This window comes from Carya illinoinensis, chromosome 1 (genome assembly GCF_018687715.1).
Source record: "Carya illinoinensis cultivar Pawnee chromosome 1, C.illinoinensisPawnee_v1, whole genome shotgun sequence".
Taxonomy (NCBI): domain Eukaryota; kingdom Viridiplantae; phylum Streptophyta; class Magnoliopsida; order Fagales; family Juglandaceae; genus Carya; species Carya illinoinensis.
Window position 1 is genome coordinate 39,196,557 of NC_056752.1, and position 122,640 is coordinate 39,319,196.

The following is a 122,640-nucleotide window of genomic DNA, read 5'->3' on the forward strand; positions in this document are numbered from 1 at the left end:
GATCGATCAAACCGAACCAAAATCACCCATAATTCATATAATTCTTATCTCATATCATTTCCCAAACATCTCGTTAGTTTCTCTTCCCTTCAAAATATTACAATTACTCTTAGGATGTGTGCATATGGTACGATGTCACAACTGATTTTATGGATGAATACTTCAAGATTGAGGAGACTATTGCATTAAAAAGTCTAAAATTATTTGTTAAAGTAGTAATTTCAAGTTTTTATGAATAGTACTTAAAGAAACCAAACACTGATGACATTGATAGATTGCTCAAAGTTGGTAAGAAATGTAGATTTTCTAGTATGTTAGGAAGTATTGATTGTATGCACTAGAAGTGGAAAAACTACTCAATCTATATACTTTGGTCATATCCACAAACTAACAACTGTTTTAGAAGCAGTGGCTTCTTACGATCTGTGGATTTAAAATGTCTTTTTTGGATTACTTGGGTCTCATAATGATATAAATATGCTTGATAGATCAGTTATATTTCCTAACCTTGCTCAAGGGTATTGTATTCTGGTTATTAACTACACAATTAATGGTCATAACTCCATAATGTGATACTACATAGCTAATGGCATATATATGCAATGGGAAACATTTGTTAAAACACTCTTGACTCCTCAAGAAAACAAGAAAAAAAAAAACTTTGTTATAACCCAAGAGTTAGCAAAGAATTAGGATGTGGAGCATGCTTTTGGTGTGCTTCAAGCACGATTTGTTATAGTTCATGGACCTGCACAATTTTTTCACATTAAAATGCTCAATGATATTATGATGAAATGCATACTTTTACATAATTTGATCATTGAAGATAAATGGGTAGACAATGGATCTGAAGACTTTGATATGAACAATTCAATGAAAGCCCACATAAGCAAATGTCACCCGACCCTACAACTGAATTTAGTTAGTTCATTCAGTATCATCATGATATTAGAGATACGAAAATGGATTGTCAACTTCAAGCAGACCTCATCGACTATTTATGGCAACTAGACAGTGGTATATAAGATTTTGTTATGTATGATTGTATTAATACTTTTTTTTTATGTGCAATATCATCTCCTTTTTGTCTTTTTGTTTTTAAGAAAAATGTGTAAGTATTTCATTATTGCTCGAAGGATGCCAAGTGACCACAACACTTATTTACCACTTGTTGAATTCTTGACCACCAATTCATTAGAGATGTGAAATTATGAATCATATTTTATTTTTTCCTTCAAATAGTTATGAATAATTTTCCATAACATCATGTACTTTTTATCGATCTTTTACTGGCACTGCATCTAAGGAAGCTTCAAGTCATCCCTCCACAACCATTAGGTTTTCCTCTTGACTAAAGTTTGAACATCGATGTGATTTTCGTTAAATAGGTTCAACCTCAATAACCCCAATTTGGGATGGCGATATTTGGTGTTCATTTATCTCATTTGTAGATTCCATGAAAAAATGGATATCATTTAGAAAGTTTGTGAAGTTGGCATCTAATTGGTGAGTTCTTGAATCAATTCCTATTTAAAGATGCACTACAAGAAATGAGGGTTTTACCCAAAAAGGGTTATGGTGGCTAAATGTATGGTATCCATGAGAAATACTTTGTTCCCACGAACTTGTGTCGTGGAACGTTCATGAAATAAAATTGGTGGGATAAGTTTTTTTCCCCACGATAGTTTAAGGCTGGAATCTATGGACGGACGTAGTGACGCCACCCCATGTTCTGTTTTCGCTGGAGTTCGAGGTCCAACCAGCTTAATACAATCGACAAGGTCGGCGATGTTGGAAGCTACACCGATGCTTCTGGGTTTGAAAGTGGTGGACGCAAGCCATGGGAGTCCCTCCAACTGGTGGCCGTGGACGCACTCCTTTTTGCAAAATTATCTATAACAAGCGTCCATTTACCCAACCCACAAGCATGATCAATTACGGGATGTGGCCAAGAAATAGAAAAAAATAATAGAGGATTGAGGAAGAGGTTTGTAGATTTTGGTGTGAGGAGAACAGCAATTTTGGTGTGGGAGAGAATTCTATTCCCACGGAAGTTTTTGTCCAAATGCATTCTCAGTTTTTACAAATTTGGAGATTTTCTTTTACGGCGAGATATGTTCGTGGGAAAAAGATACTTATTACAATGATTTACTGTAGGTCGTACTGATGTCGAGGTAAAAATAATTTTCACTTTCCACAAATCGAGTTTGTGGCATCAATCAAGTATATCCCACCATGGTTTGCCCTGGAAAAAAAATTGGTGGAAAAAGACCTCTATTGTTGTAGTGATGGTAAGTTTATTTCTATACACTAAATTAATCGTTATCTAGAAGAACAAAAAAAAAAAAACAAAAAACAAATGCAACTTATTCCATGCATTTAATTATAAGAAACACACGTATAGGTATAGTTTATGACTTAAAAGAAAATACTTTTTCTGATTTTATTATCTCTATGAAATAATGACAACGTACAAACTTCAGTGAGTAATTAATATAACAATATAAATACTTGCATCAATAACTCACACACATTCACAAGACTTTGACCCTAACATGCACCTTGCCTAAATACGTATCTGGGGCTGATCTGTTTGGGTGATATACAGAAACAATTGGCAGGCAAGTGTAAATTAAACAAGACCTATCTTTGCACTATCAGTTTTTTTTTTTTTTTTTCCCTGGCCTTAAATGCAACAACCATGATAAATATTATTAAAACTAAAAATTTTAAATATTGCTTCTAACAGAGACTGCACGAGCAGATAGAAACGAAAGCAAATGAAAACTACAAGCATGGAAAGAGAAAGGAAAGTTGTAGAGATAAGATTAAAAAAAAAAGAATGGTGATCATGTGAAGAGCAAGAGAGAGAACGCAACCATCTATTCGAAACTTCCAGTGTTTTTTTTTTTTTTTTTTTCTCCTTTTAAGCACCTAGCAACTCCTTCCTCGTTTCAAAACAGATAAATACAGAAACACTTGACTTTGCTGTATGAGAAAATTTTAGAAATAGCCAAGCACAATCTTGATGAATGAAGAAGAGAAGAGAGTGAAAAGGGATGATCGCCAAAATACTCTTGATTCGGCATACCACCTCACAATTTAATTCATTACCGGGCCGAATTTTGCAGCTCAATCCTTTTCGGTGTTAGAAAAAACGATGGAAATTAAATAACTCCAAATAAGTCCTAAAACATTTACCCATATACATATATATATATATATATATATATATACACGTATGTATATGTATACTATTATATGGACCGGCCGCCTAATTAACCTAAAGTTTTTTTTTTTTTTTTCTGAAGAGCTAATTAACCTAAAGTTCTATATGTATATATGTGTATATGGTAGAAAAAATTATGTAAATTAAGTTTCAATGGTCTGCCGCCTGTGCCATATAAAATATAAATAAACATTAATTTTCCATCATATATACATATATATATGTGTATGATATTAAACTACATGCATGATAACTCGACATATTAATTAATGGTTAATTTGCAGCTAATTATTTAATATATTAAGGATCACTTTGAGGCCGGTGCCAGCCTCAAGCGGAGATCGACATGATCGTCTCTTACACATACTTCCTCAATCAACGGTGCTTTTCTAGAGGCCAGATCAGCCGAACCCGCCATAGGTGGCTGAAGTGGCTGCTCAAGTACTGACCTGCTATGGGACCCAGTAGTGATGGAGCGAAACAACGGCTGATCTGATCCCCCCGCATGCCCAACAATAACTGGAAAAGCTACTACAGACCGTCGATGATGATCGTTTAGGAACTCGGCCTGCTTGAACCGTTGCCGTTCTCTCTTGTGAGCATTTTGATGGCCCCCAAGTGCCTGAGAATTCGAGAACCCTCGGTGACAGTATTGACACTCAAACAGTCTCTTTCTATGATCTGCATGACATGGCACTGTTACGGGCACATCGTTACTGCCCGCCACTGGAAAACCAAATAGCTTTAGCACCGAGGATGTTTTTTTGCCGGACTCGGAGTCATCGAGGACGCTGTTTCCTGACGCACTCATGCTAAAGAACCTCTTTCTGTACGTTATATAAAGGAAATGGGTGCGACATATATGTTGGAGAATGAATTCTTTCATATGTATGCTTACTGTATTTATAGAGTCAGAGATTCTAATCCCGAGTTGTTAATACTGTTTGTTTGTTGTCTTTTGCTATGAAAGACTGATAGCGATCCGTCTTGCATTCATGCTCAAAACTATACCCATCTGCAATTAAAAAGATCATGTCATTTCATCATTTTGTGTGTTGTTACGTTGGACTTGGATTCTCATGACAAAGACGCAACTTTTGCTTGCAGCGCGCCTCCCCCGGCCCTCCCTCCTTCCTCTCCCGACAGAAAAGCCAAATGAAAACTATACGTAGATGTGATCTTATAATGTTAACCAAAGTATCATACGGTACTTGAAGATATAGTGGGATATATATCTATCATATCTATGTATATTAGCCGTCTATATTGTCTAATATATGAGGTCGAACCAAATTCATGTAACAAGAAAATCGGCTGTTGTTGGGAAAGTTGAATTGTATTTAACTTCAAGTGAACAATTCAATACCACATGATGTTTGTGCAGTTTACCGGCCGAGGGTAGCTGACTATTGGTCAAAGAGTCCTTAATTTGAGCAATCGCCCCTTGCTTTCCTCCCTAATTTTGGGCCTCGAATTCCCCTTTAATTTGCTCACATGGCTGCCTTAATTACTTCTTCAATTTGGCCCCTACACAACATGTAGCTTTTAAAGTGAATTTGAGAGTTTAGGCCCTTGTTATTCGACCACTCATTTTTATGACTATTAATGCATGCATATAGATGTATATACGATTAGAAAAAATATATATAGATGTATATACATATATATGTATCTAGAGAGAGAGAGAGAGAGAGAGAGAGAGAGAGAGATTTAACCTCTTTCACTCCTGCACATATAGACAATCCAACGTGATTTACACTCTCCCTCTAATTAATCCGAGTGATCATCATGCAAACATGTTTTATTCACCATGCTAGTCATATTATGAAAGTTGTGAATTTATCCGGGCCATCCATTTATCTTTCATTGTGAGATAAAAATCTAATATTATGCTTTGGTAGAGACCTTAATGTAATATATTAGGGCTTTAAATTCACAGAACGTGCATGCATACATATACACACAAATATATATAAATATATATATATATATATATATTAACATATAGGCATGAGAGTACAAGTTGTTAAAATATCCTTCATAATTGGTAGTCACAAAAGTCATGAGTAGATGTAATGATGCCTCCAAATCTAGTGTTTAGGTTCTGCTTGGCTCCAAAAAATTTTCATCTCAAATATAAAATTCTCATCTCATCATTACAACTTTCTCAAATCTCCATATAAAATATAATAAACAATTTAATTTTTTCTTAACTTTTTCAAATTTCAATACAATAATAATATTAAAATATAATATTTTAATATTTAATTTTAAAACTCAAAATTCTCATCTGAAAATTCTCAGTGGCAAAGCAGAACCTTAATCTTTTAAGTTGAATGCGGTACTAACATGATATGTATCCAAACCTCATGACAATTAAAAACTCCACTATAAAAATCCAAAAGCTTAAAATCAAAGCCTCACTTGAAATATAAAAGATTCATCTCCCAACAAGAAACACGACAAAATAATGGAACAATAGGGCAAAACAAACGAAGATGTAGTTAATGGATCGATGAGATTGACTGTCGGCCACTTCTATGCACGAGAATGGCCGGTGTTGCAGTCCTCGTAGTATGCCAGGATGATGACTGTGTTTCCCCGCAATCCAAGCTCATTTGACTTCACGCTCTGATCATTTATCTTTCGTGGAACCTCGATCAATGAATTAGGACCACCGAAAGTATGTATTGATTCAAGTACAACGATCCTTTAAATAAAAAAGAAGAAATATATAAAAGAAAAAGTAGAATCCTCTTTAAAGATCCTTAATTCTAAAGTCATGATGATGAGCCTTAATTCTCACCATTTCCCATCAAGCTCCAGGAGATCATGCGGGACACAAAAAAGTATACGTACGTCCAGCGGAGGTTTTGCCGAGCCCTTAAAAGCGGGCGCACCCTGGAAATGAAAGCTAATGAGAATTTAAGGACGACAAAAACAGCAACATCGATCCCTCTCACGTTTGTGTGAGTCTGTGTGTGATGCACTAAACTAAAAGACACGAGTTTGGAGGGATGGCCCTGCGGCCCCTGCATGTTTAGTTCTCGCAAGGAATCTATATTTTACGAGCTATCTATATATAGGCCGACAGCTCTGAAGGTATTATCCTTACGAGTAATCCCACTGATTTATAAGGTCTCCAGATTCAGGATATCATGGTGCTTACTCTTTTCTGCTTTTATAAACACACATGATATCTTTTTCCTGGCTGGCCTTGAGAACCATGATGATGGATCTATAGAGCAATATTTCAATTCTTGACATCAAACATGTGATCTTGCTTAGACACGACGAAACACCAAAAAAGATCATGTACAGAGGCTGGTGGGGGGGACGAGTACTCGATATTGGGGGCGACAAGGTAGCTAGAGGGGCATGATGATCAGGACCATGAAACCTTAGTTTCCGCTCAAGCGTAGATGAAGCAAGCTAGGTCATTCATTAGGAAATCCAGCTTTCTCTTCTTTTTTATTTTTAAATGAAATTACCGCATGTATGTCACTCACCTTTGTTTTACCATGAGTACGTACATGCATGCACTTAATAGACCCCACCTCCAACTAATAATTATACAAATTAAATTTATAACCATAATACACAGTACCTTGATTTATGTTCATGAACAACATGATGAGTAATAATGCTCCTTTTCACCTTCAGAGTACTACTGAATTGTTCTGAGATTTGTAAGAAGCAGTTTAATTTGATTTATTTAAAATTCACATTTTCCCAGTGCATGCATCGATCAAGCATGCAGCGGGATTAAATACGCACTGGTACGTAGGTAATTCTTGCCGTATGACATCCAGCAATTACCTGCATATAGTTTTAAAGTGTGTAAATTATGTGCACTCTTTTAAAAAAGACTAGCTAGTGGGATAATCTATTATTAAAAAAAATTATTTTTCAAATGAGTTTCATTGTTAGTACTTTTTTTAAAAAAATTATATACTTTAAAACTGTAAATATCAATTTTTCTTCTCCAATCACGCATCGGAAGAATTTGGTATTTGAAATTAGTTGGCCAAGATGACCAAACCATGATAGATTTATTTATCATTATATAGACATGAAATATGGTTACAAGATCATGATGAGCACCTAGTTAAAACTGTTCCACCCGTAATTCTATTCCAGAAATTTAGATGTACGGTAAATAGTTGCATATATATATATATATATATATACAAACAAGATTAGCTAGGGAGATAATGTTAATCAAATGAACTGAAGCCTTTTATGCTGTTGATAAATTTCAAATGATCACAACGGGAAGACTTTGATCTAAAATTTATGTTTACTGCTATTCTGACCAACTGATGAGCTATTCTGACCAAATATTTATTCCCATCATCGTCAATCACTTCCTTTTCACCAATATCATACATGTCTCTTAGTTTTGTCTTAATGACAATGACCCAATTTGGGTATCTGCCACATAATATACTTGAGACACTTGGAAAAGTAGTGATTTGATCACCGGTGTGTATTAGATCAGAAAAATTTACAAAACTAAAACCAAACTCGTCTTCCTTGAAACCTTTACCCCTAGTAAAGTCTGTTCAATCACATCTAAATAACACATAACGAGATACATCATAATACATAGCCTAAATTATGCTTGTTAATTGGTCATACCACGCAGTGCCATCTTGAGTACACACACTAATACCACAATTTTCAGTTTTCTTCCCATTTGCGTAATTCTTAGTGCAATACTTTGTGCCATTAATGACAACTTGCTTAAATTCTTTGGTAACTTGCATGGAATCTTTAAAATGCATTATGATTTTATGGCCCAATTCATTTCTTCCACCGTCATACATTTTCATCACCTAATATATTATTTTATTAGCATTCATTAAACTGATGAAAACAACGTAAACATAATAAATTATGTGATAGAATATTGAATGGGATATAAATATTACATTGTCTTTAAACCAATTACAAAACTGGTCTTGGTGCCTCTTTTATAGTTCATCATTCGATAAATAATTTCCATAAAGTGTATTGTGCAACCTATATACATACATGGAATCACAAATGTATGTTATGATTACATAAATATAAATAAAATATAATTTAATTAGTACATACTAACAATACAACTCACATGAAGAATTGAATGAAATCAGCAGAGTTGAAAAGAATATAGCAATGTGCCTGAGTCCACAACATAAAATTGTAGCGAACGTCAACAACTTTCCCTTTCGAATCATTCAGGTTTCTAGATGGTCTATTGATTACCGTTTGTGCAGATTCTAGATAACGAGAGCAAAACATTAGTAATTCCTCCAACAAATATCCTTGAGCAATGAAACCTGCTAGCTCAGCTTTGTTACGAACATGAAACTTAAGTTGATGTAAGTACCTGTCACAAAAATTACAAGATGGCCATTAATTTTTTTTAAATATGTTTTTACTATAAAATATTTATGTGTTTTTAACTCAATAACTATGTCATACCTCTCAACGAGATACATCCATCGATAATGAACCGGTCCTCTAAGTTTGCATTCTACAACTAAATGTATAATCAAGTGTACCATAACTATGAAAAATGATGGTGGAAATATTATTTCTAATTGGCATAATATGTAGGGTACTTTAAATTCCAATTAGTCCAAATCTTCAAGGCGCATTATTTTTTAACAAATTTTCCTGAAAAATCCAAATTTCTCAATTAAAGGTTCTATAACCTTCTTAGGTAATGACCCTTGCAATGCAATTGACAAGAGCTATTGCATCGAATTGTCATGACCTTCTTGCCCACTATAGTATACTGTTGAAGTTTAACTCAACGTGAAACATTTGAAACATAACCATTTGGCACTTTCACTTTTTTTTTTTATAACCCTCAACAATTCTTCTTTCTCTTTGTTATTCATTGTGAAAATAGCTAGGGATAAATTTGTCTTGTTTTTAGTTTTGATAATCGGATGAAGTTGTGGCCTCAAATCCATATCTTGTAAGTCAAGGCATGCATTTATACTATCTTTTAATTTTGTATCAATATTTAACAGTATGCTGATAATATTATCCACCACATTTTTTCAATGTGCATCACATTAAGATTATAACGTAATAAATTATCTTTCCAGTAATGCAAATTAAAAAAAAAAAAATGCTACGTTTCTTCCATGAATATTCCTTAATATTAGGGGACCCCACAACTCTATCTCTTTTATGATTTCTTCTATCATTCCATCCTCCATCTTCTAATTGTTCTATAATGTCATCAGATGTTGGCAAAGTAAGTGGAGGGTCAATTTCTCATATACCATCAAATGTTCTTGCCATGGTTCTACACCTATGATTTCTTGGCAAGACTCATTTATGCCCCATATAGGAAAATTTTTTTCCATGTTTCAATCGTCTAGGTCGTATATTACTCATACAATAAGGACATGCTAAACGATCTTTCGTACTCCATCCAGACAAACCACCATGTGCAGGAAAATCATTTATCATCCATATTAAAGCCGCACGCATTGTAGATATATCTCTAGAGCAAACATCAAAGATTGGTACTCCAACCTCTTATAATTCATTTAATTTTGATGATAGAGGTTCTAGATGTACATACATATTCATTGAAGGTGACGATAAGCTCGGTATAATCAATAATGGTATGAAAGTTGATCGTTTCATGCACATCCAAGACGATAAATTGTAAGATACCAAGATAACCAACCAGGTATTATAGGAAATGCTCATATTACCAAAAGGATTAAAGCCATCCGTAGATAAACCAAGCCTAACATTTCAAGGGTTAAAGGCAAACTCATAATGTTATGAATCAAACGTCTTCGAAGCAAAACAATATGTTGGATGCCTTAGTATCCCATCATTTATGCGGCCTATAGCATGCCATTTCATTTGTGAAGAGGTCTTCGACGACATAAAAAGTATTTGCAATCTTGGTTTTAACAAAAACGACGTAATATTTTTGCTGGACTTCTTTTACCTCTTTTAGACCTTTCATTCATAGACTCTTTTTACTTCCACTTTGATGCTTTACATACCACGCATGTTTCTAGACTCTCATTGTCCTTCCAAAATAACATATAACCATTGGAACATAATAAGATCATCTCATTTCTAAGACCTAAATCATTCATGTACTTCTTCACCTCGTACGTATTTTTAGGCAATAATGTTCATGGTGGGAGCAACTCATTCACAAATTCAAGCAGTTCTGTAAATATGTTATTACTCCATCCATTCAAAACACTTTATAGTCCAGAGACGTATGTTAGTACTAAACTTAGTATGTTTTGTGTACCCTTCATATAGTGGCTCATCAGCATTTTTCAATATATTGTAAAATTGATTAACTCTCTCATTAGAATCTTGTCGATTTTCATCTTACGCTCCAGCTTCTCCTACTTCTACACCTATTTCAGGCCCACGTACTTTCAACTATTTCATGATCAAACATAAGCAAAACATCATATAACATGATTGTCATCCTACTGGAGCCTTCATGAGTTTGCTCATTATTGTATTGAGCATTAGTAGCATGCTAAAATATCTCTCATTTTCTCTCCCCATAAGCATACCAAATGGTGTAACATTGGGAATAATTCCATATCTAACCAAATGATTATATACCATGTTGGGCATGAATAGCATACATAATACATATTTTCTACATGGGCAATAAATCGACGAATTTGTAGGACAATTTTCGCATGCAAACTTCAAAAACTCCTTGGCACCATCGACATACTATTTTGTATATCGAGATTTCTTTATCCAACTTTTATCCATAGCTTAACTATAATTGAAATATGAAAATAGAATTGAATGAAAAAGCAAGATCATCAATAACTTAAAATTTAGTATGAAAAATGATATTTAACTTTGAAAAGTAAAGCAAAATAAGGGATAAATTTAAGTATTAAAATTTATGAACTCAAATTAAAATTTTAACATAGTAATTTCATGCAATTTTTGCAAAAAAAAAAATCACTCATTTTTTCGAGATATACCCAGATAAATCCTGGTGAAGAGTTGCAGAAAGGGGTTCCCCATCTTGGGTTTGAGAAAAAAGCTCGCAATTTTGATTGTCATATTGTTTTCTATCTTTGTTTGTGGGCGCTTATTCTTCCTAGACTTATATGCTTATGCTTATTTTGTTTTGGTGTTATCCTCTTGTATTGATCTAATTAAGAAGTTTTTCGAAGAAGGTAAGTTGATCGAGGTTACTTCTAAAAGATAGATAAATCAATTGGCATATTGTGAGTTTCTTCTGATTCAGGCATGTTTCTTCTTTCCTTCATTTGAGTTTGTATATTCTTTTAGTTTCTTTTTATTTTTTTTCTTTTTATTTTTTGATCAGGTGAGACAGCATTCATATTGGATTCAGTAGCCTTTTGAGTTTCTATTCTTTTTTCTAGTATTAGTTTATATATTCTTGCCTTATGGTTTTTCAAATCTATTGATGCTTAAGATTGTTTCCAATGTTTTAGTGGTAAGTCATGTGACTTTTTTAGGACATTCACAATTTATTGAGAATTTTTTTAAAAGTGAAGATTCTAACCTTGAGTATTAGGAACTGGGTGGAACGGGGTTTGATAACTGATTTTATACACATTATTTGAGATTTGGGTTACCTTTGTAGGCATTTAAATTTGATTGAAAAACTAGACACAATATTACATTATATGAAGTGGGTGATTGGAGATGATTCTGTCCTAAAATCAACAATGTTTATGTTGAGATGATGCTCAAGCTATATGTCCAACATCCATGACCTTATTTACCAGCAATAATTAATCATGGTTGGTAAACTTTTGTGACAAAATTTAGACTATTTGCAACTATATATATCGCTGCAAATATTGATTTTTGTATCTAAAAGTAAAATTGCTATAAGAGAGCTTTTGAGATTCGATATTACCATCCACCTTACTGCGAATCTAAATGGATGGAAAAAGTTTTTTGCAACATATGTGCTACTTTTTGCGGCTATTTTAGGCACCGCAAAAAGTGATAGTTCTTGTACTAATTGTAAAGGAGTTTTAATATTGTTATCTATAAATAAATATTAATTTACCAAATTTATAGAGATAAGAAGCAATGGGTAAATTAACAAATTAATAAATATTAATTTACATAGAAAAAACAGTTCATTCATCTAGCACGTACATAATACTATTTCTATGTTATATTAATGGAGATGAAGATAGGTTAGTTAAATACTAGAAACTTTTTTTTAGTTTCAATATAAAATATATTCATATGTAATTGGTTAGAGACGAGAATCTAGTACACCTTAATTAAGGATATGGGTGCCAATCTTTTTCAAATATTCAGAATTGAAAGTTGAACTAAAGTTTTGATGTGATTGGCATGAGTGACCACTTAGCATTAAGGAGTGACAAAAAATGTTACAGTTACACTATCATGTGAGGATTCACGAAGAAGTTTGACCGGCCTTGACAAGATAGATCTATAGTAATTATCTTTTAGTCTATTTTTTCTCTCCATTGATTTAGACAAAAAGTTAAAATACGTGCAAAAGATTAATTTTCTCTTACTAACTAGATATCACTAACACGCAAAAAGGCTAAAAGATAAAAGATACCAAAACAAACAACTTCCACACTGTGCAAAAGCACAATAACAACACAAAATTAAATTAAACCTACTTAAGTACGCAAGTACAAGACTATCTTGTGAATCATGTTGAAGATGTCCAACTCAAACGCTTGAGATCTGGGATTTGGCTAGTGCTTAGCACCAAATGCTCAATGCAACTATGATCATTCCAAGAAAAAATAACCATCCCAAGACAAAAATAACGGCCAATTGATGAGAATCACTAGTAGAAGTCTTCCCTCGTGTTAGTCAATCCAATATTCACCGATAAAGACAAACATTAGCATACTAAGTTATTTCTTTCATTTTTTAATGAGTATAAATTAAGGGCATCCTTATTCGGTTATACCCTAAACATACATTTATTGGTATAAGTAAACCAAATCATAGTAGATAGAGAACTTACAGCAAACTATTGCATTCTATAAGATTGATCCCAATGCCTTCTGTCAAGTTAACAAAAAGAGACCGCTAAAACAAGGTCGTTGATGACTTATGAGAGAGCATCTGTCGGGAAACTAACAAATCTCACTAAGATAGACCACAATTATTTAAAATAATTATCAAAAACTACAGCTTTGACCAAATTCGGAAACATATATCTAGGTGCTTTATCATATTTCGTAGTACTACAAGTTCAGCTAGTCGATTTTTGGGTCATACTTGTACGGTATTTTATCAACATATTTTAATCAATACATTATTCACAGGCATGCAAAGGTTCAAACACAACAACCCAAATTTCAAGTTAAAGTTTTAAAAAACTAATAAACCTATTACAAGCTGATTTATCTAAATATTTAAAAAGAAACAAGTTCAACTTTATATTTATAATTTCTGAGAAAGAGATTCATACCATAAACGATAATTTTGAAATTGAACTATGAGATTTGTGGCAGTAATGCAGTTGTCGAAAAAGCTCTCTAAAGTAATAGACAGATGAAATTCAAAATTGATGCAGTGACTTGAGAACAAAGGACTTGGAAGTGGGTGCACAACGTGATTGATCTATAGCTAAGAATTTGTAATCAAAGAGGACTTCAAGTTACAATGTGATTTTATAAGATTTTGTAACTAAAGTGGACTTCCTAGTTAGAAAAGGTTGTTGAGTTTATTGCTTTTAACTTATCTGATAAGCAAGTAAGTCCCACTACGTGACTCTCTCTCTCTCTCCAAATTTAATTTCCTCACATAAAACAATTCCTAAACAAGTGCCACTAGTACGTATGCGTCTCTCTTGCTTAATTTTTCTCTATTTTGGTTGTATCCCAAGGTGGAAAGTAAGAAAACAGTAATACTTTTTAATGATTTTAAAATATTTGAAGATATTTAAGGCCAAAATAAAATAAAAGAGTGGAACAATTATAAGAGAAAATTTGAAACAATAGGAAAGTGAGATTAACATGAAAAAAGTACAAGAGAAAATTAATTAATCATTTTTTTAAATATATAAATAAAATAGTTTTGAAATACAAATAGAAATTTATGTTAATATCTTTTATCATCACATAAATAATAAATTTTTTATTTTTAATGAATATCAAAACAATTATATATTATTATCAGCCTAACTTAGTAAATGCCGGAAAAACTTCTTATTTACGAATGCATAATTGATAAATTTCTGACATTTTTATAAAAGTCGGCGTAGTTATATATTATTGCCCACATACCAAAGTAAACACTAGGAAAACTTATAATTTACCAGCGTATAAATGATAAATTTTCGGTAGTTTTATAAACGTTGACACTGTTATATATTATTGTCAGCGTAACAATATAAATGTCAGAAAAATATTCATAAAAATTAAGTGTCGATAATAATTTATATTTACTAGCACATATATAAATGCCGATAATTTAAACACCGGCAAATCATGGAGCTAGTGAGTTGAGTGACTTGGTGTGGAGCTACTATATATATAGAGCGAGTTGGATGACTTGGCAAGACAGTCTTGCTTACATCAACTACTCTCAAAACATTTGCTCTCTTAACTCTCCTTTATATATCGACATATGACCATTTAGAATTTCAAAGCAAAGAGTTCTTGTCAACTTTTTAGAAATGATATTTATAATTTTATTGTGTGAAAGTCTAGCACACTTTTAAAAAAAAAAATGAAAAAAAATTGATATCTATGTTGAAAAATTATTTTTTAATTGTAGACTCTATTTTTTTTAAATAAAGTACGCAAAACTTACACATCTATAACTAATCTAACATTATCCTTATGTTTGTCATACCAAGTCCAACCATATATTTGAATTTAAAATTTTGTCATGGGATAAGTTGCAACATTTATGTGCAATTTTTTCATTTGTTTTATTTATGCACATGCCTCAATTAAGTTCCCAAACCTCAATAGGTTTCTTTAACTAGAAGTGATAGGTTGACAATATAATCTTTTAAAAATAAATTTATATGGTGACATAATTTAATGTGAGCCGTTTGATTTATATGGCAATAAAAGAAGTTTTACAACTTGAAATCTCATGTCAATTTATAAATTTATTTTTATAAAAAAATTCTATTTATATTAATACTTTTATTTATATAATCATACTCGATGAAGTATCAGTTATTGAAAATGGTGAAAATATTAAAATTTAAATTTTAAATTCAAATTGAAAATTGGATGATGAGTAAATTTTTTTTGAAAAAAAAAAACTAATAAAATGAGTTTGCCAATCAATACTTTATTATATGTACTTGTAGTAGTGTTCTTCTTATAAAATTTATTTGTAGATGAAATATTTATTTTCTTTTATAAAAACACAAATAAATTAAAAAAATAATGATAAATATAAATCTCAAATGTATAAATATTGCACAAGGCTTTTGTAAAAGTGTGGGCTCTATTAAAAAAAATAAGCTTTTCATGAGTCTATTTTTAATATAAAAAACTTTTATTATTTTTCGAACTGAAAACCCCACGAATGGTATTAGAGTATCTTCATTGACTTGGTCAAATCAAATTTGGCTTAAAAAGCCTTGACATTAGATTGGACAAATTTAAAATAATTTAGACTTTTACTATAGTAGTTGGCTAAATATGGAAGATCACTATTCATTCATCAAATATTAAAAAATTAATTTTTCATTTCAACAAATAAATTAAATTAATTAGAATATAATTAACATTTAACATTTAGAATATAATTATTATTAACATTTAATAATATTTTTTAATATTAATTGAATATAATATAATTATTATTAACATTTAATAATATTTTTTTAATATTAATTTAATTAGAATATAATTATTATTAACATTTAATTGGTAGAATTATTAAATATGATAAAATAAATTAAATAAAAAAATTATTAATTTAATAATATTTTATTATTATATAAAAAATAAATGTTTAATTTAATATGGAGATTAAATTTAGATGAAATAAATAAATATAAAGAAGTATTGATATTTACTAAATTTAAAGGTTAATTTGACTAAATCAATAAAGATATTCTTATGCTTGAGCCTTGGGCCTGCGGCTTGTGTATACAGCGTACAAATTAGGGTATCTTCTAACGTACGCCACATGGGATAGTACATCAGCCAATAACACGAAATTCTCGTGCCAGCTGTCCATTTCGTACGCCACATGCGCACGCAAGCACCACACTCGAAACTATGAGTTCCGCGACGGCACCCGGTCATAACAAAATCCTAGCTCCGATGTGATCCAACGGTTCAAAATCTAAGTGGGCACTCGATAATCTCGTGCATCCGCACGGCGTATGATAGTTTTCCACCCCTGAAAGTGGTTATCGTTCTCCCCAGGATGCGCGTTACTCCTCCCCGCCAGTTCCACAGTTTCGTTCTCTTTCTTTGATTTTCTGGCCCTTTTTTTAACCGTTAAATACACATTTCAGGTTCTCAGATCGAGCTCCAGGTATGTAAATTTATTTTTAAAAGTATGTTTTAAATGGATTTACTTAGAAATGTAGCTCAGTTTTCATTTTTGCGGTTGGTTATTTTTTGTGGGATTTTCCCGAGGTAAAACTTGGAGGGATTCCAGATCTTATATCCATCTTTTCGACCGTTGGAAATGGATGGATTAAGTTTGTGAGATAAGGTGTTTTTTGGGCTTGATCTACTTTTGAGAGACCCATACGAGATCTGTGAGTTTCAAGGGATTCCAATGGGTTGGAGATCACGGCTACATTGAAATTTAGTTTTCAACTAAAGTTCACTGCGTTTATCTGGAGCTTTATTTATGTTATCTGTTTCAACTGGGGCATTTTGACTCCTCTAGGTATGTCAACGTTTGACGTGATTTGTTAGGTTGTTATTCTGGGACATATGCTTTCGAAAGCAATCTTTTCCTATAGCCAGGAGTTTTGCCGTCCTTTTGAAAGTAAATACATTACACTCGCAACATCCCATCTGGGTAATGAGCTATCCGAACACCCATAAATGATGATGGTTCTAAATTTGAAACAACCATGCCTTCCTCATTTCTTTGCTGCCATCAAAGTACGTGGAAACTAGAATATTTGTTCAAAAATTAATACTAAAGAGCATGGCTGTTTTAGTTCTGATACTAAAGAATATTTAGTTCTTTTGCATTGTCTATGTGACTCCGGGCACAACTATCAAATATTTAGGTTGCGTTCCCCTGGGGCGTGTTTTTCTTTGCACATTGTATTCTTGAGTTGCCTTTTTTGTTAAGCCGCTTTGCTCCAGGTTTTTTTTCTCCATTTCAGCCATCTATCAAGGAAATAATGTCAGAAGGAACAAGCGTGGTTATGGAATCTTCTGAAAATGGCACAGATTTATCTCAAGATGATATCGGCACCATAGAGGGAACTCCTGACAACACAATTTTATCACGACAAACATCTGTGAACCTTGTTCCATTTATAGGGCAGAGATTCATTTCCCAAGAAGCCGCTTATGAATTTTATTGCAGTTTTGCAAAACAATGTGGCTTTTCAATTAGACGCCATCGTACTCGAGGCAAGGATGGGGTCGGTCGGGGAGTTACGAGAAGGGATTTTGCTTGCCATCGTGGTGGATATCCACAGATGAAACCATCTGAAGATGGAAAGATGCAGAGAAATCGTAAATCATCACGCTGTGGTTGTCAAGCATATATGCGTATTGTTAAGCGGGCAGATTTTGAAGTCCCTGAGTGGCGTGTTACAGGCTTTAGCAACATCCACAACCACGAACTTCTGAAACCACAAGAAGTACGTCTCCTTCCTGCCTACTGTACCATATCTCCAGATGACAAGATTCGGATTTGCATGTTTGCAAAAGCTGGAATGTCGGTACGGCAAATGTTGAGATTATTGGAGCTAGAGAAAGGTGTTAAGTTGGGATGTCTACCATTTACAGAAATAGACGTCAGAAATCTTTTACAGTCTTTTAGAAATGTTGATAAAGATAGTGATTCTATTGATCTTATTGCAGTGTGTAAGAAACTAAAAGATGAAAATCCTAACTTCAAGTATGACTTCAAAATAGACAGGCATAACAGGCTGGAACATATTGCATGGACTTATGCTTCCTCAGTTCAGTTGTATGAGGCATTTGGAGATGCGATGGTTTTTGATACAACCCACCGTCTGGATGCCTATGATATGCTGTTAGGCATTTGGCTTGGAGTGGACAACCATGGAATGACATGCTTTTTTGGTTGTGTGCTTCTACAGGATGAAAATATGCAGTCCTTTTCCTGGGCACTGAAGGTAAGAAGCTTGTGGGCATATGAAGAACTGCAGAATCATCATCTTTTTTTGCTCTATTACCCATTTTACATGTGAGCCTTCAGTATTTGCTTCGGACATAAACTGCTAACTTTTGAATGGGCTGTGAAATAAACATTTAATGAGCTTTGCCTTAATCTTCCAAATTGTGTTGAACTGATCTTCCAATTTAGTGCGGACTTTTGAATGGGGTGCAAAATACATAATAGATGTCCTTTTTTTTAGGTAATCAAGAATTTTATTCATAAGAAAATGAAGCATAGCCCAAGTACACAAGAAGTATACATTGTGAGAAGTAGCTAACTGGGGTTTAGAACTGAAAGTAGAAAATCATGGACATTTAGTCCATTAAATCAATGACCCTCACCCATAAGAACACAATATAAATCATAAGATTAATTTATGCTCGTTTTTGTCATTTTTGTCTTAAGAGTTTCTAATACAGTGTTTTGCTGATATATGACTATGCTGCATGTGAAGTAACATAAAATAGCATGCGATTCATCACCATAAATAATTTAACCAGATTTCTGTTATTCTATCTTTCTGAAGTTCTTGGTGAGTATAAGTTCATTTATGTTATATGATTGCTTTATACAGACATTTTTGGGCTTCATGAAAAGAAAGGCTCCACAGACAATATTAACTGACCATAACATGTGGCTAAAAGAGGCTATTTCTATTGAAATGCCTGAAACCAAGCATGCCTTTTGCATTTGGCACATCGTTGCAAAGTTTTCGGATTGGTTTTCAGTACTGCTTGGATCACGTTATGATGATTGGAAAGCTGAGTTTTATCGGCTCTATAACCTGGAATCGGTGGAAGATTTTGAACTGGGGTGGAGGGAAATGGTGAATAAATATGGACTCAATGCAAATAAGCACATTGTCAGTTTGTTTGCATTACGGACAGTTTGGGCTTTATCATTCTTGCGACGGTACTTCTTTGCAGGAATAATGAGTACATGTCAGTCAGAGTCGATTAATGCTTTCATCCAACGGGTTTTGAGTGCGCAGTCTCAGCTGGACCGTTTTGTAGAGCAAGTATGTGTCCTTTATTTCATGTCCAACCACTCTTTATTTATTTTATATGCATAATTGATCAACCTGTTTTGCAATCACTATTTATTTCCTCAGGTAGCTGAAATCGTTGATTTTAATGACCGGGTTGGAGCAAAGGAAAAAATGCAATGGAAACTGCAGAAAATGATCCTCAAAACAGGTTCACCAATTGAATCCCATGCTGCCACTCTTCTTAGTCCCTATGCCTTTGGTAAACTCCAAGACGAGCTTGTGTTGGCACCGCAGTATGCATCTCTTCCAGTTGATGAAGGTTGTTTCCAAGTCAGACACCATACTCAGATGGATGGAGGGTGCAAAGTGATTTGGGCTCCTTGTCAAGGGCATATCAGCTGTAGCTGCCATCAGTTTGAGTTTTCAGGCATCCTTTGCAGACATGTTCTACGTGTCCTGTCAACTAATAACTGTTTTCACATTCCAGATCAATATCTACCCACCCGTTGGCGCGGTGTCAATTCCTCTTCTACCAACCCCTTCCAGACTGCAACTACAAGAGAGCATTCTGACAAAATTCAGTTATTAGAGTCCATGGCTTCAACACTCATAACAGAATCAATTGAAATGGAGGAACGACTTGATGTTGCCTGTGAGCAAATTGCCATAGCGTTATCACGTGTTAAAGAACTTTCTAGGTCAACACATGGTATGAATGAGATTTCCTATAATTGTCCATCTGACTCATTGATCCTACCAGAGGTGGAAGATGCTGATGGAATTGTTCGGAGTTTTACGATTGGTCATCCTCATGATTCGATCACTTTAGGAAAGATTAAAGAGAGAAGGCCAAAAGATGGAACCGAGATTACCAGAAAACGAAGGAACTGTTCAGGGCCTTGCTGTGGGCATTTTGGACATGATGGATCTGCTTGTTCAATAATGGGAGATGACGATTTGCATGGAGATGCACTCGGGTACTTGTAATGCATCACTGCAAACGGTATTTATTATGTAGAAAGAATCGTGTCACCTATCTCGGCATCCATCACCTTTGCAAGGTACTTTTTTTCATCTCTCTCTCTCTCTCTCTCCATTCAAGATTCGCTGATACAAAAAAATTTTCCCTACTAAAGATCTGCACTACATTGTAATTACATTGATAAACCTTCAGGTTAAGGTTTAACTTGACATTCCCGATATGTTGAATTTCAAAGGCAAGAAAAAATGACACTGGTAACATGTTGAGTTCATACAGAAAGTGAACCCCGTCAAAATCATCTGTTTTAGGCTTGTACCTATAATAGATCTTACCATATTAAAGTTCAGTGTTGAAAGTGGTAGACGTATTCTCTCGCTAGTTCCCTTTGATCTCTGTTTAGCTTATCCACTGTTGTGCACCATTGACCTTAACCTTGCTTTGCTTGGAATTTAGGAACCAAGAATCTGCTGGTTCAGAATGTATGAGAAGACGTAAATCCTGTGTATATCTTCAAATTATTGCAGATTAGACAATTTGCTTATGTTTTGATTTAATATATGTCTAATCTCTTGTTTGAGCATAATTAACGACTTCACAGCTTTGGCATCCCATGTTTGCTTCTGATTCTCAATTCCATGTGAGGTTTTTAAATGGTAAGCACATTTGGTCTAGTTCGGGTGAATGGGACAGAGGTGGCTTTTTTTCTTAGGACTTGAAAAATGGGATTGAGATATATGAATACAACGCCGTTGAGATATAAAAATGGGATTTAACTACTTGGGTTTTATTTTTGTCCATGTTTCCTTCTAAGTTATGTCATTATTATTGGTAATATCAAATGCTGTAAATCATAAACACAACATATCTTCAACTGATGCAATCCATGTTAGAACTTAGGGACACTTGATTGAAATTATACCAACTTACGATATTCAATTGGGAAGCATATAATTTGCAGTTCCTTTCTAAAACCTTCCAAACTTCACGCTGCATTTGAGGCTTTGAGCCATCGAATATGGTTCTGCCTGTTGTTTCTCAGATCAAGTTGATAAAATATATCTTTATTGACGGTATACCTGGTTTATTATATACATGTAAAGTTCCCACACTTCATCACTTTCTACATCACAACATTACAAGGATCACACTTTTGCATTTGTGGTCTTTGACTCCAAGACAGATTTTTTTTTTTTTTTGGTTAAATCAAAACGGTGCAACACTACTACCCCTCTACTCAGCTGAATCTTCACCCAAAGAAACCTTGCTTAGCCTGCTAGGCAGCAATCTGGCACCGCTATTTGTAACTTTTCTGCCCCCAACCCGACGATTGTGCGACCCATATAGTGCTCTCTGCGCTAGTGCTTTCCCCAAATTGGAGTTGGCTGTGCCTTTCGTGTCAGGCTTTTTATCTATTGTAGTCGCTTGGTTGCTGCTGGTGCGGGCATCAAGATCACTGCCATTGGCATTGGCCTTCTCAGAAGCCATTTTTTTTTTTTTTTTTTCTAGTTGAAGAAGTAAGGAGGAAGGAACTCTGAGATGAAAGGCTGTATGGCAAGTATGCAATCTTTATATTACTAACGGAATATTTTAGGAACAAGTGGGGTGAGAAGAAGAGCCACCTTTGTGGGGTGCAGGAAGAATTCTCTAAGAAATTCTCACTCTTGGAATAAGTTTGTGCTGTCTTGTCTATTTGGAAACCAAAGGTGCACCCGGGCAGCTTTTATTACGTCTTGGTTCTAAAGATTGCTATTTACTCGTGTGTCTGGCGTCTGTTCAGTTTCCTGTGCAGATTGGATGCAGCTGGATGAGAACATGTGGCCACGTGTTTTGTTTTGGGACACATGTTGGCATCTCACAGTGTCCTATTTGCACAGGAAACTGAACAGAAGCCAGAACCGTCATCCTATTAGATTTGTGGAAATCTTTACACTTGTAAAATTGATGCAATATGATCGAAGCTGCACAGTCTCCACTGTCTTTAACTTCATTTTCTTAGGTTTGAACTTTGAACTAATCTGAAAAGGCATATACTGAAATAATTTCTTTTGTTTGGGCAGGAGAGAGGAGGTTGTGGGGGTGGGGGATTTTGTATGAGGCGATAAGCGTCGATGGTGCGATCTTTTCTAGATTCTATCTTTTGAAAGCATCATATTGGTCAATACCTGAGCAGGTTGAGCTGAAGTCCACTAAATATATGCATATTATATGGCTTTGTGCATAACCAATTTAACAGGATACTGACAAGCACTTTCAAAAGCCCAAAAAAGGACCTTAGAAATGGGGATGTTTTTTTTTTTTTTTTTTTAATACATTGAGAGGGGGGTTTCGTACAAGGTTTTAAAAACCGTTCCGTTCCGGCCGGAATGGCCGGAATTTTTCGTGCCGGAACAGTGACCGGAACCGGATAGGTGTCTATTCCGTTCCGGGTCAAATTCCGGCCGTTCCGGTCAATTCCGGCCGGAATTCCGGTATTCCGGCCGGAATAGTAATTCCGGTCCAAAAAAAAAAAAAAAAAAAAAAAAGAAAGAAAAAAACTCTCTTGTAAATAAGTTGAAAAATAATGAATAAAATTGTACTTTTAGAATTCAAATACCTTTTTCCGTGCACTAGAAGTATTGTTACTTTTAATAATCTGTCTATTCTTTAATTTTTTTTCCTTTATTTTTGTGTCTTAACTCAAGTTTATGATTTTTTTCAATATATATTCATTTTATAAATCTTTAATTCTTCTATATATATATACATATACATATCACACACTTACATATATATGTATTTATTTGATTAATTGTTAGTTTATATATACATATAAATATTTATATATAATATATAATTAATCCTGAAACGGTACACCGAAACGTACCGGTACCGAAATATTCCGTTCCAGTGCCTCGACCGGAATGGTCTCCGGAACGGATTTCAAAACTTTGGTTTCGTACCCAAGATCTCTATTTTGGAGGAGGTTACGTTAATCAAGCCACAGGCCTTTGAAATGGGGATGTTAATTGCACGCGAATATCCAATTCATGATCAACAAAATTCCACCAAACAAAACTTGGTGCCTTGTCTTTAACGAGCACAATACGTTTAAAGCATTATGTTTAGGACCGGCAATCGTCTTTGTGCGGATACTTAACATTAAAGCTCAGGACCTGCGAATCTTTAGCCTTAAAGCAACCTTTCTTCCAAGCTATTCTACAATTCTCTCTCTTTTGTCACTAAAAAGCTCAAACCCCATGTCGCCTTTCTTCTTGAGGCTGCATGATCTGTGGCTCTTTTGGACTTTAGAGAATGGCCATCACGCATTCCGACCTCGAACCAAGCCACAGAAGCACCGAGTTTGGTAGCAAAACCTGGGCGTTCCTCGTAGTATTGATCAGTCTCTGTGGCCTATTTTGCTTCATTCTTTGTCTCATAGCAGAAGCCTTGCGTTCTGAGGTACATCGTAGACCAATATTATAGCCAACCAGACATTATTGATGTCATGAAATTAATACTTTTGTTGGGTTTTATTATAGGTCACTTGGGTGGGAACCGGTAATAAAGGAAGCGAAGGGAAATATGAATGTGTGTACAGTGGCAGTGGGAAAATACCATTGTTTTGTGCTGCTGCTGCATTTGTTGGACTAGCTGTTGCCATGGTGGTGGAACACACCTACATGTTGATTGCGGTTACAATATCGCCACCTTCGGCTCTGGTTACTTGGGACCCTGACTCTGCTCCTGTCAAGTCTCTAACATGGCTAGCCGGATTTTTCTTTGTTTCAACTTGGTAATGAGTCATTTCGATTATCTCGTCTTGCTTTTATTATGTTAAACATTCTCGCTTTCCGACTTGGCTTTTCAACTGATGTGCATTTCTGCATTTTCCATTTCTGAAGACTCAAATATTCATCCAAGTGGCCGAATTTCAAGATCAATTTTTCTAGCTTTTGTGAGCATAAATATTGTACTTCCACCTTTCTAAAGCTTCTCTAACATCTGCAGAATTTATTGAAATGTTCTTTAGGATTTGGAATATCAACTGTAGAATATAGGGAAACTATTAAAGAGAGCCAATAATGAAATCCATTGCATAAACTGTCAAACGTGATTTGAAAAATATCAAATATCATACTTAGAAAAAAAAGTTAGTGGGGGGGGGTGAAGAACAATATCAAACCCCACTAACACAACTTTCTCTGGGTTCTTGCAGGATCTGCTTTTCCATAGCAGAGATTTTGCTATTGATTGGGTTAAGCGTAGAGTCAGGCCATCTTAAGAATTGGAACACGCCAAGACCAAGTTGCCTTATCATTCGAGAAGGCTTGTTCTCTGCAGCTGGAGTGTTCTCCTTAACTACAGTCTTCCTCGCTGCTGGTTTATACTTGACAGCACTGCGTGCAGAAAGAATATCTCGAGAGCTGGAGAGCGTGCGGCGTGAAATGGTAGAGAGATCCATCCTCTATGCGTCTCCACCAAGTTCGCCCCCACATCACATGGCAACCATGACAAGAGAGAACCCCATCACCGCAGAGAACCATACTCAGCCACCATTGTTTGTATTTCCACAAGCATTGAGCAAGAACTCAAATGCAGTGTGACGCAAGCCAAGGATAGATTGTTTGTGACTCTAGCTAAGCTGAAGGCACAAGTGACGTCTCCATTGATCTGCGCAAGTAAAATGGAGAAGCTATATATTGTTCATTTTCATGAAATTATCATTCATTTATTTTTTTCATTTTAACCTTCTACAAGTCTTCAAGAGAAACATATCGAGATGTGAATATATTGTTATTTTACGCCAAACCCATTATTCTGCTACATCAATTAATAAAAAAAAGTATTTTATTTTGATTTTTAATAATTATAATAGATCTCGCAGTGTTACCAACTTCCAAAAAAGAACCATTAGTTGTAAATTACATATAGAATGATAGAAAAGGTTAGGAAAAAGGATACCCAAAACCAAAAGGCTCTAACTCCTTAAAGGTGAAAATTTAAGTTGTGAAGGCGGAATTTTTTCAGGAAATACTTTATTTAGTCACAAAGTAATTATATAAAAATAATTTCACAGATATAATTCGTTAGATTGTAAAGTTATTTTTATTGTAAAGTAGATCTAAGAGATCAGATGAAATCATGTTAGTTTGTGAAATTATTTTATGTAATTATTTTGTGGATATAATAGTACTCTTTGAAGTTTGTAGGGATAAAGCTGGCTTTGTAATTTTATATTTGACAAGTGAAATTTGAGAGGTAATAAGCGAAACATATTGATAGTTCAAGAAATAGATTAAAATTTTTGACCAAGTAGGATACGAGACGGAAATAAGTGATATCTTAATAAATAAACTTACAAATTGACATCATCCTAATACCTTATCTTTTGGGGAATCCAAAGAACATGTTATTTTGACAAATATATGAGACTTCCTCCCATGATTGGTTGAGCTAAGAGGGAGGCTTTTCGGACATTAAACATAAGGTGTGGATGAAACTAAAAACTAGAAAGAAAAGCTATTGTTACAAGGGGGAAGGAAGTCCTCATTAAGGCAGTGGCTCTCTCGGTTCCAACCTTCTCCATGGACAGATTATTGGGTCCTAGGTGTTAGGCCAGCAAGCCATGAAAGAGGAGGATTAGCCCTTCCTTCTTCAATTTCTGTAGTTTCCCCACCTCATCGATCCAAATACCAAGTTATGGGATATGCCAAAAATGAGGAGTTTGTTTCCTCCTTAAATAGTGGTTGAGATTAAGGGTGTAACTGATCCGATTTTGTATAATTCAATAATCGATTCCATACCAGTTACCATTTTAAACTGGTACTTCCGATTCCAGTTCAGTTTTTAGTATTAATCAAATGTCAATTTCATAAAAAATCACTATAAATAACATATAATCAAACAAATTATAAAATGTTCATATTTAAGATCAATATTTTATGTTATAAATTATAATATAAAATTATTTGATATATGATATATAATTATATCTAAAAAACTTCATATATAATTATATATATTATATAATATAAAATTTTAATTTATATATATATATATTTTCCAACAGATTTAGTTTGGTCTTGAAAACTATGAAATCAAAACCAGACTGGATCCAACCAATTTTCATAGTATAGGAACCAGACTGGACTAGTTCAAAATCAGGCCAACTGGTCCTGGTCGATTTTCTGGTTTAAACTTTCATCCCTAGCAGAGATAACCAAACTGCAGGTAAGTACAGAGGCCCACGAGGATAAGATGATATTGGGGGGGGGGGGGGGGGGGGGGGGACCAGGATGGCATGTACAATATGAAATCAACTTACAGATATATCGTAAGTTAAGCATAAGAATAAAGAGGTGGGGAATGTCCAGCTGCCAGTAGCCAAAAAATGGTTTAAAAAGGCATTTGGAACATGTAGATCCCTCATACAATAAAAATTTGCACGTGGTGAGCTTGTAAGGAGAGCCTTCCAACCAGGATAAACTTGAAGAGTATACAGGTCCTCTCCAATTTTGTCACCTCTAAACACATCACATGCCTTGGTGATGTGCCCTCAACTTCAGGCAGTCTGGAGTAGCTTGCCTAGGTTGGTGGATTTGGGAGTTCTTGACACTAGCAGCTGCTTCATTGATATGGTCTTCCAAATCTGCTTTAAAGAGGACATGGAACTGTTTGTGATGACAGTTTGGAGTTTCTAGTTCAAGAGAAACTAGTGGTTCCATGAGGGGAAATTTCTGTCTCCAACATAGTCTCTAGAACATGCTTGGTCCTTGCTTAGTGCGCACCAAAATGTCTCGAGAGTGGGAAGGAGTGTAGTGGAGCATATGGTGAGTTGGTGCAAACCTCCTCCAAGGGTTTCAAAGCTGAATATCGATGGGGCCATCTTCCCGAATCAACACAAAGCAAGGGTGGGAATTAGTCTAAGAGACGATACAGACACTATACCGTTGGCAACTAGCATGAAGGAATCTGAGGTGAATGATCCAATTGAGATAGAGTTGGTGGCTATGTTGAGAGGCCTCCAATTATGTCTCTCGATGGGCATTGAGGACCTAATGCTGGAGAGTGATTTCCTCTTTTATGGTAAACCAGCTGAACAAGACACGGACTCGTGGCCGTTACTTGGGAGCATCATTTAGGAGACTAAGGTTCTGCTTGGTCACTGAGATTTTTCAGATAAAAATTTTAAGTTTTAAGATTAAATATTAAAATATTATATTTTAATATTATTATTGTATTGAGATTTGAAAAAATTAAATTATTTATTATATTTTATATGAAGATTTGAAAAAATTATAATGATGAGATGAAAATTTTATATTTGAGATAAAAATTTCATATAGCCAAACACTACCTAAGCATCTCCTCACAAGGTTTAGAAGCTGCACTGTGCGACATATTAGTTGAATGGGTAATTCGGCAGTTCACAGGTCAGCAAGGTATGCGTGGCATATCCAATATGTATCAATGTGGTCGGGCTCTTGTTCAGATTTTGTGAAAGAAGTTATATGGGTGGACAATGCTTTTGTAACCAATCTATTGTTTTAATGAAAGCTGTTTCTGTTATTTATTAATAAAAAAAAAACCTTAAATTCTTCCATCCATCCTCGCGGAACTAGCTTAGTTAGGTCTATTTCCAACGAGTCAACTATCATTCCAACTCTCATAATTGGTCAACAATTCAATGTTGCTATGTATCACGTATCTAGTGGAACCACGCAAATATATGTACCGGTAACGTATTTTTTATTATAAATTTGTCATCTTCAAGTTTGCTTGACACAGTTTAAATTGTTTTTTATATGAGTAGTAGCCCGAGGATCCACTGAGAAGGCAAAAAAATTTTATTTTTATTTTTTCTAATTTGTTTTCATTCCCTTTTTTGATATTTTTAAATATTTTAAAAAAATTTGCAACATCATTAAAAAAATACTTCATTACTCACTAAGTTAAAAAAATAAAAATACACACTCGGGAAAAATGCTCGGGAGCCATTAACATTCCAAGCATTTCTCTTTATATATATATATATATATATTATATATCAAGTACTTCAATAAAAATAATCTAAGGTTTCGTTTAATTACACAGATGATATGAGATAAAAGTTAAAAATTGAATAAATATTATTATAATATTATTTTTTAATATTATTTTTATTTTTACATTTAAAAAAGTTGAATTATTTATTATATTTTATATAAAATTTTAAAAAAATTATAATTATTATATAAGATAAGATCATGTAACCAAACCAGGCCTAAAATAGATCGGTATGCTAAAGAATAGAAAAATTCAAATGAAGAACATTTTTCATATCCACACACAAGTAAAAATCGTGAATTTGAAAACCTTTTGCATGAAAAAGAAATTATCAATATTATGATCTTCTATTTTTTAAATGAAAAATAATAGAGTTATAAAAAAAATGTATATATATTTTGTACCCATTTTTTATTTTATTATTAAAAAATATTTTTTAATAATTTTATGAATTTTTTTAAAGAATACTTAAAGGAATTTAAAAATTAATTAAAGAAAAAAGAAAGGAAAAAAATAATTTATACTATTATGCACCCATTCAGTATCAAATTTTCAGTGAAAGTAACGCCACTCTTTTGAAAATAATATTTCTAGTTTTATAAAATAAATTATTTATAAATCGATATAAATAATATATCTAATAAAAATAAGAAAATGATACTTTGAAATTTTTTATTTTTATTTTTATTTTTTTACTTAATAATTAAGAAAATATTTTTAATAATATTATTATTTTTTTATTTTTTTTAAAGATACTGAAAAGTGTTAAAATATATATAATAAAAAAAAAGAAAAATAATACTGTTACATCTATAAAAAAAATTATATAAAAATAATCTTATAAATTGTTATAGTTTAATCTGATTCGTTAAATTTACTTTACAGTTAAATTAATTTTATAATTTAATTAATTATATTTAATTATATTAATTTACTAGACTATTTTTATATAATACTTTGTAGCTAAAATATTTTTAAAAAGAAAAAAACCAATTATACCTTAAGGGAGTGACGCACCATCCATATTTTTAAAATTTATTATTTCGTTTAAAAAAAAAAAAAAACAATTTATCAGATCACAACTGTCTACGGATTCCGTCGGACGTAAAAGTCCCTGGCATATCAATTATCAGCACTGTCGAAAAAAATACATAAATATAAAAAATAAATAAATAGAAACAAAACGAGAACGGTTGAACGAACTTGAATCATATTTATAAGCCTTGTCGAAATCTGTCTCTTACAGGTCTCTCTAGGGTTTTTGTTTCTCCATCCATCTCCCCTGATACATATACACAAACGCATATTACATCTATATATATATATATATATATATTCGATAGACGCATATAGATATTTAATTGTATACGCGCTGCTACCGCTAGGGTTTTTCAATTATCGAGCTTTCGGGGACCAAGCAACCATGTCTTTGAGGCCGAACGAGAGAACCGAGGTCCGCCGGAATCGTTATAAGGTCGCTGTCGACGCAGATGAGGGGCGCCGGAGACGCGAAGACAACATGGTCGAGATCCGCAAGAACAAGCGCGAGGAGAGCTTGCAGAAGAAGCGCCGCGAAGGCCTACAGTCCCAGCAGTCCTTCTCTTCCTCTCTCCACGCCTCCACCGTTGAAAAAAAGGTTCAGTATATACATCTATTAATCTCCGTTTATGAATTTTAATGATCCGTGAGTTTCTAGGGTTTATTCTTTGATCGTACTTTATTTGTTGTTTTCTCTCTTTTTTTCTTATTTAATCGAAGGATGTGTGATTAGGATTTTAGGTTTTCCGAGCTATGGTAAAACGGAGAGCTTCGACATTGATGAAATTTTATTTTTATTTTTTATTTTTTTATTTTTTGTTGTTGATGATTTCTGATTGATTACTTGTTGTACAGTTGGAGAGTCTTCCTTCGATGGTTGCTGGGGTTTGGTCCAGTGATAGTAATTTGCAGCTGGAGGCCACCACGCAGTTTCGGAAGCTGCTTTCAATTGGTATTTGTTCCTATCATATTGTACTCTTGTTTGACTTGCTTTAGTTCTGTTTTCATCGAAGTAACGAGCGCGTGATTATTTCAAATTACAGAGAGAAGCCCTCCAATCGAGGAAGTTATTCAATCTGGCGTTGTTCCTCGATTCGTTGAGTTTCTTGTCAGGGAGGACTTTCCTCAACTTCAGGTTTGTCATTCAATTAATTTTTGTCTGCCCTCTCGATTGCCATTCGTATTTGTGTTTTTTATTCTTTTATTGGTTTTTTATGTGTAGTTTGAAGCTGCTTGGGCCCTTACAAACATAGCATCAGGAACTTCAGAGAACACAAAGGTGGTGATCGATCATGGCGCAGTTCCAATCTTTGTTAAGCTACTGGGTTCTTCGAGTGACGATGTGCGGGAGCAGGTATATTTGGAGTGGAATGGATTTGACTCTATTTTTGGAAGAATAGGTTAAAATAAAAATGAAATGATTTTTATCCCAGCCCTTTCTGAACCTTTATACCGAAATTGTAGGCTGTGTGGGCATTGGGAAATGTTGCCGGGGATTCTCCTAGATGCCGTGATCTTGTACTTGGCAATGGAGCCTTGCTTCCATTGCTGGGACAACTGAATGAGCATGCAAAGCTTTCGATGTTGAGAAATGCCACATGGACGCTGTCTAACTTCTGCAGGGGCAAGCCACAGCCTCCTTTTGATCAGGTTTTTGTCCGGTTTAATTTGACTCCAAGGATAGCCTTTCAGCTCTCATATTTTGGCACTTTATAACCTTGGACTTTGATGGGCAGGTGAAGCCAGCACTTCCTGCTCTTGAGCGTCTCGTCCATTCAAATGATGAAGAAGTCCTGACAGATGCTTGCTGGGCTCTCTCATATCTTTCTGATGGTACAAATGACAAAATCCAAGCCGTGATTGAAGCAGGTGTTTGTGCCCGACTCATTCAGCTCCTCCTGTGAGTATATGACCTTTCCTTGATCTACATGTTTCATCACGTTACCAATGTAACATCATGTTTTCAATTATATGTAATGTAATGTATGATAACCATTCTGAAGCATATGAATGTTGTTTCCAGGCATCCATCTCCTTCAGTGCTCATCCCTGCCCTTCGCACGGTTGGAAATATTGTGACAGGAGATGATCTTCAGACTCAAGTAAGAGCTTTTTTCATTCTGTCCCTTAACCGTAAATATATGTCCCTGTAGTGTCCCATGTACTTGGGCTATGCCTATTCCCATTTATGGTTAACTTATCGTTTACTAATTAAAAAAAAAAATCTGTGCCTGTAGTATAATTTGTTTATAGCATTTTGCATTGTTGAATTTTGTGAAACATATTACCATGTTTCAATATGCTTAATTTAATAGCACCACTTATAAGGATAGTACAAAACAATAAAATTTATTGTAAGTTTAGTTTTTTTTTTTTTCAATAATATATACATCTACTTAGAAAATAGAAAGAAACTCCACTATTTTGCTTAGGAATAGGTTGCTGGTTGTACAGTTCTCACAAGAACTCCTATTTTAAAATGTATAATGTAGAAAATGATATCTTCTTACCTTATTTACATGAATATGTAGCTTTATGTGGAGATTTGGCATGATGAACGTTGTTTCTAAATATGGATTCTATATTTTCGGTGATTTTGTGTAAGCTGTAGTGGCAAATAACTTCTCAGGAAAGTGTTTTTGGACAATGAGATGGGCACAACTGTACCCTGGTCAATATCAAACTTGGTTTTGGAAACTCCCCAAGCATTTCGTTTGTTTTTGTAGATGAGTTGAGTTAAGATAAAAGTTGAAAGTTGAATAAAATATTGTTAGAATATATTTACTTATAAAAAAAAATATTGTTAGAATATATTTTTTTAATATTATTTTTGTTTTGGAATTTGAAAATGTTGAATTTTTTATTTTATTTTATGTGAAAATTTGGGAAAGTTGTAATGATTAGATGAGATGAGATGAGAATGGTTGTGAAAACAAATGAGGGATTTTATTATGACAAGATGAAAGTTTAAGTAACCTGTCAACATTGTAGACCTATTTCATTCAAACATGCAGTGCAGATGCCAGGGATTTTAATATGACAGAAGGAAGGAAAACATACTCTAGTTATTGGTTGGAAAAAGAGTCTCTGCATAAGTAATCTTTTTTTTTTTTTTTTTCACTGTGATATTATTTGTCTATGGTTTTGATGGATAACATACTTTCTCAGTGTATAATCAACCATGGTGCACTGCCATGTCTTTTGAGCCTGTTGTCCCACAATCATAAAAAGAGCATCAAGAAAGAAGCCTGTTGGACTATCTCAAACATTACGGCTGGAAACAGGGAGCAGATACAGGTATGCTAGTAAATGTCAGCAAGTTTATTATTTAATGCCGATTTTAAATTTTGTGATTTGGTTGCTACTCAATTGTTTCATAATAAGGGAATTGAATACAGGTTCCCTTCACTTTTATATCAGGACTGTACGTATCTCACTTTGAATATATTAGTGGAGAATTTACTAATATAAATCTGTAGGAAATTTGAGTATTTTGGGTTATTGCACTCTATTTTAACCGATAGTTTTTGAGTGGTGTGAAAAGTCACTGAAAGTATGTCTCAATGTAGCATATTTATAAAAGAAATGATATTTGTAACCCTGGAGTGTGCAATCCCCCATGTACTCCCTTTTGAAAAAAGTGGGTAAATCTGGGACCCACATGAAAGAATTATTATTTTTAATGGTGGCCTCCACTTTTTTTCAAAGGGAGTAACTGGGGACTACACACTCTAGGACTACATAGGATTACCTTATTTATAATGTTAAATAATCAATGCCTTTCTCTAAATATTTATGTGGCATATTTAAGAAATTGTTTTTAGAGAGACAGGTTTCTTGATTGATTATTTGGAAATAATGTAAAGCCAACTTTGCAATGATGCAGGCTGTCATTGATGCTGGTTTAATTGCGCCCTTGGTCAATCTGCTTCAAAATGCAGAGTTTGAGATAAAGAAAGAGGCTGCATGGGCAATTTCAAATGCTACTTCAGGGGGTACCCATGATCAAATTAAGTATGATCTTGTACCTTCTTCTTTTGCTCCCCTTTCATTTTATCTGTTAATAGGTAGAAATTATGAATAATCTTTTCTTTGATAGGTACCTGGTGAGTCAGGGGTGTATAAAACCATTGTGTGATCTTCTTGTATGCCCTGATGCAAGGATAGTCACTGTCTGTTTAGAAGGGTTGGAGAACATTCTGAGGGTTGGGGAAGCAGAGAAGAGTTTGGGCAACACCGGAGAGGTTAACTTGTATGCCCAGATGATAGATGATGCTGAGGGATTGGAGAAAATTGAAAATCTTCAGTCTCATGACAATAATGAGATCTATGAAAAGGCAGTTAAAATTCTCGAAACATATTGGTTGGAGGATGAGGATGAAACAGTGCCTTCGGGTGATGGTTCTCAGCCTGGCTTTGGCTTTGGAGGGAATGAGGTTCAAGTTCCATCAGGTGGATTCAACTTTAGCTGAAGGTAACATTACTATTGACTAGTTATTTAGCAATTTAGCGTTATACAGCAAAGAGGAAGAGTTCATGAGATATAACCTCATTTCACTTTATTGTTCACTCGCTTTACAAAAAAATTTGCAGGGATCAGAGTTGGATGGAGAAGTCCATGCCTGGGATGGCAAGGTATATGTTGGGTCAGGTCAGGGCGCCTTGCAGCATCTCATTTGAGTCTCTTCCTGTGTCTGCTGTGGTCAAAGAGGTTTCAAAGGTGGGTCAGTTTATACTATCATGTCCAAATAAGGAGTCAGGTGGGTTTAATTCTGGCATGATGGCATAGTCAGCTGTTCTTAGTGTTTTCACCTGATACCATGGAATGCCGTTGAAGGTGTCCCCTAAGAAGTTCATTGTTGCATGAACAGCGCCCCGATGGATGTGCTGGTGGGGGTCTCTTGAATGCGTGATGAGTCATATTCTTTTTACCGGAGTCATGTATGAGTTGTTTCCATATAGTCTGGATTTCGTATCTTGTCGGCGTTGATATGGTATTTTGCTGTATGGAAGAAAGGAAGTTAATGTTATTTTTTGTGTGGTTATCATATTTTCCATGATTTATTATAGTAAGATTTTAATATATTAATTATGAATTCAAGTGCTTCCGAGTCATTATGGCTCGAGTCTTGAAACACAATGTAATTTTGGTTACTCGTCTGGGTATGCCAAAGCTTTCCAAGCAAGCACCAATGCATACTTGAAGCTATAGCTCAGAATTTGAATTTTAGAGACTTACCAAGATGACCTGACAACGCTCGATGCATCGAGATTTACCAAGGGCGGACCTTTGGGAGATGATCAATTTGAGAATGTGATGTCAATATTACTTCAAAATCAAGGTGATGCTTTATTGTTGGTGATGTCGCGGGGGTTGAGTTAATGATAATTATTGATGATTGTCTCATAAAATGGGCACAGATGGAAATAGTTTTTGGACCCTTGAGGTGGAGATCCCAGATGGCTGGGGCGGGGTTATTTCATTTGTCCGAAGTAGTATTATGTTTTTATATACAATATTACAATACATGTTGTGCATTGATGGAAAGAAATAAGTCATTCAAAGCAAATCGAAAACTTTTTTGAAGTGAATGGAGAAAAGTTGATCTCACATTATTCTAATACAAATTAGACATTCATATTACAAGTAATCCTTCTCACCGTTACATCGTCTTAAAGTGAAGTAGAAGAAGGTAAATACAACCACCTAGCTCATACGGAAACCATGCGCATGTATCGTCAAGGGCACTGGTCCCTATAGAAAGAAATACGTTCTAACATCGTCAATCCTTCAAATCCGAATTATTTAGTTTTTTCAGTTTTTCATGACTTTCCTTTATTAAATCATTATTTTAGCAGTTGAATCTAGTAGAATTTCTTAAAGTGCCAGCTTAGCTTAATGCTCTTTTTCTTTTTATTTTCCTTTTTTAATCAAATGTGTACTAAAATAAGGGACGTGTCCACTACAAAAGTCTCATTAAAGTGATTGCAATCTTAGAGAAAGATTGAGTAAATTAAAAAAAAAAAAAGAGCAATGAACCATAAGTTCGGGTCCATAGATCGATCAATTTCTGACCCATCAAAGGAAAAAAAAATGAACCTTGAGTCATCCAAGCCTTTCTAACTCGGCCTGGCCTGATTGCCCTGGCCTGATTGAGTCTTTTCTCTTGATTGCCCTACACGGCTGGCACTTCGAAAGGCAAAACACTCGTAGTTTGGCGAAGACTCTGAAACGGGCAAACATGTAGGGCTCCGGCTCCGAATCCGGGCACCTCAAGGAAAAAAAACTGTATAGTCAAGAGAATAAGTAGAGGAAAGGAAGTTAAGAGAAAAAATAAGGGAGGGGGGTCTCTTGATTAGGGAAAAAAAAAGGGAGGGGGGTCTCTAAGTTTCTAGACAGAAAAGAGATAGAAGATTGTTAGAGAGAGAATGAACCTCAATGGTTTTCATTGGGAGACAGAATCATGATAATTTACAAGGGCTCAGTATTTAAAAATTTATCTTTTAGATTTCATTGGAAGATGGTGGTGGGAAGATGAGAGGGAGAAAAGGAAAACTGAAAATTTATGCGTAGCCCATCAGCAATGATGTTACCATCATTGGAGAGGCTGCAGATGATCCCTTTTTTTTTTTTATCTAAATTTCCACCTGCCTTTCTTGCCAATGTTGTTATGTATCAACCGCGGTAAGATTATCAAAAAATGGTAACTGTAAAAATGGTGAAAGTCCACAAGGTTTTGATAAATGTGATGTGGTCCTTTTACGTGTCTAGTGTTGACGACAAATCAAAGAGGTCTCATGAGCTTTCATTTTCCTTCTCAATCAGATAATATCTGGCAAACATTTTGTCTCATTTACTGTATATCTGGTCTGAGATCTTCGTATCTTATATATCTCAGCCTATCTTTTCTTTCACTCTCTTTTTCGTGCGCCACATACAGCACTGGGTCTGTAGCGTAAAAGCCGAGTTCTTTTGCCTTCTCTCCAATAATATGTGCATCAACAGGTCTTCTTCTAAGCAAGTCTTTTGAATTGTGATTAGCCTTCTTCTTTGCAAATAAAGACAGGAATTTGTGAGATTAATTTAAACTAATCAATTAGATTTTAATGAAGAAATTATATGGTTAATCCAATGTTACTGTATTCTCTTAAAAGATAAGATTATCAATAAAATTGAGGTACCGTCTCTCCTTAAAAATAAAAATCTTCATCTTTTGACTTGTGATAAACATGTGATATGACCCAAAATTTTGATTATTTTGGAATCGATATGGACCGGTTCATCACCTAGACCGGAACTTTCGGTATTTTTAATTTCAGTTCGATCTGGTCTAGTTTTATGGTTTACCATTTACACCTATAGCGCGACATAAGTTTAATATTATAATTTTTTCAACATTAAACTTAATTATTAAAATTTAGTATTTCTTGTTAACTATTATCTAATTCATTAGTGTCTAAATATACTGGTATAGTTTAAGTAGTGTCTTAACTCATTAGTGAGATTAATAGACTTGAATGATAAGATTAAAATAATATAATTAGTATCTAATTATACTAGCATAGTAATATAAGTAGTGTCTAACTTATATCAAATATTATATTAATTTTATATTATAAGATTAATAGATTTTTTATACTAATTAACAATTTAGCATATAATATAATATATAATATAAAAATATCTAATATATATACCGATCCACTTCAATTTAAACCAGTTTTCATATTATTTTCAAAATATGAAAACTGATTCAAAACCAATTTAGGACATGACTGAGATTAGTTCAACCGACTTTTCAGTTCTTTTTGGCACTCCTAGAGAAAGTGGCTATGCTTGGTCCGATTTGATAAGATTGTCCCGACTCACTCATCCTTTTTGTAGCTCGTTGATATCTAATACCAAAAAAATGTTACTTATATGTAAATTGTAAATATTGATTAGAGTAATAGTACATGAGTAATGCTACTCATCATCTCAATTCTCATCATCTTCTCGTAATTCTATAATGTGGCATTAAATGATTAGAAATTATTTATAATATTTTACTTATAAACCTATAATCTAATGTTACATCATGAGATGATAAGAGAAATATGACGATAAATAGATTTTCTCATAGCATATACAATTTTAGGATATATAAATTTCATACATTTTATTTTTTGAAAAAATTGGGTCCACAATTAAATTTGATTTTAAAATTTGAGTTATAGATTTACTTACTTTAAAAAGTAAAAATAAAAATGAACTGAACTTACATAATACATTTATGTGAGTTATACATTTTTAATTGTAAACCTCACTCTTTTTTAAAAAAAATTACATAATATATTACTATATATAACAAATATTATTTATCTCTTGATCAACGGTCCCACTTCACAACCTCACTAAATTCTAAACATGCGTCCTCCACCACATATCTCGACCCACGAATGATCCTCGCCCTTTCTTGATTAATTGCAATTTATTTATTGAACTCAACTACTACTTATACAATACAATGGAGGAAAAGAAAACCACCACAATTTGGAGACATCTGTGGAGAGTTTCCCGCCAAGGGAGTTGTAATTCCCGCCAACATGTACTTGCTTTGTTGGGATTGTTCAGGTTCTACAATTAACTTTATAATACTCAAATTAAAATATTATGAATACAAGTGTCCATTTTTACATTGTTTCTTAATTGGAGTTGACTGATGAATAAAAGGAACAGATAAAAACAGCAAAAGTAGACTGAAGAAATTGATATAAGATAAGTAGAATTCAATTACTCTTTAAAAAAAAAAAAGGTAATAGTTTTGACGTAAGAGCTTATTAGTTGCCATCTCTGCATTGAGATATTTGAGAGATCACAAGAGATTATAAAAAAATTAAAATGATGTATTTAATGTCAAATTACCTAAATTTATATATCTATGTCTTTATTTATGGTTTATATATTTTATTTATTATTTATTTAATGTATCGTATCAACAACCAAGTAATCATTGCCGCACAGAAAAGTTGTATCAACAGATATGATTACTTAAAATTAAAAAGAGAGAAATTCAATAATTTGCTAGTAGCTCCAGAAGCAAGTGGGACATGTAGCATCATCGATCTCTTTGTCTGTTTTTTTTTTTTTTTTTTTAAAGATGTTATTGTCCGATTGGAAAATAGAAGTGGTAAGAGATCTACATTCCTCTTTTTTATGACGAATGCCAGAGAATGAGCTAATTCCTTTATAAATATTATGCTACTCGAGTCTGGGACTAACAGTTTGTCAGGAGATTTTTTTTTTTTTCAATTTATGATATTTATCTTTTTTCCCGGAAAATCAGTTTATACAAATATTCCTTATACATTTAAAAATACATTCGGGCACAATCCCATACACTTACTGAGTCTAAGTATCATTTTCTATTTTAAATATTAAAAATTTTATATATTACACTGCTATCTCGTTTTCATCTCATTATATAATATATGACATGTTTATTATCGTTAAATAATTTTTTATTAAATAATTATTTATTATCTAATTATAATAAATATGATACATCTTACGTAATGAAATAAAAGTGAAATGATAATATTTTTTATAACATTACTTCCCATCCAGCGGAAAAAAATGGATTGTCCCTAGATTAATTTTAGGAAGGAGATTCTCCATATTTTTGTTAGTAAGGTCTTAAGTTTGTTTTCTAATAGATAGTTCGAGTCCTCTCAAAGCTACTGAGAGTTTACCTAACTGTTAACTTCAAGGTCCCTTGTGATTACTCGAGGTGTAAAAATAAATAAAAAAAAAATCCTAAGAAGGAGACTAAAGGCTATTGTTGTCACAAATTTTCATCCAATTTATTGTCCTTTAACTTCCCTCCTATGCTAAAGATGGCAAAACATAATTTGTTTGTTTTTTCCTAAAACTAACAAGAAGTATGTTAACTGAGTTCTATAGAATTTATTGAAGTCTATAATATTTACTTAGCATTACAATATTGTTTAAAAAATTCACTAGAATGTTTATAAATGCCTCGACATCTATTAATTAATAATTAATAAATATATACACATGGAAGGAAAATAAATTAGAAGGGTAATGCTACTCTTTCACTGCGAGTGTGTTTCACATGTTAAATCTTATTTTTAATTTTTTTTTCTTTTTTATATTTTTTAAACATATTTAAATATTTTAAAAAACAAAAAAATTAATCAATACACTAATATTTATTTTTTTAATAATTAAATAAAAAGATTAAAAAATAAAAGGGAAAAATTCATGGAGCCATTTTCCAAACTAGAATGTGAAAGGATTTGAGGGCAAATGCGGTACTCCGAGTTGACTTATTGAAATGATTGGAATTCCATCCATCTCTGACCCAAAATTGGAAATGGGTAGTATAGCTGCTGCATCACCATCAAAACGACATCCTTCTCCAAGTCCAAGTCAATCATTTCTGTTCACTGCCGCAATAATGAAGCCGGCAAAGCCGAAAAGCTTATTCCATGTGGAGAATGGCGCTCTTTTGCTCTCATTTCTTCTGTAATTTTTAATTTTTAATTTTTTTAATTTTATTTGTTTGGGTTTTGGCGGGTGCTCTTTTGCACCAAAACAAAAAGTATTTTGGGTTTTGTTGGGGAGAGTGAGGCGCAATGTTGTAATTTCACATAAACCTGGGGAGGGAGATGGGGGAAGGGCTAGGGTTTCGCGTCCCGTTTATATAAGCCGGTCTTTTTTTAGATCTGCTGCGGCTGGTGCGTGTGTCGGTTCGCTCCTCTCTCTCTCTCCCTCTCTGTGTTCGCGCATACACAGTCATTCAATCCCTGCATGTCGGTTTCTTTTAGATTCCAATACTTTCCGTTTCAACAACCATAGATTCCCCCTCCCTCTCTCTCTTCCTCTCTCCCCCACTCTCTCACTCTGTCGTTCATATCGAGGATAATCTTCGCTTTCTATTACGCTCTCTGGGGTGATCTCTGATCTACTCTTTTCATCCTGATACTTCAGCGTTTCTTCTGACTATCGTTGGGTGTTTTAGTAGTCACCCACTTTCTCGTTTGAGCATATAAGCGGGACCCAGTTTAGCTATTTGATTTCTCTCAGCTGGGTTTTGTTCAGATCTTTATAACATATTGCAAAGAAATGGGGGATCTGAGCGATATAGTAAGTGATCAAGTCTTTCTTTCGCTGTTTGATCTGTGATATTGATCTTTAAACTCGCTGATCGGATTGATTTCGTGCTCTGTTGCAGGGATCGGAGTCTGATACCAAAAACCCAAATGGGGTTTCATCCGAAGAAAGCCACAAGAAGACCTGTGCCGATTGTGGCACCTCCAAGACCCCTCTATGGCGAGGTGGCCCAGCTGGTCCCAAGGTAAATAAACTCCTCGCTACCAAAATCCCCGATTTGCAGTAGTGATTAATCAAACTCGAGCTTTGGTTTCGATCAGATCATGATTTCTGTTGATTGTGCAGTCACTGTGCAATGCGTGTGGGATCAGAAGCAGGAAGAAGAGAAGGGCTACTCTGGGTTTGAACAAAGAGGACAAAAAGCCCAAGAAAACAACTATTTGTCGCAGCAATAGTAATACTAAGATTGGGGATAATTTGAAGCAGAGGTTGTTGGCTTTGGGAAGAGAGGTATTGATGCAGAGATCGACGGTCGAGAGGCAGAGGAAGAAGTTGGGAGAGGAGGAACAAGCGGCTGTGTTGTTGATGGCTCTCTCTTATGGCTCTGTTTATGCTTAGGTTGTCCAAAGAAGTTAAAGAAGAAAAAAGAAACAAGTGTTACAAATTGTAGGAGTTGGATGTGAATCCTGACCTTGGAAGTGTATTTTCTATATTAACTAATGTTATTTATTTATTTATCCTTGTAGTTGGAAATTAATTTTTTCTTTGTTTTTGTTTCTGTAGTTAGTTTTAGTATTTATTTAATTTTAACTAACTGTATTTTGGGACAATCTGAATGTCTTAAGAAGTGTAAGAATTGGGAATTTTCTCATCCTAATATTGCCAGCTAAAGTTGTCCCTTTCAATACTATTTCTCACATATTTTGCGATTCTGTGTGCTCCAAATTCCTTCCTGTTTAGTGTTTGGTATCTCAGAAATGGGGAGGGAATGTGAAATTTGTATTTCCCGCTGTTTTTCACTTCCTGGAACTTCTGTGAAAAAAAGAAGAAAAAAAAAAAGATAAGCAGTGTAAAGGGATTAATAAAAATTGTCCAACTTGGGGACAAAACGTAGCAGGCGACAAATACATATCGGAGGGTACAAATATTATATACACAGACAGATTTCCTCTAGACGAGTCATCATAGGAGGAGCAAAATGTTGACCAATGTTGGTGATTTTTCCTTTGACACGTCGTTTTAATTATCAAAACCTACTCGAGCTTTTCCTTTAACATCACCGACCAATCATGATTAACAGTGCCCTGTCGCCTTCCAATTCATAAAATTGGAAAAGAAAATATGAACGTAATGGTGCAATCCGTGTGCTATGATTGAAACCTGGAAGTTTTCAGAAAGATTCGTTACTGTTTTTTTTCCCCTTTTTTTGTGAAAAAATTTGAGAATTAAGGTCGGTAAAACACATAATATTAATGATAAATATTGTAAAAAGGTGAAGGCTTTTTTACCCAAAGGCAAATTCTCATTTTCTTATAAGTAGTGTTAGATATAAGTTTTAAATAAATAAATTTTATTTTTTATAAAAAAGTTGATCTTATTAATAAAAAATAATTTTTTTATATTAAAAATTCTATATGCAGTTATTTTTATGTATTTAATTAATTGTATTATTTTTTAATATAAAATAATTATTTTAACTAATTATATTAATAAAATTTACAAAATATATATAAAAATGATTACAACTCTATTTAAATTTTCTTTTATTTTAAGGTGAGATTGACTAGTTTTTTATTATATTTGTATGAAATTGTTGGTACGGCTACGGAAGGAAGCCGGTTTCCATCCAAGGAATCATGATTCATGATAGCTCTCCATTAAACATGACAAGTACGAAATTTAAGCGGGCCGCCGTTCCTAATTCCGACCATTATTGTGGGAGGCTAACTGGGGCCAATTTCATAAACTACAACTTCAATGCAGAGGATGTACGTAAGAGTAGTACGTCAATGCCATGGGTGCCTCAACTGTACGTACTTAATTCCTCCTTGTCTCGTGAATCATGCTGCATGCCATCAATACGATTTTCTATTTTTATTGATCTATCTTCACTCAATCCACGATGGATATTAATAAATTTTATTATTGTATAAGAATTCCTGCGATTTTTATTCGGATTAATTATTGAATATTTGACTAAGAATAGAGGATGGGAGAGGAGAGGACATGTGCTCTGATCTGCGTATAATCTGGATAGGAGACTTGGCTACAACTCATGTATTGTGTCCTGTCTTCTCGATCCATAATTACAGCTTCTGTTGCGAATCCGCATTTAGAATCTTTTATAAAGGAGATATTTAATGATGCTAACCAAACTATTACATAAACAAAAATTCTATATGTATTTATTTTTAGGTAGTCTTTATGTATTTTACTTATATGATTAATTGCATTTTTTTTTAAATATAAAATAATTATATTGACCAATCATATCAATAAAGTGTACAAAAAATATATAAAAGTGACTATATGTAGCAGAACTCTTACATAAATATAAAAATTTATATTAAGAGTTTTTTTAGTGTTACCCCTCCCGGGCTTCTATTGTTTTAAAGTAACGCTATATACAGTTTTAAAGTATATAAGTTTCGCTTACACTTTTTATAAGAATAATTTTTTCAAGTGGATTCTATTTTTTAAAAAATAAAATACGTGAAACTTGCATATCTCAAATATATACCGTAGCAAAGACTAACACTCTCCCACCATAGTAATAGAACTAAAAGGAAAAATATAGTGGTAAACGATTCTGGACACTAATACTTGCATTCATCAAATGTGATTAATCAGAAAATATACTTTATTAAAAACAGTGTCAATTTAAATTTTGAATATGAAGACATCATTATTGATATGCAGATTAATACACAAATTTGTTTATACGTAACAAAACTCAAACTAAAATGCCATAGGATTCTATTCATTTTTCGATTGGGGCGGGTTCATAAATATAATATGGGGGAAAAGTAAATGATAAATTAAAGTTTTAGGGGCGGCAAAATTAGTTTTTATCAAGTTTTTCTTTTATATAAACCATTAATTTTTATTTTTTATTTTTGCCATTTATAAAATGTATTTATTATATATATTTTTTTATCAAGTTTTCCAGATAAAAATTTATGAGGCACATGTCGTTCTCATCGTATGGTAGCATTATATCATTGTCAGGCTTGAGTTCTTCATAAATAAGTACAAATGTCAAATACGTACAGCTTTAATCACTTGAAATTCTTCTAAAAGTGTAGTGGGCGTTCCATGATACAACCACATGATGAACGCCACCAATATCATGATCATATATATCATCAATTACTAGCTTGTAATTAAAAAACACACCATCTTCAACTAGTGTTTAAATAAGTGAACCACGGAATAACCAACATAATGCTCAATGAGGTTACAAATGAAAAAATAAATAAATAAATACGGAAATCATATGAAAAAAATAATAATAATAAAATTAATTTTTTAATAAAAAATCTCATATTTTTTAAAATAATTACACAACATTTTGATTTCCAACCAATCCATTGGCAAACTGCTGGGCCTATTCTGTTACTCTACCGTAGATCCCTTCTTAGTTCTTATTCAGCCCACCCAATCCTAGCATTATGGCTCCATTATTCCATCCTGGTTTATATGCAAGAAGCTCAAAGAACCAACAAGAAGAAGCCCAACATCCGAGCCTAGCAAATGCTCTCTTTATGTACGCTAACCAAACGGATCAAATAATATCTCAAGAGTTTTGTGTTTAACTTTTGGGTATGTCTTGCTCGATGAGACTTTGACAGGCTCCAGGCCCCGATCTCTGGGGTAGTGAAGTATTTTGAAAATATTCAATTATTATTTATTATTTTATTATTATTTTTTTACCTATATTTTATTATTTTGTATTACTATTCACTGCTATTTAATATTTTATTATTATTTTTTCACTACATTTTCACTATTATTTATAGAGTATCTAATATTACCTCATTACTCAAATATAACCTTAAACTATATCAATATACTAATAGTCATTTTTTTAATTAATAAGTAAAGAATATTTTTTAAAAAAATTAAATGCATTAGCAGTCAAAATGAAAAGATAAAATAAAAAGAGATACTACCATTATTCTTAAAATATACTGTCCAAGTTATTCGCCTACAGACAATATCTTTTTAAGCTTTTTACAAACGCATGGTGCTTTTTGTTTGCTTTCTTGTATCAGCCACTAACCCTTTTCCAACTTTTCCAGTCAGAGAAAGGATCATAAAGAGGCACCAAATCAAATCGTAATGGCTATGTATTAGAATCATATTTTCTTGAACTTTTAGAGTGGCTCAATTGATGAGAGTGCCTGCCTTGTTTGGATGCCTTAGCCTATGCCAAAATGACATGGACCCCTCCCTCCACCATCCATCATTCCATCTTACCTGCCTTCCTACTAATCGTCCAACTTGTCCACCTCTTTTGCTCCCATCCACACTTTATTTCTTTATGGAAAAATTTAATTATGAAAAAATTTAATTGTAAGTAATTCTACGTACACGTATTCATCCAATATAATTATTTAAAAAATTAAATTTTAATAAAAATAATATCAATTTAAATTTTGAAAATGTATACATTAGTATTGGTATGCAGATTGATATATGAAAATTAAATTTTAATAAAAATGATGTTAATTTAAATTTTGAATATGTATACATTAGTATTAGTATGCAGATTGATATATGATTCACTTGTATGTAACAAAATTCTCATTTAAAATTTCTCAATTCCACCACGCAGGCCATACATTCATGATCAAACGGTGCACGATCGAATTGAGCTTATAAAATATATATGGACCACTTTATTATAAACTTTAAGAAAAGGGTCTTTAGGCCTTTTTTTTCCCCTTAATTTCCTGTTTATGCCGAGAAAAGGAGACGCCCCATGCGGCCACTCTGCTGCACATGGAACTGTGAGAGAAAAGCACAACTTTGGTGCACCATATTCGTGACAGCACAGTAATAAAGCAACAGGTCCACTCATCAACCTTTTTATTTTTGTTTTTTTTCCCTGTTTTAGTTGGCTAAGCATTTGATTGATGGTGGCCACCCTTGCATCTTTTGAGGGTTAGTTTTTGAGGAGCTAAAGGATGAATCTGCAGCAGACAACGGTTCATGATTTTCACTGTTTATAGGGTCCCATACGTAGAATACTCGATGTCAAAGAGAATAGGACCTTACTTCCAGGATCCTTTGTGTACAACGTGATTGGTCGGAACTACATTGTATGACTTACCTCACATACTTATCTCAACAAAAATTACGGGTTTCACAACTACGGAATACATAAGAGAGGGAAAGAATGTTAAAAGGAGAGCTGGCTCAAAAGTTTAGTACAAACTGTTTGGTGTTGATTATAAAAATTTGTTTTGGGGAAAAAGTTTTTGACATTCGAGAATGTGGAGCATAAGTACGAGACTTTTATAAATTGTTTCCTTGTAAAAAGTCCAAAACGAAGAGCATCTCTTAACAGTGATATCTTTTGCCTTATGGCTGATGTGGATCTACAAATTGAAATTTTTTACTGCTCGGCGAAGTAAGACACGTTGGACAAGATTTCAAGTTCTTCAGAAATTTCTGGATTTGGACCGATTTATGTTGCATCTGATCATCAGCCACCCTACATTAAATGATAGAGTAGGACTATTCTACCAGGAATTGTATATAAAATGTGATCTGCAATTATATGCAGCAGTAATGGTCCTGCAATTATTGGCCATAAATTCAGATCAGCACCCAAATCCACTTCAGCATCAGATAAGCAAAATCGTCGGGACAGTGACAGTTTAGCATCACTGAATAAGTTATAATTAGGTTGACTGAACTACAATCCGCCCATCACCATCTGGGTTCTGAACCAAATGAAGGTAATTCATATAATCACGAATGCTTTAAGAGCTCAATGGGGGACTAAAATCCCTGAAGAAAAGTGACTAGTTGATCTCTAATTCAGTTATTTGCATAAAATATTTTGTATTGAACGGAAATAAAAATTGGTACAAATTGTCAACAAATTACAGACCACGTCCCCAGCTAGACAGAGAGAAATAGAAAGAAAGAGGGTGAGAGGGAGTACTTGAAATGAGTCAGAATCCCTGGTTTTTAGGTCCCAGTGCACGGAAACCATGGTTCGATCTCCTCTTGATGCAGTGTGAAAGAATGGAACTTTCGTCAACACTGAAGCAACAGCCAAAGACCCAACACCCTATTTCTTTGCTTCTTTGAAGTTTGAAGATCAGACCCTTTGTTTCTCTCACCTGCAAAGTTCCTAGATCTGCCAACCTGCCTCATTATTCTACCCTTTTTTCTTTACCGTCAAAACAAGGAAATGAAAAACGAAACCCCAACAGTAATGATCGTATAAACCAAAGAACCCGTCAACTTGATAGACTTGCCAACATATGCAGGAGGGGGGTTGTAGTAGTAGAATGGAAAGTACGGAACAATTGGATTAGGTGGCGGCGGTGTCGGGTAGTTTTTGTTATAATTATTTGGCGGAGGATAGAAAGTGCCACCAATGACGGGTGGCGGTGGGGAGTGGTAAGTGTTGGTGGGCTGAGATGGTGGGGGTGGAGAGTAGTAGTTGTAGGAGCCGCCAGAGCTGGGTGGGGATGGCGGAGGTGGGCAGTTGGAAGTGGTGGGGGATGGGGGAGGCGGGGAGGGTGGTGGGGGTGAGGGAACTTGGTTGCAAGGATTCTCACATGCGGAGCACATTGTGCATTCGATCTGGTACTTGGACGAGGTGGCTGCAGTTGGGCTTGGCATTGCCTGCATAGACATCATCATCAAGATCAGCAGGACTAGGAGGGACATCGGATACACTCTTGTTAATACATGGCTTCTTCTTTCCATTGTTTGAAAGAGATGGAACGTTTTCGATAGATCCTGAAAAATGTATGTAAAGATAACAAGCAGAAGAAGAAGAAGAGGATGAAGTTGTGGATGAGATTTTCAGAAGATTGAAGGAGACTTAGAAAATGGGCAAAAGAGTGAGTGCATTTAGCTGTGAGAGAGAGAGAGAGAGAGAGAGAGAGCGAGAGGGTAGGAGTAGTGGCCAAGTGAGTGTTAAGGGGACTGTGGCAACGTGTTCCCATACCCTTTTTATGAGGGGTTATTCTATTCGGGAAATACTATACATCATCTCACACCACATTTTATATATTAAAATAATATTTCTTATTTTTTTAATTTTTATTTTATTTTATTCTTATTAAATAAATTAAATTATTTTATTTATCATCTACACACTATATATTTATTATAAAAAAATAAAAAAAAAATTAAAATAAATATAATATGTGAAGTGTGAGGATGATAAAAAGAATTTTCCTATTCTAAAAAAAAAAAACCTCAAAAAGAGGAGCCAAAGCTGCGATATACATTAAGTCGTAAAAGATGACACCGACACGTTTTACTTTTGTAGCCACATTTGAACTCTGGTACGCGGAATGGAAGGTTAATTGCGACCAACAGTTCAAAAATGGGAGGCTAGTATGGGGATTTGATCATACTGAAATTACACGTACGAAATGAGTAATTAAAGATTAAACTTGGGATCTGTCAATTCATCAAAAGCATATAAGTATATATGTAATTACTTGCTAATTAAGCTGCCACCTTTGCCAATGATGACCGTTAAAAGAGGTCCCAACAAAAAAGAGAGAGGAAAATAATGACATTAGGCTTGACATGTAGTTCAGATGTTCACACGTGGAAGCATTAAATTGGCTGGTTCTTGTGGTGACGTGGTCTGGAGGAGCGTAGTTGTGAAGAAGACGGAGGCTGCATGTACCGTGTCGTCCTGAGCCTTGTTGGATGAGATACTGGTCCCCCTAGTTTATTGATCTACCACGAAGTAAACAAACTAGTGTCCAACTGTTGGGACATTCCATGACACTTCCTTTTCTTTTCTCTCTTTAAATTTTGTGTGCAAAGGGAAGCTGACTGATCACATGAACCTAAACATTAATTTAGATGTGAAATGGGTCTCTTAATGTATTTTATATTAAAAAGAAATCCAAAAGAATTAACTGATAAAATACGACAGATCTGCATGAATTCTCCTGTTGGAGTGTTCCCTCTCACATTATACACTACAACAGGATTGACTTGTTAATCTCATTTATATATATATATATATATATATTATATATGTATATATATATATATATTCTTTCAATATAAATTTCATTTATATAAACGTGAAGCCGAGTACTTTGAAATAGAAAGCTCGAGAAGAAAGTCTTGATTCGAGAAACCCTCTCTCTCTCTCCCCGAGACCCTCTCTCTTTCTGAAACCCTTCATCCTTTTGTTCATCGTCTGGGAGGGGGGGAGTCGAACCCTTCTCTTCCCTCCCCCTCCCCTTTTTCTCTTTTCTTCACTCAGTTCTATTTTTCCCGTTTGATTTGTTTTAGTTTTTTCGTTTCCAGTTTATGTTTTCAGGCAATAAGGAGGAGTGCCGACCGGGTTGCCTTCGCTGCCGTCCGCCTACAAGCGCCCCACCAGGAGCTTCGCCAGCCGCCGATCTTCAGGTCCACCGAACGTGACGCCACACGGAGTGGCGCTTTCCTCGCACGCGCGGGACGAAGTCTCGGTCGCTCCAGAGCGTGGCCGCCACGCGCCACCAGGGACCAACCGGCCGTTTCAAAACTAGGCTTTTCTGGGACCCCGGACTTCGGGAAAGCGCATTCCGACTGTCGGCTCTCCTCCAGCTTCTCTCAGTGGGTCTGGTTTGTGTTGGTGTATTTTGGGTTAGTTTTCAGTGGGTCTGCTGAGGTTTTCCGCCTCTGTTGGTGTCGGCGCCACCAGGGACCTCTGTTTTTGTGTCTTCTACCCCTGGTTTCAGTGGGTCTGTTGGTGCTTTTGTGTTGGTTTTTTGCCGCCGAGTTGCTGTGTTGGCTTTTGGTGTTTCTGTGTTGGCTCTCGGTGTTTCAGTGGGTCTGTTTTTTGCTGCCGTGTTTGAAGTCCACGGTGAGGTGATGAGATGTTGGGCGGCCCCAATCTGAGGCAAAGGGTTAAGAGCAGTGGACGATGCTACGGTTGGTGTACGTACGGCCGGCTTTCGTTGAGGAGGTTTTTGTGGTCCGTACGCAAGCTGGGTGCTCGTGCTATTAGGGCTCGTTATGCCGATTGCCTGTGGAGGGTGTGCCGTCGAAGCTCAAGCCGTGCTCGTGGTTGTTTTTGTTCTTTGTCGTTGTTGGTTTTTGTTTTGTAGGTTGTCTGTGTCTTTAGGTTTTAGTCTAGGTTATATGCTATTGGACCTTTTGTTCATAGCAATTGTCTCCATAGTCCGCCTCCTTGGAGGTAGGAGGAGCCATCTAGTCTCTGGTCATACAGAGCTGTTACTCTCTCTTTTGAGAATTTTAGAAGTTCTTAGACAATGTCCGTCACTTTGTGTGCGGAGAAGCTCCTGAGCAGCTGCGTTAGTTAATTTTATAGTCGAGTTCTCTTGACTTATAAGTTACAATTGTAACTTCGCTTATTGAATAAATGCAATATATTTTCATAAAAAAAAAAACGTGAAGCGAAGTGTTAATATATGCTTACAAAGCTAGCTCTATTATTGGGTGTACTTGAATGATGGCATGGAAGTGGGCGCACATATATTTATAAATATATATATATATATATATATATATATATATATATATATAAGAATTTCTATTTAGATGTGAAGAATGAGAATAAAAGAAAAAAAAATATTATTATAATTTAATTTTTTTTTAAATATAATTACGTAGATTTACATGAATAGTCCCTATTTAGAGGTCGTATGTAAACTATATATAGGATTTAAGCTATTTGAAAACAAGTAGTGCACAAGATCCAAGAATTATTTGGACTAGCTAGCTTGCAACTGCATGTGAAAGGAAGGGAAAGGTATATATGACATGATTTGGGTGACAAAAGGCCGCCCCCCATCTATGAAATATGATGATATGGAATTAGGCTATTAGCTAGCGCCGTCCACAGCATCTAATTTCTTTCCAGGCTGTACGTTTCGATCGGTGGTAAACACGCTACGTACCACAGTTAATGTTTGTAAATATATAATTTGGGTTATCATCGTGACGTCATTCGTCATAAATGAGTAGTCGTTTAATGTTTGTTCATAGTTATATATCAATTTTCAAGATATAATATTGTCAGCTTCGGAATTATTTCTTTATGAATACATTTAAATTAATTCCACCGACCCGACATGATCTCCAAGCTAAAGGGTTAACTGCTTGGTATAAAGTTCACAGAATGGGGAAATGGTTTTTTCAAACACTCCCAACTAAAAAACTTAAAGAACCTTTAACTTTACTCTCCTTCCTTTTTCTCTTGAAATCTTGTTGTTTAAGGAAGCTTCTACACCTCATCAACCTTTACCAATTTCTTTCCCACCATGATTGCCTTTCTTGGAGGTGCCTAAACTGTGAACTTACAGGAACTGATGATTCATCAAGTAAGGATGGTAATTTGGGTTTATGGGTTAAGTCGTATGGTGTCAAATTATAAATATATATTTATATAGTTTTTTCATAACTCGATCTTTTAATTAAATAAATTAAAACTCTCAACTTTTAACACGACCTATTAAATGAACGAGTTGTTTGTCATTATTCACAGTACTAATTGTAATTTATTGTATTGATCATGTTAGATCAAGTAAAATATGATCTATTTCAACCCATTTTCACCATTTTGAATTTGAGTAGATAAAAGAATATATATCATTATAATTAATAAATTTGATATATTAGAAGTACAAATTATACCAATTGTACAAAACATTCATGTGATGACATTTATTGCAAAAGCTATATTCATAACCATAATTAATATATATAACTTAACTTCTCTGCACGTGCATATCTAATTATATATACAGCAATAAATTAGTTTTTAAGTTTTAAGATTATATGGGTCAATAGTGGATTTTACTGATTAAACCGTTATTAACTCATTTATTAATTGTGTCTATTTGTGGAGTTGACCTAGTTTAACCTAAACCTAGATATTATTAAACTCTTAAGTCTTTAATTTCATATTAGACTTAAGTCAAATGTGCAAGTTTTATTATATCCTGCCCTATATAGAGAAGCTAGGTATCGGATGAGATCATGCAACTTATCTCTCACTAAAAAAAAAAAAAGTTTTACTATATATAAATAAAGTCGCGTACTAATCTGCGTACCAATATTGATTCATTCATACTTAAAATTTAAATTAACATTGTTTTCAATAAAATCTACTTTTTAACTAATCACATTAAATTGATGCGCAGATTAGTGCACAATTGTGCTTGCAACTAGATTTAAAAAAAAAAACTAATTATTTGTTATCAACCATTTTCTATTAAAAAATGATTATTTTTGTTAAAATGAGTTTATTCTAATCATAAATAATTATTTTCGTCGTAAATAACCAATCATAAATGTTCATCTTTCTTGCAGTGGATCTGGTAGGATGAGACTAATAAATTAAGTCTTACATTGGATGAAAACTAAAATTAAGCTTAAAATTTTAATAAATATTTTCGAAGTAATTAATTACCGGGACTTAATTTTTGTTAGCAAGATATACAGCGAGTACAAGTACTTCACCAACGTGACATATTTAAGTACTACTAGCTAATTACCGAACTGATCTTAAGCTATATAGGTAGCTAGCTATAACCAAAACCAAAGTGACAAAGGAGCAGTAATTAAGTTGAATCATATGATGATACCGCCTGTTGAATTGCGGAGAAATTAGTTGGATGTTATATGTAATTTAAAGGAGGTGGTTGTGGTGGATGCATTATGTTAATAAATGTTTGGTGCTGAATGGGTAGGTAACTCAGAATCACCAAGACACCAACTATGGTCACGTAGCACCAACTTAACTAATATTGACAAAACAAAATTAGGGGTGCTACCCGCACCATACGGTGTGGGGTAGCCCCCTCCCCGCACCCCGCCCCGCACCATGCGGGGGTGGGGTTTTCCTCTCCGTCACCCGCCCCCGCATCCCCGGGGCGGGGTACCCCGTCCCGCTAGGCGGGGTGCGGGGCGGATTAAGTATCCGCCCCGCTTTATTTTCACTTCAAATATTAACTATATTTTATTATTTTAAAAAATTATTTCTAGATCTAAAAGTGATAAAAAATATATGTTTAGATCTAAATTGTAAATTTAAATTTTGTAAATATGACTATAATTTAAAAATTATGTCATTTTTAAATTTACTAATGCATATTTTGTGTAAGTTGTAGTGTAGTAGTTTTTAAACTATATAGTTTTTAAATTTGCTAATGCATAATTTGTGAACAAGTCTAACAAATTATAATATATATATTTATATATACACAATTTGTAAAATATAAATATATAAACATATATTTATGTTTTTATAAATATAAATATTTATGTTTATATATATATAATATATATATAGGTGAGGGCGGGGCGGGGTTGGGCTCTCCCCGCCCCCCGCCCCCGCTAGGGGGACTAGATGCGGGGCGGGGGCCCCCGCCCCGGCCCATGCGGGGCGGTGTACCCCGCCCCGTCGTGTGGAGGCGGGGCGAACGGGGGCGGGGTAACGGGGTGCGGGGCCCCATTGCCCACCCCTAAACAAAATGGCTTTGCAGTTTGGACTCCTCTTCATACTAATTTGCTTGTAGACACGAATAACATTGCTTACATATATAGGATCATATAATATATATATATATATATCTTCTCCATCTTTTCTTTAATTATATATATTTTATATTTTTTTATCATGGTATTAGAGTGTTTGGCTAACATCAGACTCAATGTTGTATACTATTTTTTTAAAGTTACTAGTTTTACTTACCTCTCACAAAATTTTCATCGTCATTCAACTATGTCTCATCTTAAATCCATGCATTTGGAGCATCTTTATTGGCTGTGAATCTTTTTGTTTTTTTAATTGGGATTTTGGTCTATTGTGAAAATTGTTTGAAGCTGTTGAACCCAAGATTTCAAGTTTTGTGTAATTATATATTTACACATAGATTTTGATAATAACAAATGAATTCAAAGAATAAAGAAGTCTCAAGCTCAAGTTGTCTACACAATGGAGTCAAGCACATCAAGGAAACAAGCATCAGCAAGAAGGGAACAAGTTCACATTAAAATTATAGAGTAATGTTGTAAATCTCTTCAAAATTCGAAATTAGGATTAATGCTCAAAATTAATATTTTATCATAAAGCATTAAAATACATTTTCCACATGTGCATGAATATTTTTGAAAATTAAATTTGAAAATTTTGAAAGATGATTGATTGTCATTTTTTGCATGTGCATGCCTTGATTAAAGGGTTGAACTTTAAAAATATTAAAGATGATTGATTGTCATCTTTTTCACATGTGCATGTTTTATTTGAATATTTTCAAAAGTGATTGATGCTTTTTTAGACTTATACAAAAGGTAGATGATTTTGTTTGAAAAATTTGAAAAGTAAAGTGTGCTCATTTTGTCATATGCAAAAAGTAAAAGATTAGATTTGAATTTTTTGAAAAGGAAAATGTGCTCATCTTGTCATATGTCAAAAGTAAAAGTTTAGGTTTGATTTTTTTGAAAAAGTGAATGATGTTGTCTTTGACAATTGAAAAAGAAGAACCTTTTATTTGAATTTTTTGAAAAAGTGAATGATGTTGTCTTTGACATGTGAATCTTTTTAAATTTGAATATGAAGTCTCATATGCTTATAAATAGATCATTTGAGAGCTTCACATTTACAACACCAAGAGCATACAACATTCATTCAAAGCTTTCATTCTCTCTTCTCTAAGCATTGAGCCTTAATTCTTGTTCATTTTGAGAGATATAGTTTGCACTGTATTGTTCTTATTTCACTCATTGAGGAGTGTTTTCTGATAACCTACCCACTATCAGCTCTTGTATCAGAAAAAGGGTGTGTATAACCCTTGTGTGTGTAGAAAGTATTCTACACGGGGAATAGTTGAATCACCACGTGTAAGGTGATTGCAAGTGTAGAGGGTGTTCTACACGGATCCTTTGTAGCGGTATTGTTCAAAGGTGTAATAGGTTTCTATCTCCACCTGAAGGAGGTGGAATAGTGAATTTGGGAATCCTCAAGGGGTAGCTTGAGGCGAGGACGTAGGCAGTGAGGCCGAACCTCGTTAACATACTGAGTTTGCTTCTCTCTTACCCTTACTTTTTATATTTATTGTTATTTCATATTTTGTTTATTTTTTATATTATATATTTGATTTATAATTGTTACTTTTTTTAATACAATTCAATTCACCCCCCTCTTGTGTTAGTCATCTGGGCAACAGAAGCCTCAGATTTATTTTTGACCTTTTGATTTTGGACCTATAGTGACCAAGGCTATATATAATCCATTATTGGCCACAATTTTAGATTTGATGTTCCAGTTGCCAGACATTTAATCACCAATAATATTTTCATCATCCCATCGGCGATCAATCAAAGAATATGAAGTTTATCCTCAAATTTTAAATTTAAGATTTCAAAATTCTCCACCTTGAATTTGAGAGAGGATGTTAGAGATAATATCAATGAATAACTTGATTTGATTTTCAAAGATAATTATCAAATCAAGGACTTGATCAATGAATTAACAAGATATGCATGTAAGGTACTCGTTGTTTTTTTGGTTGCATGGCAGCATTATAACCTTGCCTGTTTTCTTGGCCAGAAGGTCATGAACCTGTAAAAAAAGATTAATTCAGTACAATGATCGGAGTATTTTCATTATACATCCTATACATATGTCATGCCTACATGTATGGCATATGAGTAATAATATACACCACATTTTTATTTTATTTTTATCCTTATTAAGACATGGCATATTTATCATACAATATATATACATATATATGCTTTGAATTGGAAGAAATATTGGGGGTTATTTCTTGTCCTGTGAGAGCTACAAGTTTGAATTGAGCCCAACCTTTTGGGTTCTCCAAATTAAAGGCAATTCAATATGGGATCATTAGACCGATTATTAATTTATTTTCTTAAAAGAGGAAGAAGAAATATAGAAAGAAAGGAAGAAATTGAAGTCTCTCACTGGAAACTCGATGGGCATATTTCTGGCTGTGTGCGCATGGATATTATATTATATATACCTGGCTCTGGGGCTGCATGCAGGGTGTCCCCCATGCATCTGCATCGATACGGTGATACCGGCCAGCTATGCAGGGGTCCCCCATGCATATGCATCGATACCTTACTTATAATTAATACCTCATGCATACAATGACATTAATAATCTTAAAAATATTAAGAATAATGGTCGAGAGCTGTATTCCTAATTTTGCTCTTTGCATTCACGTGCTGATATTCTATCTTTCTAAAAGTAGGACCATGACGCGGTACTTAGTTCTTGTGAGCATTCCTGCAGCAGATCAAAGACAGCCGAAAGAGGAATTCCATTTCCATTCTCTCTCTATAACGACAAATGGATAAATTAAAATTATACCACCGTTTTACCTTAAAATTAATAGAGATTGTATTTATGTAAAATTATAATGTTATTTTTGTAAGTTATCTCATTTAAAATATAATTATATAAACTATTTTAGAAATAGTTGTATTTCTATCATTTTCCTAAATTTATAATATATATAATTTGAATTATGTATAAAAAAAAAAAGTAAAAAAAGGTTCTCGATCTTGAGATCGTTTACCCTGCAGGGAGTAATGGTATTATATCTTCAGTTTTTTTTTATAATAGTAGAGAAAAAGGAAGGCGGTATTTATAGGAAATTTAAACTTAAAATAAAATGTGAAATTCATAATTAAAAATATATATTTATATTGTTTTTATATATGTATAAAAATAAAAACACAGTTACATTGACTGCTATAAAAGAGATCCTAAAATAATTATATTTATATATTATTCTGAACCGATTTGTATGGGTCGTCTGATCCAGAGAAAGGGCCGCGATTAGAATTTCGATCCCTCGGGCCTCTCAACAACTGAGAATTAAGTGGGCCCACATATTACATATACACATGGTTTAATGGGCAATTTGACTGGGCTCCATGGATTATGGAGAAATCCTAACATTCTAGTTGTGGACAAGCCCGATAAGAGGCATGGCCCCATGGGACGATCTAATTTATCTTAATATCTTTGAAGTTGCTTAGTAGAGTTCATGGTATGGAAAAAATCAAATCTATATATTATCTTTTTTATCATCATGCTCTTAATGTTTTTTAATTTAACATTAAATAATATGTCCGTAAATAAAAGATAATAAATAATTTTTAATTATTTAATACCACATACGATGATGAAAGAATGATGGTAAAAAAGTAATGCTATTCATCATCTTAATTCTCATCATTTCATGATACGGTATTAGATGATTAAAAATTATTTATTATATTTCACTTGTGAATCTATCATTTAATGCAACATTATAAGATGACAAGATGATGATAAAAAAATAAATGATGAATAGATTTTTTCTCATTGATAAATGTACATTTGAGTAATGAGATGAGATAATAAATTCTCAAAAGTTCTCACAAATTTTTTTCCTAAACATCACTCAAATATAAAATATTTTTAAATTTAAAATTTTCAACTTTTTTATCTAAACATTAATTTTTTAACTTTATAATATTTTTGTTCAATTTTTTCTCTCATTTTCTAAAACTTAATACAATATATTAAATTAAACTATTTTACTATTATTTACAAATTATTTTATTACTATTTACAAAATCCCCAAGTGTTAAGAGTCTTGTGAGATCTCTTATAGCATGCATTCACACGCACATCCGATTGTGATTATAAAGTCTATGCCCAAAATCATATAACTAATTAAAATTTAAGAAATTTTGATAGAACACCATGTGCTTAAGCCTATTTTGATCCAGCGTTCTGTGCATTTTTTAGTAATAACCCTATATGCTACGCCTTTATTAGAAATAGGATTCTCCGTCTATTTTTCCGTCCATTACCGTTGACAGAAATCACGTACACTAATTATAGAGTACTATTTCTTAAAATAAAAAATAAAAAAATGGTAGGGTAAGCAAATGGATATGAGATTTGAGTAATGACAAAATCTGGGATGGGAGGGAGCCCACTAACTTATCCAAATATGTTTTTAACAGCAAAGAAATATAACAGAAATATTTTGGAACCCGAATTTAAATTCTAAATTTGTGTTTTGAATGTGTTTTTTTTTTTTATTTAATAATTAAGAAATTATTTTTTAATAATATTTTGAATTTTTTATTTAAAAAATATATTTAAAAATATAAAAAAATGAATGAAAAAATATATATATATATATACACCTTATTTGGTTATTCTCGGGCTACAGGTCTCCGAAGACAAATATGTACGTAGTGGTTGTTTCAAATTTTGTGGGGTAGACATTTGTATCCGACAGAGGCATCTTCCACCTCCCACAAAAGACGGGGCCGCAACAGAAGGCGATGATTCCTGCGCTACATCTGGGTTGGGCATTTTATGACACCATTCGGCATTTTAGAAAGAAAAAAGCCCCTGTGCCGCATGGACAGTGGACGGTGCCGTCCATCGTTTAGGAAATTTTTTTATTTTTTAACTTAGTTATTAAAAAAGTAATTATAAATATATTAGTACTTTTTTTAAATTTAATAATTAAAAAAGTGATTAAAAAATATAAAAAAAAATTATAAAAAAAAAAAACTAACCGGGCGTTAGGCTAGCGGTATGATGCATGCAGCACTAGCCGCTCCCTTTTAAAAATCCTTCTTGCGTTTTTTTATTGGGAAATGATTGACTTAAATAGATTTAATATATTAACTTTATAAAATAAAACCAAAAGAATTACTATTGCATGTCGTATTGCAATACTATACTTTCATCCTATTTTAGACACATTATGTAAGACATGATAAATTTATTTTTTTTGATATTCTTGATAAGGCTGTTCATATGGGCCGGGTTTACAAACTGGATTCTAATTACGGGTTCCGGACCAGAATAAATCTGAGCCGGTATCTGCATCTTTAAATCCGGGTCTATCCGGCCGGGATGCAGTTTTAAAACTCAAGTATCGGATTTAAAACCGGTACCCAGATTTAATATAAAAGTAAATTATTTCTCCTCTCCCGGCCCCGTCCTTCCCCCAACCTCCCCCCCCCCCCCCCCCCCTTGTTTCCCTTTCATTTATTGCTAAGATCCTTGATCTCTCGTTTGCGGGTTGTCTTGGCCATGAGAAACAGTGGGTTTTGGGAGGATTGAAATAGAAGCACTTTGTTACAGAGACAATGTGAGAGAGAGAGAGAGGGAGAGAGAGAGAGTTCCAAAAAAGTCCTATAATGGTGGCAGCCGTTTCTGAGGCAGTTGCTTCCACAAACCCCAAAACCATTTCCCAACAAGAAGAAGGCCAACAAGCCCACACCCCACTACTAACTCCGGAGAAAGACAATGGCCTTGGAAATCGTCCTAGAAGACCCAGAGGCAAACAAGTCTCTTCCAGGTATATGTCTCCCTCTCCTTCCATATCTACTTCCACTTCCACTTCCACAATTACAACAACCACGATCACTTCTTCTTCTTCGACTTCTAGAAGATTTCTATCTCCTTTGCTCTCTCGCTCGTCCAACTCCACCCCTGTATCGACCTCATTACCCTCATCTACGGCTACGAAACGGTCCCAATCGGTGGACCGGAGGAGACCCATTACGTCTCGGCCCATGACGCCAATCCCTGACTCGAAATACGGCAATGCGGCTGAGGTATTAGCGGCTACCAAGCTTTTGGTCACTTCTACTCGGAAGGGTACTCCGGATAGGCGAAGAGGGACCCCTGTTAGAGGAGGACATCAGGTGGAGAACTCGAAGCCATTGGAGCAACATCGTTGGCCAGGAAGGACGTGACAAGCAAACTCGACAACTTCGGGTCTGAATAATCCGATATTGTTGAGGAGTTTGGATTTTCAAAATGGCGTTGCTGATAAAAGCAAATTATTTCTCCTCATTCTAATTGTCCGGTTTGTCGTGCTTCTATCGCCGTTAAGCGTCCTAAAGTCACAGCCTCGGCCAAAGATGAAGATAATCAGCAAGGTTTGCCGGATGCCTCTACCTTGGTTTGACAGTATTTACCCAAATTCTGATCTGCTTTCGGTTTCATTGATAGCAGAAGGTTCTGATCTGCTTTCAGTTTAATATAATAGAGGTTTTTATTTAAAAAAAAAATTATGCTTTTAATGCGAAAAAAAAAAAAAAAAAAAAACCGAGTTCAATCCAGAACTCGGAATCCGGGTTTTATAAAACCCGGGTTCCGGCCAAGATCTGACCCGGGCTAACCTGGTCCGGTTTCCTGCCCGAATTTCAAATCTGGGTTCCGGTTTGGGTGTACCCGGATTCCCGGGTCGGAACCCGGATGAACAGCCCTAATTCTTGGGTGTTCGGGTCAACTTACACGCACCTTGATTAATTCCATGGGGCCCTGAAGTTAACGGCCAGGTAAACCTCCAGTGGCCCTGAGGGGATTCAAACTAGTGACTATTGGAGAGTAAACCCAAGGTCTGACCAATTGAGTTACTCATCAGGATTTGATAAATTTATTATTGAATGATTTTTTATCATTTAATAATATTAAATATGGCATATTTTATATAGTGATATAAAAATAAGATAAGAGTATGGTATATAATATTACTCTTTGTACAAATGTGATTTAAAAATAAGCCTTACAAAAAGTTATTACATTGAATTATAAAATCCTTTAAAAATTTATAAAATATAAGTGTTATTATCTTGAGCGGTAAATCCTAGGTTTGATATAGTTGTTTCACAAACTTTTTTATAAAATCTTTTAAAAATTTATAAAATATAAGTGTTATTATCTTGTGCGGTAAATCCTAGGTTTGATATAGTTGTTTCACAAACTTTTCATTGTTATTGTTTATCCATAGAGCAATGCTACATACAGTCTTGGAATTGCAAACGCCGTGCAATCGCTTTGAAAAAGAGTGGGATCTACGATTAAAAAGTTAGTTTTTTTTTCATGTGAATCCCATATTAATTTATTTTTTTCAAAGTGACTGCACGCCGCTTGCACAACTACGACTGCAAATATCATTTCTCTTATCGAAAATTGTTCCCTGACAATGATGGAGTGTGTTACACGATAAGATTAGAGCAACACAATATTCTAAAACTTAAATATCAAGATTAGAGAAAACTAAACTTGAGAGAGATTTTCAATTTGTTGTTGAAGTGCCTCGTTAAAATGATGGAGGTGCTATTTATAAAACCACGTCCATGTAACATGGACCTACGGTTGGATATAAAATAAAGGTCTCCTCTTTCTTCGCTTCAGGAACGGAGGTCCTACGATATGGAATAACAGGCACGAGCAACTTGAGTTAGGGAGGTCCTTCTGTAATATAAGTTAATTAAGAAGGTAGGCGGCTTATCAACTTCACCTTACCCATAGAATTAAGCCCTTGTTCCAATATTCAAGTTTGAATCAAAAAGTCTTTTAAAATTTTATGTATAGTCATTTTTACATATTTTATGAAAACCAATTTATGTACTGATATATTTACTAGTTCGGCCATTGTTACAAAATAATATTTATGATAATGTTCAAAACACAAAGAAAGAGAAGGGATGAGTAGTGAGCTGAATATGGGCATCTCAATACAAATTGATATCTAAGTAAAAATTTCAATAAATACTTTTTAATTATAATACAATAAAATATAAATTATTATATTGAACATTTTTCAAAATTTTAATAAAATGAGATTTTATTAAATAAAATTTTTGGATTTGTATTAAATACAACAATTTAAAATGAAGCCTTATTGTAAATGTTGTGCCTCAATTTAGTAAAATCTTAAAAAAAATATTTAAAAATATAAATGATTCATTTTATTAAATATTATATTTAGTATCATGAATTCTTGAATACATTGAAAAATATATAAATTATTTAAATTTTTATTAATAAAATGGTTTCTATACTTTTTCTAAAAAATTAAAGTAAAACAAAAATCTCACTTTTAATTTTGAGTGCCCTATATAAAATGGAAACTTAGGCAATGACATAAGCGGCTTAGCCCTTGAGCTAGCTTGCATGAAAGTTGTGGATTAATCACGATGATGCATATGTACGATATAAAGATACAAAATGTTAATATATATATATATATATAATATTAAGTCGTTTTTGACACGTAGTAGAGGAGTGACGGCTCCTTTAATATAAAACGAATAATTTAATATTCTATTTGAGTAATGAAGTGATCTTAAATATTTTAAAAATAATAATAAAAAATAATAAAAAAATATTAAATAATAATGAATGAGTAGTACAAAATAATAAAAATAAATAAATAATAATCATAAAATAATAAATAATAATAAAATATTCTCATATTTCACCATCCAAACAAGTCTAAATGCATGCTTATCCTGATTGATGGGGAATTTGCCTTCACCGCATTGTTTCTCTATTTTCCTTTTTTTTTTTTTTTGTTCACACGTTAAGTTACATGAGTTGTGGTATTTATAATTACTTTTTCATATTTATTTTTATATTTTATTGATATAATTAGCTAAAATTAATTATTTATATTAAAAAAATAATGTAGTTAATTATATTAATAAAATATGTAAAAAAATATATAAAAGTGATTGTACATAAAATTTTTGATAATACATATTAAAAAAATAGAAAATAAATTGAATTTCTCTTTAATTAATGGATTAAATATATTAATTTTGGTTGTATGGTGACGAGTGGAAATGATCCTCGGTGAAGATAAAATAAAAGAAATTGGAAAAGCGAGTAGGGGTGAATTCGGTCCGGTCTGGTCCAGTCCGAGGAGGTTTTACGGACTGGACCGGACCTATTCGGTCCAGGGTTTTCCCATCCTGGACCGGACCGAACTTCATACGGTCCGATCCGGTCCGGTCCGTTCGGTCCACCCTGAGTTTTTTTTTTTTTTTTTCAATGATATTTTGTTTAATACTTATGTAATTATATTGTGACATATTTAATAGATATACATATACTATACTATTATATATATTAGTAATACACTACTACTATTAGTAATAGTGATAATTATATATGTAACTATATCATGTAATAATAATAGTAATAATAGTAATATATGTAACTATATGTAATATTAATAACTAATACTATTAGTCTATTAGTACTAATACTATAACTAATAAATATATGTAATGATAGTGATAATATATGTAATATTATATTAAATCATAATAATACTCTTATTACTAATATTCTATGTAGTTATAGTGATTTAATGCTAACATATTACATATTAAGTTAACTATACTAATACTATTATAAACTTACAAATATATGATATATTATAATTTATACTATAACTTTTATAATATATTAATACATTAATATATATACTAGTACTATATTTTTTTTTGATCGGTTATACTAGTACTATATATTATAGTTAATAGTTGTAACAACCTGCTAGAAATTGAATTAAGGAATTTCTATTGACTTTAGGAACCTCGTGAAAACTCTGTAAGTTTACACGAATCGACTAATCGCATAAATTTTAGACTGTCAACATAGTTAGTATTATCACTCACTATGGTGCCAGAAATGCGATTTTAATTATTTGAGATAGTTAAAAGTGTCAGAATACATTATAATCTACACCACTAGGCTTAATTGAATATTTAGGATTTTTCAGTATTAAGCTTATTACGTTTATTTTTGGAGTGAATAGTAACCTTGGTAAATGTACTAAACGCAGTGTTTTCAAAATCACAATGTGAAATGTCCAAATTAGGTTAGCGATATTTTATTTGGACACTTGGCAAGATCTTAACCACACATAATGAATAATATTAGATACTTGGCACAAAGAGAAACCAGTAGATGGAATTGTGAAGGAAATCAAGGTGTGAGATCATGACACCTAAGTAAAATACACATTTGGAAAATATCTTAAGAATAGAGATTTAAAATACACATGGAAAGATTTTAACCACCTTACTCTTCCAAGTCTACTCCACATTTGGAAAATATATTGAGCTGATTTTTATAGATATTATTGGATAGAATATTTTGAGATAATCTTTTATAGATATTTTGGGTAGGAGAAAACCACACTCAACTCTCAACTCCAGCCTTATCATCTCCCTTATCTCGTCCATAAGCATCTCCAGCCATCACCCACGAACTTATTTTCATTTACACGTTCCTTTAAAAGAATATCAAACACTTTCTCTCGGACAGCTTTTAGGAGTTCTTTTGCACGCCCATTTCGAAGCTGTTGTAAGTGTTTTATCATAAAGTCTCCTTCATATAAGTTGTTCTTTTTTGAGTCTAGTTTACATGGATATCTTATTTGCCCCATTTGAAGATCATTTGGTCAGTCAAATATTGTGTAAACTATAAAAAGGTCATTCTAGGAGATAAACTGGAGAATATGTTATAGTTTGGAGTTTTTGACCAAGCTAATGGATAGATATTGGTCCGAAATTTTTATAGAGTATTGTTAACATGTATATATGACTATTGGTTGAAGATTTTTGCATGATTAAAGGTTTTGATGAAAGATTTTCTTAGATTTAGAAACTTAGAAATTGGAAGAGGAAAAACAATTTCTGTTTTTAGAAAGTTTAACTCTTTGGTGGTCTAAACATATTCTAATGACTTTGATAATTTTATTGGAGGATCCTAATCATCTTATATACATGTTATATTATTATTTTGAAGATATTTGATGTTAGTTTTAAAGATATGAACTTTTATGTAAAGAGATATTCAGATAAGCCAAAGTGTGGATGTTCTTGGCTAAATTTATGTTTTGGTTAATTTTTAACCATGTGATCTTGAATTAGAAGCTCATATATGTTTTAGGACATCTTTTTAAACCATGTGATGGTTTGGTTTGAAGATCACATATTTATAAGTCATAGATCAAAAGGTTGATCAAAATAAGTTGGAAACAAAAATCAATAGAAATAGCATATGGGAATTTCGGGCCTATGGAGTTTTAATGATTGTGATTAATTTTAAATTTTTCTAAATTGATATTTAGTTGAGGATAAAATTTACATGAGGCATGTAAATTTTGGTAACTTTTGGAGTTAGTATGCAAAATCCTTAAGTTATGTGTAAAACGGTCATTTTCCTACATGTAGAAAGTAAAATGGAAATTTTACTCTTTAAGTTAGTATTTTTCCATATTTCAAATTATTAGTGATTTAGTGCTAACTTTTAGAATCACTAATTACAGTTCCTCGTGATCGCGCTTAAGGTTTTATAAGAAACGCGGAGATCGAGGTAAGTTAGCTTTTAACTTACTAGCAGTCTACTGTGTATGTGTGCTAAGTAAAGGAACTATAGTGTATGTATGTATGTTATCATATATGTCATGCCATGCCAAGTTATCACGTAATTATCTATTATACAGAATTTATTCTGTCATCAATTTTTATCTGTTACATAATATATTCTGTTATATATTACTGTACATTACAAGTACGTCATGCTAAGTATGTCATCCATTACATGTAAGTCAAGTCATGTAATATTCACTGTTGCAAGTATGTCATGTTAAATATGTTGTCTATTATATGTTATGCCATGTTACGAAATGTTTCTATCTCAAGTTGGTCATGCATTCTAAGTTATGTTCAAGTCACGTTATGTTACGTCAGGACTTCAGTCCTTTCGTATTCCAGTCACATTTCATCTTGAGTACATTATGATGTGTAGAATACATGGGGCCACAACAACTGTGGAGTATGTATTTTTAATGTTAAGTCAAGTTTGTGTAGAATACATGGGGCCACAACAACTGTGGAGTATGTATTTAACTACAATTGTGATGCGTAAAATACATGGGGCCACAACAACTGTGGAGTATGTATTTTTCATATTAAGTCAAGTTTGTGTAGAATACATGGGGCCACAACAACTGTGGAGTATGTATTTTTAATGTTAAGTCAAGTTTGTGTAGAATACATGGGGCCACAACAGCTGTGGAGTATGTATTTAACTACAATTGTGATGCGTAAAATACATGGGGCCACAACAACTGTGGAGTATGTATTTTTCATGTTAAGTCAAGTTTGTGTAGAATACATGGGGCCACAACAACTGTGGAGTATGTATTTTTAATGTTAAGTCAAGTTTGTGTAGAATACATGGGGCCACAACAACTGTGGAGTATGTATTTTTCATGTTAATTCAAGTTTCAGAATAAGTTCATGCTAAGTCAAGTTCAGTTCATATTTCAATTTAAGTTATGTCAATTATGCTATGTTGTACGCTAAGTTATTCTTTAATTACTTATGAATTTGATTATGCATTTATGCTTTTACTGTCATCCATGCATCATTAGTCTGTGTGGAAGTTTTTTGTTAACTTGCTGAGATTTGTAATCAAATCTCACTGTGGTAGTCCCAACTACCATTCCTCCCGAATGGTAGATCTTGTTACAGGACCTGAAGGAGGACCAGGAGCTGACCAACTAGACACAGTCGACTGAACGACGGTGCGTCGTTAATGTTAATATAGTAGTTAAATTACTACTTGTACGATGGAGTTGCATTTCCAGTACTTTTGGATCATAACTATTTTGGAATAGTGCTGTGATTTTAGTTATTCAATGGATCTTTATGTATGAAGTATGTTTTAAGTATTGGGATATTTTCAGTTTGGTGTATAGTATTGCTAAAGAAAAAAATTATCCGCTGCGAATATTGCATAATGTTAGATGCATGTTAAGATTATTGCATCTTATATGTCATGAACGGGGGCAGATAACCTTGTGTTGCATGTCTCGACGCTTCAAATGTCCGTCCGATCCCAAACAAAATTTGGGGGCGTCACAATAGTTATATATTAAAGAATATAGTAATACATTGATACTAAATATATATATAATATAGTTATAGACTTACAATGATTTAGTTATTATGAATTTATAATTAGTATAACTATATAATTGTATTAGTATTAGACTATTAGTAATTCAACTATTATATAAATAATAATTTTTTTTTTAATCTATTCGGTCCGGTCCGGGGTGAAAAACCCCCGGACCGAATACCTTCGGTCCCTTAAAAATTGGACCGGGACCGGACCGAACTCATTCGGTCCGGTCCGGTCCGGTCCAAAAATGACCGGTCCGGTCGGTTTTTCCGGTCCGAACCGTTCGACTTTCAGCCCTAAAAGCGAGGACAGCCAAGTGGCATTTCTTTTTCAATAGATGTCCAAATAAGACCATCCACATCATTCCATTAGTCTTTGGTTTGACTTTATAAAATTTTTATTTTAATTTTAAAATTTTCATTTTATCATTATAATTTTTTTAAATTTTATATAAAATATAATAAATAATTTAAAATTTTTTTAATTATTTTAAATTATAAAATAATAATAATATTTAATCTTAAAATTTAAAATTCATATATCAAAATTCTCACACACCCAACCGAACCTAAGTTGTATTTGACTGTATCCCCCGAAAGCACCTTCCGATGCCCATTTGCACCCTTTTACAAATTCAAATTAAAAAACCGATACGAAACGTTGGAATTGTTGTTCAAAACACCGTTTCAACACAACCTTTTTCTTTAATATATTTTGAACGACTCCAGCAATTTAACCAAATCAAACCAAACTCTTTTGAACCATTCCACATGTCATCCATCACCAACAAACAAATGAAACTCCATGGCAAATATGTAACATGTTGTATAGTTATGTAATTAATATGGTATTTCCATTATTTATTAAATTAATCATTCTATATTTCAAAAAGTAAGGGGCTAACGTTAATATTAATATAAGAAAATAATATAAGGAAGGAAAAATGACAAAAAATAAAATAAAAAGAAATTTACGTCTACATCCGTCTTTCTATAATAATAATAATAAATACGTAGATGGGGGGAAGGCACATCTTCAAAACACCAGCTCTTAATAGGCTGTGTTTACACATTACACACTTAACGCGTCTCCGCTTTGTCTCTCTTTGCCTTAAAAAGCACTTCAAAAGTCTGCTCTGCCTCTCTCGCTGCCTCTCTCTCTCTCTCTACTTGTTCAGACAAGTTCAAACTTCATCAAACTCCAGGACCAAAGACGACACCCCCATCCCCAGCAAAATGTCCGATCGTTTCCGTCACCTCGTCACCATTTTGTTTCTATTCGCCGTTTTACCATTCTTGGCCGCTCAGTCTCCTTCGAAGGGCGCTGATTCGTGCAACGGCGTATACTTGTCCTACACTTACAGCAGCGGAAAGAAGCTCATGCCGAATCTCACGTCGGATCTGAGCCAGCAGCCCTACCGTTTCGAGTCCGATTTGACCGTGCTCAACAACGGGCTCGTGGACCTCAAGTCTTGGAAGGTCTTCGTGGGGTTCAAGCATGGCGAGTACTTGGTCTCTGCCTCCAACGCCGTTCTGTCCGACGGCTCCAGACTCCCCGGTAGCGTCAAAAACGGAACCGTTTTCTCCGGGTACCCGATGACGGACCTCAAAACGGCGGTGGAGACCGCGGGGGACTTGACCCAGATTCAGGTCCAGGTCCACTTGGTGGGGACGCAGTTCGGTGTTGCTCCACCTAAGATTCCGTTGCCCTCGAACATTTCGCTCGCCAATGATGGTTGGCTTTGTCCTAGCTCATCTGCAGATGGTAACTTTTTTTCTTATCTTGATTTCATTTGGTTATTTTTGAAACAGGGATTTGGTGGCTCATTATTTTCGGTTTCCTTGGATTCTTGTTCGTGTATACTGTGGTATATGGGTAGTAGGTGCTCACCATATTCGTTGCATTCTATGGAGTTTTAGTAGTGTTTTTTCCGGTAGATTTGAGTTCTCTGCATCTTTTGGGCTAACTCCATTAAAACCTCCACGATCGAGTTCGTAAATCTGTTTGGAACTTAGGAAAAAGAAAATGGAAAGGGTTAAAGTTGTGGCAGTTTTATTTTCTTTCACTACAAAATTATCGGTTTGCCCAAAAATATGATAGAAAATGTCAATAACATGCAAAATAATTCTTGGTATGAGTTGAATTCCTTTGTTTAAGAAATTGGATCAAGATTTTGTCAAAATTGCGTGCTATTATGAAGTGGACCATATCAACTTGTGTGAGACAACCATATTTTTGTAAATTTTCCTCAGTTTGTTGACCTGTCTGATGAATTTTTAGTTGCCTCATTACTTATCAAAAAATTTTTAGTTGCCTCATTGAGGAGAAAAGTCTTTCCTAGGCATAGTTAAGGTAAAATGACATGGAGAGTGAAAGAAAGTTCTCCACACCCGAGAATTTATTTTATTTGATGTTGGTTTCTTTTATAAACAAAAGTATAATTACACTTGATGTCCGAAGACAACATATAGTTTTTATGATGCATTAGGTTTGTGCTTGAATTGGATGTGTTCATGAGCATGAATGTTGGTTTCTCAGGGAATGTTACTGAAGTTTGTTGCACACAAGACCCAAATGCTAAATCAAACATGACTGTAGATGAGGAGTTCCTGCCTCGCCAGAGTGGTGACCTTACTATTATGTATGATGTGATCCAAACATCTGAGTCAAGCTACCAGGCAAAGGTCACACTCTCAAACCAAAACCCTCTTGGCCGTCTTGATAACTGGAAATTGAGCTGGGAATGGACAAGAGGCGAATTCATCTATGCGATGAAAGGGGCATATCCATCTGTTGTCGATTCTTCTGAATGCATATTCGGACCTCAAGGTGCATATTACCAGGATTTAGACTTCTCCACTGTATTAAATTGTGAAAGAACTCCAACCATAATTGACCTGCCTCCAACCAAGTACAACGACACGACCCTTGGTTTGACCCCTTATTGTTGCCGAAATGGTACAATCTTGCCACTAGAGATGGACCCAAGCAAGTCAATTTCTGCATTCCAGGTTCAAGTGTTTAAAATGCCACCAGATCTCAATCGATCGCTGCTTATTCCACCAGTGAATTGGAAGATCAATGGTACACTCAACCCTGATTATCAATGTGGCCAGCCCGTGCGGGTGAGTCCTAGCGAATTTCCAGATCGAAGTGGTTTACCAGTAAATTCAACTGCAATTGCCAGTTGGCAGGTCGTCTGCAATATAACACATCCCAAGGGAGAAAGCCCCAAATGCTGCGTCTCATTTTCAGCATACTATAACGAGTCTATCATTCCATGCAAAACTTGTGCATGTGGGTGCCCTAGTAACACAGCTCGTACTTGTAGTTCGACAACGCCAGCTATGCTTCTTCCATCAAATGCGCTTCTTTTGCCTTTTGAAAATCGGACTGCCTTGGCCACAGCTTGGGCTGAACTTAAGCATCAACCAGTACCAAACCCGATGCCCTGTGGAGATAACTGTGGGGTCAGTATTAACTGGCATTTGTACTCGGACTACACTAACGGATGGAGCGCAAGAATCACGATATTCAATTGGGATGAAACTACCTTAGCTGATTGGTTTGCTGCAGTGCAATTGGACAAGGCAACACCTGGTTTTCAAGCGATGTACTCATTCAATGGAACAACCTTGGCTTTAAATGGAGTCAACAATACGGTATTCATGCAGGGTCTTCCTGGATTAAATTATCTTGTGGCAGAAACAGATGCAGCTAACCCAGAAAAGGATCCCAGGGTGCCTGGTAAACAACAGTCTGTGATCTCCTTTACTAAGAAAAAGACCCCTGGAATTAGTGTGACTAAGGGAGATGGGTTTCCCACTAAAGTATACTTCAATGGAGAGGAGTGCTCATTGCCTTCAGTATTTCCAACTGGTGGTGGTAATAGAAGGGGTCCACTTACAGTTCTTTCAGTCCTAGCTCTTCTGTCCATGTTCATATAGCGCAATAGCCAGGGGATAAGGGAACATGGGCCATTGTTGGGTTCTGTATTCCCTGCTGATTTTTTTATTCGTTGGGTGATTAGGTTGATATTGCTTAACCAGGAGATTTGGCAGTTTCTTCCTCAACAGAAGAGGTGTACACTATAATTATTATACATATGGTTCCTGTTTTTTTAACAAAGGAGATTTTATCAAAAGATGCAAAAGGTATAACTCAAGTTCTTAGAAGGTGCAAAAGGTATAAGCTCAAATACTTCACTATGGTGAGAAGGGAAATGAAAACAATGGCGAGCAAGTCTATAAAGCGAGCAGGAATTTTATATTTTGTGTAAACATCATTGAACTCTGTTGCTCAGCTTGATTGTTCATACCATACATAATTACATTTCATGTTTCAGGCACTCCCTTAATTGTTTGATGTTGTGCATCTTGATGAGTTTTTAGTTGGAGCCCCTCTGCCATCGGTTGTTGTAGTGGTACCAACCTAGGGCGGCTTCCGTCCCTCTCGGAGTGGAGGCCACTCTGGTTTGGGTTGTGCCTATCCACTTAATTGGCTGTTAATATCTAGTAACTAACTGATTACTAGTTGAGCCTAGGAACCTCTTGACAATCACTGGCATTGTTTATTCTGAAGTTAAAAAACGAAGCAATAATCTCGAATTATCTTAAAGTTATTTATATTCTTAGCACATAAAACATGAGTGGTGATTGATTCCCGGGGTACTTACACGGAGAGAAAACTGCGCTAACCCCGTGCCGATTGCCATGAATGCCAAATTCATACGAAAAGAACAGGCCTTTCCCTTCCATGCCGACATCCAGTGTTTTCATGGTTTGACCGATTATAATGATTCTTTCGTTCGCGTTTTCTTTGCAACGGCTATCTGGCTCCTATTGACCGTATCGCTGGGATGTTAGGAGTATTTTAGATTATTTATAAATAATAGTAAAATAATTTGTAAATAATAATAAATTATAATAAAGTAGTATAAAAATATTTAAAAACAATTATATTTCCAAATAGAACGTTAAACCAACGGTAGAAATAGGACGTGAGTGAGGTGATAAATTGGCAGAAACTTTTTATAAAACTAAAATTTATAATTTAACATGATTATATATAATATTTTAGATTTATTTTAAAAAATATATAATTTAAAATAACTTAATTTATAAATTTAATTTTATAAAATCTCTTTACAAATTAAACATTTCTCTCTCTTCCAAAATTACCCAAAAAAAATTTTATGAGCAGCAGAATTTCCTGTTAAGAGTGTTGCTAGAGTCATAAGGCTCGGTTTGATAACAAAAAATTTCAATCTTAAATTTAAAATTCTCATCTCATCATTATAATTTTTTTAAATCCCCATTAAAATATAATAAATAATTCAATTTTTCTTAACTTTTTAAAATCTCATAACAATAATAATATTAAAATATAATATTTTAATATTTCATCTTAAACTCAAAATTTTTATCTCACTTACCAAACCAAACTTAAAAACTCCTCCCGAATATCCACCTAATCAATGAAATTTTTTTTTATAATTTTTTATTTTTTTCATTCATTTTTTTCTATTTTTAAATATATTTTTTAAAAAAATTCACAATATCATTAAAAAAAATTTACTTAATCACTAAGTATTAAAAAAAAAAAAAATCAAAAATCAATTCGGACCCAAATCATTTTCCTTTCTTGTTAAAGTAGAGACCCTCGGTGCCTACACCCGAGCTTTCAAGTCTTCCCTATGATTTCATAGGGGCTAAAATCTATCTAGGTCCTATACTCCACAACGCGTCAAAACTGTCTCACTTGAATAGCCCACAGCTATAAAATGAGCTGTCCAGGAGACTTCGAAAAATGAGGCAAAGAAAACCCCAAAAAAAGATAAAGCTGTACAGGTTTGAAACCCCTCGAACCGCATGTTTTGAATGCAAACAATCATGATTCATGCATGCACATCTGACGCATGTATATGGTGATAGATAGGTCGGTTAACAAAAATGGCATCCTCCATTTAAAACATTCCAGTACCTTGGAGAGGAGTGATGAAAAATCCCTTTTTTTTTTTTCTTTTTTTCTTCTTGACCTCCAGTCGTATTTTCAAATACATGTTGCATGTTTACCAACACAAAAATCTCCAATCTAAATAAAATATAAACTAAACTCAAGAAACCAGATCACATAGGTTTCTAAGATTGAAAACAGAAAATCAACACTGCTGGGCACATCACAGACTCAGAGTGGTTGTTGGTTCTTGTCAAATTTAAACACAATAAAAAATCAGAAAAGAATACCCAGGGTTGTGTCTTGAGCATAGAATGGAATATGTACATCATAATTGCCGAAGAAGAGGGGAAAAAAAAAAATGAAGAGGAATTTAAGAGAGAAACAATCGAACTTTGACATGTTATTAGAGTTAGAAGATGAGAACCTAGAAATCTGAAGATGTATCAAAAACTTGTCCCAACAAACTCGACACTTGCGACCAAAACTAATTGACACCTTCACAAGCACCCTAAAACTAAAAGTTTCTTGCTATATTCTGGCTACTAAAAGCAGTCAAAATTTGCATGTACACCTTTTTGCATATCATGCACTGGTATCTTACCTGCTTCACCATTTGTTCCAACTTAACCCAATCATCTCAACTATTTATTGGTCTGATCTTTAAATGTTAAGTTAAGCCAGCATAGCAGGCTATTCACATTGGAATATGCGAATAACTGAAATAATGCAGCTCTCTCTTTCCAGGTAGAAAATAGAATCTCCATTGTGTGATTGCATGTTAAATTCCATCTGTGGTAGCAAGTATGTACAACATAAACAGCAATCATGGAATGAACTGGAGCTGGCAGCATTTTCTATACTGGAATATTGTCGATGGAGTATCCATCAAAGTCGAAATCAGGTTCGGCTGGTCCAGTATTCCCTTGCTGCTGGAAAACAGAGGATTGTTATCAATTGAAAACATTGCTTAGATAAAGCCTAACGTAAATTATCTAAATAACAAACCTGTTTGAGAAGTGCACTCATGAGATCTTCCTGACCAAAAGGATCTGCAAAGAGGGCATTCTGACTACTTGTATCAGAAAATCGTTCATACTTGACCCGGACAGGAGTGTCAACAATAAGATTATTAAGCAGTTGATCCATAATTTGTTCATTCCCTTGACCAGTAGCTTCCAACCCTGAGAACATTGTCCTGCCCATGGCCGATATATTCCTGTTCTGTCCACTACCTTGTTGTCTAGAAGAATATCCTTGATGAACTAAAACTGATGATGACACATCAAGGTTGCCCTGTACAGGGTTTGCATTTTGAGAGGCATTGAAGTTGCCCTGTACAGGGTTTGCATTTTGAGAGGCATTGAAGTGCAAGCCAACATTCTGTAATTCCCAATCTTGTGATTTTTGTGGGTGCAGGTCATTGAAAATGTCATAACTGGGCACAAATCCTGCTGAACTTTTTATTTCTGAGTTAACCTCTTCGTGAAATGCTCCTTTGGATGTGACATTGGATATCCCGGGAGTACTTCCAATAGGGAAATTGTTGCCAGCTAATTCTGTGGTGTGGTTCATAGGAAAACTTAGCATTGAAGATGTTTGGGCAACTTGATTATACCCTGTCCCTCTGCCATTATCACCAATCTCATTTCTTCCAATAACCCCACCTGCAATCCCGTTTGAAATAATGGGCTGCCCTATGGATGATGGAAGCGTAGGAAGATGACTGCCAGCAGATTCATTTAGTATATTCCCTCTCGATTGTGTTTTAGCCATCTGCATCAGCAAAGAGCTACTCTGTGCTCCATGGGAATTGACTTGCACATTCATGTTCCCTAGTGATTGTGCAGATTGATGCAAACTGGCAAGCTGCTTCGGTTCCATAGTTGTTGGAATTCCATGAAGTAAATTCATTGGTTTGCTGCTGCTCAGATGTTGCTGTTGCCCCTCTCCAAACCTTGACTTAGGGTTTTCAAAGCTAAATAGATTCCTTTGATCAATCAGCGGCATGGGAATGCCAGATTTTGCAGCAGACCTACCAAGTCCTGCTGCTTGAAGATTAGCAAGACTTTGTGCTGGAAGTTGCCCAGTAACAGCAAGTGTTTGAAGGTCAAGCCCATTGAGCGAAGACATTGGTCCAAAAGTTGCTTCTGGACTCATGAAGGAATTATTCAAACTACTGTGGTGCTGTGAAACACCACTAAGCCTTCTAAGATACAGGCGATATTTCTGTACCAAGAGGTTCAACAGTCAGTTTTTACTTTTTATCAAAGAATGGAAGGGATTGGAAAATAGCCATAACATGGCATACATAAGACTTAAGTCATAAAAGAAAGGAAAAAAATATACTTATCGCTAACAAACTAACTCCCATGTTTGTTGAAACTTAAATTACTTGAAATTTTCAATCACCCATAAAAGAAAAATACATACATGCATGATGCACAAACTTTACAATGGTTGCAACATTACCATTTAAAGGCAATTGTAGCGTACCTGAAGGTGACTGGCAACATTTTCTCTAGTGAGCCCAGGAACATTCATCAACTCCAGAATTTTCTTAGGGACTGCCTCTGTACTCGCATATTACACATAATAACGTAAGGCAAAAAAATCGGTACTCAAAATACGAAATGAACAGACATGTTTAATAACAATAATTAACATGTAAATAAGAGAAATTGCAAATGAATCAAACTTGCAATGGAATGCAATGGAAGGGTATACAATCCAATTCATTGAGCCACAGTAACAACATTCCAGTAGAAGCATACGCTTGAGAAATAGATTGGAATTTACGGGTACTTCGCTATTTCTGAGGACGGGCAACAAAGAATAAAGTAGCAAATTGTCAGATGTGGGTAGAGAATACTCACTGTCAATGCCTAGTTGATTAACAGCAGCCACAAACTGTTGATGGAGTTCAACCGACCAAACTACCCGGGGCTTCTTTAATGTGGATGAGTCATCCCTCTCCTCTGTTTCTTCCTCCTCATCCTTCCTCTTCTTCGAGCTTTTCCAGTTCCCTTCATTGGCTGAGGATGAATAATCCAGATCATCACACGGTTTTTGCTGCCGATCTCCCTCTTCTACGCTACCTGACTGCTCCAATTCCCTCCACTCGTTCTTTCTCTTCCGAACTACATGCTGCCATATGTTCCTCAATGCTTCGATCCGCACTGGTTTGATTAGGTAATCACAAGCACCATGAGTCACGCCCTTCATGACAACATTTTTCCCATCGTCTGCTGACATCACTGTACAATTACATAAATAAGATATCAGGCCCTAGCTTGAGATAGACGCTGGATTCATGGTTGCTAAACCCATTCACACTGATTATGAGAGGGTACGTACTGATTACAGGCAGGTCCATCTCCAGCCCAATGTGCTCCAGGAGTTTGAATCCATCCATGTCGGGCATGTGAACATCGCTTATAACAATATCAAACCCGTTTTTGTTCTCTCGAAGCAGCGACAATGCGATCTCCGCTCTATTGCATTTGGTAACTGAAATTTCAAAACCAAATTTAATCAATCATTAAACACTTTGAACACTTGAAAACCCTGTAGGGACAAAGAAAAAAAATTATGGTTCTGAATGCAGAAATTGAAACCTAACCTGATCTCAGAGATAAGACAAACACTCAAAAGCACGAGAAGTTTGTACAATATAAGCTATTGTTCAGCCAAATCAGAATCTCTAACCAAGTCAACTATAGCAATCAATTTACAGTTGAAAATTTTAAAGATGTAGAACTATAGCCAGAAACAAAGAACCCATTTCATTGCTTTTTCCTCCAGAAGTTCCCTCTTCCATACACACGCCCCGCACACGCACTAAGAACTTTTATAACAGAACGATTGAGAGAAGAAAAGAAAATACACTCACGGAAACATATATCTGGATTAAAATTAGCCAAAAAATCTTCTTCATCCAAACAAACGGAGAGAGCCGGCGAAACAAAAGCAAACAGCGACTCAGAGAACAAGAATTATGATTAACATAGAGAAATTAAAGAAGAATACCTTCATAAAGACAAGCCCTGAGCATCTTCTCCAAGATCACAAGGCATGTGGGGTCATCATCTACGACCAACACACGTAGCCCCGCCGGGAACTGGTCTGGAACGACGTCACCGGCTTTCCAAGCTGCGCTTGAACTGGCCGTTGACATCGATCCCTTCCCGTTACTCGGATTCATATCTCCAAAACCAACAAAAGAAGAATCCCAAATCCAAGAACACAAAAAAGAAAAGAGACAGAAAGAGATTCACGCAGAAAGCAAGAACCCGAATCGCATACTAGAACTTGGCATCAAAAGCTCGATACCGAGTTCGAAATTCCCACGAACCCCGTAGAGTTATTAAAGAACCCGAGCAAAAGAGGAAGAGAATTTGAGCTTCTCACTAAATAATATATATCTTCTCCCCAGCGAGAGAATTGAAAGTGGAAAACCAAGGCTCTGCCCTTCGCCTCTTCTCTGCTTCAACCTTCAATCCAAGCTGAATTTCTCTCTCTCCCTGTTTTTTTTTTTTTTTTGGAGGGGGGGGGGGGGGGTGGGTTTATTTTTATTTATAAATATTCTTATTTTATTTAATTGAGTGCTTTATTAAGAATATAATATTAAAAAGGTTGTGGGTCAGTCCTGGGAGAGTGGATCCAGCTCATACATAGGATTAACTAACCCAATAGCATCCTAAATGTACCCTTAAGTAACAGCAGTCCAACCTAAAACTCAAAAAAAGTTACTGTCCCACTGTTTCCCTTTTTTTACTGCGTCATTGTGAGTCCTGTTTTTACCGCTGTTTGTACGGTATAAATTCAATAATATTAAAAACAATTGTGAATTATATAAATATTATGTATTGTTTTTTAAAAAAAGAATTTATTATTAAAAAAGATATTTATTTACTTTTTGAAAAGGAGGACACGTAACTTAAGTATTTTATGACAGTATAAATATCATTTTTCAAATCCGAATTATCTGACTAATTATTAATTTTAAAAAAAAAGTTAAAAATAGTGTGAAAATTTCCAGACTTAATATGGCTGACTTTTTAATTGAAATGGTGGCCCCGACAAGGAAGGGTGGGTTGAAGTAGTTTTAAGTAGTTCTCGTATATTATTGAGCTCTTATAATGTTTTCTCTTTTCACCAAACAGCTCGAGAGAAAATATGTTTAATGTTTGACTATCAAGCCCATTTGATTTTATGAATATTAGGAATTCAACATTATTGTTTTAAAAAGTAAACACCACTATCGAATAAGTGGAGTTTTTTTTTTTTTTTTGGATTATATATCAATTTCATTTTAATGTGTTAAGGCGACATTATTGATTAATTATTTAGTTTTTAAAAAAATTAAAGAGTTATTTTATTCTTAAATCGGTACGTAGAATATATCATTCACATAATTTAAATGGTAAAATTTGAATTATAAGATTTAAATTTTAAAATTTATCTTTCATATTAAATTATGTCATTTAAATAAAGTGTGATATAGAGATCTTAGAATAACAATACTCAAAATCACAATTAAGAGATGAAATTGCTGTGTTGAAATAGATGGATGCTTGTGACAAACTCCAGTCTTCTTTGAAATTTATTGAAATTAAATAAAGTAGAATGGCATCTTTGTGCATTAAATTGGATAACATTTGATATTGAGATCTCTTAATTGTTAAATCTAGGTCATGGTTGATTTCTTAAAAAAGGCAAAAAAAGGATTATTTTTATATAAATTGACAAATGATCTCATTAAAATTATCCACTAAAATTCTTCCATCTTTCCCATGAGGCCCTTTAATTGTTTATTTGTGTGGTCTTGCTTGTCATTATCCACGTTAGTATCAAACTGAACAAGTGGGCAACCTGATAAACAAGGAAAATGATGTACATCCCATTCTTTGATAAATAAATGCTATAGTGTTCTATCATTGGCATGAAATACCAATAATAAAGTATGCTAAAGCTAGCATTTGATGTCACTTTGCATGAATTGACCTAAAAATGACCCTTTTAAATTAATTTTGATTTATTTCAAAGCCTCGAGCTTGCTACAGCATGCATTGGTGGCGCATTTGCATTTTTATAACATTTAACTCTTTCCTTAAACCAGTACGGTTATTACTTTAAAATTCTTATTCCAAATAGGCATTCCCATAACAAAGTCTCTTCGTAGAAAAATTTTCTAAGAGAATATGGATTCAATCCGGATGGATAATTGTCCAGTTTTTGAAATCTGGATCCGAATCCAGTTATGTCTTGATATCTGGATTCGGATCTGGATAAATACTCCTAATTCTCTTGATGCATCTATATATTGTTCTTAATTTTTAAAATATAATTATGCTCTAAAATCTAGATAATTTTTTCAAAATTCTACTTTGTTTACATGCAGAGATTATAGTTCAACAAAAATTCTATATATATTTAGTTTTGTGTATTTTTTGTGCACTTTACTAATATAATTATTTTTATTATTTTTTAAATATAAAATAATTACTTTGAATAATCACATAAATAAAGTGTATTAAAAATATATAAAAGTGATTATATATAATAAAATTTATATTTAAAACTGAATAGAATCGGCCCAAAGAAATTAGTTTAGACTAAAAAAAGTAAGGGATGTTACAAACTATTGAATCTTGCTGACCTTTTTCCTTGTGGGTTTTATCAAGTAAAACCATCTACCACTTGGCATTGTTTATTGGTCAGAAAAGGTTGGTGAGAGAGAGAGAGAGATGAGGGATTTCCCAAGAGGGAAGTGAGGAAGGGCTATAATCGAGCCGAGCCAAGCCAAGCCAAGCCAGTTTTTGACTTGCCAAGCTCGGCTCGACTCAAAATACTCGAGCTCGAGATTATTTTTAATTTTTTGTTCGAAATCGACTCGATTAGCTAAAATCTCAACTCGAGTTCGAACTCGAGCTCGTCCCACAAACGAGTTCGGGGACGAGCTCGAGCCGAGTCGAGTTCGAGCTCAAGCTCAAATTGTTTTTTTTAATAAGATTTAATAATTAATAAATTAAATAAAAAAACTAATATTAAATTTATACAACCAACAAGTAAAACTTCCATTAAATTATAAAATTTTACAAAATTTATAAATAATTAATATCTAACTGGTTGATATTTATCCAAAATAACAATATATTATATGCTTCCATATATTATGTGACGCCCCCAATTCCCCACGCCCGAACACGGGAAAATCGAGACGTCCAGATGGTGACAATCCGGGTCACCATCCCATCGACGGGTGCCAAGTGTGTGCAAAGGCAACAAGTGTGCACAAGAAAAACGCAGCGGATAACGAAAGTCATATAACTAAGTACCAGAATTTTTTTCTTAACATAATACAGGCTGTTTAAAACATACATAAATAAAATATTACAAAAACCACAAATACAGTTTTAAACAAATATAAAACATATCATCAGCAACCCGGCGGAGCCGCATCCTCGGGCTCAGCCTCCTCCTCCTCATCCTCATCACCTGCACCAAAAGCTACGGAACCACAAATGGTTCCGCAGGTAAGTAAACCCAAACGCTACCAGATAAAAACACATAGGACTCAAACAATATGCATGAAACATGCCCAATGCACAAAGCCCATAAAACATAATTTTTTCCACACACGCCAAAAATCCCATTTGGCCCAAAGACATATCCTTTCCGAAAAACACGCCAAAAGTCACATTTGGCCGCCAAAAGTCCATTTGGCCCAATATCTCGCCAGAAGTCCATCTGGCCCACGCCAAAAGTCCCATTTGGCCTCATAAACTATTATCCAATTTTAACCGTATGCACCATGACCTCCCCTAGGGGTCATCCGCACACCCTGGCTCCAGTGCCACACCGCAGAGTACCACTACGCATGTGACACCTAACGAGCGATGCCCAGTTCCGCGCCCCGCGCGTTCGTAGCCAAGCATCCTCTAGCCCTCGCCAGCGAAGGGCCACGGAGTCGGTGAGTAGGGCGATACCCGGTTCCGCGCCCGGCGCGTTCGTAGCCAAGCATCCCCTAGCCCCGCTCCCGTCATCGCTCTCGACAACTCAGGGGACATCACTCAGTTTATTCCGCTCCCGAGTGACCAGAGGAGCTCCACCGAGATAATAACCCATCCCGGCTTGGGCTCGTGATACACACGCACCCGCAATACACTTACGCCAATACACAGGCTTTCCACATAAATCCACAAACACGCGTGCATGCACCATGTAATGCCATAACAATGCATAATAAAATAATCCAACAACATAAAACAAATATACAGACAACTCCGTCCTCCATCCATCCGACCCCCGAAACTCCTCGGACTCAGTCCGGAATCAACAACCAACAACAATAAATAAATTGAATGAGCGATATATATTTAAATCTGAAAATAGGGTTTGGAAAATACTTACAGCGCTATATGGTATTTTTAGAAAGCTTGCGGCGTTGCAAACGGCGGAAGAAAAGCAACGTAACAGTGTATTTTACACTGTGTCCGTGGGTAATAAATTATCCACTTTTGAACGGGGACAAACTAGAGCTTAGGATTGATAGGGAATGGTCTAGGGATGATTGTGAAGCTATTGGAAGTGGTGGTTGGCCGTGGGTGGCGGCGAAAACGCCGGAAAACTCAAATCGGAAAGCAAGCTCGTAGGAGCTGTTCCGATGGTCGTTGGAGGCCGGAAATAGGTGGGTTAGGACGGCAAGGAGTCGGTGATGAAGTGGTGAAGAAATGGTGGCCGGAGGTGGAGCGACGGCGGCGGTCTGGGCTGAAGAAGATTCCGGCGACAGGGGTGAAAACAGAGCAGGTGCAGCAACTTCCGGCGGCTCTCGAAAGCTAACGGCTGGTCCGATGACTCTGAAAATTGGTGGGGATGATCTATGGTGGAAGGGAAAGAGAATGGTGGTGACGGCGCACCAAACGGTGGCCGGACGGCGGAGAACCGACCGATCAAAGTGGAGGCAACGGGAATGAGAAAAAGAGGGAGGACGCACGGGGAGAGGGAAACCGGAAAGGAAAAGAGAAAGAAAAAGAAGAAAAGAAGAAAAGAAGAAAAAGGAAAAGGAAAAAGGGAAAAAAAAAAAGAGAAAAGAAAAGAAATGAGGTCCAGTCCTCACTCCGGAAACCAAAACTGATCCGCCGAAAACGATTTTAAAAACCGTAAAACGACTAAATAAAATAAACACCACATCAAATAAATTAAAAACCAATTTAAAACACATTAATTTAAAATAAATAAACTAATATATTAATTAAATTAAAAACAAACCTTCAGTGAAAATACACGCAAAAGCGGGTCATCACATATTATTAATACATACACTTAATATAATAGTATATATCTATTTCATATATGGTTCTCACTTACTAGTATATGAAATTATTAAATTTTATCCATTAATTATTATATAAATTATAAAATATACCTATCAAGTATATTTAATGTATAGACATAAATAATTAGAATATATATTATATATTTAATTATAAAAGTGGTATGCTTATATTATTAGTTAATACATATATACATGCATAGGTATATGTATATATTTATTAATATATGAATGAGTTTTAATCGAGTTGAGCTAACGAGTCGACTCGAGTATAAACGAGCGAGTCTAAACGAACCTTAGCCGAGTCGAGTCGAGTCGAGTTTTGTCGGGTATGTATCATTTACAAATCGAGCAGGTATCTACTTTAACGAACGATCTTTTTTTTTTTAACAAATCAAGTTCGATTTGAGTTTAATCGAACGGACTATCGAACAAACTGGTTTATTTGTTAGAATTTGTCTAAGGTCCTTTTCAGTTCTCATTTTAAAGCTGGTGATGCCAAGCTTTTGTCAAGTGCTTCTCTAGTCTGAGTACCCTCTAATCCGCTTTTCATCTACCATGCCATCTCTCTTCCCCCCAACCGACGCGTGTCCTTTTTAGCCGCACCTTAAGAGATAAGGTCCCCTTCCCCAAGGTTTTATATCCTTCCTCCGATGATCCCATCCATCATCTATTATCCTTATTATTATTATTATTATTTTCTTGTTTAACGAATTAAAATTGCATTTATTTTCTCGCAACATTTGATTAAGAACTTGACCCGAGATTAAGGTTGGATTTAGGTATTGAGATATATTGTGAATAATAGTAAAAAATAATAATATAATATTAAATAGTAATAAAAAGTATTGAATAATAGTAAAAAGTAGATAAAAATTAATAATAAAAATAATAAATAATAATAGAGTATGTTGAAAAGTGTTGAGGTATTCTCAACACCTAAACACAACCTAAAAGTACTTGTCTCTTCTTTATTGAATGTCGACAATGATTAGAAAAAGAAATTATTTAACTAAAAAATAATTATACAAAAATAATCTCATAAATAATTAATATAATTTGTCAAATTGTAAAATTATCTTTATTATAGTTCAGATTTAACAGATTACATGAAATTATATCTATTTATAGTATTTACTTATGTAATCTTTTTGTAATTCTAGCCCTCCTTTGAAAAAAAAAAAAAAAATACCCTCAATTGTAAAAGAGAAAGATACATTCAATATGTTTTACAGCATTTTTTGTTGTTGGTATAAAAATTTTTCGATAATATTAAGATGAGCCATCAATGGTTTTAAGCCAATTCATTTGCACTTAAAGTACTTAAATGCCAACGAAAACTTTAGAAAATATTGATCCCATTAATTAACAGTATATTAGAGTTTCTAAATGACATGGAAAATGCTAATATTCCCCTATATTTACATCATAAATTTGATCGCTAATGTATCTTATTTTTTTAATCTTATTTTCTAAAATGTTTAAAGAAATTAATGGGAAAATTAATTAAAATTAGGGATCAAATTAAAAAAAATTAAAATTAAAATCAGATTTAATTTTCTAGTAAAAAAAAAAAAAAAAGAGGCCAATTGCACTAAGGTAAGGGCACACACAACTATAAAAGCTAGGAGGCACAGTAGTATCGTCTAAATAAAGTGACTAAGTTTTGAACATGTTTGGACACTATATATGAGAATTCTCATAGTTATCATAATTCTCAAATATCACTAAAATAGAAAATAATTTTTAATTTTTAGTATTTTTATTTAGTCATTATCCAATTATTATTCAAACCTAAAATCAATAATATTTTTATAAACTTAAAAAAAAACAAAAAAAAAATACAAATTTTAAAATAAATAATTATATTAAAAAACCATATTTAAATAAATTTTAATTTTAAAATATTTTTATTCAAAATTTCCTCTATCATTTCTAAAAATCCAATAAAATATCTTCACTTGAACCAGTTTACTACTAGTCACAATTTCAGAAATACTCCAAATACCCAATCATCTCCTTAGACTGCTTAGACAAAAGTTTACTGTATAAACTGTATTGAATCCAAGGTTTCAAGTTTCATGTGATTATAAATCTACACATAGATTTTGATAATAACAAATGAATTCAAATAATAAAGGAGTTTCAAGCTCAAGTTGTCCACACAATAGAGTCAAGCACATCAAAAAATCAAGCATAAGCAAGAAGGAAATAAGTTCACATTAAAGTCATAGAGTAATGTTGTAAATCTCTTAAAATTCAAAATTAGGATTAATGCTCAAAATTAATATTTTATCATAAAGTATTAAAATATATTTTCCACACGTGCATAAATATTTTTGAAAATTAATTTTGAAAATATTAAAGATGATTGATTGTCATCTTTTACATGTGCATGCTTTGATTAAAGGATTGAACTTTGAAAATATTAAAGATAATTGATTGTTATCTTTCACATGTGCATGTTTTATTTGAATATTTTCAGAAGTGATTGATGCTTTTTTAGACTTATACAAAAGGTAGATGATTTTGTTTGATTTTTTTGAAAAGTAAAGTGTGCTCCTTTTGTCATATACAAAAAGTAAAAGATTAGGTTTGAATTTTTGAAAAAGAAAGTGTGCTCCTTTTGTCATATGCAAAAAGTAAAAGATTAGGTTTAAATTTTTTAAAAAAGAAAGTGTGTTCCTTTTGTCATATGCCAAAAGTAAAAAATTACACTTGATTTTTTTGAAAAAGTGAATGATGTTGTCTTTGACATGTGAATCTTTTTAAATTTGAATATGAAATCTCATATGCCTATAAATAGATCATTTGAGAGCTTCACATTCACAACACCAAGAGCATACAACATTCATTCAAAGCTTTTATTATCTCTTTTCTAAGCATTGAGCCTTAATCCTTGTTCATTTTGAGATATATAGTTTGCGCTGTATTGTTCTTGTTTCACTCATTGAGGAGTATTTTCTGATAACCTACCCACTATCAGCTCTTGTATCGGTAAAAGGGTGTGTATAACCCTTGTGCGTGTAGAAAGTGTTCTACACAGAGAATAGTTAAATCACCACGTGTAAGGTGATTGCAAGTGTAGAGGGTGTTCTACACGGATCCTTTATAGCGATATTGTTCAAAGGTGTAATAGGTTTCTATCTCTACCTGAAGGAGGTTGAATAGTGAATTTGGGGATCCTCAAGGGGTAGCTTGAGGCGAGGACGTAGGTAGTAGGGCCGAACCTCGTTAACATACTGAGTTTGCTTCTCTCTTACCCTTACTCTTTATATTTATTACTGTTTCGTATTTTGTTTATATTTTATATTGTATATTTGATTTATAATTGTTATTTTTTTAAAATACAATTCAATTCACCTCCCCTCTTATGTTAGTCATATGGGCAACAAACTGGTTAAAAAAAATCTTCAAAATTGGTCATTTAAATTATTGGGTGTTGGTTCTTTAGCACATGTATGAGAGTCACATGTTTAATTATTTCAATAGAATTAACCGATGTTAGTTTACAGCTGTCAACTCGTTTTCATTTTAATATCTTAAAATTATTTCTTTTTGAAAATATAATAAGGTTAAGTTTAGTTTGAATTATGAAAGTATTTTATTTTATCTTATTTAATATTATTATTATAATTTTTTTAAATTCTTACACAAAATATAATAAATAATTAAAATTTTTAAATATTAAAATAATAATAATATTAAAAAATAATATTTTATTCAACATTCATTTAAATTCATCTTACTATCCAAACTACACCTAATTCTATTAATTTTCCCCTCTCACATGATGACAAAACATATAGAAATTAAATAGATTGAGTACTGGAAGGTTTAATTTTGGAAGAAACCTATACATACATACATATATATTGAAACCGTAAGTCGTAATTTCGAGCAATTGAAATTGTATGCATGTCTTTTCTTTTTTGGTCTTGTATTTTTGTATATGTTGCATTGATCAAAGGGATGAAAATAAAGGTATTTGAGAAGGTATATTATTACAATTCAAAACATTCGGTACCACGTTTTAAAAATTGCAATAATGGAAGGACTAGTCCCATAATTCTTGAATAAATGTGCCTCATCACCTTCCTTTTCACGGGAACAAAGAGCACAAACATGGCTCCTGACATCAACAAAAAAAAAAGAAGAAACAAGGTATCATCAACCAACACTACTGGTTCCAATCCCTTAAACCAGAAATTCAGTCACTGCTTTTTTTAATTTATTAATTTTCTAAAAACAATGAAAGTTAAAGTAAAATAAATAAAATAAAAACTGAATAAATAAATACTAGCTTGCATTCTTTTTCAGTGCAAGAAAAGCAGAGACCATGCTAAAGTAGCACACAGCTGACACCGTATATTCCCTATGAACCTTTGTTTTGCCTTACGATGAACATGAAGAAGATGTCTCTTTCCCAGTCCAAGATTAACCTCTGCCTCTCTCTCAAGCAGAGCTACTGAGAACTAGATAGCTAAGGCGCTGCTAGCTAGAGATCATGACATGGAGCGCGTCCGTTGAGGTGCAGGGTCCAAGACAGAACCCAGGAACGCCTAAGGAGCTTATTGGTAGCTTTTTGGCTTTAGGGGGTTCTCCCAACAGATTCAAATCTTTAATTTTAAAGTTGTTGATGAAAGGGTTTGGTTTTTGTCAAATGATAGTTGTTTATGGCTTGGGGTTTAAGCTTTTTATGGGGGGTTGAGATGCTTTTTAAGGGAATTCGAATAATATGTGTTTATGCGTGACTGACTGACTGCTGGCTGCATCATTTCACGCCCACAATATTAAACTGTTTTAATTTGTTTGTTTGTTTGCGTGAACGATGATGGTGGGTTCCTTCCTTCCTTCCAGCTACAACTGAAGATAATGAGCTGATTTTACACTCTTCCACTTGGCGTCGCATGAAAATTGAAGAAAATCAGTCCCAATATGCATGCATGCATGCAACTTTTTCCCTGTCTTCTTCTTCTTCTTTCTTTAATTTCTTATATATTTTCATGCCGGGGCCCTTTGAGTTTTGTCACTCTAATCATGAGTCCCATCCTAAACATATTATTAAACATACTTATTTCTCCAAAATTCTTCATCTCAAGCAACTACTTTTACCAATAAAAAACAAAACAATTATTTATATTTTTTTGCCTTTTATTTTTTTATTTTTAAATATGTCTCCTTTGACGAAATTAAAAAAATACAATGATGTTTATACTTTTTTTTCAATTTTTTAAATGACATTAAATTACGGATGAAAAATTACTTTATAATATCCATATTATGAGAGGGTCATTCCCTGTATTAGACTAAACCGAACAAACCCAGCTCATGAACCCCAAATAGACTTAAGAGTAGCCCAACAGAGTAAAAGTGGCCCAAGAGGATAAGATGGTCCGAGCCAGGAAGAGCAAAGCCAAACCAAGAAGTCCAAAGGAAGTAGTTAAACGACACACATTAGATGGAGTCAAGGGTCAACATGCCTGACACTATTACTGGCCGACAATCCCTATACCCAAAGTTAGGGACAACCCTTACTCCTGAGTCTCATCGGCTGGATAAGCTTTAAGGGTGGGCGCTCCTGACCGAGGTCACATTGCATTTAATGGAGGGCAGAGACAAGCACACCATAATGTGAGGCCACGCCACATTTAAAAATGGACAGAGGCATGCACACCACCACGTGCCTCTTGGACTGTTAATGGTCACTAATTGGACCTGGATGGTTTGTCGCAAGGCAAGAAAAAGAAAGGAGACACAGCCTGAGTATGGAGCAACACCCCTAGAATCAACTTACCAAGAACCATCCCTACTAGATACATATATATGCCCTTGCATGGGAAAAAAACTATTTAGATACTTTCCCTACTCAAGCTCTTGTAACTCACATATAGAGAAGTATATTCTGACTCAAGCAGTGGAGATGTTTCTCACCACCCCTAAGCCTTCACTTCTCTATTGTTGCATGTACAACTCGGCCACCGAGGAGTTGCTTGGACAGTAAAACATGCACGACATCAACACACACACACACACATATATAAGTATTGTTACTTTATATACAATTGTCATCGTACCGTACCAGATGATGTTATGGCTTATTTGGAAATAGATTTCATTCCCAAATTTTTATCTCATTCTCAAACATAATTCAAATACAAAACTTTCAAATTAACCTTTACAACTTTTTCAAACTAATTATTACAATTTTTTCAAACTTTTAAATAAAAAATAATTCAACTTTTTTAAATCTCCAAATAGAAAAAATATTAAAAAAAAATTCTAACAATATTTTAATTTATAAAATTTTTTATTCAACTTTTTCTTTTTCATTTTCCAAAACTCAAACCATCTCAGAGCTATTCATAAACTATCTTACTACTATTTACAAAATCATTATCTCATCTAGCTTTTCCAAATCATCCGTGTTTTTTTTTTAGTACTTTGCACGACGCGATCATATTGTTAGAACAGACTCAATTGAAAACTCAAATTACAAAGATAGAGGCTTGATTTCAGCCTCAGTTGGAGCCTTGATTAATGCTGATCACGCTCAAGTCCAAGACTCAGACTCAGCATCTTTGGCAAGACAGCAATCACTGGAGGACAGTTGACACAATTTAGTTTCCTTGTATAAATGTTGACACCATTCAGTTTCATTGTACAGTTTGATTCTGTTTTCTTGATTGATTGTAATTAGAGTATTTCCTTTTATACTTCAGTCCCTACACTTATCAATTATGGGAACATTTGTATTTTGTAATTCTTTACTGAGTGAAATACAATTGATTTTCATCTCTTCTCTATATTTTTGCACGTATTATCGCTGACTGCTCCAATTCCCTCCACTCATTCTTACTCTTCCGAACCACATGCTGCCATATGTTCTTCTATGCTTCGATCCGCACTGGTTTGATTAGGTAATCACAAGCACCATGATTCACGCCCTTCATGACAACATTTTTCCCATCGTCTGCTGACATCACTGTACAATTACATAAATAAGATATCAGGCCCTAACTTGGATTCATGGTTGCTAAACCCATTCACACTGATTATGAGAGGGTACGTACTGATTACAGGCAGGTCCATCTCCAGCCCAACGTGCTCCAGGAGTTTGAATCCATCCATGTCAGGCATGTGAATATCGCTTACAACAATATCAAACCCCATTTTGTTCTCTCGAAGCAGCGACAATGCGATCTCCGCAGTCCGCTCTATTGCATTTGGTAACTGAAATTACAAAACCAATTTTAATCAATCATTAAACACTGTGAACAATTGAAAACCCTGTAGGGCCAAAGAAAAAAAAATTATGGTTCTGAATGCACAAATTGAAAGCTAACCTGATCTCAGAGATAAGACAAGCACTCAAAAGCACGAGAAGTTTGTACAATATAAGCTAATTGTTCAGCCAAATCAGAATCTCTAACCAAGTCAACTATAGCGATCAATTTACAGTTGAAAATTTCAAAGATGAAATAACCAGAAACAAAGAACCCATTTCATTGCTTTTTCCTCCAGAAGTTCCCTCTTCCATACACACGCCCCGAAAACTCACAAAGAACTTTTATAACAGAACGATTGAAAGAAGAAAAGAAGACACACTCACGCAAACATATATCTGGATTAAAATTAGCCAAAAAATCTTCTTCATCCAAACAAACGGAGAGAGCCCGCGAAACAAAAGCAAACAGCGAGTCAGAGAACAAGAATTATGATTAACAGAGAGAAATTAAAGAAGAATATCTTCATAAAGACAAGCCCTGAGCATCTTCTCCATGATCACAAGGCATGCGGGATCATCATCTACGACCAACACACGTAGCCCCGCCGGGAACTGGTCAGGAGCGACATCACCGGCTTTCCAAGCTGCGCTTGAACTGGCCGTTGACATCGAGCCCTTCCCGTTACTCGGATTCATATAAACAAAACCAACAAAAGAAGAATTCCAAACCCCAGAACACAAAAAAAAAAAAAAAAAGAGAGACAGGAAGAGATCCACGCAGAAAGCAAGAACCCGAATCGCATACTGGAACTTGGCATCAAAAGCTTGATACCGAGTTCGAAATTCCCACGAACCCCGTAGAGTTATCAAAGAACCCGAGCAAAAGAGGAAGAGAGTTTGAGCTTCTCACTAAATAATATACATCTTCCCCCCAGCGAGAGAATTGAAAGTGGAAAACCAAGGCTCTGCTCTCCTCCGCTTGAACCTTAAGCTGAATTTCTCTCTCTCTCTGTTTTTTTTTTTTTGGGGGTTTGGGTTTATTTTTATTTAGAAATATTCTTATTTTATTTAATTGAGTGTTTTATCAAGAGTATAATATTAAAAACAGAATTACTAGGTACAGTTGCCATATAAATGAGGCGTGTAAACGAATATACGGAAAGAATTAAAAAAATAAAAAAAATAAAAACATATATATTTTTTTTTCTGTCATCTTCTTCTCCCATTTTATTTTTTTCAAACTTGTCTTCACTGTCCTTCACCGATTCACCTTATATTGTCTTCATTTTGTCAAAACCACCCAAACAAACTCTTTTTGATCTATTCCTCCCGCCCCCCTTCTCTCTCTCTCACACACATATTTTGGTCTTATTAAATGTACTTTTAAGTCAATTACATCTCTCTATCGCTGGTTAGATTTTCTTTTCAGTAAAAAAATGTCAGGTTGGTTTGAAGATAACCCACCATCTCATAGCATTCAATCAAAGGTTTTTTTTTTTTAATCTTTTTTTTTTTTTTTTTGGTCTTAAAACCAAGCTCTCTATGGATAAACGCAAGCCGTTGGCCTTTCAAATGAATTTAAAGGCAAATAGATTCAATTATAGATGCACATTCTTTTTTATTATTTTAAAAAGGACCTCTTTACATTTTCTTTGCCATAACTTACCGTCGTCTTCAACGAGGAAGAAGAGAGCATGGAACAACGTCAATCTTTTTGCCATATCACCACTTGAAGATTTGAAATCCACGAAATGAATTGAAGACTACAGTCAAACTTAGGGAACAAATAGCCACACTTATTCAAGACCTTTCATAGAATTTTACATTGATACGAAGCCGAAGACCCACACAAGGAAGATGATCCACGCAACGATCTACTTTCTAGCTGTTGATAATATGTAAATCCAAAAGCTTTGCAAATAAAGTCAACACACCGTTTACTTTTATATATTTATTTTTTCTTATCTCGTTTCTCTTTCAACTTTTTCTCTTAAGTCTGAGTTTGTCATAGCTTTTTGTCACCACCTAGATTTTTTTAGAGAATTCCTTAACCTTTTAGAAGTCTCCTAGTCTTTTGTAATCTTGTAGAATTGTGTGAAGTATTCTAGAAGGGTGTAGTACCTCTTAAGGAAGGGCATTATAGACAATTCCAGAGTAGTAATCTAGAAAGTTCTTTACCCTTAGATTGATGACAAATGTCACAATCCTAACTATTCTTTGTACCAAGAGCTCCCTATAAATAGATGGACTCTCATTTGTGTAAATCACCAAATAATAAGAGAAACAAGTTCTCTTGAGCTTCTCTCTCTATCTTCTCTCTCTAGTTGTGTTCTCTATTGTCTTGAGTCGTTTAGAAAGCTTACTTAGGAGCTTTGTGAAGAGAAAACCTCCTAAGGCCGCACGGGATGTGTGAAGAAATTCTAAATCCGTGACAATTGGTATCAGAGCTATCCAGGTTGGGATGACAGATCCAAGCAAGATCACCATGGAGCCCCAGGAGACAAGAAAGAGCAAGAGGTCGAAGGACTCAAGCTCATCTATGGAGTCTCGTCTCGATGACATCGAGAGGGCCATGGCCAAGATATTGGCCAAGATTGAGGAATGAGATCAGTCTCATAGGGAGGTGAGCACCCTTGACAATATTGTGACGAGGATGGAGGTGGCGGTAGCGGATGTCAAGGACCGACTTGACATCGTGGAGTAAGGTTTGGAGGAGCTAGGATTGGAGGGACAATCTGAATCGCTCAAGGAGTCCATTCTGAACACCATCAACCCCACCATCGAGGCACAGCATGTTGAGAACGTTGCTTTCCAAGACCGGGTCTTGGGGGAGCTAACAAAACTCCAAGGGCAAATGGAGGAATACCGCGTCGGTCTGGAGGAGACCAAGGTGGATTGGGCTATATGCAAGCGGGCAGTGGCCAATGGGGGCGCTGTCGGAGCTGGAATGATGGCGACACCAAAGGTGGATACCCCCAAACCAAAAGAGTTCGATGGCAAGCGGGATGCCAAAGAACTAGACAACTACATGTGGCACATGGAGCGCTACTTTGAAGCTTTGAACATGCAAGACGAGCATGTCAAGGTACGTACTGCCTCTCTCTATCTTACTAATCTTACTGGTACTTGGTGGCGTCGTAAAAATAGTGAGATAGAGAAGGGTACTTGTACTATTAACTCTTGGGAAGAGTTCAAGCGTGAACTCAAAAGGCAATTCTATCCTGAAAATGTGGCTATTAATGCGCGGAAGAGAATGAAGGAGTTGAAGCACACCTCTTCTATCCGCAACTGTGTCAAGGAATTTTCTGCCCTCATGCTTCAAATCACAAACATGAGTGAAGAAGATCTCCTCTTCAACTTCATCGATGGTCTCAAGTCTTGGGTGGCTTAAGAACTCAAGCGTCGTGAGGTCAACGACATCTCCACCGCCCTGACCGTGACAGAATCCTTAGAAGAATTTGAGTATCATAAGAGTGACAACTCTTCAAAGCCCAAGTCTTCAAAGGATAATCACAGCAAGGGTGGGGGAGCGAAGAGGTTCAAGCCCCCACAGTACAAAGACCGAAGAGACAAGCCTTCAATATCAAAGGAGGGCAAGAAGGACTACTCTAAAGATAAGAAGTCAAAGGATGCTTGTTTCCTTTGTGACGGCCCACACTGGGCTAGAGATTGTCCCAAGAGGAAGGCCCTCAACACTATGTTGGAGGAGAAGGAAGTTCAAGAGAAGTCGCACCTAGGGTGTCTACAACTTCTCAACTCCCTCAAGGCAAGCACAAAGCCAACCACTAAGGATGGATCTTTGATGTTTGTAGAGGTACTTGTCAATGGGAAGAAGAGTCACGCCATGGTCGACTCAGGAGCTTCTCATAACTTCATTAAGAAGGAAGAGGCCACACGGCTAGGAATTCCTCTTAAGAAGGGTCAAGGATGGCTGAAGACCGTGAATTCCGAGGTTAAACCCCTTGATGGCGTAGCTCATGGGGTGGAGCTACAACTTGGCACTTGGAAAGGTACGGTGGATTTTTCGGTCGCTCCTATGGATGACTTCAACATTGTGTTGGGGATGGAATTCTTGAGACAGTTCAATGTGATGTCTCTTCCCCACTACAACTCGGTGTGTATCTTAGAGGGCGGTCCATGCATGATACCCACCGTGTCCAAGCCAAACACCACCCAGCTTCTATCCGCCATGCAATTCAAGAAAGGATGGAAGAAGGGCGAGGTGTCTTACTTGGCTTCTATGGAGGAAGATGAAGTGAAGATTTCCTCCCCTCCACCCAAGGAGATCCAAAAGGTCCTCAGGGACTATGAGGATGTCATGCCGCCAGAGTTGCCCAAGCAACTACCACCTAGGAGAGAGGTGGATCATCAGATCGAGTTGGAACCCGGCGCCAAACCACCCGCCAAAGCACCTTATCGCATGTCACCTCCAGAGCTTGAAGAACTAAGAAGGCAACTTAAGGAGCTACTTGATGCCGGATTCATCCAACCCTCCAAGGCACCATATGGGGCACCTGTGTTGTTTCAAAGGAAGCATGATGGGTCTTTGCGGCTGTGCATTGACTATCGGGCTCTAAATAAGGTAACCATAAAAAACAAATACCCTATTCCTTTGATTGCTGATTTATTTGATCAACTAGGTCATGCAAAATGCTTCTCCAAGCTTGATCTAAAATCAGGGTATTATCAAGTGAGGATTGCAGAAGGGGATGAAGCAAAGACAACTTGTGTAACTCGCTATGAAGCATACGAGTTTCTAGTGATGCCCTTTGGCCTCACAAATGCTCCAGCTACCTTCTGCACACTCATGAACAAGATCTTCCATCCCTATCTTGATCAATTTGTGGTAGTCTATCTAGATGATATCGTCATCTATAGTTCTACCCTTGAGGAACATGTGGAGCATTTAAGAGTTGTTTTCCGTGTCTTAAAGGAAAACCAACTCTATGTCAAGAAGGAGAAGTGCTCATTTGCACTAAACGAATTCCCTTTCCTTGGCCACAAAATCCAAGGTGGAAAACTCAGCATGAAAAAAGGGAAAGTGGAGGCAATCAAGAAGTGGGATCCTCCCACTAAGGTTACCGAGTTTCGATCCTTCTTTGGGCTTGTCAACTATTATAGGAGATTTATAAAGGGATACTCTACAAGAGCATTCCCCCTCACCGACTTGCTCAAGAAGAACAGGACATGTGAGTGGTCATCAAGGTGTCAGGAAGCCTTTGACGATCTGAAGACAGCCATCACAGAGGAACCGGTTTTAGCCCTACCAGATTGTACCAAGCCTTTTGAGATACAATCCGATGCATCAGACTTTGCCATAGGGGGAGTTCTCATGCAAGAGGGACATCCCATTGCATATGAGAGTCGCAAACTCAATGAGACTGAAAGGAGATACACCGTACAAGAGAAGGAGATGACGGCTATCATTCACTGCCTCAGAGTTTGGCGACACTATCTGCTTGGCTCCCATTTTGTGGTCAAGACAGATAATCTTGCCACTAGTTACTTCCAAAGTCAGAAGAAACTAATCTCAAAGCAAGTTAGGTGGCAAGACTTCTTGGCAGAATTTGACTTTGTCTTGGAGTACAAACCTGGGAAGGCCAATCTTGTTGCTGATGCACTAAGTAGGAAGGGTGAATTTTCTGCTATCACTCAAGCTCGAGGGGAGCTACTTGATGTGATCCGTGAAGGCATGGAGCATGATCCCTTAGCCAAGAACTTGGTAAGTATGGCTAAGGAGGGGAAAACTAAGATATTCTAGGTAGAGGACGGTCTTCTCTACACCATAAGGCGGCGAATCTATGTTCCAAAGTGGAGAAACCTACGGAGGAACCTTATCAAGGAATGCCATGATTCCTTGTGGGCTGGACATCCGGGCCAACAACGTACTTGAGCTTTGCTGGAAGCTTCCTACTATTGGCCTCAATTGAGAGATGAGGTGGAACTCTACGTGAAGACTTGTCTTGTGTGTCAACAAGATAAGGTGGAGACTCAAAGTCCTACTAGATTACTAGAACCACTACCCATTCCTTCTCATCCATGGGAGAGTGTGAGCATGGATTTTATAGTGGCTCTACCTAAATTCGAGGGTTGCGGTACTCTCATTGTGGTGGTAGATCGATTCTCCAAATATGGCACTTTCATAGCGGCCCCTAAGGATTGCTCAGCTGAAGAAACTGCAAAGTTATTCTTCAAGCATGTGGTGAAGTATTGGGGCTTACCACGGAGCATCATTAGTGATCGGGACCCTCGCTTCACAGGAAAGTTCTGGTCAGGACTATTCAAGCTTATGGGGTCTGCCCTACATTTCTCTACCAGCTTTCACCCTCAGACAGATGGGCAAACTGAGAGGGTGAATGCCTTGTTGGAGTTATACTTGAGGCACTTTGTAAGTGCCAACCAATCTGATTGGGCTAAGTTATTGGATGTCGCTCAATTCTCCTATAATTTACAAAGGAGTGAATCCACAAACAAAAGCCCATTTGAGATTGTAATGGGACAGCAACCACTTACTCCCCAGTCATTGGAGACAAGCTATGCGGGGAATTGTCCAACAGCCTTCAAGGTTGCTAAGTCTTGAAACGAACAAATGGATGTGACCCGTTCCTACTTAGACAAAGCAACCAAGAAGATGAAGAAGTGGGCCGATCAGAAGAGGAGGCACGCGGAATATCGTATAGGCGACTTGGTGTTAGTAAAGATCTTGTCGAGCCAACACAAGTTCACAAGGAAGCTACACAAGGGGCTTGTACGACGTTATGAGGGACCATTCCCAATCATCAAGAAAATAGGGAAGGCCTCCTACAAGCTAGACTTACCCTCTAAATTCAAGCTTCATCCGGTCTTCCATGTCAGCTGTTTGAAGCCTTACCATGGTGATGAAGAGGAGCCAACACGAGGAGAGTCTAAGCGCGCGCCATTGGGCATAACTACCACTTTCGACAAAGAAGTAGAAGAAATCTTGGCGGACCGTGTCATCAGGCGAAAGTGTCATGTGCCACGCCAAGAATACTTGATCAAGTAGAAGGGGTTGCCCGAAAGTGAGACAACTTGGGAACCAAATGAGTCATTGTGGCAGTTTGAAGATCACATCCGAAAATTCCACGAAGACACCGCGTCGAGGACGTCGCGAAGCTGGGTGGGGGAGAATGTCACCACCTAGATTTTTCTAGAGAATTCCCTAACCTTCTAGAAGTCTCCTAGTCCTTTGTAATCCTGTAGAATTGTGTGGAGTATTCTAGAAGGGTGTAAAACCTCTTAGGGAAGGGCATTATAGACAATTCTAGAGTAGTAATTTAGAAAGTTCTTTACCCTTAGATTGATGACAAGTGTCACAATCCTAACCATTCTTTGTACCAAGAGCTCCCTATAAATAGAGGGGCTCTCATTTGTGTAAATCACCAAGCAATAAGAGAAACAAGTTCTATAGAGCTTCTCTCTCTATCTTCTCTCTCTAGTTGTGTTCTCAATTGTCTTGAGTTGTTTAGAAGGCTTACTTAAGAGTTTTGTGGAGAGAAAACCTCCTAAGGCCGCAAGGGACGTGTGAAGAAATTATAAATCCGTGACATTTTGCTCCTCAAGCGCTTATTAAATGGCAACTGACAAAATTGATAGAGAGAGAATGAAAAATCCGTGACATTTTGCTCCTCAAGCGCTTATTAAATGGCAACTGACAAAATTGATAGAGAGAGAATGAAAGAGATGGGAGAAAAAAAAGAAAGAGATGGGAGAAAAAAAAGAAATAGATAAATGATATTTATAATTGTGGTTATACAAGCACAGTATAGTCTCTTTGAAAAAAATAAATTAATGAAAAAAATTAATTTTTTAATTATAGATCTTATTTTTTTTTAAAATAATTGAATAATATTTACATATTTTATGACTATATATAATATTAATAAAAAAATATTAAATGGCACCTATTGGCGCCGTTTGCATATGGCGCTTGTAAATGTACTCATGAGTAACAGCATTTTCCATTTACAAGATTAACTAACCCAACATAACCCAACTTCCTAAATGTACTCTTGGGTAACAGCAGTCCAACCTTAAAACTCAAAAAAAGTTACTGTCCCACTGCTTCCCTTTTTTTACTGCATCATTGTGAGTCCTGTTTTTACCCCCGTTTGTATGGTAATAATTCAATAATATTAAATACAATTATAAATTATATAAATATTATGCATTTTTAAAAAAAATTAAAGCTTATTATTAAAAACTAATAATTATTTGATATAAATTTTATATTTATTCATTTTTCTAAAAGAAATACACGATGTTATGTATTTTATGACATAGTGTAAATATCATTTTTCAAATCCGAATTATCCTATTAATTATTACTTTTTAAAAAGGGTCAAATTAGTGTGAAAATTTCCAGCTTAATATGGCTGACTTTTTAAATGAAATAGTAGCCCGACAAGGAGGGGTGGGTTGAAGTAGTTTTAATGTTTTCTCTTTTCACCAAACAGCTCGAGAGAAAATATGTTTAATGTTTGACTATTAAACCCATTTGATGTTGGTCCCTTTCATTTGATGAATATTAGGAATTCAACATTATTGTTTTAAAAAGTAAACACCTCTATCGAATTAGTGGAGTTTTTTTTGTTTTTTTTTTTTTTTGAGTTATATATCGATTTCATTTTAATGTGTTAATCCGACATTATTTATTAATTATTTAATTTTTCTTAATTATAAAATTAAAGGGTTATTTTATTCTAAAGTCGATATGTAAAGTATATTATTCACATCATTTAAATGGTAAAATTTGAATTGTAAGATTTAAATTTTAAAATTTATCTTCTATATCAAATTATGTTATATAAACAATGTGTGACATAGAGGTCTTAGAATAACACTACTCAAAATCAAAATTAAGAGATGAAATTGTAGTGTTGAAATAGATGGATGCTTGTAACAAACTCCAGTCTTCTTCGAAATTTATGTTCATTAAATAAAGTAAAATGCCATCTTTGTGCATTAAATTGGATAACATTTGATATTGAAATCTCTTAATTATTAAATCTAGGTCATTGCTGATTTATGAAAAAAAAATGCAAAAATTTCAGATTGTTTTTATATAAATTGACAAATGATCTCATTAAAATTATCTGCTAAAATTCTTCCATCTTCCCCATGAGGCCCTTTAATTGTTTATTTGTGTGGTCTTGTTCGTCATTATCCACGTTAGTATCAAACTGAACAAGTGGGCAACCTGATAAACAAGGAAAATGATGCATTCGACGTCACTTTGCATGAATTGACCTAAAACTGACCCTTTTAAATTAATTTTGATTTATTTCAAAGCCTGGAGCCAGATACAGCATGCATTGGTGGCGCATTTGCATTTTATAACATTACTCTTTCCCTAAACCAGTACGTTTGTTACTTTCAAATTCTTATTCCATTTAGGCATTGCCATAACAAAGTCTCATGAATTTTTTTTTTTTTTTTGAAATAGACTTTAATTCATGAATGAATGAAAGAAATTACAACTGTGGCCAACAAATCCAAGTACAAATCCCGATTACAAGCCAACTGCTTATCGGTTATAAGCCCCCCCAGCCCGGCACACAATTTTCATTGTGCCGGATATTATTTAAAAACTTCTAAAACTCTCTAATGATACAGCTTTTATGAGATGCGAGACTCTGTAAAAACAGAAGTGTCCATCTCGATTTGTCTATGAGAAAACAAAACATTCCACCCTCACTTTACAAAGAAGGAGGGTGGTTTTTCACCATCATCCTCTAAAGAAGGATAGAGACTCACTACCATTCTTCTCCAAAAAAAAAAGAGAATTGCCTATTTTAATTTATTCTCGTAACAAAAGATAAAAATAAAAGAAAAAAAGAAAAAACACTATGCTCTCCACCGGCACATCCACTATACCATTCACTTTCTTTCACCAAGGGACCACGTTTCAGTCCATTAGTACTGGCAGCTCCCCACTTTGTTCCCCACTATCCCTGCTACCCGTACTGCCCCAGCCCGCTCTACCTCCTGCCTCGACCTGCAATTGACTCGAAACAACAAGCATGCCGCATACATGACAGAGTGGAAGGACGAGCCATCCTCAGGGAGCAACGGACACCTCAAGAAAGAGCTACTCCCACCGGAAAACTCATGGCCATAATTTCTTGATTGCCACCAAAGAACTCAACTCCATAACACAGCCATCGGCAGCCTTTATTTCCAGACTAAACTGAAACGCCCAAAACTAAGCAGACCAAGTTAAGCACCGAGAAACAGAGACCAGAAAACTAAACATACTAAGCCGGAGAACCTCACCGCCACCATTCCATTATTACAACTTGGAAGAAACCAAACAGAAAAAAACTAACCCACAACATAACTAGGTCTAGACTAAAAAAAGAACAAGAAAGGAAACAGAAAACTAAAAAGAAGCTGAATGCACCGTCGCCGTCACCCCTTCCCCGACCACCATCCAAGAGAAAATCTGCCATGAACCATGGCCAAGCTCCACCCTAGATAAACGCCTTATCCCTCTATGCATGATAGCATGCAAACCGAAAACCTCTTTTGTTTTCCATGGATGAAACAAAGTCTCTTAATCTCGCCGGAATGCATCCCAAACCTGCAAATCTTCACCTCTAGAATGCATCCCAAAGCCATGCTGACCCCGCTCCCGTCGTAAAACCTCCAAAACCGTCCCCTCAGCAGACCATTCTTTCGGCAACTAATTCCAAGCCATCAGCTCATCCCCACATGCACCTCTCAAGCATGCATGTCTTCATTTTATACGTTTGAGAGCTAACGCCTCCCAGCCAAAACGGTCAGGGACACTAGACTGGGTCATGGGTTATCAAACCATCCAAAATCATGGCTATACGAAACCGAAATCCTCCACTGTCGTCGTATAAATTCTCCCCACCCAACTGCGTGATTAATAGTGGTTAAGGACTTGGAAACCAGGCCTGGTAATAGCCATTCATTCCTTCAGAGTCACGACCAATAGCTTTTATTAACAATCTGAAAAACAAAACAACCCTGAAAAAACCACCCTAGAGCTAACTGGAAAAGAGCGAGGGGAGGGCTCCTCCCTCACTCCAACGATTTCCTTGAGCTTGTTTCCTAGAGAGAATCGAGAGTTTTTCTCACTAGTGCTATTTTTTAACATATTACATATTATAGGAAAATTCTCTTGATGCATCTATATATTGTTCTTAATTTTTAAAATTTAATTATGCTCTAAAATCTAGATAATTTTTTCAAAATTATACTTTGTTTACATGCGAAGATTATAGTTTAACAAAAATTTTATATACATTTAATTTTATGTATTCTTTATATATTTTACTAATTAATTGGTTGTAATATTTTTTTATATAAAATAATTATTTTAAATAATCGTAAAGTGTATAAAAAATATGTAAAAATAAATATATATATAACAAAAGTGATATTTAAAACTGAATAGAATCGGCCCAAAAAAATTAGTTTAGACTTAAAAAGGTTAGGGATGTTACAAACTAGTGAAACTACTGAATCTTGCTGACCTTTCTACTCGTGGGTTTTATCAAGTAAAACCATCTACCACTTGGCATTGTTTATTAGTCAGAAAAGGTGAAAAAAAGAGAGATATAGACAAAAAGAGAAGGGAGAGAGAGAGAGAGAGAAGTTGGGAGGGCGTCCAAGATCATTTTCAAGCTCTCCTTTTAAAGCTGGTGATGCCAACCGTTCATCAGGTTTTCCTCTGTCAAGTGCTTCTCTACTCTGAGTACCCTCTGACCCGCTTTTAATCTACCCTGCCATCCCTCTTCCCCCAACCGACGCGTGCCCCTTTCAGCCGCACCTTAAGAGATAAGGTCCCCTTCCCCAAGGTTTCATATCCTTCCTCCCACGATTCCATCCATCACTTATTATTATTATTATTATTATTATTATTATTATTATTATTATTATTATTATCATCTTGTTTAACGAATTAAAATTGGATTTATTTTTCTCGGTAACATTTGATTAGCAACTTAACCCAAGATTAAAAGTACCTGTCTTTTCCTTAGTGAATGTCGACAATGATCAGGAAAAAAAAATCTAATTATAAAATAATTACATAAAAATAATTTTATAAATTAATATAATTTATTAAATTATAAAATTATTTTTATTATAAAATAAATTTGATAGATCATATAAAATCATATTAATTTATAAATTTATTTTTATATAATTTTTTTGTAACTATAGTACTCTTTTTATTAAAAAAAAAAACATACTATCGATTGTAAAAGAGAGATACATTCAATATGTTTTACAGTATTTTAAGTTGTTGGCATAAAAATTTTTCGATAATATTAAAATAAGCCATCAATGGTTTAAAGCCAATTCATTTGCACCTAAAGTCCTTAAATGCCAACAAAAACTTAAGAAAATATTGATCCCATTAATTAACAGTATATTAGAGTTTCTAAATGACATGGAAAATGCTAGTATTTCCCTAATAGGTTTGATCCCTAATGTATTTTATTTTTTTAATTTTATTTTGTAAAATGTTTAAAAAATTTACCCCTAATAATTTGTGTATTTTAGTATCGTCTAAATGACATTAGGTGACTAGGTTTGGAACATGTTTGGACACTATATATGAGAATTCTCATAATTATCAAAATTCTCAAGCATCACTCGAATATAAAATACTTTTCAATTTTAAATTTTTATTTAGTTATTATCTAATTATTATTCAAATATAAAAATCAATACTATTTTTACAAACTTTAAAACAAAATACAAAAATTAATACAATTTTTACAAATTTTAAAACAAATAATAATATTAAAAAATTATATTCAAATAAATTTTAATTTTAAAATATTTTTATTCAACTTTTTCTCTATCATTTTCAAAAATCGAATAAAATATCTTCTTTTAAACTATTTTACTACTATTTACGATTTCATAGATACTCTGATATCTAAACTATTCTAAACTAAACATGCACTTAGATTGCTTAGACAAAAGTTTTACTCTATAAACTTGTTTAAAAAAATCTTCAAAATTGGTCATTTAAATTATTTTGTGTGGTTCTTTAGAATATGTATGAGAGTCACATGTTTTGTTCAATAGAATTAACTATGTTAGTTTACAGCTGTCAACTCATCTTCATTTTAATATCTTAAAACTATTATTTCTTAAAGTTTAACAAGGTTAATGTTCGTTTGGATTATGAAAGTGTTTCATTTTATCTTATCTCATATTATTATTATAATTTTTCTAAAATTTTATATAAAATATGATAAAAAATTCAATTTTTTTCAATTATAAAATAATAATATTAAAAAAATAATATTCTAACAATATTTTATTCAACATTTATTCAAACTCATCTCATTATCCAAACTACACCTAATTCTATTAATTTTCCCCTCTCACATGATGAAAATTCATAGATTGATTACTGAAAGGTTTAATTTTGGAAGAAACCTATACATACATACATACATATATATATTGAATATGTAAGTCGTAATTTCGAGCCATTGAAATTGTATGCATGTCTTTTCCTTTTTGTTTTTCTATTTTTGTATTTGTTGCATTCAAACTGATGAAAATAAAGGTGTTTGAGAAGGTATATTATTACAATTCAAAACATTCGGTACCACGTTTTAAAAATTGCAATAATGGAAGGACTAATCCCATAATTCTTAAATCTTGATATTTGCCTGATCACCTTCCTTTTCACGGGAACAAAGAGCACAAACATGGCTCCTGACATCAACAAAAAAAAGAAGAAACAATGTATCATCAACCAACACTGCTGGTTCCAATCCCTTAAACCAGAAATTCAGACACTCCCTTTTCAATTTATTAATTTTCTAAAAACAATGAAAGTTAAAGTAAAATAAATAAAATAAAAACTGAATAAATAAATAAATAAATAAATACTAGCTTGCATTCTTTTTCAGTGCAAGAAAAGCAGAGACCATGCTAAAGTAGCACACAGCTGCCACCCTATATTCCCTATAAACCTTTGTTTTCCCTTACGATGAACAGGATCAAGAAGATGTCTCATTCCCTGTCCAAAATTAACCTCTGCCTCTCTCTCACGCAGAGCTACTCAGAGCTAGATAGGTAAGGCGCTGCTAGCTAGAGATCATGGCATGGACCGCGACCGTTGAGGTGCAGGGTCCAAGAAAGAACCCAGAAACGCCTAAGCAGCTTATTGGTAGCTTTTTAGCTTTGGGGGGTTCTCCCAACATATTTAAATCTTTAATTTTAAAGTTGTTGTTGATGAATTTGGTTTTTGTCGAATGATAGTTGTTTATGGTTTGGAGTATTAGCTTTTTATGGGGGGTTGAGATGCGTTTTAAGGGAATTCGAATAATATGTATTTATGCGTGTGACTCACTGACTGCTGGCTGCATCATTTCACGCCCACGATATTAAACTGTTTTAATTTAATGTTTGTTTGTTTGTTTGTATGCGTGAACGATGATGGTGGGTTCCTTCCTTCCTTCCATCTACAACTAAATATAATGTGGTGATATATAACATGCTTGATTAGAAAAAAAAAAAAATAATAATAATAATGTGGTGATTTTACACTCTTCCACTTGGCGTCGCATGAAAGTCGGAGAAAATTCAATCAAAAGCAATCCCAATTTGCATGCATGCATGCAACTTTTTCCCTGTCTTCTTCTTCTTTCTTTAATTTCTTATATATTTTCATGCCGGGGCCCTTTGAGTTTCTGTCACTCTAATCATGAGTCCCATCCTAAACATCACGGATTATTAAACATACTTATTTTTGAAGTGACGTTTAATACTTTAAACTCCCTCGAAATTCTTCATCTCAAGCATCTACTTTTACTAGTAAAAAACAAACAAATTATTTATATTTTTTTACCTTTTTTAAAAAAAAATTTATCATCTTCTTTGACAAAATTATAAAACACAATGATGTTTATACTTTTTTTAATTTTTTAAATGACATTAAATTACCGATGAAAAATTACTTTATAAAATTCATATTGTGAGAGGGTCATTCCCTATATTGGGTTGAGCCGAACAGGCTTGCTTGTAGAATCCCGATAGACCTAAAAGCAATCCAGTAGATCGAAAGTGAGGATAGAATGGACGGGGCCAAGAAGAGTAAACCAGGCCTAAAAAGTCCAAAATGAAACAGTTAAACGACACACGCTAGATGGGGTCAAGAGTTAGGATGCTTGACACTATTACTGGCTGACACTCATTGCACGCAAACTTAGGGACAACCATTACTCTTGAGTCTTAGTGGCTGGATAAGTTTGAAGGGTAGACGCTCTTGATTGATGCCACGTTGCATTTAATGGAAGGTAGAGATGGACATCTCACAATGTGAGACCAGGCCGCATTTAATAAAAGATGGAGGCAGGCACACCATGACGTGCCTCCTAGTTTGTTAGTAGTCGCCACGAGGGGGCTTGGATGGTCTGTCGTGTGGCAAGAAGATGGCAAGAGACATGGCCTGGGTACGGAGCAACACCCTCAGGATCAACTTGCCAGGGACCATTCCTATCATGTACATATATACTCCCTTATAGCCTTATAGGAGAAAAAAACTCTTTAGATACTTTCCCTACCCAAGCCCTTGTAATTCACATATAGAGAAACATATTTTGACTTAAGCATTGGAGGTGTTCGTCACCACCCCTGAGCCTTCACTTCTCTATTGTTGCAGGTATAGTTTGGCCATCGTAAAGTTGCTTCGACAGTAGAACACGATATCAAAACATATATATGCAAATATCGTTACCTTGTATATAATTATTATTATACCAATACCAAATAATGTTATGGCTTATTTGGAAATAGATCCAATCTTATCTTATTTTATCTTCTTCATAAATATAATTTAAATACAAAATTTTCAAATTAATTATTATAATTTTTTTAAACTAATCATTACAAGTTTTCTAAATTTTCAAATTTTCAAATAAAAAGTAATTTAACTTGTTTAAATCTCACAAGAGATAAAATATTAAAAAAATATTTTATAATAATATTTTAATTTTATAATATTTTATATTTAAAATTTTTTATATTATTTTTTAAAATCTAAAAAATATTAAATTCAAAACTTCTTATTATTATTTATAAATTATTTTATTATTATTTATAAAATTCTAATCTCATGACCATTCTCATCCCACTCTCCCGTGAGAGCCCTGTGTTTTTTTTGTTTTAAGCACTTTGCACGACATCATCGTATTACCGCTGAGCATCGATCCAAAGCCACTGCAAAAACCGTACCTCGTAGTGATCGATGATCCTGAGTTCTAACAACAAAGACCTGTTTGGCTTCCATTATTAGTAGTAGTACTAGCTACGACATATCTGTTTACTGTTCTTAACCAAAAAAACCCAGTACAGTTTGGTAGCTGGAATTGAGATTAATGACTGGATTAGATACATCCACACGGTACCTACATTCCATCCCATCACATTAGAATATTTTGAACCGGTCTAGCTGTGCTCACTTGAATGGATCAGTGCAAGGAACGATTTCCCAAATATCTTATCCCATTTCAATTATTCATTTTGGCATATCACCTTTTGAGGCCATAAATAATCCCTCAGCTATTGAGTTTCATTCTTACCGATACACTGTTGCATTTTAATACTAATCATTTTGGATTTTGCATGCTTTAAAAGTATAACTACTACCCATCACTGCCATCACTCCCTCGCTTCTAATTTGCTTTGTACGGTGTTACAGGCACCGTTGGTGGCTCCCGCTGGAAGTCACCGTTAGGTAAAAAATTTTTTTTATCTTTTTAATTTTTTTTAAATTATTTTTTAATACTTTTAAATATTTTAAAAAAATATAAAAAAATTATAATAATATTATAAAAAAATTACTTAATCATTAAGAAAAAGAAAAAATTAAAAATAAAAATAAAATAGGGCCAACGGTGGACCCCAGTGGGAGCCACCAGCGGTGACCCTGTCATTTTCCTTTACTTTTCTATTGAACTCCAAAAGCGCCCGCGGGCGGTTCGGCCAGACACGTGGCGACGTCCTTGGTGCCAAGGGGGTGGGTTCCATATCCGAGCTGTACTGAGTAAAGGTCGATGTGTTAGTCGGGTGGGCCAACGCGGAGGTTGAGTTGGGCTGGGCCCCACTCCCATCACACTTCATCGGTGCAAAATAAATGGGCCCACTTTTGCAAACGTACGTGCGTTTCCTCGTATCCCCACCAAAAGTCCAAAATGAACACGAGAGGCTTTGCCTAGCTATAAGGCTATAATAATTTGAGGGGTTTTCCATTTTATTTTATTTATATATATATAGAGCGGTACGTAAGGTAGCAATAGAATGAGTGTTTTGTGCACAAGCCAATCTCAATATAGGATGGGGATTGTGAGCGGTCAAGCATATAAACTATAAAGCTAGATGGGTACGTGTACGTACGTTGCTTTCCCATCATCAAGACCTTTGCTATATGTTATATATATTCATTAATTATTAGGTTGGAATTATATACAAGCTAGCAAACCCAAGATAAGAGAGGCCAGGTGGCCTGGGATCATTGAGCACGTGGCATAAAAAGGTTGTGCTCCCTGACTCGGGAACTCGTGTTCACGATCGAAATTTGCACTCATTTGTCAAAGTGTGGGAACTGCGTACCTGTCAAAGACAGCAATGGGATACCTACATATATTTATAATATATATGGTAGTACTAGTACTTTGACCCTTAGATCCACCAATAATCTCCAATATCAGTACCTTATTATTGCCAGCTAGCCTTGCATTTAAGTGCATGGCCTGGTCCAGCCAGTTTTGTTTGTCCTCTAATAGATTCACGAAAAGGGTGCGTTAACTACGTGCCAAGATTAATGTAAGCAAATTGATCAGAAAATGAAAAACTTTATACCTAATTAAGATTTAACAACTGCTAGCTAGATGATGCTATATATATTTTCTTTTCTTTATGTTTTTCCTTTGTGTTTATTTGAAACTTGGAACCATGTGAAGTACTATGCATGGGATCGAGGAGACAGCTGATCTTCTCATGTGCCAATTGCCATGTCCATTGCAAATGGGATAGATCTATATCGTAGCCGGCTCTTTGTTAATTTGTTTATATTACACATATCGTGCGATGGCCGGGAATGCCTTACCTTAATATTCGATTGCATGACAGCTTAATTAATTAAGGTAATTCTTCAAACCCTAATTGTCTGGCTGCATGATTAATCATATCACCTGACAGTGCTTTGCAAGCATGATTTATCGTCTATAAATTAAAATTCAAATATCTTTCTTGATCTCTCGATCAATGGTTATCGAGCATAACGTTTATAATCATGTACGGAACACATATATATCATTAACAAGCACGTACGTACGTGGTTTGTCAAAGTTACCTATATATATACATATTATATTCTTAATTTATTCTGCATGCGCTACGTAGTGTGATTATGCAGCAAGCAAGCATGCTGCATGGACCTCCCCATGTGGATATTTCAATGATCAGTACGCAACTTGAGGTCAAGGATTTCCTTGGATCTACTAATTTAGACATGCATGACCTGCTAGCTGGGGCAGCGAACGAATGAAGCCTCGTTTCAAAGCATTATCTTTTGTGTGCTGTATATTATATATATTAGGTATCAGTTCATATATAATGGATAAATATCGCGTAAATCTTTTATAAAAACTCATACCTTATTTAAAAAAAAAAATGTAAATTTATATATATTTTTATAATAAACTTTACTTTTTTACAAAGTGGTGGACAAAATTTTTTATGCGTCCAAATCATTTCTCATTATATATAGTAATAAGGGATACAGCCTAGTTTGAGTCAGCATCGTAAAAGGTGAACCGGCATTTCTTGTCTGAAAAGCACTACCAAGTACGTAACTTTGAATTATAGGACACCAAATGCACATGGCATAACATGAGGTAGCGCGCGACACCTGCTGCCTGATTTCCAGGAAGGAACATTAATGCATGAGGTGTACACATTTTGGATCAAATAATTATCAATTATTAGTCTATTTGGTGTCTTTGAACTCATTCTAGCTTTTATTTTAGGTCAAAAAAACCATCATTGGATATTGGTGCTGATGTTGAGGCGCGCCTTGTTATTATTGGTAGGTAGAAGGATACTGTGTGTATGGCCCATGGGTGATTCGGTTGGCGTGGCCAGATCACCCATATTCAAGCTCAATCAAGGTGATTGTATTTTTCTCTTTTTGATCATTAACAAGCCCAGTTCTTGACTCAGGCCCCAATGCTTTTTATTTTCTAAAAAGGCTTGGCCTTCAAAATCAAGCCTATTCGAGATATTACTTCTCTGAGTAATATCTTCAGGGCCTTCGTATGGTCCAATTAATTTTTAATCTTTATTTTAGATTTTATTATTTATATTCATATTTTAAATGATTATTTATTTAAATAATTGAAATATAAAATAACTTAAAATATATTATATCAACATGTACCAAAAATCAACATTTATGACTAGAATAGATTTTTTAAGAACATGTTTCGCACCACTAATAACATAAATAACTTGTAACGAAGTGAGAGAGCAACACATGGTGTTTAGTGAAACTCTGGGGCCTAAGTTAGAGAAGTGATCTCAATATAAGTATAGAAATAAATCAATATGTTACCTTTAAATATTATTTATAGAGGTGCGATAATGGTAATGACGACTGACTTTCAAAATTTATTTTGAAGACTCTTCTTATAAATTGAAATTTTCAATAAGTCGGAAGTGTTATCTATCCTATTATCTATAGTATATATCCATAAGACAAAGTCTTGGGCTTGTAGCTTAGCCTCTGGGCTTTCATTAGACTAGGGCCCATTAATACAAGGGCTTCCATTATTCGAGGCTCTAAGTATCCATTCTAAGATTTATTCTTATAGGAGATAAAAATTTATTTTGGAAGGAAATAATTGACAGTAAATAAGTAGTTTTCTTGTAGTGAGATATGATTGACGATACTAAATTTATGATAAAAAATAGTATTTCTCTTTTGATTTTACCACCACAACATTCGAGTACATGACGTGTGTGAGACAATTTTAATAATTTAAAAAAAGAAAAAAATTACCCCTACGAGGTTGGGTCATTTGCCTTCAATATCACTCGACGTATGATCATCAGGCATGAGGCCTCACAATCTGCAGCACTCCATAAGTCACTTCTTTTGGGTTAGTTTTTCCCCTGAAATTTTTGGTGTTGGACATAAAAAGCTGCAAATCCACGAGAATGAATTCAAGATGCTCTCTATTCCTCTTTTCCACCCTTAATTTTTAAAAATTGTGTTCAAAACATGGGGGCCGGGCCATTGGGAAGAATAATGCTTTCACGTTTATGGCTGAATGGGCCAAATGTTACATCGAAAACGTGCCAACAATATCTCAAACTCAAAAGCCTTTAGCCTACATATTTAATGTCTCGGATCATCGTCCATAGGGCCCATGAACTGGAAGCAGGCCTTGAGCTAGAGCTGTTTCTCTCCCTCTAAGAAAATATACACTTCCAGGCCTTGAAACTGGAAGCCTACTATTATGGCTTGATGGGGGAAAATATATGATGGGCTCAACGTGTGCTAGCCGATGATTTAAAAACTCCATCCTTGACCGTTTCAATAAAAAAGGTTGACGCGTCACCTTTCTATTAAAATTATGAAAAATACACTTACACTGAATTAAATTCACTAAAAAACAAAAATAAATAATAGTATGGTTATCGCTTAACAAAATACACCAACATAATTTTGAACTGTAAATTTGAGATGAAAACAAAGCATTTTTCTAAAAACATCATAAAACATTTAAATAATAGTAACTTATAAGTTGAGAATACAAAACTTATGGTTAACAAAAATTAAATTATTTTATTTTATCTCATATAATCATCATAAATTTTTATATAAAATATAATAAATAATTTAATTTTTTTAAATATAAAAAAAAATTATATTATAATAAGATTTTATTTATCTTATTTCGTTTATACTGCCTGACCAAACTGACCTAAATTTTACACCGCAATCTAAACTTCCAAGTGGGGTTTCGCAAAGAAGGCAGAACCATATATTTGGGCCAATAAACTTCCAGATGTCCTTGGCGTGGCGGGTCCCCCCCCCCCGCTTTCTAATTCCTACCTCCAGAGGTCGTTAGGGGCATTCCCGCAATTTCACCCACAAAACCCCGGGTATATGCATCATGCAGTCACAAACCAACACACTGCTCATCCTCAAACTCAAAAGCTCCGTACACAGTCTCTCTGTTTCCTCGTTCCTTCCTCTGCACTCTCCTTTTACACGCTTTCTTCCATCTTTTCTTTTCTAGGGTTTCATAGGAAGTCTTTTCACTGACTTTCAAAGTCTCCGATTCTCCTTGTAATACTACCGGATTCTCGCGTTTAATACCGCAGTTTTCTGCAGCTCTCCTGTATTCGATCCAACTTAGAAAAATGGACTCCGATTCGTGGCATGCTCGTCTCTCCACTTCCTCGAAGCGCTATCAGTCTCGATCGGGTTTGCCCCTCATTTTTTGTTTGTTTACCGAGAAAGTGGAGGAAACTTTTTGGTTGAGTTTTAACTCTTTTTCCCTTTGGGGTTTGTGATGATGGTGCAGATCTGTTCTTTGGAGGAGGTCATGATGAAGTTGACGTGGAAGAGGACTCGAGGGCTGAGTTTCTGTGCCCGTTTTGCGCTGAGGATTACGATGTCGTCGGGCTTTGTTGCCACATCGATGAGGAGCATCCTCGGGAAGCCAGGAATGGGGTAACCTTTTATTATTATTATTTTGGTTATAATTCTCAAATAAGGTTTGCACAAACGCACGCGCGCGCACACACACACACATATAGAGTATATAGATGATAAATGTGTAAAATTTACTTAATTAGTGAATAAATCTGGCAAATCGTAGTGAAGGGTGTGCGAAAACGTTATTTTCAATTTACTTGTAAAATCTCTCAGTTGTGAAATATAGAATCAGTAGACAATGTGCATTTGGGCCGCCTTTAATTTACTACTAGGGGGCCCTGGCATTTGTTGGTGCGACGAAAGGGGCTTGCTTGCCTGTTGAATACAACATGAAGTGAAAAAAAATTAGATTTTCCTTAACTGAATGTGGGTTTTGGTCCTGCACTAGCGGGCAAGGGGTTTCGAGCAGCCCTTTTCATTGAAAGTTGTATTCGTAAATAGTATGAATGATGATTAATTTCGGATGATTTACATAATGCTATTGTCCATATTTCCAGGTATGTCCAATTTGTGCAAAGAGGGTTGGAATGGATATTGTTGGCCATGCTACGACGCAACATGGGAGTTTTCTAAAGATATCCTTTACAGCTAGTTGACCCTTGAAATGCTTTACTTCTGGATTGCGTTTTAAAGTTTTGGTTCTGTTCTCGTACCTGTTCACCATGTTATCAAGGTCTGGTTTCTTTATGTTTTAGTTTTTTTATAAGCTAAACTTGATTAATGATTAAATAAGTTTTTACCTGACCAGATAGAGCTTATACTTGAAGAACGCCTAGCAAGAAAATGAGAAGAGTAAACTAGTCCCAAAAACTAGGAATAGAAAAAAGAATCTAATTCCATCAACTTTTTTCTTAATGCTGGATTTTATGCCTCTGTAGTCTAAATGATGACTGGTGAACAAGGAATCCAGTTTAGGTGACATAGTTAGATTCCTTGTTTCTCGTAAGATTATTTTGACTGCATTGCTTGACCATAATTTTCTAAAGACGGGAGATTAGTTTTATAACTCCTTCACCCTTTTCATTTTAACTTTCATTGGAACCTTGCTTTTAACTTTAAAACAGTATATCACTTTATCATCCGCCCATCGAAGCGTGGGGCTCTGAGGGTCAGCATTTAACATCTCTTTGATTCCAGTGTTTCCAGAGTGGAACCAAAGATGAGTTGACTAATGGAACTTCTCTTTTGGTACTAGTTTTATTCAATAATCTGTCCACATGATTGCTCACTGTTCACAAACCGTCTTAAGCACCTTATGTTTTTACAAACCATTTTCTTGTTCGAGTTCCCTATTTAAAAAAGTAGATTCTTTCATTGTTTCCATAGGTTTATTTAAGTGAATCTCTTCTGTTTAAGCTCTAGGACTTTTCTCTCATGTCTCTGATTGCTTTGCCACACTTTTTAGTAACAAAATGAAGAGTTCATGCAGTTCCTTAACTTCAGATCACGTGCAGCGCAAGAGGAGATTCAGAAAAGGTGGTTCTAATTCGGCATTTTCACAATTGAGGAAAGAGTTAAGAGAAGGAAATATACAAATCCCCTTTGGAGGAGGATCCTCTTGCATTGTTTCCTCAAATACAGAGCCAGATCCTTTGTTGTTATCATTTATGTGTAATGCGCGTATAGTTGATGAATCTGTGGATGTTCAGTCTCGTTCTTTGGTGGAAACAAGCTCTGTACACGAAAGCTCAAAAGAGGATTTCTTGGAAAGGTATATATGTGCTTTGGGTTTTCATTAATCTTGTAAAATTCTATTTAGGGGAGGTTTGGATACAAAAAGCCCCTCATCTCATCTCATCTTATCAAATCATTGCAACTTTCCCAAATTTTCATACAAAATACAATAAACAATTCAATTTTTTCAAATCTCAAAACAAAAATAATAATAATAGAAAATAATATTCTAACAATATTTTATTCAACTTTCAAATTTCATTTCATCTCAACTCAACTCACTATTCAACAATATTTTAGTCTTGGAAAAATATTGAATGAGAAAACTCAGATAGATCAACAGCAATATAAACTATTGTCAGGAATGGCTTTGACTCTGGGCCAGATAGGCACTTGTAATTGTTTCAAGTTCTAGGGTTTATGAATATGTCCATTGAATTGTTTTAAATAAGAATATTGAGTGTTGAATCTTATAGATTCGGTAGTTTAAGCTTGCCCTCCTCCTCTAAACATTTCGTGAAATTTATTAGTGATATTATATATGTAATCTGTTTGCCATTACTACTTGAGTGTATAACTTGAGACTTGGCAGTTTTCTTTGTTGATCAGTGCTGCACATATTTTGTTGTTAATGAAGCATGCTTCTGTTGTCAGTCTTTAGTCAACTTTCCACCCTTTGCAAGACCGACCAAGGGAATCAATGCAGGAATTTATTTTATCTTCTTCACCACATGATCTGATAAATCTTTAGATTGAACTGCCATATACATGGACACTCTCCTCCCCCATTGCTCCTTGTATGGTGTGTTGGTGCACGTCCGTGCTTATGACAGGAGAGACTGAGAGTGAGAATGAGAGTGAGGTATTATGTATCAGTATTTTACGGAGTAATGCATTCATCACATTCTTTCTATCAAATCTAACAGTAGTTTATTGTGACAGAACTTCACAACAGGCTATGTTGTCTGATGAGGACCAAGAGGAGAAGACTCGGAAATGTGAGTTTGTCCAAGGACTGTTGCTGTCCACCATTCTTGATGATAATATGTGATGAGCTAAGAACAGTATGCGCGGAAGACATGCCAAAGCTATATTAGGACTGGAAATCAAAAATTAAGATGGAAGAAGGTGATTCCATTATGTTACTACTAGTGGTTATAGGTCGGGGAAATGTCTTTTGTTGTAATTAGAATTATGTGTATAATGAAAAGATGGAAGAACTTATTCCTTACTTTGCCTCCTCCTTTATGCACTTTTAATTAATCTAAGTTATAAACTTAAAAGTGCATTAAGGAATTTCAGAATTTTGGAAGTGCCTGTAAGTTCCGGATAACATACAGGCAGCGATGGACCCGTTGACCAGAAAAAGGAGACAAATCGGGCTTTGCTACATACAGTTGGTAAATGTAGTCAGCGTGTAGTCGGCTGTACGGAATGAATAAAAAAAATTATATAAATTTTTTTTATATTCAGGGGGACCTACATGAATAAAAAAAGTTATAAAAATAAATATTTTTTTTCATATAGGTCTCGTATTAATTTATTTTTTTACAGTCGACTGCACACCGACTGCATATGTCGACTGTAAAAAGTATTTCTCTTTCATATATTATGTCCTCTATCTTACCAAGGAGCATGCATCTCATACTCATTGGGCTAGATTAGCACGGTTGCCCTAGAATTGAAAAACAAGAGGACCAAAAATAAAAAAAACAGAAAAGCGAGAGGACAATTAATAGTGGCGGGGACCCCTAGTCATTGAGGAAACATCTCTGGATCCTACAGTGGTTTCGTTTGTTTTCAAAATTATTTTTATCTAATTATTATAATTTTTTTAAATTTTTACATAATAAAATAAATCATTTAACTTTTTTAAATCTTAAAATAAAAGAATAGTAAAAAATATATTTTAATAATATTTTATTCAAATTTTAACTTCTATCTCAACTTATTTCATTTCTGAAAATAAATGAGGTCTAAAAGAAATAGGATTTACAATCACGAGTTTATAAATTTCGCATAATTTTTTTGAAAAAAAAAAGAGTAACTGTGTCCTTACATAAAAAATAATAATTTTTTAATAATAAATTTGATTTTTTTTAAAAGTTACACAATATTTATATATTCTAAGACTATATTTACCATACTATTTTTGAAAATAAAAATTTTATATGTAGTTACTTTTGCGTATTCTTTTATGCACTCTAGTGATATGATTAGTTATGTATTAAAATAAAATTAATCTAACTAATCATATCAATAGAGTGCATAAAAAATACGTAAAAATAACTATAAATTACTTTTTTGAAAAACCATCTAGGTCGGTCTTGGAAGATACTCATAGACAAAAGATGCTATTTTCGGATACGTTGATTTTGAGAGTTCCAACCTCTTACTTTTTCTACTCGTGTTTTTGTCCAAGTACGATTCCATCCATCTGTTTCTTTCAGAAAAATAAAAGCGAAAACCTTCAAATAGGATGAGGTGAGAAAGTGATGTTACACCCGCTAATGGGAGTGTGACACGTGATATATCCATTGTCCCTTTCTGTGTATCTAAATATAGTAATAAAACTCCCTTTTCCATATTTTCATTGTTCTTATAGCAGATGTCACCTCCATCGATCTCTCACGGCCATAGAAACTCGGCATGTCTTCATGTTTTCGGCACCTTTTTGTCGATATCCGGTGCTTTCGTCATTTAAGAATTTCTAGAGCGACTCATTCGTGTTGTTCACATTTCCCATATCGAGCTTTCATATGCTATATAGTCCCAAAGACGGAACTAGATCCAACCATGACAACCATTCGCAAATTCATGGGAGTTCAAGTTGTTTTAAGTTCATTGTTTATACTGAAACACCTTTTCCCTCGTCCTTCTAGACATAGTTGTTATTTTCTAATTTCGACAGGAATGAGATGAGAGAGTACGTATACAAAAATATGTCAAAGAGTGAAGAAATCAAGTGATTCTTTCTGGTCACCGGCTGTTACGTGCACCGATATGAGAGGAAGGGTGTATGAAGGTTAGGGTTCCGAATTAGGATTGTATAAGGTTGCTTTTATATGCTGTGTAATTACTTGGTCTTTTAAGGGGTCTTTGTGTCTTTTGCTTATGGGTTGTGGGCTAAATGCAGCTTGTGTTAGACTTGGTCAATATTAGTTTGTTGTTTGTTATGGGCCATGTTGGGCCACATTTGTTATGGGTTAGTGGGCAGGTACTAATAACTGCCAATTGGTTTTGTATTTAAGTTTGTAATCTTTCGTCTTTAATTGAATTTCATCTATAAGTGAATTAGTTTCCAAATATTGAGTGAAGGTTCTGGCACCTCGAATTAGCAATGAGTTAAGTTTACATTATACCATCAATCTTTACACATAACAGTGGTATCTAAAGCCGTGTTCCTGCAACATGGTTGAGGGAACCAGACAGGCCCAACTTGCTAAGGCGTTGGCATCATTGAAGGGGGAAAATTTGCACCTGCGAGAAGAACATGAAAGGCAAAAAGGGATTTTAGAGGCAGTGTTACAACAGTTAAACAATTTGGCTTCGAGTTATGAGCAACAAGTGATGATGACGGAAAACCCCAATTCGGGCGAAGGATCTTCTAATCATAATGCAAAGGTTAGTAACAATTCTTTATTTGAGGGGAATGGGGGTATACAAGCTAGATCTCTTAGATTAGGATTTCCAAGGTTTGATGGGACAACACTTGTCGAATGGCTTCTAAAAGCAAATCAGTTTTCTCTTATTATAATACCCCAAATGACCAAAGAATCCATTTAGCCTTTTTCCACATGGAGGGTAAGGCTCTCTTATGTTACTGTTGGTTTAAGGACTCAAGCTCAGTTACTACTTGGGGATGAGTTTGTGGAGGCTCTAAAAATAAGATTTGGACCCTCAGCTTATGAGGATCTAGTGGGGTAGTTCACTAAATTAAGACAAACCAGCACAGTAGAAGAGTACTAAACTCAATTTGAAGAACTGTCTAATAAAGTAAAAGGACTAATAGAGGAGTTTTGGATTAGTACCTTCTTGAGTGGGTTAAGAGAAGATCTTAGGATCATAATAACTATGTTCAAACCAACTACATTACTTGCTATTTTTGGTCTAGCCAGATTGCAAGAAGAGGAAGTTATAAGGAGAAGCCATGGCCATAACATCCGAAATTATCCCACTCTACAAAACACAAACCAGATTCCCATACTACCAGCACCACCTCCCATTCTAAGACTTCCACCCCCACCAAATAAAGCCACCCAAAACTACCAAAACAACTTCACTAGATTTCCCAACACTAACAAAAACCCAGCCATACCCATTAGAAGAATCTCTTCTACCCAAATACAAGAGAGAAGGGAAAAAGGTCTTTGTTATTATTGTGATGAAAAATTTCAACTGAGCCATAGATGTAATAAACCTAGACTCTTTTTGTTAGAAGGAATGGGAATAGAAGAGGTTGGGGAAGAAGAAGAAAATGAAGGGTCATTGGCTATAGTCCAAACAGAGGATGGGAAGGAAGGAGAGAAGGAAAAATGGGAGTTGTTGGGAATTTCATTGCATGCTATTGGGGGGTGGGGGGCATGGGCTCTTAGAACTATGAGATTAACAGGGGTCATTAACAAAGTCAAGTGTTATAGTCCTTATTGACACAGGGAGTACACATAGTTTTATTGATCTAATGTAGCAAAGAAGGCTAGACTGCCAATGGAGGGAACCCAACTGCAATCAAACTGACTGATGGAATCAACTTCCCTTACCTTGGTTTATGTAGGGCTGTCCCACTCCTGCTACAAGGCTTAAATAACACATTTGATTTGTATTTGTTGGCTTTGGGAGGATGTGATATTGTGTTGGGAATGGATTGGTTAAAGGAATTGGGGACAATAGTTTGACATTTCACTGATTTAATTATGAGTTTCCATTTAGAAAATGTTGCTGTTACCTTAAGAGGAATATAGTTACCAAGCAGAATAGTGGAAGAAACTGACTATGTGTAATGATTGAAAGGAAATTCTGCTAAGGGAATTTAGGTTCAGTTTTTAGAAGAAAATAACACTTGTTCTCTAGAAACTGTTCCAATGGCCGTGCAAGGGATTCTTGAAAAATTTAAAATGGTTTTTGATGAACCAAGTGGTCTACCTCTACCTCGGAGTCATGATCACAAGATAAATTTGCACCTTGGTTCTAAACCCACTTGTGTAAGACCCTATAGGTACCCGTACTACAAAAAAGAGAAAATTGAAATGCTAGTATTTGAAATGTTAAAGAGTGTTATTATTAGAAATAGCCAAAGTTTATATTCTTCTCCAGTTTTATTAGTAAGAAAGGCTGATGGGGGGTTAGCGTATGTGTGTGGATTATTGTGCCTTTCATAAGGATATTGTGAAGGACAAGTATCCCATACCAAATATTGATGAACTCTTGGATGATCTTCATGGGGCTCAAATGTTTTCTAAGCTGGACTTACGTTCAGGGTACTATCAAATTAGGATGAACCTTGAAAACATTCCCTTCCAAGACCTATGAGGGTCATTATGAGTTTCTGGTAATACCATTTGGACTTATCAATGATCCATCCACCTTCTAAGGATTGACGAATGAATTCTTTCGTCCTTATCTAAGAAAATTTGTGTTGGTTTTCTTTGACGATATTCTAATTAATAGTAGGACTTTGCAGGAGCATATACAACACTCGCAAACTGTTTTGGAAATTTTGAAGTCTCGACAATTTTTTGCTAAAGCTTCAAAGTGTATTTTTGGAAGTAATGAGGTGGAGTATCTAGGACATATCATTTCCAAAAAGGGTGTGAAGGCTGATTCGCAAAAGATTATAGCAATGCAAAATTGGGTGGAGCATAAGAATCTTAAGGCTTTAAAGGGATTCTTGGGACTCATAGGTTATTATATGAAATTTCTGCAAGGGTACGAGAGCATTGCAGCTCCACTCATTGCTTATTAAGGAAAGATGCATTTTGTTGGAATGACAAGGCTTAACAAGCCTTTATTAAACTAAAGGAAGCCTTGATGAAACCCTAGTGTTAAGGTTACTTGATTTCACTAAGTGTTTTATAATTGAATGTGATGCTTCAGGTGAGGGGTTAGGAGCAATTCTAATGTAAGAAGGGCATCCCATTGCCTATCTAAGTCAAGCCTTAAAATGAAGGAGTTTAGGTCTATCAACTTATGAAAAAGAGTTGCTGGCCTTAGTGATGGTTATCAGGAAGTGAAGGCATTACTTGTTGGAACAAACTTTCAAGGTACGCACTGATCAACGTGCCTTGAAATATTTACTGGAGCAAGGGGGGGACCCCTGCTCAACAGAAATGGGTCTCAAAGTTTCATAGATATGACTTCGTGGTGGAATACAAGAGTGGTAAGACCAATATAGTGGCAGAAGCATTATCTAGATTGCCTTACTTAGAGCAACCCCACCAAAACCTAGATTCAGACCATTCAGCTAGCCAAATAGATCCCATCCACCATAACCCAACCAATAGCCAACACCAACACAACAACACTCCCAAACCAATCCAAACAACCCCTAATTCAAGCAATCCAATCATAAAAATACAGGCAATCAATATGATGCAAGCAACATGGATAGAGGAGTTAAAGAAATTTTACCACCAAGATCCCCTATTGCAGAAACTAGTTAGCCTATACCATCAAGGGACCTTGGATCCAGCTTTATACCAAATCCGAAACATTTTACTCTTTTTACAAGGGTAAACTGCATCCAGGAACTCTTATGCCATTTCATTAATAGATCCTGCAGCATTTTCACAGTAGTCCATTAGGTGGCCACACAGGAGTACATAAAACAAATGCATGAGTTAAAATAGAGTTTTTTTGGCCTAATCAGCGTAGTGATATAAGAGCTTTTATTAGGGAGTGTGATGTATGCCAAAGGAATAAGGTTGAAACCAAGGTTTTGAATTCTGTTATGTTCCGGCTGGAATGCTTGGAATTTGCCGTTTTGGTGTAGTGTTCAATACACTCTACCACCTCATTCCGTTTCGTTTCAAATTCTAATCATTCCGGTCCCGTTTCGGCCATTTCGATCAAGTTTCTGCCATTTTGGCTGGAATTGAGCGTTTTGGTCCCTGTTCTGTTTCAAGCTATTTTTGTAATTTTCTTATACTTAGATATTATTTTTGTAAATTTTAAATCCAAATTGTATTTAATTAATTCTAAAATATAAATATATTTCTATAATTTTAATTTTTTATTACTTTAAATATGTCCCCCCATTCTTTATTTTTTTAAATATCATTATTTTTAATAATTTATCTATTCTTTTATTTTTTTCTTTATTTTTGTGTCTTCACTCAAGTTTGTAATTTTTTTAACATATATTAATTTTATAAATATTCAATTCTTCTATATATATGTATTCGCATATACATGATACACACTTACATATATATATGTATTTATTTGATTAGTTGTTAGTTTATATATACATATAAATATTTATATATAATATATAATTAATCTCAAAACGGTACACTGAAACATATCGGTACCCAAATATTTCATTTAAGTGCCTTAATTGAAATGGTCACCAAAACGGTATTCAAAACTTTGGTTGAAACCCTCTACCTGGCGGGGTTGCTTCAACTTCTTTCAATACTAGAGAAAAATTGGGTTGGTATTAGCATGGAGTTCACTGAGGGATTATCACCAGCCAAAGGGCGTACTGTCATAATTATGGTAGTGGACAGGTTGAGTAAATATGCTCACTTTATGTCACTTACACACCCTTACACAGCAGTGTCAGTGGCTAGGATTTTCATGGAAAACATTTTCAAATTACATGACATGCCCTAAACAAGTGTAAGTGATAGAGACCCTATATTTACAAGTCAGTTCTAGAAAGAGCTATTTCGCATATGTGGCACATAATTATTATTGAGTTTTACCTACCATTTGCAAACAGATGGCCAAATAGAGGTAATTAAAAAAAATCTAGAATGTTATTTAAGCTATTTTTCTAGTGACAGGCCAAGAGATTGGACAAAATGGTTACCATCAGCAGAATATGTGTATAACACAATAAGGCATAGCTCAAAACAGCTCTTACCATACGAGGCTGTTTACAGGCAGCCTCCACCCAAGATGTCGCCTTACGAGCCAGGACCTACTCATGTGCAAGTAGTGGAGGAGGAGCTCTAAAACAGAGACTATATAGCCAAGCTTGTATGTGAAAACTTGCAAGATGCATAGAGTAAAATGAAGGTTTATGCTGACAGAAAAAAGGACAGAAAAGGAATTTACCAAAGGTGAATGGGTTTACCTACGATTGAGACCCTATCGACAGATGTCAATGGCTATGAGTAGAAACTTGAGTATGTCAGTACGTTAATATGGACCATTCCAAATCCTTCGAAGGATAGGAAAAGTTGCGTATACGTTGGATCTTCGCCAAGAATCCCATATTTTTCCAACATTTCATGTTTCTTGCCTCAAGAAACACATAGGAGATAAGATTCAGACATCTCTTCTCCCTCAAGTAACCTTTGAAGGAACCCTAACACCAGAGTCAGAGACCATCTTATAGAGAAGACTCGAGAAGAGAGGGCACCGATTTGGAGCTGAACAGTTGGTACAATAGAAAACAACCACCATAGAGGATGCCACATGGGAGGATCTCAGTGAGTTGTGACGACGCTACCCTGATCTTGTGGGCAAGATCTTCTGAAGGGAAAGAGTGTGTTAGGTGTGCCGATATGAGAGGTAGGGTGTCTGAGGTTCCAAATTAGGGTTGTATAAGGTTGCTTTTCTATGTCGTGTAATTAGTTGTTCTTTTAAAGGGTCTTTGTGTCTTTTGCTTATGGGTTGTGGGCTGAGTGCAGCTTGTGTTAGACTGGGTCAATATTAGTTTATTGTTGATTAATGGCCATGTTGGGCTATGCTTGTTATGGGTTAGTGGGCAGTTACTAATAACTGCCAATTGGTCTTTGATGCAAACCAAGGAGTTGGACATTCTAATCATACACGTGGGAATGAAACTCCTTGGTTTGCATCAGTCTTCTATTTAAGTTTGTAATCCTTCATCTTTAATTGAATTTCATCTACGAGTGAATTAGTTCGCAAATATTGAGTGGAAGTTTTGGCACCTCGAATTGCCAGTGAGTTAAGTTTATTTATACTATCAATCTTTGCACATAACACCGACATGTCATTTTCTTTCCCAAATTTATGTTTCAGTAATGTATTTTCATTTTTATATTATTTCATTTTAGCTGTGGAAATGATTAAGTTTTTCTAGGATGGTGCAAAATCTTGACTAAACGAAATATTTCCATTCAATTGTGGTTGTTATCCTTGTGGATGATGGTTGTCCTAGTAGATTGAGAATATAATCGAGGGAGAGAAAGACTTGTGAAACCCAGTGGTGACACAATGGTCGAAAATGGGGAGAGAGTTTAGTGAAAATTGACCACAGTGAAAAAAAATACAGGAGGCCATGAGAATGTGAGGCTGAAATGGTGGATTGATGGTTCTATGAAATAATGAAAGAGAAGAGGGCTGGAAAAAAAATTTGAACTTGAATACAATTTGCTACATTTGAGTCTACTGTTAAAAACAATGAAAAGCTGATGTGGCAGCCTACTATTGGTTGGTGTAAATAGTCCCTCATCACCACATCTGGCCCCAAGCATCTCTCAAAATAAAAACACCTTGTTATTTTTCTTTTTCTTTTTTATAACTAAAACAAGCTTCATTCATCAGCAAGCATCACAATATTTAGGGATAATTACATAGCCATTTCAAGAGTAACACACTACCTAATAATATCAGGGATAGAATGCCACCATAATCTAGTATCCTCTACATATTTACAACTTCTAGCCTGCTACAAAATTTGCTTCACGAGGGGTATAACAGAGTTCAACAACTTGAAATCCCATTGTCAAACTCCTAATATAAGCAAGTATAGCTCTTTGTTTAGATA

The 122,640-nt window shown here is 34.8% G+C and overlaps 10 protein-coding genes and 1 long non-coding RNA gene across 20 annotated transcripts; 7 read left to right on the plus strand and 4 right to left on the minus strand.

Annotated features, from left to right (window-relative positions):
* Window positions 1–2,885: 2,885 nt before the first annotated feature.
* LOC122318334 (zinc finger protein GIS3-like) lies at window positions 2,886–4,341 on the minus strand. The gene has a single exon (XM_043135590.1). It carries the CDS (start codon window positions 4,113–4,115, stop codon window positions 3,537–3,539), a length of 579 nt encoding a protein of 192 aa, XP_042991524.1. The 5' UTR covers window positions 4,116–4,341; the 3' UTR covers window positions 2,886–3,536.
* A 12,170-nt stretch (window positions 4,342–16,511) lies between these two features.
* On the plus strand, window positions 16,512–24,199 carry LOC122318337 (protein FAR1-RELATED SEQUENCE 11-like). Of its 6 annotated transcripts, none has more exons than XR_006244805.1 (5): window positions 16,512–16,741; window positions 17,556–18,542; window positions 19,161–19,604; window positions 19,698–20,635; window positions 24,075–24,199. XR_006244805.1 is itself a non-coding variant. In XM_043135621.1 (4 exons), the coding sequence occupies exons 2-4, from the start codon at window positions 17,574–17,576 to the stop codon at window positions 20,559–20,561; spliced, it is 2,277 nt and encodes a 758-aa protein (XP_042991555.1). In that variant the 5' UTR covers window positions 16,512–16,741; window positions 17,536–17,573; the 3' UTR covers window positions 20,562–21,775. The 6 variants fall into 6 exon arrangements, 3 of the variants coding, with proteins under 3 accessions (XP_042991555.1, XP_042991565.1, XP_042991544.1); XR_006244801.1 differs by lacking the exon at window positions 24,075–24,199 and adding an exon at window positions 22,614–22,877; XR_006244804.1 differs by lacking the exon at window positions 24,075–24,199 and adding an exon at window positions 21,010–21,775.
* Window positions 23,379–25,399, plus strand: LOC122318360. The gene is made up of 3 exons (XM_043135641.1): window positions 23,379–23,994; window positions 24,075–24,328; window positions 24,752–25,399. Exons 1-3 carry the CDS (start codon window positions 23,848–23,850, stop codon window positions 25,137–25,139), a joined length of 789 nt encoding a protein of 262 aa, XP_042991575.1. The 5' UTR covers window positions 23,379–23,847; the 3' UTR covers window positions 25,140–25,399.
* A 4,370-nt stretch (window positions 25,400–29,769) lies between these two features.
* LOC122318367 (importin subunit alpha-2-like) lies at window positions 29,770–34,669 on the plus strand. Its single transcript, XM_043135651.1, has 11 exons — window positions 29,770–30,217; window positions 30,475–30,571; window positions 30,663–30,754; window positions 30,842–30,973; window positions 31,084–31,269; window positions 31,356–31,519; window positions 31,643–31,721; window positions 32,788–32,916; window positions 33,506–33,633; window positions 33,719–34,093; window positions 34,213–34,669. The coding sequence occupies exons 1-10, from the start codon at window positions 30,005–30,007 to the stop codon at window positions 34,089–34,091; spliced, it is 1,593 nt and encodes a 530-aa protein (XP_042991585.1). The 5' UTR covers window positions 29,770–30,004; the 3' UTR covers window positions 34,092–34,093; window positions 34,213–34,669.
* A 5,455-nt stretch (window positions 34,670–40,124) lies between these two features.
* Window positions 40,125–41,640, plus strand: LOC122318374 (GATA transcription factor 15-like). The gene is made up of 3 exons (XM_043135662.1): window positions 40,125–40,768; window positions 40,857–40,979; window positions 41,081–41,640. The coding sequence occupies exons 1-3, from the start codon at window positions 40,748–40,750 to the stop codon at window positions 41,351–41,353; spliced, it is 417 nt and encodes a 138-aa protein (XP_042991596.1). The 5' UTR covers window positions 40,125–40,747; the 3' UTR covers window positions 41,354–41,640.
* A 5,150-nt stretch (window positions 41,641–46,790) lies between these two features.
* Window positions 46,791–47,922, minus strand: LOC122318382 (leucine-rich repeat extensin-like protein 3). The gene has a single exon (XM_043135672.1). It carries the CDS (start codon window positions 47,684–47,686, stop codon window positions 47,150–47,152), a length of 537 nt encoding a protein of 178 aa, XP_042991606.1. The 5' UTR covers window positions 47,687–47,922; the 3' UTR covers window positions 46,791–47,149.
* Window positions 47,923–67,798: 19,876 nt separating this feature from the next.
* On the plus strand, window positions 67,799–71,085 carry LOC122318389 (COBRA-like protein 7). Its single transcript, XM_043135681.1, has 2 exons — window positions 67,799–68,501; window positions 69,276–71,085. The coding sequence occupies exons 1-2, from the start codon at window positions 67,973–67,975 to the stop codon at window positions 70,682–70,684; spliced, it is 1,938 nt and encodes a 645-aa protein (XP_042991615.1). The 5' UTR covers window positions 67,799–67,972; the 3' UTR covers window positions 70,685–71,085.
* Window positions 71,086–73,064: 1,979 nt separating this feature from the next.
* On the minus strand, window positions 73,065–77,232 carry LOC122318395 (two-component response regulator ARR1-like). Of its 3 annotated transcripts, XM_043135710.1 has the most exons (7): window positions 76,722–77,232; window positions 76,050–76,202; window positions 75,569–75,949; window positions 75,189–75,265; window positions 74,045–74,921; window positions 73,701–74,005; window positions 73,065–73,624 (listed from the first exon to the last, which is right to left on the minus strand). In XM_043135710.1, the coding sequence occupies exons 1-7, from the start codon at window positions 76,894–76,896 to the stop codon at window positions 73,550–73,552; spliced, it is 2,043 nt and encodes a 680-aa protein (XP_042991644.1). In that variant the 5' UTR covers window positions 76,897–77,232; the 3' UTR covers window positions 73,065–73,549. The 3 variants fall into 3 exon arrangements, with proteins under 3 accessions (XP_042991644.1, XP_042991635.1, XP_042991629.1); XM_043135701.1 differs by having other exon boundaries at window positions 73,065–73,621; window positions 73,701–74,921; XM_043135695.1 differs by having other exon boundaries at window positions 73,701–74,921.
* An 11,259-nt stretch (window positions 77,233–88,491) lies between these two features.
* LOC122318411 lies at window positions 88,492–90,292 on the minus strand. Of its 2 annotated transcripts, none has more exons than XR_006244824.1 (3): window positions 90,168–90,292; window positions 89,103–89,262; window positions 88,492–89,014 (listed from the first exon to the last, which is right to left on the minus strand). It is a non-coding gene; the product is annotated as an uncharacterized LOC122318411 (long non-coding RNA). The 2 variants fall into 2 exon arrangements; XR_006244821.1 differs by having other exon boundaries at window positions 89,376–90,290.
* A 20,162-nt stretch (window positions 90,293–110,454) lies between these two features.
* LOC122318417 (protein DEHYDRATION-INDUCED 19 homolog 4-like) lies at window positions 110,455–113,910 on the plus strand. 2 transcript variants are annotated; one of them, XR_006244826.1, is made up of 6 exons: window positions 110,455–110,771; window positions 110,872–111,020; window positions 111,503–111,580; window positions 112,454–112,716; window positions 113,334–113,541; window positions 113,622–113,910. XR_006244826.1 is itself a non-coding variant. In XM_043135734.1 (5 exons), exons 1-5 carry the CDS (start codon window positions 110,708–110,710, stop codon window positions 113,728–113,730), a joined length of 663 nt encoding a protein of 220 aa, XP_042991668.1. In that variant the 5' UTR covers window positions 110,456–110,707; the 3' UTR covers window positions 113,731–113,910. The 2 variants fall into 2 exon arrangements, 1 of the variants encoding a protein (XP_042991668.1); XM_043135734.1 differs by lacking the exon at window positions 113,334–113,541 and having other exon boundaries at window positions 110,456–110,771.
* A 4,118-nt stretch (window positions 113,911–118,028) lies between these two features.
* On the plus strand, window positions 118,029–118,641 carry LOC122297761 (uncharacterized mitochondrial protein AtMg00860-like). Its single transcript, XM_043107975.1, has 2 exons — window positions 118,029–118,156; window positions 118,350–118,641. Exons 1-2 carry the CDS (start codon window positions 118,029–118,031, stop codon window positions 118,639–118,641), a joined length of 420 nt encoding a protein of 139 aa, XP_042963909.1.
* The last annotated feature ends 3,999 nt before the right edge of the window (window positions 118,642–122,640 follow it).

Coding starts and splice junctions, on each gene's coding strand:
- LOC122297761 (XM_043107975.1), top strand. CDS start 118,029: ATGTGTGTGGATTATTGTGCCTTTCATAAGGATATTGTGAAGGACAAG. Junction 118,157..118,349: donor AAGCTGGACTTACGTTCAGG/GTACTATCAAAT, acceptor AATTAATAGTAG/GACTTTGCAGGAGCATATAC.
- LOC122318395 (XM_043135695.1), bottom strand. CDS start 76,896: ATGAATCCGAGTAACGGGAAGGGATCGATGTCAACGGCCAGTTCAAGC. Junction 75,266..75,568: donor TAATCAACTAGGCATTGACA/GTGAGTATTCTC, acceptor ATGCGAGTACAG/AGGCAGTCCCTAAGAAAATT. Junction 74,922..75,188: donor ATGTTGCCAGTCACCTTCAG/GTACGCTACAAT, acceptor CTCTTGGTACAG/AAATATCGCCTGTATCTTAG.
- LOC122318382 (XM_043135672.1), bottom strand. CDS start 47,686: ATGGAAAGAAGAAGCCATGTATTAACAAGAGTGTATCCGATGTCCCTC.
- LOC122318334 (XM_043135590.1), bottom strand. CDS start 4,115: ATGAAAGAATTCATTCTCCAACATATATGTCGCACCCATTTCCTTTAT.
- LOC122318374 (XM_043135662.1), top strand. CDS start 40,748: ATGGGGGATCTGAGCGATATA. Junction 40,769..40,856: donor TGGGGGATCTGAGCGATATA/GTAAGTGATCAA, acceptor GCTCTGTTGCAG/GGATCGGAGTCTGATACCAA. Junction 40,980..41,080: donor GTGGCCCAGCTGGTCCCAAG/GTAAATAAACTC, acceptor TTGATTGTGCAG/TCACTGTGCAATGCGTGTGG.
- LOC122318337 (XM_043135621.1), top strand. CDS start 17,574: ATGTCAGAAGGAACAAGCGTGGTTATGGAATCTTCTGAAAATGGCACA. Junction 18,543..19,160: donor CCTTTTCCTGGGCACTGAAG/GTAAGAAGCTTG, acceptor TGCTTTATACAG/ACATTTTTGGGCTTCATGAA. Junction 19,605..19,697: donor TGGACCGTTTTGTAGAGCAA/GTATGTGTCCTT, acceptor TTATTTCCTCAG/GTAGCTGAAATCGTTGATTT.
- LOC122318417 (XM_043135734.1), top strand. CDS start 110,708: ATGGACTCCGATTCGTGGCATGCTCGTCTCTCCACTTCCTCGAAGCGC. Junction 111,021..111,502: donor CTCGGGAAGCCAGGAATGGG/GTAACCTTTTAT, acceptor CCATATTTCCAG/GTATGTCCAATTTGTGCAAA. Junction 111,581..112,453: donor AACATGGGAGTTTTCTAAAG/ATATCCTTTACA, acceptor ACTTCAGATCAC/GTGCAGCGCAAGAGGAGATT.
- LOC122318367 (XM_043135651.1), top strand. CDS start 30,005: ATGTCTTTGAGGCCGAACGAGAGAACCGAGGTCCGCCGGAATCGTTAT. Junction 30,974..31,083: donor GTGACGATGTGCGGGAGCAG/GTATATTTGGAG, acceptor CCGAAATTGTAG/GCTGTGTGGGCATTGGGAAA. Junction 33,634..33,718: donor GGTACCCATGATCAAATTAA/GTATGATCTTGT, acceptor TTTCTTTGATAG/GTACCTGGTGAGTCAGGGGT.
- LOC122318360 (XM_043135641.1), top strand. CDS start 23,848: ATGGCCATCACGCATTCCGACCTCGAACCAAGCCACAGAAGCACCGAG. Junction 23,995..24,074: donor CAGAAGCCTTGCGTTCTGAG/GTACATCGTAGA, acceptor GTTTTATTATAG/GTCACTTGGGTGGGAACCGG. Junction 24,329..24,751: donor TTTTTCTTTGTTTCAACTTG/GTAATGAGTCAT, acceptor GGGTTCTTGCAG/GATCTGCTTTTCCATAGCAG.
- LOC122318389 (XM_043135681.1), top strand. CDS start 67,973: ATGTCCGATCGTTTCCGTCACCTCGTCACCATTTTGTTTCTATTCGCC. Junction 68,502..69,275: donor TCCTAGCTCATCTGCAGATG/GTAACTTTTTTT, acceptor TTGGTTTCTCAG/GGAATGTTACTGAAGTTTGT.